This window comes from Sphaerodactylus townsendi, linkage group LG14 (genome assembly GCF_021028975.2).
Source record: "Sphaerodactylus townsendi isolate TG3544 linkage group LG14, MPM_Stown_v2.3, whole genome shotgun sequence".
Lineage (NCBI taxonomy): Eukaryota > Metazoa > Chordata > Lepidosauria > Squamata > Sphaerodactylidae > Sphaerodactylus > Sphaerodactylus townsendi.
Genome location: NC_059438.1, coordinates 29,150,977 through 29,295,155, shown reverse-complemented (window position 1 = coordinate 29,295,155; position 144,179 = coordinate 29,150,977). Strand labels below are relative to the sequence as shown.

The following is a 144,179-nucleotide window of genomic DNA, read 5'->3' as shown; positions in this document are numbered from 1 at the left end:
TTCAATGACATTTTGGAGAGATAAACCTAATCAGTGACAAATCTGTATGTAATTCTGCTGATTGGAAAACAACCATGTAAGTTATCACCTGAAACCAGTAGTGGGATTCAGCAGGTTCGCAGCACTTCAGCAGAACCGGTTGTTAAAATGGTGCTTGTAAACAACCAGTTGTTAAATTATTTGAATCCCACCACCAGAACCGATTGTTAAATTATTTGAATCCCAGCACTGCCTGAAACCCTGTCTCCTAGATCCTTCTGACCTCCTTGAACTCTTAAGACAGAGAGAACAGTCAGCGCCAACCATTTCCAAATATTACCATCACTAATTTTCCAGTTCAGATTACCTATTATAATAATACAGCCTAGTTTTGATTTTGATACATTAATCTCCCACAGTACATTCATCATCTGAGGTGAATTTGGGAGGTTACCACTTCGGAGAAACATCTCAAGAATTTTTAGCAGAGTTTAAAGAGTTGCAACAGGATGAAGTTTTTTTTTTTTCAGGGATGTGTGTGTGCGGTTAAACGTTTCTATCCCAGATTTATTCTGGTCCTCGTATGACAGGGTTTGCCAAAGCGGAACAGACTTCCCTGCTGCAACAGAGCAAGGGCCTTAAACATTCATATACTGAAGTGATCTTTTCTTAGAAATGACTACCAAGGACTTAAATACCTGAATCCCTCCTTTATTGTATAGTTGCCATCCTCAAGGGATATGTCCGCTGGTATCTTTTCCTGGAGTCAAGTAGGAATAAAAATGCAGATGTGGAGTCTGTGGAGATGAGAGGCCCCAACTCAAAACCTGTCCCTACACGTTTCCCCAGAAATTCCATTGCTGTTGCATTCAGCAAATGCAAATATTTTCATGAACAGGAGAACTCGAAGCAAGAGAACTGAAAAAAAGAAAAGAAAGACATTTTAACTGAAAAATATTTTATGAAGCTATTGCTTTTTCAAGCTTCAGTCATTTTATTTATTTATTTATCGATGAGCTATTGAATGTATAGCCTTACCTCATCCCCAAGGCCCTGAGGCGTGTTTCATAATAATGACTGTCACCTAACAGCAACCAATCAATAACTTATAAAACACTAAACCCATTATAACTTATGCAGCAATTACAACAACAATTTTGCATTTATTTTTATACCGCCTGCTTCCCTCCCAACATTATGTCATTGGGCCTTTCCCCACTTACCGTAAGCCCCGCGCTACTTGAGGAGAGTATGCGGGGTTCCTCCTCCCTCCCCACTGCAGGGGCGGCCACAAAGCAGTCAGGCCTTTGCCCCACAGTCGCGCCCCCTGCCTCAGTGCGGCGGCATCCCAGGCTTCTAAACGGCGCTTTTTTGGACGACCCCTCAAGCACAGAAGCTGGGGTTGTGGGAGACGCCTAGTCTTGGCCTGGGATGGAAGGGAGTGGGGAAAGGCCCATTAACACCTCAGCAATATAATGGGGACCAGCATCTGTTGAATTCCTACCTGCTGTACAGCTGGCGGTGGAAATATGTGCTAAACTTCCAAAAGTTCATCCTGGGACAAAAGTGATTTTGTCTCTTCAGGAGCATTTGCCCCCCTGTTTTTTCAAAAGTGCCATTTCTGAAATGTTTAAGAAATGCCAACTTTGAGACATCTGTCTCTTATAAACCAAGCAAGAAAACAAGCCGTGCTTCATCCTCCCTTGGTGGGCATATAAAATGAAATACAAGAATGGAAACATGTTTTGACCCTCCAAGCACAGCTGGAGCATTCCTGAAAAGCAGGACTGTTGTTAAGTATAAGCAGGGCTGCAGGCTTGCGGCCTTGAACTTTCTCAGGTAATTCTTAATTAACCACCCCGATTCAGAGGGAGCAGCTCAGGGGAGAGGAAATGAGCAGGAGGAGCTTTAAATCTGTCAGTGGACTTCAGGTATGTTCCTATATAGGGTTGATGAGTCGCTTGAGCATCCATAACCTTGGTTTCAGGTGAGAAATTTTCTGCTCTTAACACTGTGCCTAAACGCTGATGCACTGATGCTTTGGAGCCTGTTCCTTTCTTAATCTACCACTAATACTAAGCCTTTTACAGGGCAGTTGTATAAACATTTACTCTAGTTGGAGCCCACCGATACATTTAGATTGGTGTCGTTCTACATCAGATTGTCATTTTTGTCACACACACATATAACATTATGCATGGGGTAGAAAATGTTGACAGAGAGAATTTTTTTCTCTCTTTCTCACAATACTAGAACCAGAGGGCATTCCATTTGAAAATGCCTGGGGGAAGAATTAAGGACTCAATAAAAAAGGAACCACTTCTTCACGCAACGTGTGATTGGTGTTTAAGGAATAATGCTGCCGCAGGAGGTGAGGTGATGGTCAGCTAACCTGGATAGCTTTAAAAAAAGGGCTTGGACAGATTTATGGAGGGAGAAGTCGATCTATGGCTACCAATCTTGATCCCTCCTTGATCTCAGATTGCAAAATGCCTTAGCAGACCAGGTGCTCAGGGATAGCACAGCAGCAGCAGAAGGCCATTGCTTTCACCTCCTGCACGTGAGCTCCTAAAGGCACCTGATGGGCCACTGCGAGTAGCAGAGTGTTAGACTAGATGGACTCTGGTCTGATCCAGCAGGCAAGTTCTTATGTTCTTATGTTCTTAATGCTGAACATTCACTTAATGCTGGACATGGTTACTTTGCTGTCAGGGCTGACAGCCCAACCAAGGCGAGGGGGATCCCCTTCTGGAAGGATCCCCTTCTGCAGGCGTACATCCTAGACGTGCCCTCCCCAGGGCACTTACCCCAGGGGGGGGGCAAATCCACTGACACCCAGCTACTGCGATTCCCTGCAACAGCTGGCCACAATTCTGAGCCTCACATTGATGCTCCCGCACTATCCCCCGCTGTGTCAGCATGGTGGGGGTATGGTAGGGGATGTCCCTGGGAATAAAACTGACCTTTGTGTCTTGGCCCCAGTTGTGCCAATGCCTCGGTCCTGCATAGAGCTTCATTGTGGAAGTCCAAGTATAGCATGCAGCATCAGTGGCGTAACTAGGCAAACTGGAGCCCTGGGCAAAAAAACCGAGTTTGATGCTCCCTCCCCAGACGCCAAGTGTCTAACGTAATCTTGGCGCCAAGACTCTGTAGCTACCCAGTGAGTGTGGCCATTTCCTAGGTTGTGGGAACCTCATGGCTTTCAGATAAACAGGAACTACAATTCCCATCAGCCTCTTTCAGCATGGCCAATTGGCCATGCTGGTAGGGGCTGATGGGAATTGTAGTTCCTGAACATCTGGAGAGCCGCAGGTTCCCTACCCCTGATCTAGGCAAACTGGAGTTTGGTGCCCCCCATGGGCAGCCACCCTCCCCCACTGTGACCAAGCAATGATTTTTTACACCAGGTTGTTTCAAAGTCACCATCACATTATAGAACATGCCCCAACTCACAAATCTGAGCACAGCAATAAGCCATGTACCACAGCTTAAGAAATAATTTTTAGAAAACATTTTCAAATGCTTTTCAAAATGTTTTTTATTACTGCTAAGAAAACATTTTATGGTGTTGCATCCAGTACCCCCAATTGGGGGAAACAGCATAACTTTCAATGTTTCAAAGGAGAATCTGGGCTCCCTAGTTTAAACAAGTGATGCTGGAATCCACCCCCCAAACAACATCATTTTCAATGAGGTGTTTAAATTAGCTATGCATCCAGATTCTCAAATCTGAATTCACCAAAGGGAGAGTATCTGGGGTTCTAGTTTAAACAACATTGGAAGTGATGCTATTTTGGGGTTGATTCTCCTCCACCCTGAAACAGCATCACTTGCAATGTTTAAACTGGGGACCTCAGATCTCTCCACTTTAAATCCATGTCAAAGGCGGGGATTTAAAAAAAGGAAAATCTGGGGAAATTTGGAAGGTGGCCTGCTGGCAGGAATTGCAATTAGTTAATTTAGCACTACCAAACTTTCAGGGTATCTTTAGGAGACTCTCTATCGATACCAATTAGGTAAGTTTATTGAAGTTTGAGTTCAGGGGTCCAAAGCCATGGACCCTCAAAGGTGTAGCCCCACCATCTTCTGTTAGCTCCCATTGGAAACAATGGATGATGGGGCACCCCTTTGTGAGTCCATAGCTTTGGACCCCCCTGGGACTAAACTTCACAAAACCTAAGGTGTTATCAGTAAAGATTCTCCTGGATGACACCTCCCCAAGGTTTGGTGAAGTTTGGTTCAGGGGGCCTGTGTTATTGACCCTCAAAGGTGTGGCCTCATCTCCTATTAGCTCCCTATTGGAAACAATGGGGGATGGGCATTCTCCTCAGGAGTCCATAACTTTAGACTCCTGAACCAAACCTCACCAAACCTGGAGTGGTAGCTATCGAGGAGAGTCTCCCAAACTATCCCCTGGAAAGTTTGGTGCTGCTAGCCTAAAAACTCCGCCCTCTGCAGGCTAAAAAAAAAGGAAAACACGGAAAATATGAAAATCCTACAAACAAACCTAAGCGCTCTGCTATTGTGGCTGCTTGGGAGCAACTGCCCACTTTGCCCAGTGGGAGGAACGCCTCTGTGCAGCATGCATGAGGCCGTGAAGCATGGAAGTTTCGATTCCACGTAAACTAAAAAATGGGGGGAGGGGATGACGTACTGGTGGCCAGGAATCATTTAGAGGGGTGAGCGCAAACATGCATCGTTGGAAAGGGAGGGACTGAAAACATTTCAGAAACGTTTTAGGGGATTTGTGCAGAAAGCGCCACTGCCTGCCTCCAGTCCACATCACAACTCTGCTATTAAAAACATAAAAACATAAGAAAAGCCATGTGGCCAGTGGTGGGACTCAGCAGGTCTGCACCACTTTGGCAGAACTGGTTATTAAAACGGTGCTTGTAAACAACCAGCTGTTACCTTATTGGAATCGCACCATCAGAAACAGTTGTTAAATTATTTGAATCCCATCACTGCATGACGTTGCATCAGACCAAGTCCTGTTAGGTTCATCAGCCTGTTCAGGCAGTGGTCAAGCAGGTGCTTCTGGGAAGCCCACGAGCAAGACAACTGCAGTAGCATTATCCTGCCTGTGTTCCACAACATCTAATACAACAGGTATGCTCCTCTGGAGATTGGGAAGAGTCCTAGAATCCCCACTCATCACAGGGATTGAAGCTAATTCCCATCAGCCCCTGCCATGGCCAATTGTAGGGGCTGATGGGAATTGTAGTCCATAACATCTGGAGTGCCAAAGGTTCACCATCACTGGTATAGGTGGTCTCCCATTCAAATACTAGTCAGGGTCACCTGTGACAAATGCCCATATTTGGGAAGTGGTTTCCAGTGAGAAACTGTACTGAAATAGTCAAGTCTGCCCAGTCCTGATCGGCTGGGGGAAATTGCCTGGGAGAAGGAAAGGGAGCAGCTGAAGTGCTGTCGGTGTTCTTTTTCTCTGGGGAGAGTTGGAGGGAGGGAGGCTCCAGAAAAGGGGTCTGAGTCCGAAAACCTGTCAGGGCAACTGAAAATATAAAATTAGGGTGACCCTAGGAATGCACGGGGATTCTATGCAGGGACCCAAACACCTCACTGTCGGTCATAGGACCATTTGAGAGCTTTAACAAACTGACTGAATGATAATACATACTTCTTTTTTTGTATATGTTTATTTGTTCCTCAACCCTGCCAAGGGAAGTTTAGCTTTACTGTTTATTTTAAATAAAAACCTTTTGTTGTGGAAATGTGAGCCGAATTGGGCTCTAGTGCTCATGTTGAGGGAGGTCCTTAAAGTCAATAAGGGATAATTCCTGAGGGAATAACTGCCTGGAAACTTGTGAAAGGGGGATCCTTTCCTTCCTTTCTCCCCCCCCGTTTGGTTTGTGTTACATCACCCTACTTAGCTTTTGAGATCTGATGAGATCAGGCTAGCTTGGGCTATCCTGGACAATTGTCCTTCGATAGAGCTGTCCTAGCCAGAACTGGCACAGGTGCGGATACTCAGCACTCCCAAATCTTCCCACGCCCCTTCGTCTTTCAAGCTCTGTCATCTGTAGTTTCAAGAAGGCCGGGCCCATTGTGAATGCGAAGTTTATTTCCGCCTGTAGAGAGGGGCAATCCATTTCCAACGCTTTGAATAAATAACGCAGCAATGAGGGAAAAGAAGAATAAAATTAACAATTGCTCTGAAAAACACGCTGCAGACAGAAAGCTGTCTACCTTTGCTTTCCCCGAGCCTGAAAAGGGAGGGTTGGCCCACTGAGTCTATTAAATTAAATTTAAATTAAATTCCGTGCCATGGACTCCTTGTCCATCTTTGGGCAAATTTCTCTCAGCTTTAGTTTTCCACATCGGGTAAAATGTGAAGAAAAAGCATCGGCTGTAAGCATAACCAAAGGAATGAACTGTGTTTTAAACTGGGGGGGGGGGGATTTCGATGAGGTTTGTTTTCCAGAGCCAGAACTCATTTCTGGGAAGTAGGATGCAATAATAATTGGAACTGGAGGAGCTCAAAATATGAGCTCCCCTAGTCTGAAAATATGAACCAAATTAATAATTGGGCCCAACCTCTTCTGGAGTCCCAATGAGATTTGCCTTGTCTGCCTGCCAACGGTCATGCCAGTCTTCTCCTCTCCAATTGCCAATTTTTTCTTGGAAAAGCTGTAGAAAGTTTTAAGGCAGGAGGAGGGTACAAAAAATGAGCAGCTTTTAAAGCAAGCTCTAATAATATATGAAGAGGATACTATTAGGCATCTTCTGAGAGTGGCTATTGTGGTATTTCCAGCTGTTTGGCTGCAGTCTAGTAGTTTTAGCTCCTATTGTTTTGCCCACATTTATGGCTGGCATCTTCCTCTACAAAATGTTAGGAGCTAAAACTTCCAGACCACAGCCAAACAGTCCAGAAAACTCACAACAGCCTGTTGATGTTGGCTGTGAAAGCCTTCAGCAATGCATCTTCTGAGTCTTCCTTTGGCTATTAAGTGAGGGATGTGCCATTTGCCGGGATCAAAGAGGAGGTTGCTCACATCAGATGCAACAACAACAACGGCGTTTATTGGCACACAAAAGCAAAAAAATTACAAAACAGATGTGCGTAATAAAGAAAAATTACAAATGAGAAAAACTCGATTAGAAATGACTGATCTCAAGAATGAAATTTGCAACATTCTCACAAAAAAGCACACCAGAACGATTCAGGAGATATGGACTTTTATAACATTCTTGCCATTGGGAACACTGCAAAAAAATGGAGTTCATATATTTCATCAGTATCTTATCATATTTGGGGCATACAAACAGAGAACGGTCAAGTGTTCTGACAGTAACCAAATCACAAGAACTCTTTTAGAACATTCCACTTTTTGTGGAATCCGTTTTTGTGGACAGTCCTGGACAGTCATCCTTGCAAGAGTAGCATACACAATGCAGACAGTAGGATAGCTGGGGAAACATCTCACGGGCCCATAGAATTGCATCCCTTGGTCCAATTTGTTGAAATTTAGAGGGTCTTTAGTGGACAGACATCACTAAGTTATCTGCACTTTTGATGTTGTTTAGTTGAAAAATAGACCTCCACAAAGGTCCTTACTGGGAATGAAAGAATCCAAATAATTCTGGAGTCTTGAGGAAAAAAATCCCGAAATCCTGAAACAGTACCAGACAGTGGTGTAGCGCCAATGAAGCAGGCGGGCGACTCTCCGGGCAGGGGCGTGGCTGGCTTGTGGTGAGGGCAGGCAGCACTGCAGCAGGGATGCAGGCAGTGGTGGGATCAAAAAATTTTAATAACAGGTTCTGATGGTGGTGGGACTCAAACAGTGGCGTCGCCACACACACGCACCTTCAGTCCCTATTGGGCAGGGAGGTTGCTTTAGTAACGCCTTCTAGGCACTCAGAAAAAATTAGTAACCACTTCTAGAGAAGTAGTGAGAACTGGTTGGATCCCACCTCTGGGTGCAGGGGAAAAGAAAAATCCAAAATGTCAGCATTTTGGTCCTTCACGAAATCCAGAGTGGATACAGTTCCTGTGTCCTTCCTACTGTGTGTTCTGCTGCTATTTCTTTGTTACCCGGATTGCTACTCTTGGAAGTTCTATCTTGCCAACTAACCTCTTCTGTTTCTGCTTCTCTTTCTAACTACCAAGATGGTACCACAGCCTAGCCTATCTAGAATGCCCTCAGCCCCACCCACCTAATAGGGTGTTTGTTGTGGGGGGAGGAAAGGAGAGGAGATTGTAAGCCCCTTTGAGTCTCCTTACAGGAGAGAAAGGAGGGATATAAATCCAAACTACTACTACTACTACTACTACTCTCCTCCTCCTCTTCCTTCTTCCAAATAAAAATACCAATATTGTCATAATACACCCTTCATAACACAGAAAGCTTTGAGCCAGGTAGGTTTGAAGTTCCTGGGTAAATGGCACAGCAGCCAAATCTGACTCTCTTTTTTTTACCCCCAGAATGACCATCTAAGGCTAGCAGTGGAGCTTTCCCGAAAGCAACTCTTAATCCCATTTATGACCCCATGACTGACAAGCATCTGCATTCCAGACAGTGCACCGTGGAGGTCTCAATTGCAGGAAATATGTGCAAGGCCACACAAGGTTATTTCCTCCTGCAGCTTTCCCCCACAAGGCCTGAGAGACAGCAAAGCATGTCGGGTCAAACTTAGCATCTTTCCAATGATCCTGTCCACTTACCGGGAGGCACGCAGCCGCCAAGTGTTATTTCTTTATTTATTATTTAAGTGGGTCTGGCAAGTTCCAAAGCCGACTGATAGGAGCTGAGCTTTGATGGTTTATATCAGTGCCAAGGCCTTGGGAGGCAATTCTTCTCCCGTGCTTTTGAAATGTGAAAACCTGCTTCTAAAGTTGCTTTTTAAAACAGAGTCACCACAAATGTGTTTCGGAAACATTCGAGGAATTTTGAGAGAAGCAAAATGTGTTTCAGCCACCCCGCTTTTACACGATTGTTCTCAACCTATTGTTATCTGTCGTTGGCCTGGTTCCCAGTAAAGTGATATTGGCACAAGGGTTTCATACAGCATATGAAAGGTGTCTAGATCTTCTCTGACAGGTTTCTTGTTTGAAAAATCTAAATGCAGCGTTCATCAATTTTTTAATTTCTTTTTAATATCTGCTGCTGTTTTTCAGAAACCTTTTGTGAAAAGCAGATATCTACTGGGAGAGATCGGCTGACCATTTTAACCATCATTCAGGCTTGCTTGGTCAGCAGAGCTCGTAAATTGGTTTGTAATCCTAGTAATCTGCCCCTCCTTCCACATCTTATTATATTTTTAGCTCATTTCTTCATCTTGATGTAGCCTCTTTGTCTTCTTCCATTTAGTCTGTTTATGATTGCGCCTTTGGTAACTCCTTTTTTATGAAGTCCTAATCTTTTGAACTCCTTTTTGTTACAGCAAGTCTAGCCGTAGAATCCTACCTAGCACTTATTTACATTTATTAAAATGGGCTTCCCTTCTGCCACCATAGGTCTCTCCATTCTTAATTCCTTGAACTGCATTCCCTTCCACAAGATGCTTAAAAAAACTGTTTCTTAGTCTCTTTCAGACCAATCTGGGGAAGGTGTGAAGGGAGTTTTGGAGGCAATGGGACCCTATGCCAGTGGATATGCCCTCTCCAGGGCACTGAAGAAGAAGAAGAAGAAGAAGAAGAAGAAGAAGAAGAAGAAGAAGAAGAAGAAGAAGAAGAAGAAGAAGAAGAAGAAGAAGAAGAAGAAGAAGAAGAAGAAGAAGAAGAAGAAGAAGAAGAAGAAGAAGAAGAAGAAGAAGAAGAAGAAGAAGAAGAGGAGGAGGAGGAGGAGGAGGAGGAGGAGGAGGAGGAGTTTGGATTTATATCCCACCTTTCTCTCCTGTAAGAAGACTCAAGGTGGCTTACAAATTCCTTTCCCTTCCTCTCCCCACAACAGGCACCTTGTGGGGTAGGTGGGGCTGAAAGAGTTCCAAAGAACTGTGACTAGCCCAAGGCCACCATTTGAGTGAGGAAACACATCTGGTTCACCAGATAAGCCTCTGTCACTCAGGTGGAGGAGTGGGGAATCAAGCCTGGTTCTCCAGATTAGAATCCACCTGCTTCTAACCAAGGCCTTTCACTTACCCTGGCAGAGGGGCAAACCTGCCACAGGGCAACCTCCAAGGCCTTTCACAATGGCGGAGATATGCCCCATCAGTGCTCCTTCACCCCTGCTAGCTCTGCCAGTGTAGCAGGGGCATTCTGGAGGTGTGGCTGGGGGTGGAGCTGATCATAGTCAGCTTCCATCTTGGCTTTGCCTCCCATTGACTTATACCACCCTTTTGGGTGGCCCAAGCCCATTGAGACCAGTGGAGGGCTTTTCAGCAGCAGAGAGCAGCAGCTTTTTTTGTATTTTACCATCCTGTGCCTTCTGGGTGCAGTGGGGTGCCACCATAACGGTGCTGTTTCCAGCCACCCCAGGACTCTGGATTGGTCTGCCTGCCTTTTAGCTTTTCAGCCTCTGCCTGAGTCATTGGGTGCAGAGCAGTGGAATATTCACACTGTTATTCTCAAAGAGGAAGGCTATCAACCCATCGTTCCCACAGGAATGTTAAGAGGAAAGCAAGTGAGAGTCCCACAGCTGTTATGAGCACTAAATAATGAATGTAAATTTTAAGGAGAAAAAAACTTGTTTCCAGTGAAAAGTACCCTCACGAAACTCTGGCAGCATGTCAAGGAAAACAGCGTTTTCAAACTGGTAGCACGTCCTCAGTTAAACTTGGATATCTCTGCAAATCTGAACTAAAAAAGTTGCTGTCCTCTCTCCCATGGGAATTCAACTCTCTTCATGGAAGTTATTAAGGAATCAAAGCTAACTAAATGGTTTGATTTAGATCAGAGGGATAGTTCTTTTCTTTTTTTACAAGGAGGTTACTGGTCAGCCCTGGGGGGCATTTCGGCCCTCAAGGTAAAGGCAGAAGTAGCATTTTTGTATGGCAAACATAGTCAAAAAGTGTCTTCATTGCCCTGGAAACCTGCATATATTTCATTGTTGTGGAAGAAACTCTCTGGAGGGGGGGGCTCAAAGTTTTCAGCACATTGAAGAAAAGTGGAGTGTGAGGACACAGCTATGATATCACCAGTGTACACCCCGCACAATCCCCAGGACACTTTTACAAATGTTTTTGAAATGTTCACTTGAAAATGTTCATCTGTGTAGGAAGGAGAGGGATGGACAACGTATGGGCAAATACACACACCCACAATTTTAAAAGATCCTGCAGTGAACATTTGAAATTTTGTAAAAGTTAGCATTCCCTCTTAAATGTTGACCATTCCAGACTGGCTGCCTGATTTGCTGGTAATAATTCCAGCCGAGAAAGCCATGCTATTTTCCTGCAGCAAAATTATATACAGGGTCAGTGTGATTATATTCTAGCATGAGTTTTCTTCAGTCGGACTTAAGAAGAAGAAGAAGAAGAAGAAGAAGAAGAAGAAGAAGAAGAAGAAGAAGAAGAAGAAGAAGAAGAAGAAGAAGAAGAAGAAGAAGAAGAGGAGGAGGAGGAGGAGGAGGAGGAGGAGGAGGAGGAGGAGGAGGAGGTTGGATTTATATCCCCCCTTTCTCTCCTGCAGGAGACTCAAAGGGGCTTACAATCTCCTTGCCCTTCCCCCCTCACAACAAACACCCTGTGAGGTTGATGGGGCTGAGAGAGCTCGGAGAAGCTGTGACTAGCCCAAGGTCACCCAGCTGGCATGTGTGGGAGTGCACAGGCTAATCTGAATTCCCCAGATAAGCCTCCACAGCTCAGGCGGCAGAGCGGAGAATCAAACCTGGTTCCTCCAGATTAGATACACGAGCTCTTAACCTCCTACGCCACTGCTGCTGATGTGTACTGAGGCACTGATGTGTACATCTATAGCAGCTGTATTCATACAAGCAATAGAAAAGGGGTGTGCAAGGAAAATATTCTGTTCCTCAAGCCTGGTCATTTTGTAGTGGTGCAGTTTTCATTTCAATTCACTTAACAGGATTATTTGCTTGCATGGGAAAGGTTAACGTATACCGAAAGGACTCATTTAAGGAGTAAATATTCACTCTCAGTGGTTCTGAATGCACAAGATCCTGCAGTCACCCAATCTTTCCGAAAACCGGGAAAAAACCTGTGAAAATAGTAATCATTTCAGAATAAAGTTTTTTAAAGATTAAAAAAAACTATGTCAGTGCAATGTAGATTCATTCTATGGGTTGCAGAAACCAGCTGTTCTTCATGCAAATATTGTTCGCCTGAGTACTGCATTTCCTTTAGCTCAGACTATGAGAAATGCTCATAGTCAAATCAGATGCTCAGCGACGATGAGAGAGATAGAAGGAAAATGGTCCATAAGTACAAAAACAAATCAATAGACTTCTGACCTCTGTTGCTTTTGGAATGGGATAGTGGATTGTAGAGGAAATAGCTGAAAACCCTTGGTTAATGCTGAATAAACACACTTGACCACAATGAAGTTACAGGGGAGTAATTTCCATTAAGCTGCAAAATATACTGAATCAGTTGCCATGACTTTCAAACAGAGGAGTCCAAAAAAACAATATTACACATTAATTTACATTTCAGCTGTTTTTTATAGATTTGCTCTGAAGCTTGGAAATAGTATAAAATAGTACAAACAGATATTTACAAAGTAGCAAGATATTTTACTTAGGCAACTTAGGCAGAAAGAAACGAAATGCGCAGATATAGGATGGGTGACACCCGGCTTGACAACAGTACACGTGAAAGGGATCTGGCAATCTTAATGGACCACAAACTGAATATGAGTCAGCACTGTGATGTGGCAGCCAAGAAAGCCAATGCAATTCTGGGCCGCTTCAACAGGAGCATAGTGTCTAGGCAGAAGGACGTAAGAGTACTGCTCTATTCTGCATTGGTCAAAATTCACCTGGAATACTGTGTCCAGTTCTGGGCACTGCAATTCAAGAAGGGTATTGACAAGCTGGAATGGGTCCACGGGAGGGCAGCCAAAATGGTAAAAGATCTGGATTCCATATCCTATGAGGAGCAGATTAGGGAGTTGGGTACGTTTAATCTGGAGAAGAGAAGGTTAAAGGGTGGCATGATAGCTATGTTTAAATATTTGAAGGGATGTCATGTTGAAGATGAAGGAAACTATTTTTTTTTGCTGCTCTAGAGACTAGGACAAGGAGTAATGGATTCAAAGTACAGGAAAAGAGAGTCCACCTGAACATTAGGAAGAACTTTCTGATGGCTGACAGTGGAACACTGCCTCAGAGAGTGGCGGAATCTCCTTCTTTGGAGATTTTTAAACAGAGGCTGGCTGGTCATCTGTCAAGGGTACTTTGATTGTGTATTTCTGCATTGCAGAGGGTTGGACTGGATGGCCCTTGTAGTCTCTTCCAACTCTACGATTCTATGATTGCAACCTCCTGCCAGGCAGCTGAATTGAAATGGAAGGAGTACTGCTTTTTGAACATCTTTATAATCAGACCCCCCCGCAATTATATAAGTCGATCTATGGCTACCAATCTTGATCCTCCTTGATCTCAGATTGCAAATGCCTTAGCAGACCAGATGCTCAGGAGCAGCAGCAGAAGAAGAAGAAGGCCATTGCTTTCACATCCTGCGTGTGAGGTCCCAAAGGCACCTGGTGGACCACTGCGAGTAGCAGAGTGCTGGACTAGATGGACTCTGGTCTGATCCAGCAGGCTCTTTCTTATGTTCTTATACCCCTTTTCATGGCAAGATTATTTCAAAATGATCCATGAACTATTTGTGTGGGATCACCGATTGGCTATGATCTCTGAAAAGCTAGAATTTCCCATGTGATCTGTAAAGGCCACTTTGCCCTCGCCCAGAAAAGAGCTTCACTTAGTGGAGCCAACAAATAGGCAGATCTGATTGGTGCCTGTAATGACTTGACAGTCAGAGCATGATCACTGATTGGGGGGAATTGCTTAAGGTAGAATGAAAGATTTCTCAGTGTGTCAGTCAGGGACATTGCAGAGGTGGAAAATCCCTTTATAGGCATGCATTTATGTGCTTGATATAATCTTAACATGTAGATTACTTTATATTAAGTGGTTCTTAATTTTTCACTAGAGACTCACAACAATCATAGTAGACAATCATGGTAAATAATTCAATTTTTGTCAAAGAAGTTAAAATGTACACTGTGTATGTGTGTAAAGTGTTGTTGAGACACAGATGACTTTTGGTGACCCCAGCAAGGGTTTTTCAAGGCAAGTGTGAAGCCGAGGTGGTTTGTCATTGCCTTTTTCTGCAGAGTCTTCCTTGGTGGTCTCCTTTCCAAGTACTGACCCTGCTTAGCTTGCAAGATCTGACAAGACTGGGCTATACCATGTTGCCTTCCCTCCTTTCAAAATGTACATGGGTTTTCCTTTCTCCAGAGGTTTAACAAAGCACATGCTCTTTTCCAGAAATCCCTGAGTCACAGTACCTTAGAACTGTGCACCTGTGTTCCTTTAAATAATTTACCCAAATCTCTGCAGTCTCTGGGGAGCAGCCGATAAAGTCTGATATTAGTGAACTTTAATGGAACAATATCTCTTGGAGATTGGGGGGTCCAATCTCTCCAGTTACATGATACACACGAAAAAACACACACAATATTTATAGTTCAGCCACTAATCCACAGAATTCTTAAGGCAGCTGTTCTTATCTTTTTTATTTTGGTATTCTTATCTCTTGGTGGGTTGTGCTATAGTTCAATGTTGACGGGATGTTTTATTATGTTCGGCATACACGGTAAGCCGGCTAAGACCTGTGATTTGAAGGCGGAGGATATACTTCTTTCTTCTTTTTTTTGAGAAATAATAAAGACGTTCTTTTGCCTTCCCACCTTTCTTTAATCACTTCCACACATGATGTGCAGCTGAAATAATTATCACCGTGAACCATGATCTCTGCTGGAGAAAAATGTGTACATTATTATTTGTTTTTTTCTGACTCTCCCAGCTATTCATTCAGTTAATTGGAGACAGAAGACAGCAAAGGAAGTAGGGGAATTCCCTTGCTAGAACTCCCCATGTCTCTATCTCGTAGGTCTTTCCTGTGATATATTCAATAGGTACACCTGCTCTCAGAACTGTACATTTGCTGGGAATCCAGATGAGGTGGTCGCAGTAGAGCTGTGATTGCCATAAGAACGCAAGAAGAGTCCTGCTGGATAAGACCAGTGGCGCATTTAAGTTCAGCACACTATCTCACACAGTAGTGAACCAGTTGCTCTGGAGCAGCCATTCTCAACCAGGGTTCCCTGGTACCCTGGGGTGCCGTGAGCATGTCCCAGGTAACAAGAGCAACACCCCACCCCTCATTGCTGTGGGTGTTCCCACCAGCCAGCAGTGACATGGAGCTGGCCCATGGGCAGGCCACTATTAAGAAGTCAGCAGCCACCACCAACCCTAGTAAGCAATTCCTCTTCACCCTGGGAGGGGAAGGTGGGGTGTAAAGCAGGGGCAATGGGAGGGAAGGTGGAGGTGGCAGCAGGGTACCGCGGAGATATGTGAAGAGTGGAGGTCATGTTCTCTGACCCTAAAAGGTTGGGAAATACTGCTCTGGAGGATCAACAAACAGGGCACAGAAAGCCAAGGCCTTCCCTGATGCTGCTTCCTAGCTCCAGGTTTCACCATGTGGATTCCTCCAAATGTGGAGATTTCTTTTCTCTGAATGTGGAGATTTCTTTCAGTTGCACATGGCAAGGAAGCATTGCTGGACCTCTCCTCCATAAATCTGTCTACCCTCCACCCTCCCTTTATAAGCCATCTATGCCCTATCGTCAACACTACCTCTACTGGAAGTGAATTCCATAGTTAAATTACTCATTGACTCATTTTCTTTCTTTCTTCTGCCCAGAACCTTTCCCTCAACAATTTTATTGGGTGTTCTTCAATAGGGAGAAAACATTCCCTATTGGAGAACACCCAATAAAATTGTTGGGGATAGGAAGAAAACACTTCCTCTAGCCACCTTCTCCATCACATGTGTACTTTTCAAAACCTCTGTTTTTGGACCCACTGAACTTTTGGACCCTCTGAACCAAACTTCAGCAAACTTGGGTGGTATCAGAAGGAGACTATTCTGATGATAGCATGTTGGATTAGTGAAGTTCGGTTCAGGGGGTCCAAAGTTATGGACTCTCAAAAGGGTAGCCCCATCTACTATTAGCTCCCATTGGAAACCATGGGGGATGGGGCACCCCCTTAGAGGGTCCATAACGTTGGACCCCCTGAACCAAACTTCACCAAACCTGGCTGGTATCATCAGGAGTGTCACCTATGGATCGTCTGAAATGTTGGTGCTGCTAGCCTGTAGGGAACTGCAAGTTTTCCGATAGCTCAGGGCTAGCACCCCATCGCTTCGTCAGCATGGCCAATTGGCCATGCTGGTAGGGGCTGATGGGAATTGTAGTTCCTGAACATCTGGAGAGCCGCAGGTTCCCAACCCCTGTACTAGCCTAAAAACTGCGCCCCCTGCTGGCTGACAAAGTAAAAACACTAAAAATATTTTTAAAATACATTCCCGGCCTCACTGCATAGCTACCCGTGCAACGCGATGACCTTTCCTCTGGTGAAGCTAATGCTTCTTTTTTTCAGTCTAGTAGATTCTCCCCAGAAAAAAAATAGCTTGTGCATACGCAAGATCCATATAGAAGCAGAAAGCTTCCACAAAGCCTGAGATGATGGAAAGTGAAGATAATATAAAATGGAAACAATATACACAAAAATGCAAATTGGGACAATCCTATTCGGTGAGAAAAAAAGCTAACTGTTTTGGATGGACAATGCACCAATCAGACATGTATCAATGAAGTTATTTTCTGCTGTTAGAGACTCTTTCTGCATGGGCAAATGAAAACAAGCAGTAAAGCCACAGAACAATTTTCTATTTGAAGTTTCTTAGAGCTCCCAAATTTTGGAAATACATATATTTCAGTTCAGAGCATTTCCAGTATTTGTGAATGGGTGAGGTCATATCTTGGTTGGTAAAATTCTGTCTGTATATCCCTAATCAGGGATTACTGAAGCAGAAGGTAGTAAAGACAAACTTCCATGAAACCTTCTCTTCTATTCAGGATCTTCTCCTGAAAATATGCAGCCAGAGGAAAATGTTAGATCTGTTCTCAGTCACACTGTGAATTCAGATAGGAAAAACTGAGACCCATGGCTGGTGGTCAACATGAGTGGAATGTGAGTCCTAGAAGTTCAATACACTCAAGGGTTCCTGGGCTAAAGAGTCATTGTACCAAAAGTTCCCTGGGAAGAAAACTTCAAACCCACTACCTTTTGCAATGTCTACTCTGTTCAGCACAGAATTGTCAATCTCTCTTAATCTGAACGATGGCTTCCAAACAGATATTGTCTACACCTGTGGTGGCGAACCTATGGCCATGCTGGCAGGGGCTGATGGGAATTGTAGTCCATGAACATCTGGAGTGCCATAGGTTTACCACCACTGGCACTGTGCCATGAAGAGAAACACATCTTACTGTGACATGCTTCTGCAGATGCCAGGCAGGCAGGTGAAACATTAGGAGCAAAAACTACCAGACCACGGCCACACAGCTCAGAAAACCCACAACAGCCCGTTGACAGCAGCCGTGAAAGCTTGAAACGCTACCTAGATACCGTCTTATCCCAGAGCAAATGTCTTGGAGTTGTTTCCTGACACATCCCAGGTTGCCTCGAGAAAATTTTTTTAAAAGGGCACATTCAAGGTAAATACAATTTTTAAAATAAAAATATCTTTGGCTTAGGTCCTAATGCATTTCACTAAAAGAAAAACTCAACGCTCTAATTCCAGAACTCTTGCAAAGTGCTTTCTTCAGTTCTAAGTTGTCTGCTCTGTAAAAGTTGCCTTTGCTTACATTTTTTTTTTTAATGGGAAATAGCTTTCGTTGAGAAAGGTATTGTCAATACTTTTTTTTTGCACAGTGAGGCCAAATATAGTTCCAGAAATGGTCTATGGCAAGTGGCCCTTAGTTCCATAAGCATGACAGTTTACCCCTTAATGTGAAGTGCACTGATTGCTAGGCGTGCAAATAAGTCTGAGATGAGGGTACCAAATGCACTTATGTTAAAGAGAGCAGTATTATTTGCTTATTAGCATTGAGGTGGTCTCTCTTCTGGCAAGACCAACACTTATTTATTTATTTCATTTATACCCAGCCTTTCTCTCCTGGGAGGAGGAGGAGGAGGAGGAGGAGGAGAAGGAGGAGGAGAAGAGGAGGAGAAGAGGAGGAGGAGGAGGAGGAGGTGGTGGAGGAGGAGTTTGGATTTATCCACCACCTTTCTCTCCTGTAAGGAGCCTCAAGGCAGCTTACAAACTCCTTTCCCTTCACTTCTCCACAACAAACAACTTTGGTCGAATCCCCTACCTTCACCATCTTTTAGCCAGTGTTCTCAGTGAACACAATCTAACCAGGTTTTGAGGGATTTATTTTCCTTCAGCCTAATCCTCTATCTATTGATCTTAGCCAGGTTTCAGAACACAAAATGACCTCAAACCTGGTTAGTTTGTTTTAGCCTGGAAACCTGGCTACAAGCATAGTAGTGGGGATCTCTTAACCTTGTGTGAGGCAGTGGTGGGAGTTTCTTGAGAGGAGTCTCCAAGAACTGTGACTAGCACGAGGTCACCCAGCAAGAATGTAAGAGCAGGGAAACAAATCCAGATCACCAGATATGGCTCCGCCATTCATGTGAAGGAGTGGGGACTTAAACCAGATTAGAAGAAAGCAGCAGATGGATTTGCAGAAGAGCGGAATGCTGTGAAATCCATGACCCCAGCTGAATGCGTCTATGATTCTGTGGTGGCAATTAAGCAAGCCCTTGCCTGTTTCCTACTCCCATCCCTAGCGAATGAATTCTGAGCTTGCCCCAGTTTTAGACTACTGCAATCGTGTTGCGTTTAGCATTACTCCCAAAGACTAGGAGATTGGGATGAGGCCTGCCATATTCATTAAAAATTCCAACTTTAACTGAACGTCTGGCTGCTTTTCATACCATGTTATTAACACCTCATCAATCAAACAAATGGCATATTGTTAAGGGGGGGGGGAACCCCTAAAAGCTGCTGCTGGACAAGCTGAAACAGCAAAACTGCTCCACATTGCAGAAGGAATGAACAGTGCAAGAGGCCAGACTTCCCCCTCCCCTGTCTTAAGCAAATGTGAAATCAAATTTTCGGCAATGGATTACTTTAGACCTGGAATCCTTTCAGCAACGTTGATTTACACCTGTCTTCTTGATGTGGAAGTCCATTAAGGCAATGCATCATGCCAGTCCTAGAATTTGCTGGAACTGAAGGTCACCCAGCAGGAATTTAGGAGGGCAGAAACACATCTGGTTCGCCAGATAAGCCTCTGCCACTCAGGTGGAGGAGTGGGGAATCTGACCCTGTTCTCCAGATTAGAATCCACCTGCTCTTAATCACTGCTGGCTCTCAAAGAGGTCAAAGGTATCTGAGGATTCTATCACCTCATGCCACTGCACGGACAGACCAAACCTCCTAAAGGTTTGCGGGGAGAGTGGGGGAAAGGAATGAGAAGGCCAGAGGAAAGAGTCTGTGGGACAAGGAAAATCAGGGAAGGAAAGTCAGCTGAGACCCCTTCCGCACATGCAAAATAATGCATTTTCAAACCACTTTCACAACTGTTTGCAAGTGGATTTTGTTATTCCGCACAGCTTCAAAGAGCACTGAAAGCGGTTTGAAAGTGCATTATTCTGCATGTGCGGAATGAGCCTGAAAGAAAAGGGGCTCGCAACTAGTCACGCAAGAAGAGATGGTGAAGCTTAGCCAGCCAAACTTGTGCCGAGGGGATCATTCTCTTTGCAATTAATAGATCCTTTGGGGAGAAAAAAAATCCTGATTAGAGACGGCGAGACTGTTTGAATTGTTTACATTTTGTGTAGCCTAATCTCAAGCATGTTTACTCAAAAGTAAGCCCTTCGATGTTCTATAAGCAATAAGCAAGCATAGGACTGCCACAATTGAGCTTCTTCATCTATTGTGCTCACTCTCCAGCTATTCATTTCGGTCTTATTTTCCCCTGGATTAAAGCTTGTGTTGTATTTTTGACACACAAATGTATTTTCCATCACATTCCCCTCTGCTTCATCTGTGCGGGTGGTCTGCTCCACGTTGGCTTGGATCCCTCCATCTGCTTAGTTGTTTAAGAAACCTGGTGCCCAAAACAGGAATGGTCAAATGCATGCTATCAAATTGCCATTTGAAAAGGTTTTCTGCGCTACACAGAGAAGCAGGTGGAGTTCTAGTTGGAATGGCAGAGCTCCCTCGCCCGTCCCTTCTGCCTGGTTCTCTAGATGTCATTTTACTCCTCGACTGCTACGATTTCTGGAATGTGAATACAGCTGACCTTCATAGATTAACTGGGGATCAGGATTTGGTTTTGAATCCATCATGTGGTGGCCCAGCTGGCATTGCCTGGACCATACACCCGGTGGCCCCCACTCTATGGAATGGGCTCCTATAGAGTGGCTTGGCCAAGCCTGGCAACTGGCAGAAGAGTTGGGCGGCAAGGACAAGATGGGAGCATGATGATGTCACTTCCAGGAAAACCTGGAAAAACCTTGCTTTTATCTGCTTTAAGGAGTCTCAGATTGGTTTCCTCTCCCCATAACAGGCACCTTGAAAGAGTTCTGAGAGAACTATGACTAGCCTGAGGTGATCCACTGGGCTTTTTGTGGAGTGGGGAATCGAGCCTGGTTTGCCAGATTAGAGTCCCGCCACTCGTCACCACTACGTCATGCTGGCTCTCTGTGTGGTAAAATCATAGAGTCTCCAGCAATTCCTAGAGCTACTCCTGTTGTTTCTGGATTTCCCTTGGAAGTGATGTCCTCACATTTGCATCACTGATTTTAAAAACATTCCCTCCCCACCACTGCATGGAGTGGTCACAGGTAACGGGTACACAGAGTAAAGATCCCCTAAGCCAGCAGGGGGGTTGAAAGGCCTGCCCTGGGGAGCTGAGGGGAAGTTGGCAAGAGGCGTTATAACGTGCTTCTTTGCCAGGGCTTTCGATGAGGTATGAGCAGCAGGCATCTTTGTGGAAGAGATGGATTCAGGGATTTTAACTGTTTTTGGTTTTAATTTTATAATGTAGAGGTGAAATTTTTTTCAGAAATTTTAAACCCATGGGTTGGGGGGTAAATCTGGAAGCCAATTGAAATGTTTGCCCCTTCCACACATGCAGAATAATGCACTTTCAATCCACTTTCACAATTGTTTGAAAGTGGATTTTGCCATTCTGCAATATAAAATCCAACTGCAAAGTGGATTGAAAGTGGATTGAAAGTGCATTATTCTGCATGTGCGGAAAGGGCCTTAGTACCACAGAGAGAAACGCATCTTACCATGACATGCCTTTGAAGATGTCAGTCGTAGATTCAGGCGAAACATCAGGAGCAAAAACGACCAGACGCACAGCCTGGAAAAATCACAACAGCCAGTATGCCACATTTATTTGCAAAAATTCAGCCTACTTTTGCTGCTTTGACAACAAAAAAGTGTATAATTGTATACATTAGGTCTCCTCTAAATTTATATGTAATTAAAAGTATAAATGTCCTATTTTTCTACAAGCAGAAGTGCAAATGCACCCAATACTAAAGTGAGAATGATCTGGAGATTGCTGCAGTCTGCACTATTTTAGCAAAGCAGAAAATAATCCCACGGGAGGTTTGCTTTCAGTGTTCTCCGAAATGTCTATCATAAAAAACTGGGGAAAATATCTTGATACTTTCAGGCTAGCCAGCACGGTGTAGTGGTTCAGAGCAGATGGACTCTAATCTAGAGAACCAGGTTTGATCCCCCAGTCCTCCACATGAGCGGTGGACTCTTACCTGGTGAACTGGATTTGTTTCCCCACTCCTCCGCATGAAGCCGGCTGGGTGACCTTGGGCTAGTCACAGTTCTCTCAGAACTCTCTCAGCCGCACCTACCTCACAAGGTGTCTGTTGTGGGGAGAGGAAGGGAAGGAACTTGTAAACTGCTTTGAGTTTCCTTACAGGAGAGAAAGGGGGTATAAATCCAAACACCTCTTCTAATATGTTTTCAGTGAGTAAAAAAAGCACGCCACTTATTTCAAAGAAAAACAAAACTGTCAATGTAGATGCTTCCTTTGTGACTGCACTAAAACCTAAAACAAGGGAACAGGCCTCTAATGGAGGAGACTGTATTGTCATTCACTGACTCCGGCACAGCTGCCTTCACTCACGGCACGGTTATGCTTTTAAGGATGTACAGGGCTGAAGCTCTCTTTTTGTCAGCAAGGAAGGTGGAATGGGTAAAAGAAATCCCTTTCAAAATAGCCCCAGACAGCTCTTCCGTCAGACCTAATCAATGTTCCTCAAGAAGTGACCTCTGACCCCATCCCCCACAGTGGGTGGGAACACAGGTTTGTGAGAATATTTGCTAGGAAAGGTGTTGTCATGTTGATATGCAGAAACCTGCAGAACATCTTAAGCATGAAAATCTCCCTGACAGTAGAGCCATCAGTTGGGGTAATTACCCTTCCCTTTCATAGCCCAAGAACAGGTTCAACAAGTCCGTCGTCAGGGAGGGGCAAAACTTGTTGCAGAAAACCAAATAAAAGCTACAGCAAATATTAGTTCCCAAATCTTCTTTAAAAAGGTGAAAAAAAGGCTCTCGGTCCGCCCTTCACAATTGCTTACCTTTGCTGCATGAAGAGCCTGGAGCCCCTTGAGTGGCTGGTCATTCCAGCTGAATTTTCAGCAGTCATTTGCTATTCTTTGCCCCTTGCCTGAAATAATCTGCCTGTCTGATTTACGTGCAGAGGAATACACATTGTTGGAAGTGCAGTGTGTTTGCGTGTAACTGCCAGGGTCTGGGTCAACACCTGGCAAACACCTTCCCATTCTGTGACTTGAGTCTCCTGGAGCAGATGGGATCTCCAGCTGGATGCCGGAAATGTCTCTTTAGGCCATTCAGTCAGTCTCCGCTTTTGGCAGGACAGGTCCCGTTTCCCGCTTTCGCAAAATTTGTCCCGGTCCCGGTGCGGTCTCTGCAGGTTCTCATTGTCCCGATTTGCTGGTTGTCCCTAGCCCCTCGGAGGACTGCCGCGACTGCCTCTACGCGGGCTTAAGGCAGCGGGTAGCCCCATGGCCGCTGCCTGGTTGCAGGAGCAGGAGGTACTGTTTTCATCTGTTATCTGGGGCACTGCTTGCTTTCTGAATACAGGAGCGGGAAACTGCAGCGCCCAGAAGGCTGAAGGCCTGCTACAAAGATGCGGGCCGACGCCAGACGCGGGAGCGCGACGCACTGGTTTCTGGGTGTTGCCGCCATTTCCGCCTCATGGGCGACAGGGCAGGAAACGCGTTCTAGTTGGGCAGCGCAGCTTCTTGGGTACCGTGCATGCCATGCACGCGATCGCAGGAGCATCGCCTTCCAAGAAGCTGCTGCCTGCCCGCAGGAGTACGGAGCCCACGGCCTCTGGGAGCCTGTCGCTTCCCGCCCATGCGACATATTCAGTGTCGCACTGCCTCTGGGGTGCTGCCGTTTCAGTGGGAAATGGCAGCACCCCAAAAGGCAGGTGCCCTGTTCTTGCCAAAGGTACACGCGACGCACGCGAGCTACCTACGCCACATCAGCCACCTACCTCGTCCTGCCCACGAGGGTCACCTTAGTCTTCTTGCAATAGGATTGCCAACTCCAGGTTGGACATTTTGGGCCTTAGGGTGGAGTTTGGGGAGAAGGACTTGAGAGCCAGTGTGGTGTAGTGGTTAAGAGTAGGTGGAGTCTAATCTGGAAAACTGAGTTTGATTCTCCACTCCTCCACATAAGCAGCACACTCTTATCTGGTGAACTGGATTTGTTCTCCTTCAGATGAAATCTGTTGGGTAACCTTGGATTAGCCACATGTTTCTTAGAGCTCTCTCAGCCCCACCTATCCCACGAGATGTCTGTTGTAGGGAGAGGAAGGGAAAAGGAGTTTGTAAGCCACTTTGAGTCTCCGTACAGGAGCGAAAGGAGGGGTATAAATCCAAATTCCTCTTCTTCAGTGGGGTTTAATGACATAGGGGCCCTTTCCCCACTTACCTTAAGCCCCGCGCTACTCTCCCTCGCGCAAGCAGGGTCCTGGGGGGCACCCCCCCCTAATTTTTATTACTACGCAGGGCGGGCGAGTTCTCCAACGCAGCCTACCTCCGCTGCCATGCTAGCTGCGGGTCCAGCGCACTTCCTACTCCCTGGCACTCCAGAAACGCAGCCCCCCTCACGCTTGCTGCCTTGGCAACCTCAGCGCTCTATGCATCCCTATACCCAGGGTCGGGGACACTACACCTAGTCTCCGGACTGCCAGAGCTTTAGGTCAGTACCCTCGAGCTACGATAGAGAGATGCAAGGCTACCAGCTGAAAGTAGCGCGCAGCAAAGGGCAGCAAAGGTAAGTGGGGAAACACCCAGAGTCCACCTCCCAAAGTGGCTATTTTCTCCAAGTGAACTGATTTCTGTCCCCCAGAGATCAGATGTGACCTGCAAGCACTGCGGACTGTCTGGTAAGAAGAAAAAGGACTCGAGTAGGCTTGTATCAGTTCCACCTGGCTTGTGCAGCTGAGGTGATGGAGTGTGGTGGCGATCAGCCACATAGATGCCTTTATTAAATATTGAAAGAGTAAGCAACCTGAATAGCCCTACTTTGTCTGATCTTGTCTGAGCCTGAAGCTAGGTAGGGGCACTTTCTGCACAAATCACCAAAATGTTTCTAATCCCCTCCCCTCTTTACAATGATATATGTTCACACTCACCTCCTCGAAACGATTCCTGGCCACCATTTTGTGATTCTGTCCCTTTTTTCAGTTTGTCATCACAGCAGGGTAAGGCGATTCTCTACACCTTTTGCATTCCATCCTTCAACGATGAGCCCCCCACTAAATGAAGAAACATCTGCTCCAAAAAATTTTTTAAAATCAGCACCTTTTTCCAAAAGTTTTACAAAATCAGCACCTTTTCATCCAGGTTCTAACATCCCCCTGCAGCATGTTTCTAGTGGAGACATCTAGGCCTGCCCCTGGGGGGGGGGGGTGTCTGCTGTCAGGGGTGCAGTGATTAAGCTAGCAGCACCAAAATCTCAATCTCAGAGTATCTTTAGGAGACACTCCTGATGATATCACCCAGGTTTGGTGAAGTTTGGTTCATGGGGGCCAAAGTTATGGACCCTCAAATGTGTAGCCCCATCTCCTATTAGCTCCCATTGGAAACAATGGGGGATGGGGCACCCCTTTGGACCCCCTGGACCAAAGTTCACAAAACCTGGGTGGTATCAGTAGGAGACTCTGCCTGATGATACCATCCAGATTTTGTAAAGTTTGGTTTATAGGAGTCAAAGTTATGGACCCTCAAATGTGTAGCTCTCATCTCCTATTAGCTCCCATTGGAGTGTTTTTTTCCAAAAAGGTGCAGAAAAATCCCGTGATAAGGGTGGGGGCGAGCGCCAGAAACAGGACTGATCTGTGTTCTGCAGTTCGGCAGTGGGGAGATTGCGAGGAAACCTGGATATTTTGGGTGACTATCCCAGGATTAATGGCCAGTGGGAAATCGCCCAGAGAACACAGGATCCTATTGATCTTATTTTGCCCTGCCATGTTTCAGTGGAATGACATGGATGCCCCTAGATATTTCAGGCATTCACTTGAAAAAAACGTGAATGTAGGGAAAAGTCGAAAATATAAATAGCACAGTTCCAGCTGAGCTTTTTCAAGTTTTGGAACTTTTCCTGCGTTGAAAAGGGTATCCTGTTTATGGGGATTATTTGCACTTCCTGGGAAATGCATCCTGTAGTTGTTGGGGGTGCTGCTTTTCTGTTTTGGCCTCACATGTTCTTTTGAGCTGCTACTGGCTGTGGTCTGAAACCCACACAATTCGGTCAGTGATGTCTTGATCCTGCATCGGTTAGGATAATGCCACAGACGACAGACCGCCATAAAACAGGCAAAGAAAACTGTGGGGCACCACAGTCAATTCCAAAGGGGCCAGGCAACAGCCGTCAGCTGGGGAAGAAAAGGGTACGAAACAGTGCAGTAACAGTAAAAATATTCTGTGACCTTTTGGGGAGGAGCATTTGCTCCTGCTGCGTTCAAAACAAAACAAATATTGAAATAAGAGAACATTTTGCATAAATGTTGGCTCAACGCTCAGATTTTTAACAGCATAAATAACCAAAGAGCGACGGTTTCGAGGTGTGCACCGACACACATACACACATTTTGCAATGGTGTGTTGTTTTTTTCTTGGTGAGACAGCAGAAATCTCCTGGTAGCTATAAACCCGCTACACAGGCTCCGTTCCTGAACACATGTTCAAAGGTGATAAAATAAATGCAGATGGTTTCCTGAAATCTCTCTGGAGCATATATTCTAAGACTCGTGGTGGATTGTTTAAAAAAAGTCGAGAAAGCATTGCTTGGCAAAGATAATGAAAAGATAAGTAACACCACAGCATTATCAGCACAGAAAGAATGTTATTAATATGTCACGCTTGAGACAGGCTGCCACCAAAAATAGCAGCCCTTCATCACATTTTAATCTTTTTCGAGACTTACTCAATTTACTCAAGCAGCCCTCCTGACCTCAGATCCAGTGATTTGAAGTAGAGAAGGTGAAGAACATTTCAGTCCTTTTTTTCTGTGGCACTACTCACTAGTATTGAGCAACGGCACCTTTTGGGGTTGTTCTCCCTAAGGGGAATTGGTGGAAATCAGCGCAACCATATATATGAGTACCAGCACCTCTTTTCTTTAACACAAAAAAGTGCTGGAGGGAACACACAAAATCCTGGTATTGTCACAACATGGAACTGACAAACTTGACATAAAGTTGTCCTTTTCTTTAGCCCTGTGTCAAATATTTCATTCTTTAGCCCTGTGTCAAATATTCATTCTTTAGCCCTGTGTCAAATATTTCATTCTTTAGCCCTGTGTCAAATATTCATTCTTTAGCCCTGTGTCAAATATTTCATTCAGCCTCACTACTGTGTGTGTGAGGGAACAATAATCCTTGATTTTTCCAACTAAACCCCTTTTTATTATTTGTTATTATTTTTAGTTTATTCAATTAATATCCTGCCCTTCCCAACTTAATTTTTTTCTATTACAGTTGGACCACCACATGGTTCATTAACACTTAAGCAGTGGCGTAGTGGCTAAGAGCAGGTGCCCTCTGATCTGAAGGAACCGGGTTTGATTCCCAGCTCTGCCACTTGAGTTCTGGAGACTTATCTGGGGAATTCAGATTAGCCTGTGCACTCCCACACACGCCAGATGGGTGACCTTGGGCTAGTCACAGCTTTTCGGAGCTCTCTCAGCCCCACCCACCTCACAGGGTGTTTGTTGTGAGGGGGGAAGGGCAAGGAGATTGTAAGCCCCTTTGAGTCTCCTACAGGAGAGAAAGGGGGGATATAAATCCAAACTACTCCTCCTCCTCCTCCTCCTCCTCCTCCTCCTCCTCCTCTTCTTCTTCTTCTTCTTCTTCTTCTTCTTCTTCTTCTTCTTCTTCTTCTTCTTCTTCTTCTTCTTCTTCTTCTTCTTCACCAAAAATTAGTGGGCAAGAATGACGATAATGTGACTACATTATGTGACTAAAATGCCCAGCATGAAAAGGGATGGACAATGTTACATAACATCACCTTTGGAAAGATCTCTGGAGCAGATCATTCCACCCCGCCACAGAACTAGAACAATCATGGTAGTTGCTGAAATGTCTATCACACTTTGAAGAGTGTGTTTCAGATTACTTAGATTTTGCATGGGATTTGGTGGTGCTGAAAGCCCCTTTTAACAATTCTGCTTTTGACAAACTAAAATGTAATGTAAACCAAATCAATTCAATATCCTATGTGAACTTGCTTACATTGGCCACTGGAAAGCCAGTGTGGTGTAGTGGTCAAGAGCAATGAACTCTAATCTGGAGAACCAGGTGTGATTCCCCGATTCTCCTAAAATGTTTGTAAAATATTTGCAAAATGTTTTCAATTTCCCCTATTCACGCTCACTTCCTTGAACCAGATTCATTTCCCCATTCATTTCCCCACTGTAGCAGGGGGAGGGGGAGGTGTGGCATGCAAGGGAGGGGAGGGAGTGAGGGGTGGCATGCAAGGGAGGGGAGGGAGTGAGGGGTGGCATGCAAGGGAGGGGAGAGAAGGGGACCCGGCATCTGGACATGGCCCACCCACCCTAGCAGTGGAAGGGTAGGAGAGGGAGGGGTAGCATGCAAGGGAGGGAAGGGAGGGGGTGGCATGCAAGGGAGGGGAGGGAAGGGGACCTGGCCTCTAGACATGGCCCACCCACCCTAGCAGGGGGAGGGGAAAGGGAGGGAGGGGTAGCATGCAAGGGAGGGAGTGGGGGTGGCAAGCAAGGGAGGGGAGGGAAGGGTGGTGAACTGTTATCTGGTGAACCAGATTTGTTACCTCATTCCTACATTCCTGTCAGGTGACCTTGGGCTAGTCACAGTTTGCTGAGAACTCTCTCAGTCCCACCTACCTCACAAAGTGCCTGTTGTGGGGTGAGGAAGGGGAAGGAGTTTGTAAACTGCCTTGAGTCTACTTACAGGAGAGAAAGATGGGGTATAAATCCAAACTTTTCTTCTTCTTCTTCTAGTGTCTGTGTCTATCACTCTGTGAAGAGTTGTTGACTCCCAGCTTTTCCTCTTTGGCATCCACCTGGGAATGTCTGCCTGAGGTAACATGCTATGGAGTCATGGAAGTTTCACATATTCTGTTTATACAAGAATAGCTACTTCTGGAACAGGCATTCTGCAAGGTACAGAGTTGCTATTAATGAAATTAAATGGGGATTGGCACAAAGTGCAAATTGGAACTAATCTGTCTTATCTGGTCAAAATGTCTGAGGAAAGAAACCAGTACAATTGCGTAATGTTCCCTCCAGATCTCTACACCTCTTCTTCAACTTCTCTCTTCTATTTCTATTTAAATAGGGGAAATTGTGCAAAACTGGGATCAAGAAGGGCTGGTAATCCCATGGGCTGGGTTTTTAAGACAAGGAAGCCAATATAGCAGGCATCCTTTGACTAAAACTTTACCTCTGGTGTGATTTTCATGCTCTTCGACGCAACTTGGAGAGACAGATCAGCAACCATGTAATATATTGACAAGTGTGACAATACAAATAGATTTTTAATGCTTCTTTCACTTTGGAATAATTAAACATGTTTTTAGAAATGGTAGCAAGAGAAAATTCCAATTTTCTTGTGAAAATGCAGTACAGAACAGGCCAGATGCAATTATCTCATTTCCAGCTCTCATAATTGGTCACAACCAGATAAATCCAACTTTTGGATTGTGCTAGCAGAGAATGCTGGAGGCATACCACTTCACTCAGGTTTTATCAATCACTGCCCTGAAATCAGCCAAAGAAGAACTCATCCCAGGGTGTGAGGGTATAGAATTCTTTGCTAAGGAGATGGGGGCTACCCTTTGAGGGTCCATAACTTTGGACCCCCTGAACCAAATTGCACCAAACCTTGGGGGTGCCATCAAGACAGTCACCAGATGATACCAGGAAATTTTGGTGCAGATACGTCCAAGATTGCCCTCCCTGCAGGAACATCTCGAAATTTGCCCAAGAATCTTTGTTCTGCATTGAGTTTCTGTATTGCTGTCAATGGGGGTTGCAGGCTGGGGGGGGCATATTTCTGAAGGCACAGTCTCAAAACTGTCAGGGTCTCATCAGAAGACTGCCCTAATGACACCTCCCAGGTTTGTTGCAGTTTTGTTCAGGGGGGCCAAAGTTATGGACCCTCAAAACAGTAGCCCCCATCTCCTATTAGCTCCCATTGGAAACAATGGGGGATAGGGGCACCCCCTTTGGGAGTCCATAACCTTGGACTCCCTGAACTAAACCTCACCAAACTTGGGATGTAGCATAAGGACAGTCTCCTGATGATACACTGAAATTTTGGTGCCTCTAGCCTAAAAACCGCGCCCCCTGCAGGCCACAAATGGAAAACCACTAAAAATACCCAAAAATGAACTCTGTATTTTGATGCCCCCCACAAGGTGGTGACCTCAGCAGCTGCCCACCTTGCCCAATGGGCATTATGCCCCTGGATTAAATACAGCATTTTTCTCACTTCTCTTTATATAATGTTGTTATAAGATAGTTGAAGTTAAATCAATTAAATACAGAAAGCTGACCTGGAAAATTGGAGCAGAAGGCAAATGCTGTAAACTTCAAAAGGTGGAAATAGTTGGTAACTGTACGCAGCAACCACTGTGCAACGTTTTAATCAGAAAATATTTCAACTCGAATTGCAAATCCACATTCTAGCATCCGTGAAGTTAACAGTGCTTTACAAGCTCACAGTAGCTTGAATTCAGCAATGCACAAACAGAAACAGAAACTACTTGGTGTGAGTTCTGCTGCCACCAAATCTTCCACAATGCTTCTTCCCTGTAAACTACAGAACTTAGAAACAGATACGGTAGCACAAGATCTTGTGCAAGTGGAAATCAACCGGGAATACAGTAAGTTTGACTTAGTGCGAGCAGCTCCCACAGCCTTTGTTTGCTTCTTCTTAGCTCTAGAACAAGCAGACATTTTGCACAGGATTCAATCCAATGAACATAGATGTAGATATGCATTTGTATGCACACAGATGCACTTAATCCACGATTACTTGTGAGCAATTAAAACTGTACTGGGACCCTTGTGTGTAACTGCACTGTGAGTCAGAAATCCTCCTGTTAATAGCCTGTCATTTTATTCCATTTTTACAGGGCTCTGGTTCAACACAACCTGGGCTTTGATTAATGTTTCAGATGTCTTTCTCCATTAAAGGCAGTGCAAAATGGTCTCCGTCGTTTGGCTCTAATGTCCACTACGAGAATGTATCTTCTTTGCTTGGGTTGCGGGGCACTTGAAATCTGAATACGATTTCTCCCCTGCGGTATCTTGAAGAAAATCAGTTTAGTGATAGATCACAAATCACACGGATTATTGGAAAGGAGATGAAAACTTCTTATCATAAAAATGTGCTTTAAAAAAAGAAATCCATCTTTTATATATTATATTAATGAGCCGCATAGATTGCTCTCGGTTTTGGCAAGAGTCTGTTACACATATTTTAGATTTTTCCCGAGCCTTCTAAAGGGGAATTGCAGCATTAAAACCAGTAGGAAAACAAATGCATTTGAAAAAAAATATTAAACTGGAAGATTGTTAGAAGTGACTTGGGAAGAGCGACACAGTAAACACAAACTGTAACACTAATGGTAAATCTGGCAGTGCATACAGAAAATGTATTTTATTGCTAGACGATGACTGGACCGCTCTTGTTAGCTATGGGCTACATTGCTGGATTCAGTTTCTGGGGTGGTATGGGGGGAGCTGTTACACTTCTTTTAATTAAACACAAATTATATATCTTGGCAATTTCTTTTAACAATTCAATCCGATTTCTTTTAACAGAGGTTTTTTTCTTTTAACTCAATGACAGTCAATGGATTGACAATACTGAATGAAAAATACTGTTGTTACAGAAAGATTTTACAGGCAGGTTATGGAAAGCTGCAGAGAAGCGGAAGGTCACAAGCAGTAATGAAAACGTAGCGCTGCCAGTGGTACGCACCCATCCTTTTCTCGCCTTTACTGAGAAAGCTTCTATATATCTCGTAGGTTGGCTGACGTTTAATAAATAAGGACAACTTATAATATATAAAACAATATAAACATGTATATGCTACATGCATATCATATAATTTAGACGTAATAATTTATATAGTAGAGTGACGCAGACCTATGTTCGCCCGATTTTCCTGGACAAAGCACACACGCAAGAGGTGTCTATTCTAATCCATCGCCAAGCTATGAGTTTGTTGTTTTCCGAAGTCAATGCTCGCACAAACGTTTGGGACGTTTTGCACTGAGAATTCCAGTGCTTATCGTCTATGCCTCGGCAGCCACTTCTAGCGGGTTTAGCTTGTTTACACCTTGTTTCGTAAAAATATTGTTTGACTGGGGAAGGCCCCATTCTAATTTCCCCCAGCACAGTGACCTGGTTTCCTTTAATGTCAATGGCGGAAGATTTGTCTGTCACCCATCGGCTCTCACTGTCACACACAGAGTACTCCCCGCGGTGGCTCTTGCTTTCGGCAAACCTCTTCCGACGAGAAGTTCGGTTCCCCACCACAGAATTGCCAATGTAATCCTCCATAAGATATAAGGGTGGGGGTTCCAGTGGAGTGTTGTCACTCAGCAAGACCCGAGGAGAGCTGTAGCGTCTCTGTTGCCTCAAGAGTTCTGTATCCATCGAGATAACTGGCTGGAAATCCAATTTCGCATTTTCTGTACTGTCCACATCTGGCTCAATGGCCTCAGCTTTCTTCACTGTGTCTGCAGTGCTATTCTTAATATCAACCACCTGCTTGGATACTTTGCTTTTCAAAATGTCTGCTTGAATGAGTTTTATAATGAGAGAATTTATCGAGTCTTCCGGCAAACTCCTTTGATCCATGCTGGTAGATTGGATGCCACGGAGATAAGAAAGAAATATCACATAAAACAAGATGGACATCACCTTGTTCACGTGTAAGATCTGGGAGGGAAAAAAAGACAATTGTGAGTCAGTTTAGAGGCAATCACTTGAGCGTATCCATAGAAATGCCTTGGCCTGTCCTGATGATTTGTTTTAAAATGTGTTACAAATGCAATATTTTTCACGCTACAAGCAAACATGCACTCATAGATCCACCTTCTACTGCATCAGACTAATGGTCTATCAAGAATAGTATTATTTGCTTTTGACTTCTGATAGTTCTCCAGATTCTGAGGCAGAGGTTTTTCCCATCATTATTTGTTCCTTTCAGAGGTGGAGCTTCCACGGGGCAGCTTGGGGACAAACGCCCCGAGGCAGCTGCCATTCACATCACATAGGGGGTGGAAAATCACCCCCAAACTCTTCCTCCTTCCCCTTTCAGCCCGACCCAGCCCCACTCCACCAGGCTGCCCGACCCAGCCCCACCCCACCAGGTTACCTCTCAGCCCGGCCCCGCCAGGTTGCTCCTTTAGCTGGTGGAGCCCCTACTGGCAGAAGGAGCAGCCCAGTGGGGACGCCACCGGGTGCCCCTCAGCCCAGCAGGCTTCCCTGGACAGCCATTACCTAAGGTAAGTGCGGTGCAGGGGAGCACCCAAAGCAGGTGTTGCTCCAGGCGACATTTTCCCTTACTATGCTTCTGGTTCCTTTGAACTATGATGTTGGGGATTGAATTTGGAACTTTCTAAGTGCAAAGCAGATGTTCTGTTACTGAGCCACCATGCATCATATATATATATAAAGATAAATATGGCTCCATAACATTAAATAACTAAAACCAGGTAAATACAGCGTACATAGATAATAAACAGCGTCCAACAATTAAACCCCCCCAGAGGGGAACGGAGGCCCCATAGATGCAATAGGGGCCAATAGGGGCAATAGAAAGAAATATCATAATTGAGATATAATTGATAAGGCCATTGGATTTAATTATTGAGCAGCCCATTGGATTTAATTATGGAAAATAATTAGTTTAGATTCAATAGTCAATTTTATTTTCAAAAAAGAGGTAGCAATGGGAAGTCCCAAAACACCCAATATTGCCAATTTATTAATGACTGAACTAGAAAGAATCCTTATTTGCAATAGAATCCATAATCCATTTTTAAATACATTTTCATATAAAATATTTGTTGAAGACATATTTATCATTTTCATTGATGGGCAACAGGTGGAACCGTTTTTTCAAATGTATTAACACTATCCACAGAATATCAAATTTACCGAAAAAATACAACTATATTCAGGTATCTTTTTTGGACACCAAAGTGTATGTTGATTTGAATAAGCAACTTTATCTAATAGTTTGTTTAAAAAACCCACTGACTGAAATTTGTATCTCCATTATGACTCATATTACCCCACACATTTAAAAAATAATTTATTTAGGCAATTTTTGCACATGAAACAGAATAGTAACTTTAGTAGGGACTATGTAATAATTAATAATTAAGATTATTAAAAGTACAACTTTTGAGGAAATGATATCCCTGGCACACTAAGGATGTGAGAGAAACAGCTGATTTAATAAGGATGGATTTTACTTAAACCTAAGAAGCATATCAGTGCCAATAGGTTGTCTTGTGTCTTTAGATGCTCAGGTTTGAATACACAGATTTAAAATTTTATAAGTATTAGACCCTAGTCACAGACATCTCAGGCTGTGAGAAGCTACCACTGGTAGGATTTAGGAGAATTAAAAACTTGTGATTCTTTGGTTCATTCTGATATGAAAAGTAGTGACAGAAACTGTACTGATATTAAGGGGCACTTTAAATGGGGAAAATGTGCAGCATGCAGTTTTGCTATAGTAACTAGGGCCCCTTCCGCACATGCAGAATAATGCACTGAATAATTATTCAGTGAAGAATTATTCAATGCATCTGAATAATTATTCACTGAAGAATTATTCAATGCATCTGAATAATTCACAGTTGTTTGCAAGTGAATTTTGCTATTTCGCACTGTTGCTATTTAAAAAGGAATTTTCTATAAGACAATTAACTTCTGAAGAAGTTTGATTTTTTAAAAAGCTTTACCGAAATATTTGTAAAGTACAGAGAAAGTGTAACAATATATGGGATAGGAACACAAATTATAAAGACATCTTGGAAACAAGATAATCAAACTTGGATTCTAAGAAGAGCTGATTTCTGGACTTTGGCTAGTAATTATAAAACAATATGTATGTTGAAAAGTAATTTTTTTTATGACTGGACTACATTTTTGTGCATTTGTTTGAAATTAAGAACAAGACCCTTTTGTAGCACAGAATCATAGAGTTGGAAGACACACCAAGGGCCATCAAGTCCAACCCCTTGCAATACAGGAACACACAATAAAAGCACTCCTGACAGATGGCCATCCTGCCTCTCTTTAAAAACCTCCAAAGAAGAAGACTCCACCACACTCCAAGGTAGTGCATTCCACTGTCCAATAGCCCTTAGTGTCAGGAAGTTTTTCCTGATGTTTAGGTGGATTCTCTTTTCCTTCATCTTGAACCCGTTACTCCTGGTACTATTCTCTGGAGCAGCAGAAAACAAGCTTGCTCCCTCATTAACATGACATCCCTTCAAATATCTAAACAGGGCTATCTAAACATCTAAACGTATGAAGCCTTTATTTCATTTCTCATTAATGCAATGTGTATACATTTATAAACAGTGATTTATTGTTTGAGGTACAGTCCTCTCTCCAGGAAGTCAGGCAAAAGGGTCTTCTCTAGCTGCTTTCCTGAAACAAACTTAAATGGAGATGCCGGAGAGTGAAATGGATACCCATGAATGCAAAGCAACCAGTAAAAAATGGAGCCTCCATGTTCAGAGCTACGTATGAAGGTGTTTTATATTGCGCCAGACTTCTGACTCATCTAACCTGCCATCCCCTGCATTGACTAGTATCAGCAAGGGCTTTTTCAAAGGGAAATCTGGATTGTGAAGCTGGTCCATCATGCAGCAGCGCGGCTCCTCACAGGTGGCTCTCCTAGGGACCATATCTCCCCTGTGCTGTGCCAGCTGCACTGGCTCCCAGTGGAATACTGGATCACCTTCAAGATCCTGATTTAACCTATAAGGCCCTTCGTGGGCTGGGGCCCTCATACCTCACAGACCATCTTTTCCGTATGTCCCAAATCAGCCTCTCCGCTCTGCAGAGTCAAATTTGCTGGTCGTTCCTGGCCCCTCAATGATGCGACTGGCTTCTACCCAGGCTAGAGCTTTTACTGCCCTGGCCCCTGCCTGGTGGAATGTTCTCCCTCCAGCCAACAGGGCCCTGTGGGACCTTGGACAGGCCCTGCGGAACTGTCCAAGGTCCCGCAGGGCCTGTAAAACAGAGCTGTTCCACCGGGCTTGGGCGGGGGAGGCTAGTCACTGATTGCCTCCCTGCTACTCTCCACATACCACTGCTCCGACTGTTTTGTGCCGTGTCGGTCCCCTCCCTGAGGGATAGGAAGTCTTCTCGGGTTGCCATCTGATGTCAGTTTTTTGGGATTGTTGTTGCTGAATTTAATTAATTTGGTTTTCAACTGTGTGATTTTAAGTTTATTGGGGGTGGGCAGCATATTAAGTCTAATAAATAAAAATAATTCACATGTTCCCTTTCCTGGTGTGTGTGAACATGCCTTGTTGCTTAGAATCCATGACCGACAGAAGTCTACAAAGAGTGGGGGAAATCCACAGAATTGGGACTTGAACTGCATTAATGCAGAAGTATTTAATTTTTGATTGTACTAATCTCTTGGAATGGCACATTTTCTCCTGGAAGGGTACATTTTGTGTTTAGGGGTACATTTTAAACAAATATCTGTTAACTGCTGGCTAGAATGTCAGACAGAGAACTTTTACACTCCTAATTCCCAATATTCTTTTTACTAAAAATGCCAAGGATTTAATGTGGTTGTGATATCTTTCACATGTAAAGGCAGCACATTAGCTCCTCCTTTATTAATCAGAAACTTGAAACTCCCATGTTTCCAAAGTGGCTTGTGATGCAGAACTGCCTTGCTACAAACCGAAGCCCCAACCCCCAGAAAGCTCTGGCAGATTTACAATCCTACGTGAAATTACTCACATGCAAGTTAGACCTGTCTAATACCATTGGAAGTTTTGCATATGCAGCCAGAGGTGTAGCAAGGAGGAAAATCACCTGGTGCACTGGTGCGTCCTCTGTCCCACCCTGCCCTGGAACCCCGCTCCCACCTCTGCCCCCACTCCGCCCCCACCCCACCCCGCCCCCACCCCACCCCACCCCCACCCCCACCCCACCTCCGCCCCCACCCCTCCACGTCGCCGGAATGCCCTCACCACACCCCCACAGGGGTGCATGCCCGGTGCGTTGTGCAACCCCCCCTCCCCATCCCCTTGGAGCTACGCCTCTGTATGCAACTTGCAGGAAAACTGAACCCCTTGGAAGTGATCTAGAATGCAGTCTCTATATCGCAGGGTAAATAAGAGCTGTTCTCTTAGCTGAATGTGGGATTTGTAAATTGACTTTTTCTAACTCCTTACATAATACCACCAAGATTTACCTGTGTACTGATAAAGATCGAAGATGAAAACGTGACCGTACCACAGATCATGTTCTCGCCAACTAGCCGGGGGACTGTCTTTGTCAAGTAATCAGGAGATCGGTTGTGGTGGGTTTTCCGGGCTGTGGGGCCGTGGTCTGGTAGATCTTGTTCCTAACGTTTCGCCTGCATCTGTGGCTGGCATCTTCAGAGGTGTATCACAGTGAGAAGTGTTTTGCACATTGTGTCCAACCAGGAAATTGTCAACCTGAAATGTCCGGGGATTGTGCCGCCTTGTCAAGAAAACTTTTGTGTCTCATTTATGATATAGATATTTTGGTCATAGGACTTGAATGGAGTGAGATCCTGGTTTATTTAATTATTGATGTATTGATGTATTTTGGAGGGATTGTTTCCCCAATTTAGAGCTGCTTACTTAGCATATTATTTATTGCATGCACTCAGCACTTTTTTTGCACTTCATTACTGCATTAAATCACAGACACTTGAATATTGCTTGCGTTTTCATCGTTCAAGCAGCCTGGGTACAGTGTGACTTTCCCCGTGATATAATCAAACTACCAAACAGAAAGGGAAAAAACCCACCACAATATTCCCCCCCCCAACAAAGATCCAACTACTGAGTCAGTACAAAAAAACATCAAAAACAATCCTCCAAGTGACCAACCCTCTACTAAAAGCCCCATCTGAAGAATGTGGCTGTGCAGTGCTTCCCAAATAACTATACAATTGGAGCCTGACTGACACACTGCAGGCCAGCCATTATATAAGGATGGGCTGCTGCTGCTAAAAATGTGGGGCAGATCGAGGCAGACTTCCTATACCTGCAAGATGGGGGTCCTGCAAAAAAAAACCCTTGCTCCAAAATGCATAGTTGCTTCATGAGGGCACAGTGGGAGAGGCAGTCTTGGAGACATGTAGAGTCCACCAGTGCATTGGTGCACCACAAGGAGCCAGCATGATGTGGTGGTTAAAACTCTAATCTGGAGAACCAGTTTCATTTCCTACTCTTCTACATGAGTGGCAGACTCTTCTCTGGTGAACCAGATTTGTTTCCCCACTCCTACATCTTATGGAGTGGCCTTGGGCTAGTCACAGTTCTTCAGAACGCTCTCAGTCCACTTACCTCAGAAGGTATTGGTTGTGGATAGAGGAAGGGAAAGGAGGTGGTCAGCTGCCTTGAGTCTCCTTACAGGAGAGAGAGGCGGGGTATAAATCCATACTCTTCTTCTTCCAGTAAAAAAAACACGAGCAGAAGATTATTGCATCCAAATCTCTGCCCCAGAGGTTACTTGGGAGAAGAGATACGGGGCTGATGTTTTCATGCATCCCATGACTTGTTCTAGCCTATGTGTACGTATCAGCATGGCATGCAGTTGTCTGTTGCCTGCAAAACCTCCATCTATTGAATGTGCAATTCTGAGCAGAGTTACAGTCTTCACAGTCAACTGGAGTCAATGGGGTTAGAAGGGTCTAACTCTACTTAGGATAGCACTGTAAATGTGCCAGTTCTTACTTGGCAAAAGAGACAAACTAGCTGTGCAAAAATGTATTTTCTGATAAGTTACAAATTATTCTTCCCCACCCTGTAACAGCAAACTGGTAGAAGTGGGGGGGGAGGGGCAGCTACTCTCTGTCAGTGGGCAAGCTGCCCTTTTATGGACAAGAAATGTGTTTTCTCCATTCTTCTATTCTGTTATTGAATGAGCTCACCTTAGTCTAGACTACTTCTTCCTTATTGCTAAATGAAAATGTAAGAAAATACATTCAGTTTGTTGTGAAAGATCTTGGTGTTCCATAAAAACATGAGCCTAGGTATGAAACAGAATTCTAAAATTCAGAAAGAACAGACTTATCAAACCAAGTTGTTTGGGAGAAGACAACAGCAGTGTCAGAAGAGAGGAACATAGTGGTTAAAGTAGTGCAGTGGTTCTCAACCTGGGGGTCGGGACCCCTTTGGGGGTCAAACGACCCTTTCACAGGGGTCGCCTAAGACTCACTGCATCAGTGTTCTCCATCTGTAAAATGGATAAATGATAGGGTTGGGGGTCACCACAACATGAGGAACTGTATTAAAGGGTCACAGCATTAAGAAAGTTGAGAACCACTGAAGTAGAGGGGCCAGCATGTCTGAGGCTAATTTCAGAATGAAAATAAACCATCTACCCTGGATTTGATTGAATAATGAATCGTTTCTGTTAATAAATGAAGAAGAGTTTCGATTTATACCCCACCGTTCTCTCCTGTAAAGAGAGTCAAGGTGGCTTACAAGCTCCTTTCCTTTCCTCTCCCCACAACAGACACCTTGTGAGGTAGGTGAGGCTGACAGAGTTCTAAAGAACTGTGACTAGCCGAAGGTCACCCAGCAGGAATGTAGGAGTGCAGAAACACATCTGGTTCACCAGATAACTCAGGTGGAGGAGTGGGGAATCAAACCCGGTTCTCCAGATTAGACTCCACCTGCTCTTAACCACCGCACTACGCTGGCTCTTCTGGATTCAGAGAATGATTTCAAAATCAAGTACAGATGGATCCAGTCATGGTTTGACTTTGGATTACATCATAAGATGCAGCAATAAGAGTTTAAAACTTTAGACCAAGGGGGAAGGAATAGGGTTACCAACATCCTGATGGCACTAAGAGATCTCCTGCTATTATATTTGATTTCCAGATGAGACCAGTCCCCCAGAAGAACATGGCTGCTTTGGAGAGTGGATTTTATGGCATGATCTCCTGATGAAGTCCCCAAATGCAACCCTCCCCAGCTTCTACCCCCAAACTCTGCAGGTATTTCCCAACCTGGAGCTGGCAACCTTGGAGAAGGGAGCAGATTCTGCTCCATATTTTTTAAAAACAAGCCAATATGTACATAGGCAACAATCCTAAGGACATTTTCCCAAGAGTAAGCCAATTGAATGACATGAGACTTACTTCCAACTAGACCTCACACTTGTTCCCACTGTAACTTATGGCTCCAATATGTTGCACAGTTACTTAGGAGTACATTCCACTGAACTCAGCATGACTTACTTCAAAGTAGGGAGGAGCAGATCCCCAGCATTCTGTTGCTTTAAGGTACTAAAAGCTGATTTTGAATTGCATTGCTGCCCTTCTTTGGACATAGAGTGGGGTCACTGGGGGGAGGGGGGAGGGGGAGGGGGAAATAAGGTATCTGTGAATTTCCTGCTGTGTCAGGGGATCGAGCCCTTTAGGGGTGAGGCAACTTATAAGTCGAATAATATATAAAAAATAAATAAATTGGACTAGATGACCCTTGGGGTTCCTTCCAGCTCTATGTTTCTATGTTATTCAATTCCATTTTTGCAAGGACAATTACTAAATTTAATTCCAGAATTGGATTCTTCTTACATAGCTGCAGCTTCCAGTTGGTTCATTCATTTCCCCCCCTCCCCCAACAGCCCTGACCTGGATAGCTGGGAAGCCACAAGGCTAGGAACCAAGAAGAAAACACAGTAAATTACCTAATCAATATTTATTGCACAGGGCACTCCATCTTTAAGTTAAAAATACTCTATATTCATGAAAAAGTGAATGGCAAACAGTCCTACAGATCACATAAATGGTTACACTATATGAACTATGTGTAGCCATTTATGTGATCTATATGACTGTTTTTCATTCAGTTTTTAATGAATATAGAGTGTTTTTTACTTAAAAGATTGAGTACTCTGTGCAATAAATGTTGATTGTATAATTTATTTTATTTTATCATTGGTCCCTAACCTTGCTAGGGTTGGTCGATGCTAAAAAAATTTGGTAAAATTCGGATTCGGGTGTTTGGGGACATAAATGATTTGTATGCTCGAATCCGAATCATAGCCAATTTGGATATGCCCGAACATTCGGGTAAATCTGAAAAATTCGGGTCCATTTTTAAAAATTGTTTGGTGTTTTTACACGTTTTGGCATGCAGAGGGTGCAATTTTAAACCTAGCAGCACCAAACCTTCAGGTTATCATCCGGAGACTGTCCTGATGATTCTCCCCAAGTTTGATGAAGTTTGGTTCTTGGGGAGAAAAGTTATTGACTCTCAAAAGGGGTGCCCCAATCCCCCATTGTTTCCAATGGGAGCTAACAGGAGATGGGGGCTCCACATTTGAGGGTCCATAACTTTGGACCCCCTGAACCAAACTTCACCAAACTTGGGAAGTATCATAAGGACAGTACTTGTATGATACCCTGAACTTTTGGTGACAGTATCTCTAAAACTGCGCCCCTCACAGTCACCCAAAGAAATTTCCCCAGATTCTGTGCTCTGTATTGGCTGGCTGGCTCCATTGCAGCCAATGGAAAATTTCCGAGGGCTGTGGAGTGCACATTTCTCATGGTAAACCCACAAAACTTTCAGGGTGTCTTCAGGAAATTCTCTTCATGACACCATCCAGATTTGGTGACCGTTGCTTCAGGGGGTTCAATGTTATGGGCCCCCAGAAAGGTAGGGTCCATCTCCCACTGCCCCCATAAGCAAAGTTCCTCAAACCTGGATGGTGTCATCCAGAGACTCTCCTGAAAGTTTTGTGACTGTACCTTGAGAAATGTGCACCCCATAGCCCTCCACCAGAAATTCCGCATTGACAGCAATGCAGAAGTCGCTGCAGAAAAAAAGAATCTTGGGCAAATTTCTGGGGGTGCCTGCAGGCGGCACATTTTTAGACATATCAGCACCAAAATATAAGGGTATCATCAGGAGACTGTCCTTATGATGCTCCTCAAGTTTGGTGCAGTTTGATTCAGGGGGGCCAAAGTTATGGACTCTCAAAGGGGTAGCCCCATCTCCTTAGCTCCCATTAGAAACAATGGGAGTTAGTGACCCCCCCCTTTGAGGGTCCATAACTTTGGCCCCTCTGAACCAAACTGCACCAAACTTGGGGGGTGTCATCAGAACAGTCTCCTGATCATACCCTGAAATTTGGTGCCACTAGCATTAAAAATTCCGGTTTGCATGAAGCCTGCTGGAGTGAGTGAGCGGTGAAACACACAAACCAGCATTTTTAAAGCTAGTGACACCAAAATTTCAGGGTATGATCAAGAGACTGTCCTGATGATACCCCCCCAAGTTTGGTGCAGTTTGGTTCAGGGGAGCCAAAGTTATGGACTCTCAAAGGTGTAGCTCCCATCCCTATCACCTCCCATTGGAAACAATGGGGGATGGGGCACCCCTTTGAGGGTCCATACCTTTGGCCCCCCCTGAACCAAATTGTAAAAAACCCCAAAACGTGAAACTGACCATAGCCCTATTCCCATACTGCGCCCTAGAACTCCACGTAACACTAAGGCAAGCCTGAGCCGCTGTCCTTGCCTTAACCCTAACACTAGTCAATTTTTTTATTTAATTTATTTTTTGTTACAATTTTGGGATCTATTTATGACTGAATAAATTAAATAAAAATGATAAGTTCACGTTAGGTTTAAGACAAGGACAGGGGCTCTGGCTTGCTTCAGTGGCAGTATTGAGTTCTGTGGGCGCACCGAATATCAAGGCTGCGGGCAGTTTCAGGTATTTCAGGGCTCGTACCGCAACTCTTCCCACTAGTTTCTTGAAGCCCAACCCTAACTTATTATTCTTATTTAATTTATTCAGTCAAAAATTGTTCCCAAAATTGAAACAAAAACCCGAAACCTAAAACTGACCATAGTCCTATTCTCAGACTGCGTCCTAGAACTCACTGTAACTCTAAGGCAAGCCTGAGCCCCTGCCCTTGCCTTAACCCTAATCCTAATTTATTATCTTTATTTAATTTATTCAGTCCAAAATTGTTATCCAAAAAAAGGAAAGAACCCCAAACCTAAAACTGACCATCACTCTAATATTGGACTCCGCCCTAGAATTCAACTTAACACTAAAACAAGCCTGAGCCGCTCCCCTTGCTTTAACCATAAGCCTTATAACAGCGTTACAACAGCGTTACAATGGCATTACAATGGCGTTACAGCAGCGTTACAGCAGCACTACAAAAACTCGAAACATAAAACTGACCATAGCCCTATTCTCAGACTGTGCCCAACAACTCAACACAACACTAAGGCAAGCCTGAGCCCCTGCCCTTGCCCTAACCCTAATCCTAATTTATTATTTTTATTTAATTTATTCAGTCAAAAATTGTTCCACCAAAAAAGGAAAGAACCCGAAACCTAAAACTGATCATCGCTCTAATATTGGAATCCGCCCTAGAACTCAATGTAACACTAAGGCAAGCCTGAACCGCTCCCCTTCCCTTAACCCTAAGCCTTATAATGGTGTTACTACGGCATTAAAATGATGTTACTATGGCATTACTATGGCGTTACTACAGCCTTAAAAAACCTGAAACCTAAAACTGACCATAGCCCTATTCTCAAACTGCGCCCTTGAACTCAACATAAAACTAAGGCAAGCCTGAGCCGCTCCCCTTGCCTTAACCCTAAGCCTTATAACAGCATTACAATAGCATAGTAACAGCGTTACTATGGCATTACTACAGTGTTACTACAGTGTTACTATGGCATTACTACAGTGTTAAAACAGCGTTACAATGGTGTTACAAAAACCCGAAACTAAAAACTGACAATAGACTGCGTTCTTGAACTCAACGTAATACTAAGGCAAGCCTGAGCCCCTGCGATGTGTTCAGTCAAAAATTGTTCCCCAATAATGGAAAGAACCAAAACCTAAAACTGACTATAGCTCTAATATTGGACTCCGCTCTAGAACTCAACGTCACACTAAGGCAAGCCTGAGCCCCTGTCCTTGCCTTAATGCTAATCCTAATTTATTATTTGTATTTAATTTATTCTGTCAAAAAGTGTGCCCCCCCCCCAAAAAAAGAACCCAAAACCTAAAAATGGCTAGCCTGATCTTCTCGGCTCTCAGAAGTTAAACAGGGTTAGAATTTAGATGTGGTACACTCCAGGAATACCAGGGTCATGAAGTGGAGCCAGGCAACGGTACACCACCTCTGACCATCACCTGCCTTGAGAATCCAATGGGGTTGCCATAAGTCCGTTGTGATTTGAAAACAGAAGCACACTCCAGTGAGATGTTTTACTGATGCACGCATGCAGACATCGCAGTCTTATACAACTACATGTAGAGTTGTATCAAGGCTACATTTCTGCGACACGTGACCAGTGCCCTTGGGTTGGGGAGAGGGGGAAGGATACAAAGGAGCAGATGAGACCATATGTGGTAGCAAGCACGATATGCACAGTGCACCTACAAAGTCCAGACTCTTTTAAAAAACAAAAGCAAATCGATTCCAACTGCATTTGATCTATTTTAGGGTTGCCTAGAGGCCTTTACTGCTACAATTGATGTCCAGGTGACAAGAGATCAGCTCACCTGAATAAAATGGCTGTTTTGGATGGTGGACTCTATGGCAGGGGTCTGCAACCTGCGGCTCTCCAGATGGCCGACTGGCCATGCTGGCAGGGGCTGATGGGAATTGTAGTCTATGAACATCTGGAGAGCCGCAGGTTGCAGACCCCTGCTCTATGGCATTATGCCCCTTTGAGGTCCCTTCCCTCCCCAAACCCCATTGTCCTCAGGCTCTGCTCCCAAAATCTCCAGATACTTCCCGACCCAGAGCTGGCACCCTAGTCTGTTTGGAAATAAGGTTGCCAACTTTGGCCTGGGGAATTCCTGGAGACTTGGGGATGGTGCCTGGGAGGGGAGAATTTGGTTAGGGATCCCGTATAAAATCTAAGGGTACGCCATAAATTCTGCCCTCGTTTTCTCCAGGGAAAGTGATCTCTAACCTGGAGCTCAGTCATAACTCCAGGAGACATCCAGGCCCTGCTTAGAGATCGACAGACACTGTTTTGGAAGAAATCAGGTACATCCCACACCTGTGCAACAAAAGTTCTGAAGCATCCCCACTTCTGAGCAGCACTGATGCGAACATCCACAATCCTGCAGCTTGGAACACATGAGCCTCCAACTCTCTCCTCCCATCTAAAATGAGCACTGTGACTTGAGTGACTTTTTGAATAAGTTCACCAGTGTCTGATGAACTAGGAGCCATGGGAAACATATTCCCTCGGGTGCCTGTTGCCCGGGAAATTACATTTCTCAGGACTCCTGGTGATGTCCCAATGCTTCCTGCCTGCTTCTGCAGCAGCCATAGCTAGATAAATGATGGTCAGGTTAAGTGGGAGTTGGTGGGGCATGCAGGGCAGGCTGGGGACATCAACAAGAGCCCCACAGGTTTCCCATTGGTAAAAGTGGGGCTCTACAAGGGAAGGGTGAGGGGTTTTATGCCTAATGCTGGCCCAGTTTACATGGCTTGTTATATACTTGAGGCGTGGATGCAGTAAATGTTTCTCATAAATACTGCAATCTATTTGCACAGAGCACTCTCTCGTCTGGTCCCTTCTTGAGCACTCTGCTTATAACTTGGAACACCAGCAGCTCCTCATACCTGAAGCCAAATTAATTCTGTTTTATTTGGATTTGGGGATTTGAACCATGTAGCCCTGCGGTTGGAGGGCCCGGAAGGTCTTCTGAGGAGACTTCAAGTCTCACAAGCGGACATGCCAGCGATCCCAGCTGGATCCTCCTAGGTGGATAATATCCAAACATGACCTCCATCTAAGCTTACACCAGTCTATAATGAAATACAAAGTGGAACATTCTGTCCAAGTTCCTCTTTCTGGTGATGTTATGATTCATGTATGCTATGTAACAATATTCTGGAATATCTTTAAGCCTGAACTAGGCCTAGTTCTCACTGAGTTGTAAGTTTGTCTTTATACACCTGTAGAGGGAATCATGAAAAGGACCCATGGAGCCCACCTGCCTTCACAACTCCTATCAGTATGTAAGTAAAGGCACCAGAGGTACCATGACCAAGAACTGGAGGCCTGTGCATATGATAGTGATTAGATTCAGGAGTGGGGAACTAGGAAAGGGGTCATGGCCCAGCAGAAGAGCATCTACCCATATATACTCATGCATAAGTCGACCCGTGTATAAGTCGAGGCACCTAATTTAACACCAAAACCTGGGGAAACTTATTGACTCATGTATAAGCAATCTTTGGAGCACTGCCCTTTTAAGAAAATCATAGAGACACCCTGCCCAAGCGGCAGCTTCCCTGAAGCCAAGCCTCAGAGCCTGTGGGGAAAGGAAAAGATTAGTGGGTGGGCGGGTGAGTGAGTGAGTGAGTGAGTGAGTGAGTGAGTGAGTGAGTGAGTGAGTGAGTGAGTGAGTGAGTGAGTGAGTGGTGAGTGGCGGAGGCTGCGGCATTGCAGCCTTGGGCATGGCAGGCGGCAGAGGTAGCTTCAGCAGTATAAGTCAAAAGGAGGTGGCTTTTTTTTGGGGCACAAAATGTGCTGAAAAAGTTGACTTATACGTGAGTATATACGGTACTTGGCATGTAGAAGATCCCAGGCTCAGTCCCTAGCATCTCCTCTTGAAAGGTTCAGTTGGTAGGTGATGTGAAAGCCCTCAGCCTGATACCCTGGAGAGTTGCTGCCAGCCTAAGTAGACAATACTGACTTTGATAGACCAATAAGTCTGATAAGAATAAGGTCTCATAAGAATAAGGTCTGATAAGAATAAGGAATAAGGGAGCTTCATGCGTGTGTGGTAAGTTCTCCTGTGCAAAGTCCAGTGAAATGAATGATGAATAGAGGCTACACCAGAAGATGGATCATCAAGGAAGGGTTAGTCTGATGATATGTCTCCTGTGGGTGGCATTCAAGTGGAAAGCAAGCCCATCATGGGGAGGCAAGGAAAGATAGTTTGGAGCAGGGGACTTCAAACTATGGCCCCCCAGATGTTCATGAACTACAATTCCCATCAGCCCTGCCACTTGGCCATGCTGGCAGGGGCTGATGGGGGTATGAATCCCATGAGCTTATCTGGAGAACCTGGTTGAGCCTGAATGAAAAAATGTTTTTTTTCTCTGCAGTATGAATTGTTGGTGGCCTCCACCATTTGAAGATCAAACTCGTGTTGGGTTCCCCCCCCCCAGTCAAATGAAATTTGCACATAGGAAGAACTGAAATCCTATCAGAGGAACAATTTGCTGTTTAGGAAGCATTGCTCAGCTCTTCTGGTGGTTCCCCTTTAGTAGCAGAATGGTGTCCTGCAAATTGGCAGCTGATTCAGGTGCATCTGCATAGACCAGTAAACCTGCAGTGAGACAATATTAAGAGACTAGAAGAGGCTAAAACCTTTGGCAGAAAATAAAGCGAGAGTCAACGTAGCAATTGAAAGCTGGTGCATCTGGAGAATCGTTATCCTGAGCCGAGATATTAAATGGGAGGGAAACAGTTAGGAAGCAATGATAGCTAACCAGACCTCGGGGGGATTGAAAACCTTTGCTCAGATGCACATTTTATTAAAGCAAAAGAAACAAATATTGAGAGGAAACAAAATATTGAGAGGAAAACGGATGTGACCCTGGAAAAAGAAATGGGAAAAGATATGGTGGCCAGAAAAGGGGGGCTCTGCATGCAGAAATACACTTACAATAAAGATGGGAAGAGAGGATTCATTTGTATGTATACAAGTCCCAGATCCTGTGGCTATTTATGCACTTGTGATACCCTTCACACTGAGCATTCATTCCCTTAGGGTTAGATTCTTGGACACGCCCACATTTCCCCGCTTTCCCGAGCTCGCTGCACCTCAGATCAGAGAATCTCTGTGGTTTCTGAGATCTCTGTAAGTGTGACTTTTTCTCTCCCTCTGCAGAGATAATGAAGGCAATCGACATGTGTTCTGCTTTCTTTTAAGTTTTCTCACTCCTCCTGTCTTTTTCCACCCACACAGCAGCAGTTCCTCTCACTACTCCAGGCACCACTTCAGAAGGATTGAAAGCACTGGGTTTGTTTTGGCGGAAAAGAGGATTTAATGCTGAGGGGCTATCGTGAGTAATAGATTCTTGAAATTGACCTAAAACTTATATTGTCTAGCAAATTAACGCTAGACCAAAGATGGCCCCCCTCTGTAGAGTTCTGTGTGCAACACTGTGCCTGGTGTGTGGGTGGATTCAAGAGGTCCTACCTACCTAGGAATGATCAACATTCAGGTAGCAACTGAAGATCTCCCAGAATTACAATTGATCTCAGACTACAGCAATCTGTTCTCCTAAAGAAAATGGGTGCTTTGGAGGGCGGATGCTAAGGTATTATAGCTTGCTGAGGTTCCTCCTGTCTTCAGATCCTGTCCTCTGCAGGTTATACTTCCAAATCTCCAAGAACTTCTCAGTCTGGCATTGGTGACCCTCTCCTCTCACCCCCCGCCACCTTGTGCCTTCAAAGTCTAGCCATCTCTTCTCCTTGTTATGTTGTGAAGTGGAAAACTGAAAGTTCTCTAACCAGCCCATGCAAGCTATGGATAGCAGTGTCCCAGTCAGGCAGGCACTGTGGTGTCACAGGGACTCAGCTCACTGCCGGGCATAAGCGGCACAAAAGGAGACTGGCATTCCCTCCCTGAGCTGAGCCACCCAAGGGACAATGGGTATATCTCACTTGGGGTGACAAAATACTCCAACTGGCCTTGGCTGGAAGGCAGAGATTACTTCACCCTACCCCGCTCTCAGTCACAATTGCTTCCCAGCCAGCTATTCTCACCCCAGCCTAGTTCCAGCTAAACGTTTGGAATGGAAACACTGGTCAGAAATATCTGTTAAGGGAGAAGGGAGTCCAGGGGGAACACAAGGAGAGGGGGGGATCAAGCCCTTCCTTTCTGCCCTCTCCTTCCCTGTGTCGAATCCAGAGGTGGGATCCAGCAGGTTCTCACAGGTTCTCGAGAGTAGGTTACTAATTATTTGTGTGTGCTGAGAGGGGGTTACTAATCGATGATTTTGCCACGTGATTTTTGCCTTTGTTACGCCCCTCCTCCCAGCAGTAGCACGCAGAACTTGAAGCAGTCTAGCAGGAGGTGCACTGGCATGTGTGGCAGCCTGCGCCTGCGTGCATTCGTTTCCCACCCAAGGACTGGCGCAGCGGCTGCGTCCTTGCCACAGCCCTGCCCAGGAATGCCCCACCCCCAGAATGCCTGGCCACGCCCCCGTTGTGCCCCGCCCAGCCCCATTGGCGCTATGCCACAATTTGAATCCCACCACCATGGGAACCTGTTACTAAAATTTTTGGATCCCACCACTGGTCGAATCCCCCCTTTCTGATTCAGAATTGTGGAGAAGCAGCTTGAAGAAGTTGAGAGAGAAAACATCATTATGCATCGCAAGCCCAGGAGCGGAACCTCTGGGTCTCAGGGGCTGTGTATGGTTCCAGAAAAGTGTTCTTGGGATTAAAACACCCTGAACGCCTTTCTTTTTGTTCATACTTGGCAGTGCAAGCCATCTGCTGATTCAAAAAGACATCTTCGCTGCCCAATATCTTTGATGACTTTGTTTCAAAACCTAGAGGAGCAGATGCTGCCATGCATATGATAACCAGATAGCAGACAGGGGTGGGGGGAAATGAAGCTTTCAGACACAGTCAGAGTCAGGTATAAGTGGATCTCAAATAAAATATATTGCAGGAATGTTGCAGGAGGGGGGGAAAAGCTGCTCCCCACAGGCCTTGGGAATTGTCCGATCAGATTACTGTGCCAACTATCTGTACATTCTGTGCAACCCCAAACAACGCAGAGTGTACACTTTGGCTCGTTTTAATGCTCTACCTAACGCTATGACTCTTGGCAGGTATAATAACACTCCATATGAGAACAGGTTATGTCAATGTAACATGGCCGTTGTTGAGACGGTTCAACATGTACTATTGGAGTGTCCAATATACGAGTCTATACGCTCCATGTACATCTGTCCATTGGTAGAGAGCTCAAACGCTGTCAGGTTACCATCTGTGATGAACTTTCTACTCAATGGGTCCTGTGATCTTGTATGTGAGAATGTTGCAAGTTTTTTTGAGGCACTATTTGGTCAGGCGCAATCATTGTCTACATAGTAGTAATGGATGATATTAATTTATATATTGATAGCGGTTTACAAGAAATTGGTTGTGAACGTTTAACATTGTTTTAATGTATTTAATGTATTTAATGTTTTAATGCATTTTAATGTTTTAATGTCTCAGTTAGTAGATAAATGCCTCTTTTCTACTTTTCTACTAACTCTGTAGTTTATAATGCCAATAAAGGCTTTGGAATTGGTTAAAATATATTGCGGCTGGATTAAACTCTGACCTCTCTTTTTTTCTTTTGTGGCCATGTTTGCTCACAATTCTTTGAAGCTACTGAGGATTGAGGATTCCATGCTATGAACTGTATTAAAAGCACACCAAGAAGTACTTTCCTGGCAGATGTGGAGAGAAAAGAGACAGTTCAGAGGTGGGACATAACTCACAAAAATGGGATGCGCAGGTAGCCCCACCCTGCAGCCATTTACAGTCATGGCTAAGGAATTTCCATGACAATCGATTGTCACGGGAATTAATGCATGAGACAAGATGAATTATGACAAGGATGGGGACACGGGAGCCTTAATTTCGGCAGTTTGCCACTCGGAGGCAGGAAGTGGATGTTACGGAGGATTATCTGGACTATACGGAGCCATTTCAATCTACTTTCAGGATTAGCTTTGATACTGGGACTTGCATAGTTGCTGGGAAGGTTGGCCATTGATAGGAGAGAAACAGCACAGTGTGGGCTTATTTGAGATAAGAGGACGTATAGGGTATAAATACTGTAATTAATGAACAAATAGAATTCTCCTGGACTTCTCTGGGCCTTTGGATTCCATCAGCCACGGGGTCCTTCCGGATCACATGTCAGAGGTAGGCATCTGGTGAGCTATGTTCCAGCAATTTGATTCCTAACTGGCCAGCTGGGAAACAATAGTTTACCCCCTTTTTCTTATGAAATATAATGTCCGATGAGGTCCCCATTCAGTCCCACATGTCGTTCAACATCTCTATGAAACTACCAAAGGAGGTCATTTGGAAGTCAGGGTATACCCTACAGAATTTTTTTCCTGCCCGGCTTGATATAGAGGCTTTCCCCACTACAGAAGGGAGCTAAGGTTGACTCGATTCCCTTCAGTGGAGGGCGATTCCAGGCTGAACATAAGAAAGAGCCTGCTGGATCAGACAAGAGTCCATCTAGTCCAGCACTCAGCTACTCGCAGTCCATCTAGTCCAGCACTCAGATGCCTTTGGGAGGTCACATGCAGGATGTGAAAGCAATGGCCTTCTGCTGCTGCTGCTGCTCCCGAGCACATGGTCTGTTAAGGCATTTGCAACCTCAGATCAAGGAGGATGAAGATTGGTAGCCATACATCGACTTCTCCATAAATCTGTCGAAGCCCCTTTTAAAGCTAAAATGTTCCGTGCTGGGACTAGACTACAACTGTCTACTTCCATGCTTGACAAGCCATAATAGATATGTACACACTATCCTAGAACTGTTTTGCCAGGAAGCAACAGAATTAGGAATTGGAATGTCTGGTGTGTCCAGGAAGGCATTATGGGCTGCCAATTCTGTGTAACTCCAGTCTGGATGATTTTTGATGTTTGGATGATTTTATCTTGTTTTATTTGTGAGCTGGCTTGAACAAGCTGGTCTCTGAAGAAGTGGTACATAAGTCATTTAAAGAATAACAGACAGATGGTGGTTACACCTTACAAACAAAAAAGGGTTATTCCCACTTACTGTCCCCACAGCAACTGAGTTGGCCCCCTGGAACCGAGCTAAGCGAGCAGGATCATCTTGGTACCTGTTTAGCTCCTGGATCGTGATTGGCGCTTGTGTTACGGCGGGAAACGGGAGCGTTTTTTTTTACAGTTTTTACAGTTTACAGTTACATGCGCTTTCTGCCCGCCACGACTTTCCCGTTCTGCACATGCCACAAAAGCGGCTCGTGATTGGTTGAATGGATGAGATGTCGTTTCAATGCTTCCCCACTTCGAAGCGGTATCAACCTTGTTCCGACAGAAAAGTGTAGTTCATAACTGCGACAAGGATGTCGCAGTTCTGAGGGGGGGGGGAACTGAGACAAAACAATGTTGAGCTCGGTGGCAGTGGGGATTCACTGAGGCGAACCTAGGTAGAAACCAGTTCAACTCTGTCAGTGGGGAAAGCCCCATAGTGGGCATTCTAGTACATAAACCCTAAGTTCTACACAATAAAGACACACACACATCCATTTTATCTAACTGCTACTTAGAGAAGGAAGCTCTGTGAGTGGCTGTAGCAACTGTCAGAGCTGCTACAGTCACCCTGAAGCAATACGTGTGGTCCCAATAATATTCCAAGGGACTAAGAAGATCAGCCACCAGGGATACCCAAGATAAGTGGGCCCAAATGTGGAGCATTCCTTGAAGTCTTTTAGCTCCAGATTGTGGTAAACTTCAGCTGGTGGGATTGGAAGTGTCTTTTCACCAGCGTGTTAGGAAGTGACAAAGTTATCTTGCTAGAAGCCTGCCAAGCCGCAGAATCAATACAGCTCATATGGCTTGCTGCTGCATCCAGTGCCGTCTAGCGTTCCCATTTCCCCCGAACAGTGTTAGGAAGCTCATTCATTCCAGAGCTCAGCTGCCATTTCTAACGAGGAAAGAGGGGCTGGTCCCAGGACTATTGGAAAGGACAGCTCTTCTTTCCTGCATCCTTTCTTTCCTTAAGGTTTTGCCTCCGGTAAGCAAGAATGGTTTTATAGGCAAGCCGTTAGTGGGGTAGTGTGCCATTGCTTTCCCCAGCTGTTCTTTACCCCCTAGCTAGGTGATAGGTACTCATTTACCGACCAAGAAATGGACATCTGTCCTGAGTTAACCATGAGCCAGCTGCCAGGATATCTGACCCGCAGGGGGATCAAACTCCTGGCCATGTGAGTGGCAGCACGAGCACTTAACCACTGCACCACACGGCTCCATGAGGCTTGCAATATGGCAATACAATCCTCCTCAGCAGGTCAGCTCAGAATCCTACTCATGTCTATTCAGTGAGTCTTACTCCCAGGAAAGATGACACAGAGAGCAGAGCCTGAAATTCCATTTTTATGGCTCGATTAGAAGTCGTGTAGCTTGGAACGTAGCCTGCTGGAATATCTGCATCCCAAAGTTTTAATTTTGTTTGAAAAGTTGTATTTATTTCAGTATTGACCTCTGACCAAAAGCCACTAATGGATCGGCCTGTTCCACATCCTGGGAATTAACGTCCCAGAACTATCTTGCAACATTGCACATAATATTCTCAGGCTTCCTTCAAACTGTCCTTACAATCAGTTAGAGCATCTGACTGCAAACGGATTTCAGACACAATTGTTTTGGGTCCCGGCTGTGAAAGGACTTAAAAAACTTGTGTCCCATTGGCATCCTGTCGTTTTTAAAATGAAAATGGCTTTCTCCCATTTTCCATTCTTCCTTGCATTTCTGATTTGCAGCAGTTTGCTGACTGGAGCGCTTCTGCAAATACAGCTTTTTGTGGTGGGTTCTTTTTTAGCCTTTAAAAAATACACGGTAAGGTTAGCGCTATAGCATTATAGCACCACAGCAATCCAATGCACCCCAATGCTAGAGATGTAAGACTTCAGAGCTATAGCACTGTATAGCAATTTGTACTATAGCACTGATCTTAGAACGTTTTTTAAGAAGCCAACAAAAACCCCACACTATGTAAAACGGCAGGGGGGAAATGCATGGCACTGTTTGAAATGGCAAGCGTGCTCCAGAGACAGCTTGTAGACAGATTGAAATGAGCTATGTGAAATGTTCGTCCCTGTGTTGCTTTTCTTGGAATTGAGGCAACAACAGGAAACATCCAGGTTAGAATGGTAATCTGAAAGGAGGCTCGGGCCCTTTCTGCACATGCAGAATAATGTACAGCGGAACCTCGGTTTTCATTGCCTTTGGTTTTCATCTATTTCAGTTTTCATCAATTTTTTCAGTGAAACATTTGTCTCAGTTTTCATCGATTTGCAGTAAGGTGCAAGGGTTTGTGGAGAAAAATCACCTGGACAAAGCTGTTGCGGGCTGTTGTCTGGCAAACTTTTGTTTAGCATGACAATGTCTTGCCCTAAGTTTTCAGACAAATCTTCTGGCAGAGGCATCAGAAACAGACCTCTTTGGACAGCTTTCTAATGCGACATTGGTCCACTGGCTCTGAAGCTGGTCCTAGTGTTATTGTTTGTTTCTGTTTTCAGCATTAAACACTATGGCCCCTTCCGCACATGCAAAATAATGTGTTTTCAAACCACTTTTCACTATTAACTGTTTGCAAATTGGATTTTAGTAAGCATTCCGGCATTTAAGCTTCCAAAGTGCTGAGCACATTGAAAGCAGTTTGGAAAAGTTGCATTTATTCTGCATGTGCTTGAATGAGCCTCACATGTTTATTCCTAGCAAAAAAAAAAATGTGTTTTTGGTGATGGGTTGTTTGGAGTTAGCTCTAGAAGAGACTCCAATTGGATTTACATTGATTCCTATGGAAAAGTTTGCCTTGGTTTTCATTGGTTTCGGTTTTCATTGATTCTTTTCGGACGGATTACCAATGAAAACCAAGGTTTTTCCTGATGTTTAGGTGGAATCTCTTTTCCTTCCCCTTGAACCCATTACTCCTGGTCCTAGTCTTTGCAGCAGCAGAAAACAAGCTTGCTTCCTCATCAACATGGCATCCCTTCAAATATCTAAACAGGGCTATCATGTCACCTCTTAACCTTCTCTTCACCAAACTAAACATCCCCAGCTCCCTGAGTCTCTCCTCGTAGGGCATAGATTCCAGACCTTTTGCTGTTTTGGCTGCCCTCCTCTGGACCCATTCCAGCTTGTCAATATCCTTCTTGAATTGCGGTGCCCAGAACTGCACACAATATTCCAGGTGAGGTCTAACCAATGTAGAACCAAACCTTCATACTTCCACATATGGGGTGCTGGATTTAACTGTCGACTTGTGATGGGGACAGTCCTGTTTATATAATGCTTCTCTCTCCCCTTTTGACTGCAATCTAATGTGAACTTAATCTACTTGAATAAATGTTAGTTTTACTTTTGCAATATACTTTTTGGGAGATTTATTTTCTGCACGTAATATCATGTTTCCTTGACTGGGTAAACTCTGCTACATTAACCAAATATCCCAACAGAAAAGTGTCCATCATTTCCAACAATAGGGAGAGATGTAATTTACCCAGCATATCTGTCTCCATTAAGAGATGAATTTCCACCGCCAGGAACATGTCCCGTGGGAGTGGGTGGGTGAAGCTCTGTTTGCCAAAAGTTTGGTTCGCTGTCAATCTCATCTTCACTACTCTGGGGGGATTTCTCCATGGAAGAGCACAGCTTTGAAGACAACTGAAATGAAGTAGACCCAGGCTTTCTTCGCTGAGGAGATGGACATCTTTTGTACATAGAGACTTCTACCCCAGCCAAAAAGGGGGGGGAGAAAGTCTTGGCTTCCTGTGAAGAGCAAGGTAAGAGAGGGAGAAGAAGGAATGCAGAAGTAGCACATGCAGTCTAGCCCAGCTGCTTTTAAAGAGCCGTCCCATGATGACCTGGGGCACAGCAATTAAGCGTGCACGATCATGCTGAATGCTGCCACTGTACAGAAGTCAAACTGCTCGCAATCCTGTTTGTGACAAAATCATCAAGGTGGCGCATTGCCAGGTTCTCCCATGCCATCGGCGCAGGAGGCTGAGGGTGGGTGGTGTTCCAGGTTGGGAAACTTCTGGAGATTTGGGCATGAGGCTAAGGGAAGACAGGGGACCCTATGGCACAACCACCAAAGGCTCAATCTTGATATAGAACAATTTATGGCTCTGATGCAAGGATTTTAGCCTCAGAATGATCCCTCACAGCATGATATGCTGGTAGGGATGATGGGTCAGCAGAGTCCCATGATTTTGGCATGAATTATTAGAACCCTCTAATACACAGGTGTCCAAGAGTACAGGCCCTCCACATGTTATGGACTACAGTTCCCACCATCCCCTGCCAGCATGATGCAGCGGGGGATGACTCGAACAGCCAGTCCTCTGGAGAGAAACCCTGTGGCCAAAATCGGCACACCTATCTCTATACAGGTGTTCTGTTTTTCTCCAGGGGAAAATTGGATTCTCTCTGTGGTCTGAAGATCACTGCATTGTAGGATAACCTCTTGGCATCAGATAGTTAGGATTATATTCTCTGACTGCCTCTGCCAGCATTAAACCTAATGGCCATGCCAAATGATTTGGATTAGGTCCATGAACATCTGAGGCCAAATTTTCACCTGTCTTAGGGCAGTGGTGAGAACCTTTGGCACTCAGATGTTATGGACTACAATTGTCCAGCCCCTGCCAGCACAACCAATTAGCCATGCTGGCAGGGGCTGATAATCCAGTCAACTGGAGTTCACTCCCTGCAATTCTAGGGGAATCCCTAGATCCCACTTGGAGGCTGGCATCCCTATCATGGTGGTCAGAAGTGAGGCACTGTAAATGTTAAAAGTGTGTGTGTGGGGGGTGGGTGGAATTTGAAACAAGGTAAGTTGGAATGATCCCAAGAGATGGTTTTGTTCAGGGTTTCTTCTCTATTCAAGCAGCACAGCCAGAGAGACTGTGGCTATTTATGCCTCTTTACCCCTGCTGTTTGTGTTGCAGTGGATTTTTCCTGCGGTTTTCTGTTTAGACAGGGATTCTCCTGCTTCAAAGGTCCCTCGCCAAGCCAGTGAGCCATTTTGCCCACCGCCGCTTCCTTCTCCTTTCTGCGCAACCTCCATTTGGGAAGGCTGCCGGCCACCTTTTTTCGTTTTGGTGCTGTCTTTAGTCTAGCATTAATTCAATAGCTCATGTCAGTTTTACATCAAATTCAAGGGCCCATCACTGGAGCATGAAAATTAAAGAAAACAAATAGCCCTTTTGATCCTTCTGAAGTGGCGGTCGAAGGCGGGAAAGAGTGAGAAAACCCTAGGAAAGCAAAATGTTTGCGGATTCTTTGCGAAAGGCGTGAAAAAGTCACGCTTTCGGAAACCACAGAGATTCTCTGATCTGTGAGTGTGGTGAGTTCCAAAGAGGGGGAAACGTGTGCAAACCTGGGCATTCAACCTGAAGTGACTGTACACTTAATACAAAGGAGACCACAAGTGCACAAATGGCCTTTAGCCTCCTAACAGTCCCAAAAGGTGATGACTCACTCAAGTCTACAAAGCCTAATAGAGATTTGACCCTGGGTTTCCTTACACTGCAGCTGGTGCCCCATGGCTTTGAAAGTATATTTCCACTGTTGGCTTGCAAAATCCCTCCCATGCAAAGAGGAAGGGAAACACTGAAAGAGATGATGGAGGGAAGGAGAAATAACATAGGATTCAGTCACTACGGGGGGAAAAACTGGTAATTTTTTTCTCTCTGTGCCCCAAAAGCACTTTGCTACCCCTAAGCAAGAACATTAATTAATATCCCTTTGATCCTCCTTTTTGTTTTGAAGTTTCTACATTCAGTTCCTTGTTCTTTTTGCTCTTGAAATCATTATCACATTTGTTATGTTTCTGGGTAACAAAGTCCATATGATGAATTCCCGTTGCATGATCTCGTTTATGCTGAGCTCCGGGGTTGTCTTATTTCTTGGGTTAATGGTTTGATTAGATTCTTTAAGTTTGGAAATGATGTTTGACTGACCGCAATGATTTCTCTTCCTCTGGCAAACAATCCTATCCAAATCTTCCTTGGCATTTAGTGCATCACCCAGAGTGGTTCCATATTTCCTTCAGTGTTTGTGTTTGCTAACAAGGACACCCGTATTCCCGCAGCAAACATGTAAAATATCACTAACAGATGTGTGCACTAAAACATGTGTATGCTTGTGTCTGGGAGCCCTGATTGGCCTGTAGCCCCTTCCCCCAATGTGTGTACAGTGGTGCCTGAGGGTCAGCTTCTGACCTTCACTCAAAGGGAAAGGAATTCCCCTGCAAATTTGGTGTACTTCCAGAACTCACAATACTGTTAAACTGCCACTCCTGAAGGGCAAATAAGAATCTCATTCCAAGCGGGAGGGGGTAGGGGAGAGACTGGGACTTTAACTGGGGTCATGACAGTAACCCCCTTTCCTCTACTCTGCTTCCCTGAACACCACCCCCTCCCCCAGCAGATATAAGTATCTGCAAATAAAACAAAATAGCCACAATAAATGTATTTTGTTTCCTCCTGGAGATTAATGTACTCTGAGTAGTAAATCTGGGTAAAAACCTCTTCTCTCAGACCTGTGACCACAATTTGAATCAACTCCTCCTTTCTGTGGCTGCCTTTGATGGGGCTGATAATATGGCAGCCAACGTTCAGGTGCAACTTTTAGATATCACGGAATTACAACTGATCTCCAGACAATAGCCCCCCCTGAAGAGAATAGTTGTTTTGGGGGCATTACACCCCACTGAGGTCTTCCCCAAACCCCTGCCTCCACCCACAAATCTCCAGGAGTCTCTTAGCCTGTAGTTGGGCACCCTAGGATAACCTGCTGGATTTCCAGTACTATGTAACATAAGCAAATAGATAGAAGTTTTTGCCCCTCCCACAACAACAGCCATTGGAGACAGTCATAGGCAGAACTACCATGGGGTGGGGGGAGAGAAACGCCCTGGGCACAGGCATGGGGAGGGCGCACGGAGAATTGCTCCCCCACCCCTCCCCTCAAACTGCCCCCATGGCCCAGAGCAGTTTCCGCAGACTGGAGCTGCCTCCGTGGACAGGAGCAGGCTGCTCCTTTAACTTTTAAAAGCAAATGAGGCATAGGTGGGGAATTTGAGGTGCTGGGGTACATTGGCTTAAACATGGCCCTGGGACACTGTGTTTCCTGGTGACACCTGAAAGGAAGTCTCAGCTATAAATGCTGGAGGAGACCCTATGGAGAATGAAATTGGGAATAAAGGGTGGTGTTTTATAGTGGTTAGAGGATTTGACTAGGATCTGGGAGGTCCGGGTTCAAATGCTCCACAGTCTTTCCTGCCAGTGCACTGTTTCTCACTTTTGATTCTCCTTTGAGACAGGCAAATAATTTCCTGCCTGAAGCTTACCTCCTTTAATATAGGTTTATGGTTTGCCAACCTCCAGGTAAAAATTTGAAGATCTCTCTGCTATATATAGGTTGATCTCCAGATGGTCAAGATCAGTTTGCCTGGAGAAAATGGCCACTTTGAGAGCGGGACTCCGTAGCATTATACCCCACTGAAGTCCCTCTGCTCCCCAAACCCTGCGTTCCACAGGCTTCACCCCCAAAATCTCAAAGTACATCCCAACCTGGAGCTGGCAAGCCTAGTGCATGGGGTTGCTGTGAATGAAAAACAGAACACACTGTTTGGGTCCCACGAGTGGAAAGGTGGAATATAATAAATGTAAACCCTGAGGAAGGCAAAAACTGCTCCTTACTCCACACATTGGTAGCCCCAATGTCTGTCTACTCCCTGCTCACTCAGCTGTGCCCCGGAGAGCAGCATCCTTCCTTAGCCTCAACACACACCCACTTAGCACGCCCCATTGGGAACACCCTGCCTCCTTTCAATTCACCATAGACAAGACTTAGAGGCTCCTGCAGATGTATTTCTATCATTCAGCCATAGATTTAATAGCCTCCTCTTTCCCAGCCTAACGGCTCAGGCTCAGAGCGGCCAACAGTCTTTAAAAAACAACAATATTAAAAACAATCAATACATTTAAAATATCAACAATAATAAACATTTTTCATTTCTATCCCCCCAGTGGCATGAATCAATAGATTTCAACAACACAGCCCTGTAAGTGCCACACAATGGCCAACTGAATTCCCTCCTGAGCTCATCTCCACCCCCACCTATACTTGAAACGGGGGCGGGGGCAAAGGGAAGTGTAGAGTGGAATGTGACAATGGCCAACAGGAGTTGGGAAAACCATCAAGTCTCAGCTGAAAATGAAGCCCCAGGCACCTCACCCTTGCAAGGCCCTGATGAAACCCTTTAAAGTGAAAAGAACAAATGGCCATACTTATCGGGCAAGACAGTTTTGTACTTCACTCGGGATTATATGCTTTCCTTGTACCCCATCCTAGAACCACAACAACAATGAGTGAGGATGGCCCTCAAAGCAACTGTCTCTTCTTGTTCCTCTCCTAAACATTCTTGCATTGTAAGAATCACCAGCACATCGAAGTTGTACTTTTACTCTTACCTTTTCAAAAGTTAATTTTTACCTCCCAAATGTTGCCTGAAAAATGATGCAGTCCCAGTTAGTTAAGGAGTCCCTTCCTTAGGTGGATATAGCTCCTGCCTGTTCAAAATTCTATCCATTTTTTTGTATATGTTCTCCTTCAGAAGTACATGACCACCAATGGGCTGGGTTGTACAGGATTCCTTCTAACTGCTTATTATTACATACATGATATGTATAGGAAGTGTGTGTGTGTATAAATACACACACACACACACACACACACACACACACACACACACACATATAGGTGATATATGAATTTCTTCTCCCCTATGTGAAGTAAAGAAAAAGATGAAGAGATAGAGGAGGAGTGAAAGTAAAGCAAGAAAGGAAGTCTGGGATTTATACCACTCCTTTTCTTCTGTCTTGTAAGGAGGACTGCATGGGCTTACAAATTCCTTTCCCTTCCTTTCGCCACAACAGTTACCTTGTAAGAACATAAGAACATAAGAACAAGCCAGGTGGATCAGACCAGAGTCCATCTAGTCCAAAGCTTTCTTGCTACTCTTTAGTGGGCCCACCAGGGTGTGCCTTTGGGTAGCTCACATACAGGATGTGGGGAAAGCAATGGCCTTCATGTAGCTGTTGCCCCTAATCACCTGGTCTGTTAAAGGCATTTGCAATCCTCAGATCAAAGAGGATCAAGATTGGTAGCCATAAACTCGACATCACTTCTCTCTCATAAATCTGTCCAAGCCTCCTTTTAAAGCTTATCCAGGTTAGTGGGCCAGCACCACCTCCCTGTGGCAGCATATTCTAAAACTACCAACTTCACACGCTATGGAAGTGAAGAAGTGTTTCCTTATTAGTCCTAGATTCTCCCCACCCCCCCAGCATTTTCAATGAATGCCCCCTGGTTCTAGTATTGTGAGAAAGAGAGAAAAATTTCTCTCTGTCAACATTTTCTACCCCATGCATAATTTTATAGACTTCAATCATATCCCCCCTCAGACGTCTCCTCGAAGGTAGGTGAGTTATGAGAGAAATGTGAGTAGCCCAATGTCACCCAGCAGGCTTTGTGTACAGTAGCAGGGAAACAAATCCAGTTCATCAAATAAGAGTCTGCCACTCATGTGAAGGAGTTCTCCAGAATAGAGTCCACCACTCTAAACCACTGCACCAAGCTAGCTCTTGATGCTGGTTTTGTCTGCTCCCTCAATCATTCTCTTCTGCCAACAGGTGAAGCCTGCCTTGAACCACAAGGAAAGACAGGACATAAATAGTTTAATAAATTACATAGCTTAATAATAAACAATAGGCTTTTTGTGTTGTCTGATGTTACCTCAGTAACCTTCACTAACTTCTTCATGCTCATGTGTTTCATGAAATTTGCTGCCTTGTGGACCCTCAGTTGGGTGGAAAGGCAATTTCAAAATATTTTATATAAAATGTGCGGGTTTTTTTCCACAGGTTTCTTTAATGAAAATTAATTCGGGGAACAGATTTTTTTTCCCAGACAAAATAGCAGTTGTAAGCAAATGGACTGAGAATTAAAGACGTCATGTAGTCTCAAAGTATTTTTTTTTAAAGGAACTGATACTTGATCTTTGAAACAGGTCAATCATGCCTGTTTCTCAGAGACAACTTACGTTAAATGCAGCTCTCGCTCTCTCTGGCCCTTTCCGCACGGGTGGTAAAGAGCGCCCCAGGGACGCTAAAATGACAGCTGCCTCCTGGGAGCGAAGGGTCTACTCACACGGCCGCCAAGCAAAGAAAGCCTCTAGACCTCTGGAGCGTGCAGCACGCTGCTTCCTAAATCACAATTTCTCCCCTAGAGCCAGGTTTTTTCAGAAGCAGCCGCTTCCGGGGCAACCGGCTGCCATGTACCAATGGCAGCAGCTGGAAGGCGTCATTTCCCCCACACGTTGACTGCCTGAACATCTTCCGCTTTGATTATTTTTGCTTGAAAGTTCATCACAGGAGTGGGGCCAGGGGACATGCCCCCCCTCTGGCCTGCAACCCAGATCCACTCACACCTTAGCTTAGGGATGCGTGTCCCTTCGGCTCTCATATGAGCAAGTGCCGGAAGCCAGGAGACAAGGTAAGTGTTCAGCGACAGCGCAGCCTGTTCAAAGGCTGTGCCGCCGCCTGCCGCCCTCTCGGGACCGTCAGTGCGAATGGTCCCGGGGGGGGGGTGCATCGGCATTGTTTATGCCGACGCACCCCTGCACTGTTTCAGTGCGGAAAGGGCCACTGAGTTTGTACAAATAGGGGCTGTTCAGCTTCATACTGCAGATGAGGGTCTCCCATGATGGAGAATTCCTCCATACAAATAAATACCTGCACATAAAAAGCTCATCAAGTCAGAGGCCAGAGGCATGTGGGAACAAGCTTTCCCGCCTGCGAAACTCTAGCTCAATGAGGAACAGTGTGCACATTTTTGCAAAATTTGATTAAAAGTTTTAGGCGCTAGCAGTTTTTTGTCAAATTCCATTTGTGCCGCACATTTATTTACAGTGTTTGGGCCGCAGCTGCTTGTTGTCTTGCTCAATTTGAGCAAACAAACAATGCCTGGAATGATGAAACTGTTTACTCATAAGGAGTACCACTCGTCTTTGGGTTTCCTTGACTCGCAGCCAATGTGACTTACATAACCAGTCCGCAGAGTAACGCAGCTGAATTCTTAAAATACTTATAGTCCCTGTGGAGAATTAATTTAAAAAAACACTGAAAAGGGATTTGAACAAGTCGGCAGAGACTGAGTCTATGTCCATCCATGCTCCTTTAACATTGTTAGAATCTCCATTTCTGAATTAGCTAGCCATAGGTGCAAAAGAATCTTGTGTGACTCTGGACAGCCAATGTGGTGTAGTGGTTAAGAGCAATGAATTGTAATCTGAAGAACCAGGTTTGAATCCCACCCCTCCACATGAACTTGATTTGTTTCCCTACTCCTACAGATGGGGCCTGCTGGGTGACCTTGGGCTAGTTACTACTCTCTTCAAATTCTCTCATCCCCCCTGCCCTCCTTCACAAGCTGTCTGTTGGGCAGAGAGGAAGGGAAAAGGAATTCGGAAGCTGCCTTGAGATTCCTTATGGGAGAAAAAGGTAAAGTACACATCCAAACAACAATAACAACGCCCCCCCCACCCCCCCGGCTATTTTATGTTAAAGAAAATAAATGGATCAACACTTCTAACACATATCAATTATGGTGTCTTTTCCGCAATGTTTGGCAGTGATATGTCCATAATTGACAGTACATGTTCACATGCCTCTCTCTCATTCTCTCTCTCTGAGTTGGAAAGGCCATCTGGTCCAACCGCACGCAGCTAATCCAAAGCTTGAACATTCTTCACAACTGCCTGCCCAGCCTGTAGTCAGGGAGAGCCTTTGGGGAGGTTTTCTTGCAGAAGATGGACAGCTGTCTCTCAGGAGTGTTCCAGCTTTGGATTTCCTGCACTTGCAGAGTGGAACTAGACCATCCCCTGTCAGCTCTTGGCCTCCATGAGAAAGAGGCACACATACATATACATAGGCACAAAACCACACACATTTGCCTAGGAGCAGCAACTGACTGGGATGTCAGTACACATGTTCTCCTTATGTGTCTGTGGCAAGCATCTCCCTTTCAGACTCCAGACTATCGTCCTCTCAGAAACTTGTTGGGTCAGACTGCACACAAACCACTTTCTCCAATAGAGGATATGATGGAATATTCGATCATACATCCTGACTCCAGGACACTGGGCGATCTGTGCGCTATGACGGTGTTTTCTGCACACCCACTCTCTATTCAGCTGTGTTCCTGTCAGAGATGCCTTTGGTGAGCCTCTGGAAAAGTGAATCGTGAGGCGAGAGAACAGAAAATTGCACCTCCAGAGCTTCAGGGCAGGGAGGAAACGTGCTACTGAAATGCTGGGTGTGAATATCTGTCTCCTTGACTCTCGCCAAGTCTATGAAGCAAGAGAGAATCACTTCTGCCCGGGCCATCCGGCAGACTCATGATACAAGAACGACGACAAAAAAAGTGGGTTCCCGTTTATACAACATCGTTCTTCCTGATGTCACAAAATATTTGACAACGCAAGCAGTCGGCTGATTAACACGCCAGCTCCTGCTCTCTCATGCTACTTGAATAGCAAGCGGGTGTTCTTCCAGGATGGTTCGCTAGCCTTGACAGAATTGAACCAGGAACCAGGGGAGGGACTGTGGCTCAGTCGTAGAGCATATCCTCGGCATGTAGATGGTTCCTGGTTCGACTCCTGACATCTCCAGTTAAGAAGAAGAAGAGTTTGGATTTATACCCCACCTTTCTCTCCTGTAAGGAGACTCAAGGTGGCTTACAAATTCCTTTCCCTTCCTCTCCAGAGACCACAACAGAGTTCAGAGAGAAGTGTAACTAGCTCAAGGTCACCCAGCAGGAATGTAGGAGTGCGGAAACACATCTGGTTCACCAGATAAGCCTCTGCCACTCAGGTGGAGGAGTGGGGAATCAAACCCGGTTCTCCAGATTAGAATCCACCTGCTCTTAACCACTACACCACACTGGCTCTCCAAATGAGGTGGTGTGAAAAACTTCATCCTGAGACTCTGGAGATCCACTGATAGTCTGAGTAGACAACAGTGACCTTGCTGGACCAAGGGACTAACTCAGTAGGAAGCAGTTTCATCTCAGTTTCATATGCTCAGCTTTCCCACTTTGACCCTATACTGCACCAGGGAAATGTGGCCTAAGAAAAACCCATACATACCCCCCCTCTCTCTTTTTTTTTTGCATCAAAATTCTCTTAAAGAACCAGCAGGGATAATCTGCTGCTTTCTCCAGTTCTCCTGGTCTTTGAGAAGAGAGACCCAGGTCAGCTTGGAACAAACACATCAAGCTTATGTGTAGACCAGGGGTCTGCAACCTGTGGCTCCGGAGCTGCATGCAGCTCTTTCAGCTTTATACTGCGGCTCCGTGTGGCCTGGAGGTTGGACAGTAGTGTGGGCGTGTCCCTCCAGCCCTCCAGAGCAGCGCTAGAAGGAAAGGTGAGTGGAAGGGCCGAACCGCTTTCCTCTCCGGCTCGGTAGATCTTCGGGGCCGTGGAAAACTGGTCCAAATGACTCTGTGGGTGGTAAAGGTTGCCGACCCCTGGTGTAGACCATCAGCTGCGGCAAGACAAGGCACCTCCAGACAAGCTTGGCAAAGAAATGCAATAACCTTTTTTTATTTACAAGGATCATAGGACAGTGGCGTAGCACCAAGGGGACAGGGGGGAAGGCAGGGTGTTCCAGTGTGTGGCAGGGGCAGGCGGGGGCACAGGGCGCACACGAGCCCCGGACACAATTCCTCCCTGCTATGGCTCTGTCATAGGAGCACAATTGTTCTCCCCATCTCCCCCGAACGAGTGGCCAATCTGTGTGCCAAACTGATATCACAGTACACCCTCTCACCAAGGATGTCTGCTTCTTTCCCTGCTGCTGGAACAAGTAGCTCTAATAACAACCTTTATTCCTACTAGCTAAAGAAAGGGTTAACGTTTTGCAAAACCCGGTTTGATATTCCACAGAAGCAGTTATTGATATTCCATTTGCAAATTATACACGGTCTGTATATCATATGGAAACAGAATTAAATATAACAAGAGGTTGGAGAGACCTGTGGACTGCTTTTTGTAGTAAAAGAGTACAAATTCGGCTGGTATTTTTCCTGGAGGCTTTTATGACCTGCAGCCATCAATCAGGTCACACCCAACAGATGACTGTTAAAGAGGAAAGGAAAAACGTCTCCGGGTACCTCCCGAAATCTCTGGTTTGAATCTACCAAACAGGTGTAGGAGCTGGTTCCCCTTTGCCTTCAACTGCCAGGAAAGATAACAGACATTTTTCTCTGATAATTCTCTCAGCTGTCTTTCCATTCTTTCCTTCAATGTTTGAGTCTGAATGTATGCCATACTCCTGGTCAGCACACTTTTTGGCTGTGAGTTAAGACACTTCATGAAGTCCTAACCACCACCGAACAAGAATGATGCTAATCTTCTTCCCAAAATGCCTTAAGCCAAGGAGGAGGAGGAGGAGGAGGAGGAGGAGAAGGAGGAGGAGAAGGAGGAGGAGAAGGAGAAGGAGGAGTTTGGATTTATATCCCCTCTTTCTCTACTGTAGGAGACTCAAAGGGGCTTGCAATCTCCTTTCCCTTCCCCCTTCACAACACCCAGTGAGGTGGGTGGGGCTGAGAGAGCTCTGAAGAACTGTGACTAGCCCAAGTTCACCCAGCTGGCATGTGTGGGAGTGCACAAGCTAATCTGGTTCACCAGATAAACCTCCACAGCTCAAGTGGCCAAGCAGGGAATCAAACCCAGTTCTCCAGATTAGAGTGCACCTGCTCTTAACCACCACACCACATCGGCTCTCTTTTGAGACAACAAAAGCATCATGGCCCAATGAGCTCAGCCTAATTATAGAGAATGTCGGCAGACCAAAGGCAGTTGAGAGAAGGCACCCGTGGCCACTACACCGACCTACTTTTCAAACAGCAAGAATGGATCCATGAGCACCCCACACCTCTTCACCTGCTCTGTAAATGCCAGCTCCATTCCATTCAAGACAAGAGGATCCAAGACATCTGAATCAGGGAATGAGAGACAAGCAGCTGATCTCCTCTCCTGCTCTGGAGGCTTCGCTATGTGAAAAACCTGCCAGAAAGAAGCAGGTCTCAGCTGGCTCCAGGAATTTGACTACTGAGCATTGGAACATCTGGAATTTTTAAGGTTCAGTATCATTCTTCAGTGTCCTTGGGCAGAGGATGGGGGTGGGGGTGGGGGGGGGAAATGGAACAGAGCCTTTCCCAAGCACAGAAGGACAAGGTTCTCGAACTCCACAAGATTATTGAACACCACAAGGAAAGTGATCATGTACAGTGATGTAGGTATAGATTTTTTTTTATGGGGTGGGTTTGGTGACTGAGGGCTTTCCAGCTCTTCCATTCCATGCATTGTTTCAAGCAAGCCGGACATGTAATGGGAGGGGTTTGAACCCGAGGAACCCACCCGCTTTACCTACGTCTCTGATGTGCCCCCATGGTGAGGATGTCCCTTACCCGCTTCTAGTGGAGGACTCCTGCCGATCCTTCCTGGTTCCCACTGTTGCTTGAATGAGTTGCAGGGGGAAACAGGGAAGGGGAAATGGCATTGCATGATGCCTTGACATCATTTCCAGCCAATAAACTAGCAACTGTAGTCAAAAACAGATATTCCTAGGGTTCCTAGAGTGGCACTGGGGTGCAGTGACATCACTTCAGGTTTTCTGGCCAGAAATGTTGCCAAGTTTTTTTTGGTGTTGCCATTTCTACCTTTCTTGCTGCCGGAGCTGTCTCGGGACTGTCAAGGCCTGACAACCTTATCCCACAATGGTAAAACATTCATTTGACCACAACTAGCCAGGCCTGAAAGAGGAAGAAAGCTACGATCCTCCTGCTCCTCAGCTTTAACAATCTGGGATCCTCCTGCTCCTCAGCTTTAACAATCTGGGAACTTGGGCTAGTCACAGCCACATCTCAAAAAGGATATCGAAGAGATAGAAAAAGTGCACAGAAGGGCAACGAGGATGATTGAAGGATTGGAGCACCTTCCTTATGAGGAGAGGCTGCAGCGTTTGGGACTCTTTAGTTTGGAGAGGAGACGTCTGAGGGGGGATATGATTGATGTCTATAAAATTATGCATGGGGTAGAAAATGTTGACAGAGAGAAATTTTTCTCTTTCTCACAATACTAGAACCAGGGGGCATTCATTGAAAATGCTGGGGGGAAGAATTAGACTCACTAAAAGTGAAACACTTCTTCACACAACGCGGTGTGATTGGTGTTTGGAATATGCTGCCACAGTGAGGTGTGGTGATGGCCATACTACAACCTGATGGCTTTAAAAAGGGCTTGGACAGATTTCATGGAGGAGAAGTCAATTCATAAAGGCTACTCTCAATCTTGATCCCTCCTTGATCTCAGATTGCAAAATGCCTTAGCAGCATCTCAGGGTGCTCCAGGAGCTGCAGAGCAGCAGTAGAAGGCCATTGCTTTCTACATCCTGCATGTGGAGCTCCTAAAGGCACTCTGGTGGGCCACTGGCTGGCAGCAGTAATGCTGGACTAGATGGACTCTGGTCTGATCCAGCAGGCTAGTTCTTATGTTCTTATGTTCTTATGGGATCAAGTCCCATTTCAGCCCAGGCCAATTTCCGTATAAGTTATCAAATGATTACTATAAAATGGATGCCTAACATAATCCATGATTTATCTAGTACCTTAGCAACAAATGAATACTGTTTTTGTGCCCCTGGGCTTGTTTTAATGACTTATTTCTTTTTCTATTCATAATTTATTATTTTAATTGTACGGTGCCTCAGACAGGACTCCAAAGAGGTTGGCAAACACCATCTTCTGAATAAGTAAATAAATGCATAATTTTAACTGTCAGCTTCCTACAGAAACTTGTGCGTCTCATATTTTCATCAGTGTTGTACAGGTAATTTCAGAAGCTAACATCAGAGTCACAAAAGCAAAAAACAAAACAAAACAAAACCTTGCATATATTAGTGTTTTCAAAGATCACGATTTCTTACCCTATCTCAAGATTCCGAGGTGTTCACAAAGGCAAAGCTCTTGTTTAACGCCACCTGGCTGGAAGAAAAGCTGAACTAGTAAATAGGAATTGGTCATGTACTAGGCAAATTGCACAAACACTATTACGTTGGGGGAGAGGAGAATCCCAAAATTGTGTTAACTATTTAATTTGTGACATTGGCATATGGCTTCTAATGTCCTCAAAACTTTTCTTTAGCAATGATATCTTAGCTACAAACAGGGAGTACTAATTCTTGGAAATTAAGAACTGATGGATGGCTTCAGCCATCTGTGCAGTCTGATTCCAGGGGCATTGTGGGAACAGTGAACAGTGGGATGGAAATCAAGTCTTCCAGGTTCTACCACCTTATGACATGGACTACATGATCAGGTGCAGAATCGAAGACATGGAAGATCCAGAGCCTGTCTAACAGCACGACCTGAGCTGCAATCTCCACTCCAGCTCTGGACTTCAAAGCATCGCCACCTGGGACTGGGAACTCTTCAGGATGCCCTGAGGCACTGGTGAAAGCCCCTTGACTCTGCATTCCTGCGCTATCAGTCTGCTGTGAAGAGATTGAGTGGAGCCTTTCCCTGATCTTGCCTGTGACTTAATTCCCTGTCTCTGACCATCAGATCATCAGCTGACTCCTCCCAAAATGAAAGCAACTCAAAACTAGAGCACAATGCGAGGGGTTGGCTGGCAATCGTCCACCTGGCTTCAAAAGGAAAGTCACCTGAAATTCCTGCAAGGAACTGCAGCTAACAAGTCAAGTCAGACACTCCTCGTGGTTTAGGGGATCTAACACTCAAATGTGGGATGCCGTGTTTGGAGCAACTATATTCCTACAACATGCCAACGTGGCTGGCCACCCCTAATCGCTCCATTTTCTCTGTGGCTTATGTCACATTGAAATTGGCCTTTTTAACCATACACAGGATAGCATCCCCAGACCTAGGGGTCAGCAACCTTTTAACACCCAAAGAGCCAGGGGTGTGGCCTGGCCCTCCCCAAGCCCCGTTCCCCACCCCAGCCTCCCTCAAGCCCCGCCAACAACAAAATTTCTTCAGCCTTCTGCTAAGCCATGCCAAGTAAGCTGGATGGACAGAGAAAGTTGCAAGGGTGGCTGCATCTCACGGGAGGATCTTTTTCCCCAGCTGGGTGAGGTGACAGTGCAGGTGCCACAGATGAGGGAAGCTGAGAGGAAAGGATGCTGGGATACGGAAGGATGGAAGGAAGGAAGGAAGTGTAGCTGGAAGGAAGGGTGGGAGGAAGGGAAGGAGGAAGGGAAGGGAGGAAGGCAAGGAAGAAGGGAAGGAAGGAGGCATGCTCTGCCGCATCCCAGGTGCAATCTCTTGCCGGCTAAGCCATGTCATTCTCCATTCCACCCAAGCGGGCAGTGATAGGATGCAAAGGCAGCTGTGGACACTTACAATGACGGGTAAGTTGTGACACTTATGACACGGGCGAGCACACCTCCCTTCCTCGGCCTCCTTCCTTCTTCCTTCCTTCCCTTCCTTCCTCTTCTTCCTTTTCTTCCTTCCTTCCTTCCTTCCTTCCTTCCTTCCTTCCTTCCTTCCTTCCTTCCTTCCTTCCTTTCCTTCCTTGCTTCCCTTCTTTCCTGTTTCCTTGCTTGCTTCCTTGTATTTGCCCTAGTCTCCTCTCCTTCTTCCTCTCCCTCTGGGTATCCTTTCCTCCTTCCCAGGCACCAGATGAGTGGGTTTCGCTGTGACAGCATAGAGACAGGCATGATAGCTCAGTGTAGCCGCTCCAGGTTGGAGCACGTAATTCCCTGCTCCTAGACTCACCCCTGACAACCTGTAGAACCAGATTTCTTTTGATTTGCCAGAATTTGTCCTGCGAGAGGGAAAACAGCATCTGTTTACACAAGAACAGAAGTACTGTCAAATGGCCACCGCCACTCTTTAAAATGTTGTATCTGTCTTCACCCTGAGTTGTCTACTACTCCTGCATGACATACCAGTGATTACTGTTTAAATTATACTTCCTTCAAAGAAATTGCGCTGCATGAAGAAAAAAAAACCCGGCCAGGATATGATTTTCAGGTGCCCTTCCTTTTATCCCATATTTATTTGAGTGGGAAAAAGTGTCAGGCAACGAGGAGTCTCGAGGGAGGTGGATTTTCCTTTTAAGACCCAGACACTCTGGCTGTTACATGTACAAAAAGCAGAGCTCTAAACAAATGCCATTCAGCAAAGCCCCTTCCTCCTTCAAATTACAGCTCAGTAACAGAAGTCGGAGCTGGCCAGCCTACATCCCTAACATTCAGTTCCAGTCCAGCCAAGCCATTCATCCAACCCCTATTAAAAAAACATCCATTAATCACAACCCTTATAAAATTAAGTTCCAGGGGTTTCTAAATACATAATCCAGATATAAACTGTAGAGATTTCTGCTGTGTAAACACTATGATCTGTAATGCTTTGTTTCTCACGGCACACCTCAATTTCACCAGCTACCAGAAGTTCTAGGACACCTGGATATCCAACAGCCTCAACTGCAACACTCACAGTTCTTTTAGATGTGGGCGAGGGATCATTGGACAACTATTGGGGAAGGAATGATTTCTATACTATTTAAGCCTTAAATCATCCACGATTTACCCAGTGTCTTAGCAAGAACGGAACAGAGCTTTAGTGAGAAAATGGCCGGACCTCTGCCACCACCCGCACAGTGCCAAATTGTGCTGACATATTGAGAGGAATGGTTCACATATTGCCAATTTCAGCAGAAACGACACTCAGTGCCAGCTGGGAAAGCTAGCAGTTCAGAAGGCAGCTGTGGGCAAAAGCCATCCCCAAATGTCAGCAGACAGTCTTGGCTTACCCTTTCAAAAGAGCTGACGTTTATCCAAAAGTAACAGTGGAGCAAAAGGTTACCCCCCCCCCCCCCCTTAGCAGTCTTCAATTCCACTGGTAGGAAAATCCGTAATCGACTTCAACCCCGAACCATTGGTGCTCTAGAAATCAAACCCAAATAATAGATGTGTGGCCATACTTCTGCTGAAGTCGGGATTCTCTTTGCAGACCTATTGGATGTACAGAGTTTTATGCCTTCACAGATGGTCGGTTGGCCAGGACCGATGAGCTTTGTGGTCTGCTGAGTCACCTTCCTGAATTGAGGCTTTTGAATGAAAAAGATGAGCCCCTTTTGTCAGTCTCTTCTCTCTTCTTTCACTTCCTCCTGCCCACCGGGAAATCCACCATGACTGGAAAGTCAGTTCTGTGGCATCCTCTGAGGTGAGGTGGTTAGGTATAAGATTATTTATTAGGCCACCTATCTCAATAGCCAGCTCAAGGGAACTCTGGTAACACTACTAAGAAGTCTCGTTATTGCTCTCAACTGGGACGGAACACTTAAGAGATGAAGAATGCAAAGGCACACACAGGAAGTCTGCAACCAACATACACACAGAGAACAAGTCCTCAGTGAGCGGCTCATTCCGCACATGCAGAATAATGCACTTTCAAACTGCTTTCAGTGCTCTTTTTTGAAGCTGTGTGCGGAATGAGCATAAAATCCACTCTGCAAAACAGTTGTGAAAGTGGTTTGAAAATGCATTATTTTAGTGCAGCGGAAGTAGGCAAACAGAGCCCCCCCCATACCGGGCCTTTGCCTGATGGGATAAACTGAAAACTGGTTTTTTGAGGGCTCTTTTTGAGGGTATATTCATCACCATGTAGTCTCACTTTTTTTCTCTCCTGCAGGTTCCCAGTCTGATATTCAGCACATGGATTCCACTTTACCGCATCATATAGGACTTGTATAATAGGGTATAGGGTTTTATTTTTTATTTTATTATTAGGATTTTTTTATACCGTACCTATCCCCTCGAGGGTTAAGCCAATCACCAATCGGGCTGGAGATCTCCCCATGGTTGTTAAAGCGATCCTCCAGGTGACAGAGATCGCACCTGGAGAAAAAAAGTGGCAAATAAGCTTCTAGACAATGAAATCTGTCAATGATTATTCCCCAATGAAGTTCTTCCCTCCCTTCTATTCACACTCCTTCAGGCTCTCACTTTCTTCAAAATCTCCAAGCGAAGTTCCCTGTTTAACTCAGCTGGATGCCCTAACAACAGAGCAGAACCAGACTGCTCCCGCTTCTCTTTTAGGTGTCTCTGGATCTCTGTCAGAACTCTTCCATTCCAGCAGCGGCATCTTCCCTTGGTCATTTCCCATTAAATATATACTAGAGTTGCCGGAGGTGTAGCAAGGGGAGAAATGCTACCCAGTGCACTGGGGTGCATTTCTCCGGCTTCCAGTCCTGCCCCCCCATGAACAACACCCCCTCTATCCTGTCTCCCGGAATGCTCCCCCCTGGGTCCTGTCTCCTCCGGGAATGCTCCCCCCGCCATTCCTGCCCCCGAATGCCCCACTCCAGGCTCCCTTACCACGCCTCTCACAGGGATCGCAGGTGCTCAGTGTGTCACGCACCCCTCCTGTCCCCTTGGAGCTACGCCTTTGAGAGTTGCCAGTACCAGACTGGGAAATTCCTGAAAATTTAGGGGTGGAGTCCAGGAAAAGTGAGTTTGCAGATGGACCTCAACTAGGTAGGATGCCACAGAGACCACTCTTTGAAACAGCTATTTTCTCCAGGGCAACTGATGTCTGTACATTAGAAATCAATTGTAATTCCAGAAAGTCTCCAGGCTCCGTCTGGAGGTTGGCAACCAAGCTGAGCAGAGTCAATTGGAGTGCAACAGTCGAGAAAATCGTATGCTTCCACGTTAGACTAGAGTCCTGAATGAATACATATTCAAGGGAGGGAGAAATTCAAGGCATAGAAACAGCAGCCATTTAATCAAGAAGTCTCCAGGAAGGTCATGAGGGAGGAACAAGCTTGTAGCTAAAATACACACTCATAACAGTTTTAGCAACGGCTCCTTATGTAAACTTCTGTTCTTACGCATTACCTTGGCTGCTTATCATGGATCATAAACTCCTTGGAGACAGTGCCCTGTCTTTGATGATCACATGAGAAGGAAGATTTCTATCCCTCTGAGGGAAGAAAGTGTCCCTACGAAAGACTGCTTCCAGGAACAAGTTTTGGGTGCAGTGTAAACAGGGATGAAAGCAACAGAATGCATTATGTCCTGCAGCAGGGAGCCTCATGGAGTTGCTGTGGGCTGGAGAAAGAGAATGATCCAACACCCTCGGACCCACTCTCTTTAAAGAAACACTGCTGCATCAGCTGATTTGCAGTAGCTCTATCTTGGCCATTATTGAACTATGGAATCCATAAACCAGTTCTTGGCTGCCAGATGATCTCAAAAAAAGGACTTCTAGAGATAGAAAAAGTGCAGAGAAGGGCAACGCAGGGATGATTGAGGGGATTGGAAGCCTCCTTAGTGAGTGAGAGGCTGGTGCCGCTTTGGGGACCCTTTAGTTTGAGAGGAGGAGACGCCTGAGGGGGGGGATATGATTGAAGTCTATAAAATTATGCATGGGATAGAAAAATGCTAACAGAGAGAATTTTTTCTCTTTCTCACAATACTAAAACCAGGGGGCATACATTGAAAATGCTGGGGGAAGAATTAGGACTAATAAAAGGAAACGTTTTTTCACACAACATGTGATTGGTGTTTGGAATATGCTGCCACAGGAGGTGGTGATGGCCACTAACCTGGATGGCTTTAAAAGGGGATTGGACAGATTTATGGAGGAGAAGTCGATGTACGGCTACCAATCTTGATCCTCCTTGATCTGAGATTGCAAATGCCTTAGCAGACCAGGTGCTCGGGAGCAGCAGCAGCAGAAGGCCATTGCTTTCACATTCTGTAGGTGAGCTCCCAAAGGCATCTGGTGGGCCACTGCGAGTAGCAGAATGGTGGGCGAGATGGACTCTGGTCTTATCCAGCAGGCTCTTCCTTATGTTCTTATGACTGGTAGGTTCTCTACCTCCCATGGAGAGAGTAATTCCCATGAGTGTACAGGTATGGCCAGAGGGCACCTTCATCATCAAGCTATCCTTAAAAGCAACTGGGCTGATGCCAGCTATCTTCCAGAGGCTACAAAAAAGGGAGTCAGCAGGAAGAGAAAGAACAAGGTGCAGTAAATCCCTTCATTCCCTTTAAGGTGCTACTGGACTCAAATCTAGCTTTGCCCCTCTCTCCCTGGTTCTGAGACCATTGTGGTGGCAATTGTGGGCAACATAAGGAATTAAGTCACTGTGGGGAGGGGCAAGCCAGACCCTGAAGGCCCCTTCCCCCAGACTTCATAACGGCTGCTGAGAAAAGATGTCATTGAGAATATTTGGCGCTGATCAGAATTTACTGTAAACAGGAAGTTACCTTAGACTTGTCTACTATGCAACTGCACTGCTCAGGAGACAATTAAATGCCTCACAAACCATATAAATCAGTCATAAATACATAAATCAGAAATAAATAAATCAGTCAAAATGCTGCATTTTAATCAAATCTTGACCTTCGCTGTTGGTCTAAGTGGTGAAGTGAATGCTGATTGGTTTGGATCTCTCCAGCATCTTCGCACATGCAGTTTTGTACCGTGTTTCCCCGAATATAAGACAGTGTCTTATATTAATTTTTGCTCCCAAAGATGCGCTATGTCTTATTTTCAGGGGATGTCTTATTTTTCTGTGTTCTGTTCGTTGGGCATGCTTCCAAACAAAAACTTTGCTATGTCTTACTTTCGGGGGATGCCTTATATTTCGCACTTCAGCAAAACCTCTACTATGTCTTATTTTTCGGGGATGTCTTATATTAGGGGAAACAGGGTAAGAACCGGACGCAAACATGTTGGGCAAGTGTTTGTAGATGTCAGCTCAAACTTCATAGACGGTTTGATCGGCTTAACATCTGACTGATGCCGTCAAACACATTTAATTCAACTGCAGAAGTGGTGGCAAGATTTGCAGAATCCCTATTTCTGATAGCTGGTTCTTATTACATCCTTCCTCTCAGCCCAAGTTCCCTTACTGTGTTCAGGCTATCAACTGTCCTCCCTCATCCTGTTCACACACCCTCATGCCCTAGGCCGGTCTTCAGCTAGCCATTTTTGTCCACTTGCTCACTTTTAAGCTTCCATAGTGGGAAGCTATTCCTCTATATTGCATCTATCCACTGGAACCCCCCAGAAAATTGTCTTTGGTCCTCTTCTATGTACTGTCCTTGGGTGACTTCACCAAGTGGCTTTCAGTACTAATTATACTCTGATGACACTCAGCCCTACCTTTCAACCCACGATCCTTCTCCGTATATCCAATCTTGCATTTCCAGTTGCCAGTCTGATATTTCTGCTTTAGTGTCTCATCATCTAATTACACATGCCCAAGACCGAACTTCTCAGATTTCCTCTCAAGCATTTGTTTCCTCGTACACTCTCCATATCCATTGACAACTTCAGTGTAGCTTAAAAAAATGAATCCTAGGCTTAGATTCTTGTCTTACTCTTCACACTCCATCGGTCAACAACTCATGCAGGGCTCTTTTTGCGACAAAAAGTGAGTTTTGTCCATCACTTGAACAAAAACACTGGTCCTCTACCTAGAGCTAATTTGCCAAAACCTCTCTTACTCTACACAGTACCTCACTTGTAAATCTTTATACTTGCTTTCTTGTCTGTTCCTGTTTCTAGTGCAGACCTGCCAGACTCCAGGTGATGGCTGGAGATTGTCCAGTGTTACAACTGGTCTCCAGGCAACAGAGATCAGTTCATCTGAAGAAAATGGCCACTTTGGACGGTGGACTCTGTGGCATTCTACCATTTTGAAGTCCCTTTCCTCCCCAAACCCCACCCTCCTCAGGCCCAAAATCTCCAAGTATTTCCCAACCTGGAGCTGGCAACCCTACCCCAGAACAATCTTCCCATTACTATGTTTAGAGCCCTCCTGGTTTTACTCACCCTCAATGTTCTGTGCACATATACTGATGCATCTGTCTACAGGGCCAACTCAAGTTAATTGTCACTTATCCTTCTACCACCTATCCTTGCCTTGGGGCTGACCAGTGCCTGAGAGGACCCATACTGCTAAAGACTTCGAGCAAGCTGAACCACCGTGTCCTCCACAATGTGCTACCTCAAACAGTCACTTGGGTGGCTTTGTCCAGAAAAGACAGCACACTTGCTCATGTCCTTCATGTCTCCGGTTCCACTGTCCTCAGCCATCTGAAGGTCTCCTGCTCTCTCAGGTGGCTCTATTTTTGCCTTGACGTTTCTTATGCCTGGAACTACTTCCCAAACTACTTGCATGATGTCCCTCATTTCTTCGAAAACCCACCTCAAAGCCCACCTTTTCCATGAAGTCTCTGGTCTCACCTCTCAGTCTTCTTCTCTGATGGAACTAAATTAAGTATACGTAATGTGAATGGAGAACATTCTCCCTACCGTCACCCCTCTCTTCTTCAATTGTTCAATCCCATAACTTGGGGCAGGGACCTGCTCTTCTTTCACTCTACCAAAGCAACATGCACCCTCATGGTGCTATATACATAAATAAATAAACCCACAGATCAAAGTTCAGTATCATCTGATGTCTCCTCCAACGCATAGCTTTCCAATAGAGTAAGTTCACACATTTGGCTGGAAGTCCAAGCATTTGGGAGGTATCACATGGTGTATAGGTGTGTGGGCACTGATTCTTGGTATTGAGACACTGGTCTCCGTTCCTTTGTGACCAGATATTTTTGAACTGAAAGGGACAGCCATTGAAGAGGGATGGTGTGAAAAATGAATATTCCATTAAGCCAGGCATTCTCACACTGCCCTTGGGTCCCCAGACTTTCACAGAATTTGAAACCAGCATATTGGGAAGGGCTTTAGTTAGAATAGCCAAGACAAAGCCAGGTACATTTGGGTTTCTGCTTAAGAGATTTTCATCAACTTCTCCAAACAAGGCCTCCTGCCAACCCTTGTAGCAAAAGCACAAAGGTCTCTTGCTCTCTTCTGTGATCCATAGCTCATCCTTCCCAGATCTCAATGAGATCTCAGTTGGTTGGGCCCTTCAAATATACATCCAGCCAGCATGGTGTGTAGTGGTTAAAAGTAGCAGACTCTAAACTGGAGAACTGGGTTTGATTACCCCATTCTTCACAAAAAGCCTTCTGGGTGACTTTGGGCCAGTCACACTCCTCTCAGAATTCTATCAGCTCCACCTATCTCACAAAGCGCCTGTTGTGAGGAGAGGAAGAAAATGTGATTGTAAGCTGCTTTGAGACTCCTTAAGGTAGAGTAAAGCAGGTATAAAAACCTACTCCTCTTCTTGCTGAGAACTGGGATGGCCATGAGCTAGGGCGACCAACCTCAATGTGGGGCTTTCAGTTCTGTCAGAATTACAATTGATTGCCAGTTGATTGGTGTCCCCCAGAGGGAAACTGCAGCTTCAGAGGGCAAGCAGTATGGCATCACACCTCTTAGCTCCAGTGGAGGGATCCAAAAATTTTAGTAACAGGTTCCCATGGTGGTGGGATTCAAACAGTGGCATAGCACCAATGGGGCTGGGCAGGGCACGACGGGGCGTGGCCCGGCATTCCTGGGCGGCGCTGTGGCAAGGACGCAACCGCTGTGCCGGTCCTTGTGCGGGAAACGAATGCACGCAAGTGCAGGCTGCCACGCATGCCGGTGCACCTCCTGCTAGACTGCTTCAAGTTCTGCGCGCTACTGCTGAGGAGCCGAGGAGAGGCATAACTAAGGCAAAAATCACATCGCAAAATCACCAATTAGTAACCCCCTCTCGGCACACACAAATAATTAGTAACCTACTCTCGGGAACCTGTGAGAACCTGCTGGATCCCACCTCTGCTTAGCTCCCTTTCCTCTCAGGCACCATATTCAATTCCTCAGGAATTTCCAGTCCAATTAGCAGGCCTACCATACCCTGAGGCCTCCCCTCATAATTCCACAGACCCACTCAGGAAGACTTCATCTTTAGATGTTGGAAATATGGATGTGTGTTTAATTCAGGTTATCCTGTAACATATGGGAATCAGACAGCTCCCAGTTCTGATCATGGATGATGCTTCTGGACAGTTTTTCCTCCCCATTTACCACTCATGGCAGCATGTTAGCAAGTAACATGCTTCCAAGCTCCAGAGTTCTTTCATCTAGCCTTCCTTCCCATTAAAAGCAACAGCCCCATTCCTGTGGAAAAGTATTTAACTTCCATCTGGCTTCCATGGGAGACAAGGAAATTCAGACCATTCCAGTGCGGAAGGCCCTAAATAGCGCTGTTCCCCAGCAAAGTGGGGGATGAACTGCAATAATTTATATTCCATCCTCTCATGGACAAAACTATATCGAGATACTAAAAATATACGTGCTACTCTCACTGATTCCTGACTTATAAGGAGTGTCTCACATGCCACAAGGGTTCACGGTTTCTCTTTTGACTGGTTTTTGGGCAGAGAGCACATCCCAGTAATTCATAGCACACTTAGGCACTTCAAATAGCAGTGAAAGAAATGTTTAGTTTCTCATTTTTTAGTGATGATGCAGACCACGCTGTGGTTCATCTACTGCAGCACTCCCATCCTGAGACTCTGGACTTGACCTGAAAGTTGTAAATCAAGCTCTAAGTACGGTGGTCGATGGAGTCTGTTAAATCTTTACTTCTCACTCGTTATTATCAAAGACATCCCACTGTGCATTACTGCCGCCCAAGTCATATTTCATTGGCCACAGCTGGTGTTTGCTAAGAACAAGTGCAGCACTGGAGCCGGCCTCAACTTTGGAACTGTGTTGGAAAACTTGATGGGAAAGAGCAGGAATCTGACCTTGGTCCAACCGTTGCTGCTGCTGCTGCTGCTACATGAAGACTCAGTAACTCAGAGAGGGTCCCCAAAGATGACCGATAGAAAGTAGCCTCGGCAACAGGTGTGCAGGTTTCTTGCCACAGTGGAAGAAGAATAGAGGACCATTTTCAAAACAAAACATGTGCAACCACTGAGAAGTTAAGGTAGAGATTCCTAGAGCGTGCTTTGGACCACATTAGTGGGCCATGAGAGGGACTGAAGGATGCGTTGGAAAAAATACTATCATGTTGCATTCTCATTGGGAGTAGGAAGGCCCCAGTGAGCTTTGGTTTCTCATTTCTCTATCAATATGGGTCATGATATTATCCCAGAGGACCAAGGAAGAGATTCTGTGATGCAGCGTTGACATTATACCCGAATGGCATGGAGGAATCCAAGAACATTGTTTCCTAGGAAGCAGGTTCCCTTCTAGGGCTGTCAACCTCAGGTTGGGACCTGGATATCAGTCCATTGGTTACTTACTCAGAGGAGGCCTTTTCCCTTGAGGAAAGAAGGACCTCTTGTCAGGTGATTCCCACTGAGTAGGAATCTCTGAACCTGGATTTGGCAACCTGAGTCCCTTCTTCGTCTACCCAGGCAAAAAAGTACAGGCAAAATTATTTGGTCTATTTTGTAGTTGCAGGAAGGATGCCTAGTTTTGCTCGTTCTGGGAGCCGATCAAGAAAATACACATGCGCCTTTTCAAACATAAGAATTAAGCTTGCATCTTGAGTTAAGCAGGTCATCCTTAGTACAATAACATTTTTGTTCTATAAAAGATCTGTGCATTTATTTTTAAAAAACAATGAACTTGCTTTCTACTGATCTACCTAGCCCAGTTTTATCTGACCTTGGTCCAACCAGCCTGCTGTTGTGCTGCTACATGAAGACTCAGTAACTCAGAGAGGGTTCCCAAAGATGGCCTCTAGAAAATAGCCTCAGCAACAGGTGTGCAGGTAATGTTTTAAGGGATCAGGTCCTGCTACCTGAAATCATTTAACTGATGATGCTGGCGATTACTTTTCTGCACAAAAAAAGCAATAATTTGTCACTGATGTTTTACACTCTCATGCTCTTCACAGGCTCACTCATATTCCCAAACTGGCTCCGCTTACCCTGGGTCTATCCATGCCAACTTTCCATTTTTAACAAACTAGCAAGGTCATTACATGCTTTGGTTTGGTCCTTCGTCCTGAGGCCTTTTGTTATGTTCCCTGAAGTACTTAGGACTAGGAGAGCTTAAATTTGCCTCCTGAGATGGCTTTCACAAGGAACATTTCCTTCCCTTCTGCTTCACTGCCCAATTAACACTCCACACTGGCATTGGCAGGGGAGAAACCAAGCAGAGAACATTTATTTCCCATCCTGTTTTCTTTTGCCACACAGCAGATTTCAGTGGAAATTTGCTGGCAACTTCTCAGTTTCAGCCATCTCCCAAATTCAATTTCTAATTTAATCTTCCCGGGCAGCCCAGAAGATTTCAACAGAAAAACCACCAGCCCCTTCAGATTTCAGCAGAAGTTTCATTTCAATACTTTGTTAATTGCTCATTTTAACTCAGAACTCCTGATTTTCATTTTCACTTGTGTGGCATTTGAAATCTCAATGGAGGCTGCAAACCAGTGTCTGGACTGTGTCACTCCACTCCCACCTCCAGGACTGTTTCAGCAGGAGAAAATGGCTGGGAGGGGAGATAAGAGCTTTACCACCTGCTGTTATGTAGACCACTCCACTATGACTACTTAGGGTCCACCAAACCATGGTTTGAAGCTGCCTTTTTAACCACAGTTCATGTCATCCTGGCTTGTTCCCTGAAGGTCATGGCACCTTCATTTGTCGAGGCAAACCAGTATTTGTGTGCTCAACTGCAAGCTGAACCCTGGATTCACAAAACAAGCACAGTTAAAAATAAGCCAGCTGTTATCTCTCAACTGAGCCACTCTTGTAAAGATGAGGACGCAAATGTCTGAACCAACACACACTGTGATTCCCATAGTTCACCTCTGGAGAAGCACCCAAAGGTGACATCATCAAGGTACAGAAGTGTAGCTCCAAGGGGACCGGGGGGTACACAACGTACCAGATACGCCCCCTGTGGGGCATGGTGAGGGTGCTCTGGGGGCGTGGCATGGCGTTCCAGGGTGGGACGGGGGCGTTCCAGGGTGGGGGCGGAGGATGCACTGGTGCACCGGGAACTTTTCTTCCTTGCTACACCTCTGTCAAGGTTTGATACCTTTCACCCACAACAAAGCTTCAATGCATCTAAACAGGGAGGGGGAAGAATTGAATTTTGAATCCCTCACATTGGCCCCTTCCGCACATGCAAAATAATGTGTTTTCAAACCACTTTCACAACTGTTTGCAAGTGGATTTTGCTATTCCGCACAGCTTCAAAGAGCACTGAAAGCAGTTTGAAAGTGCATTATTCTGCATGTGCGGAATGAGCCATCGAAAGCAAAAAAGCTACTTTATTGAACAGAATTTGTTTCAGAATTTTGTCCAGAATTCTGTTTCAGGCATGGGCTAGCTGAGAGGTTTTTCTGAGTGTTTACAAGCACAGCAGGAAAGTGACGGCCGTCCTCTGTGGTGGTTCTCCAGCCTGTGGTGCCTGTGGCCAGACAGGTTCCATTGAATTTCTTTGGGACCATCTGTGAATGTATCTAATCCCCTTTTAAAGCCATTGAAGCCGGCAGCCATCGTAACACCTTGTGAAAGGAGATTCCTTGAGTTCTTTAACCATTTTTATGTACCACCCCTTTCTTTTGTAGGCCCTTTCTGGTGCCATTTTTTAAAAATCTATTTCGTAAAAAGGGAGAGGACGAGCATACCTCAATAGTTGCAAATTGGAAACCTGACCTTCTGGGTTGGGGGACATCAAAGCGGTGGAAGTCATGCTGCTTACAGCAACGCCATGTGCTCCTAGGCCATGGAAAATGGCATGCCTTGATGATCGAGTTAGGGCTCCTTCTTGTATTACATTTTCAGACGGAGGTGCCGGCTCACACATCTTGAAAATACATTGAATGGTAATGTGAGAATTATCCAATGCTCCAGTCTACCTGGATCAAGCCATAATAGCTGGTAATATAAGGCAGCCTCTAGGATTATAGGCAAAGGAATTCCTATTTATAAACAATTCCCCAACAAGACCGTAGAAGTGCTTGGAGAAAAGGAAGAACCTTCAATCACTCTAGAGATTTCCAGGTTCTGTATCCAGGGAACTTTTTTGACACCAGACTGTCTTTCACTAGAGCTCAGTGCCTGCACAGGATCCTGAAGGATATTCTAAGGTACCTGCCAGTCCTGTTGCTCCATGTGAGCCTAGAGAAAGAAGCTCTAACGTAGTGCCCGCCAAGAGTTTTTAGAAAGTAGGTGTGCCCAGGTGGGGCTACCACTCAGCAAGGCTGTTGATTACCATTGGGAATCTGATTGGCTATGCAGATTAAATTAACACTGTTTCAGCACAAGCTACCACCATAGTGTTTGTTTTATTCTTTCTCTCCTCTTTTCTGGTGCATTTCTAAAAATTACTCTTCTTGTCCTCTGCATTTGGGCTTCTTGTGTGTGTCTCTACCTCTGGCTGCGGCCATTTTGTGGTTGGCTCCACCTCCCACAGAAGACATTTTGTAGTTGTATTGTCGGAGGCTTTCATGGCTGGAATTACTGGAGTGTTGTAGGGTTTCTGGGCTGTATGGCCGTGTTCCAGCAGCATTTACTCCTGACGAAGGCTTTCACGGACGGATTCAACTGGTTGTGGTGGGTTTTCCAGGCTGTGTGGCCGTGGTCTGGTGGATCTTGTTCCTAACGTTTTGCCTGCATCTGTGGCTGGCACTTTCAGAGGTGTATCACAGAGGGCATCTTCAGAGGTGTATCACAGCCACAGATGCAGGCAAAACGTTAGGAACAAGATCCATCAGACCACGGCCACACAGCCCGGAAAACCCACCTCAACCAGTTTTCTCCTGATGTTTTGCCTGCATCTGTGGCTGGCATTTTGTAGTTGTGTCCACCAACCTGCGTCAAATGTCCCAGTGGGCCCACATGCTGAAAAATGTTGGGGACCTCTGGTCCAGATTCTGTTCTAAAACTGATCCAGCACTCCTTTGAAGCTGTGTATTTCAAACAAAGACTGGAAGAGATACATGGGCAAACCATCTTCCAGTGAAGTTGATCTTTTGTTACTGATTTTCTTTTTTCACACCTTCTTTGTGTTTCATGGCTACGTACGATAAAACCAAATACAGTAATTCCAAAAAAGACATGGCAGGAATCCTGGTCTACATCAGTCTGTACAAGGCAAGCAGTGTGTGCACACCGCGGCAATTTGGATTGGGACCATGAAAGAAGACAAAAAGGAATTTAACTGTTTAAGGTGATTTCCTCACTGGCGATTAATCCTGGGATAGTCACCCGAAATATCCAGGTTCCCTCAAGATCTCCTCACAGCCGAATCACCTGTGATGGTTTCTTGTTACCGAAAAACTGACTTCTTGTTGCCGTTTTCTTCAATGCAAATGCAAACAACATTTGTATGGTAGGACAGATAGGAAATTAATATTTGCAGGTGCTGCATTCGACCAAGCAGATGGATCCCAAAGCAAACATTCCTCGCTTTGTTCAACTAAAAAGAGAAGAGTGAAAACGGGCCTGCAGTGTTTCAACCACAGCCTCCAGCTAAGACACACCCATAAGCACCTAGAGATCATGAATTTAGCAGCAGAGGTAAAAGAGAGCCAGAATTCACAAAACCAATAAAACCGTGAGATTAAAAGATGGCCCCAAATTAAAATGAGATAGCTGGATTAGGTTTCACTCGGTCAACTATTGGATAGAGAGTTCTCTACCCCAATCACCGCAGCCAAGAAAACATGCTCCCCTCTGTATTTTTCTCTCCCATTTGAACACTACCTGTATTGCTTAATAAACCCTGCTCAAAGAGAGCCATAATGCTCGCCAGGTTTAATGTTATGCCTTCTGCCTTGTTACATGGCAGATTTAATAAGCAAGAAAAGGCTAAAAGATTGTGCCCGTATAACGATGGCTCAGTTGAATCTCTGGCCCACCAATTACTACACTGTCTCAGATTCAAGGAAATCAGATCTGAGTATGTGAATCTTACTCCTTTACATTGACCCAATCTCCCCAATTTAATTAGATTACACTACTTGTTGGACAATCCTGATCCTTCTCTCTGTATGATAGTGGCAGACTTTCTCCTGGAAATTACTAAACGCCAGTAGATTTCCTTCGATCTAACATTTATTTCCTGTATTGTATATGCTTTTTAATCCGTTTTTTATTATTGTTGTACTGTTGTCTATGCCAATAAAGGCTTTCTATCTGATTAGGTTTCACTGTAAGGTCCTGAACTGGTCATAGCTTCAGGTCAGAAAAATACTGGGGCTGCTGGACTCTATGCTTGTTTTGGAAAGCCCCCACCCCTACCATGCAAATGATGTCTATAATGACATAGAGTCCATGTTCCAAAGCAGCCATTTTCTCCAGGGAAACTCTTCTTGGTCATCTGTAATAACAGGACATCTCCAGGTGACACTTGGAGGTTAGCAACCCTATTCCTAAAACTCACTAGAAAACACAATTGCGATAAGAAAAGTTGAAGGCACTAGGCATGACGACACACAACACACCAGGCCACCCAAATTATTGCCATGGATATGTACAGGCAAAAAGAGTGGGGATGTGTGGTTTGTTTCTGCAAGGTTAAAGTCCTAACGCCTGGTAGAATAAGGAGCTTCTGTCTCCTTTCCTTCACAGAGCATGATGATGCCATTAAGTCGACTCAGAATGTGTCCGGGTGGCAACTGCACAGATTGTTCAAAACATCAGTCTAAAAAAGAAAGGACAGAAGCGGTCCAAGATGGCACGGCAGCAATTTAGAGTGTCATTCTAAACAAAGTTACACGCTCCTAAGCCCATGCACTTTGATGGACATAGCAGCGTACAGTGTTGCTTAAGATTGCACTGTGACTCTCAGGTAGCTACCCTTTAATGTGAAATGTTCAGGGAGGGATGCTCTTTATCCCTCTTATAAAATTCTAGCGCACAGCAGGTGTGGAAATGGAAATGCAATTTCCCAGCTAGGCAAGTTTCCAACATTTTATGTGCTAAACCAAAGAAAAACAACTGGAACCAAGCTAATGGTCGATAGCGATGGAAACTCAAAAGCAAAGAAATGTTTCCTCCGTAAAGTCTGTGCTAAAAGCAGAAAGCGAACCCCCCTCCCTTTTCGAATATCTGCTAGCATTCCTAAATATGCTGAATTACTTTGTAGTGATGGAGAAAGCATACAGGTACAAAACTTTCTGGAACTTTTTTCTAATTGATGGATAACCCCATTATTATCCTTGCTCTCTATGTATGTTTATTCTATCCGGCTACAATTTGTGATCAAGACTCTTAGATTCTGGCAAGCAGCAAAGTGTAGCAGAAAGAACCGGATCCTTCCTCTCCGGAAAAAAAAAAGCTACTACTCATACACATTTTTACATGGTGGTTAGAAATATCTATTGGTTCGTGTGCATGCTATTACTATGGTCAACTAATATCCTTCATTCGCAGAGGAAAGTAACATCTATTTCAGTGGTGGCGAACCTTTGGCACTCCAGAAGTTATGAACTACAATTCCCATCAGCCCCTGCCAGCATGGCCAATAGACCATGCTGGCAGGGGCTGATGGGAATTGTAGTCCATAACATCTGGAGTGCCAAAGGTTCACCACCATGGATCTATTTGATATGGAAGAATACGTAACAAATAAGAAACATCTTTATCTGAGCTATCGATTTAGAAAATGAATATCCTATCTAATGCTGCATACAAAGGCATTCAGAATATAACAACAATATCAGGAAACAGTGCAAAAGTTCTACAGTTCTAATAAAACAAAGAAACTAATCAATCCCATAAAGCAGAGTAAGTAGTGCCATGGCATGTAATTTCCAAGTTCAATCAACTTCCTGTGGATTAAAAGATTGCTCTGAAAGGGATATATCACACCTTTTGGGAAACTTGAAAAAAAGGTTGCCTTCTCATCTCCGTGGGGATTGAACTAGGGTCATGAGCAGAGCTTGGATTGCAGTACAGCAGCTTACCACCCTGTGCCATGATGGGTCACATAGTAATTTCTTCTTGGGGAACTTATATTGGTAGCCTGGAGGCTGACCACTGTAACTGCTCCCCTTCAGTGTGAGACAATCCAGATGTGTTTACAACAGATGAAGATCTGTCCATTTTCTCACTAATTTAAGTATCTCTTCCAAGTCACTACTCTGACCTGGATGGCCAATCTTGTCAGATCTTGGAAGCCAAGTAGTGTTGGCCCCACTTGTTACTTGGATGGGAGACTATAATGAAAGTCCAGGATGGCTACACCAAGGCAGGCAATGGCAAATCACCTCTGTCCATCTCTTGCCTTGAAAACCGTATTGAGCAGCCATAAATTGACTATGACATGACGACAGTAGTGCACACACTTTTTCATGATGCTCTTGGGAGAGTTTAATCACCCCAGTGGACCAAAAACCCCTGAGCTGCCCCCAACAAAATGTTTTGGGAGGATAGCAGTGTCGATCTGCAGTAGAACCGCTAGATTTGAGTCCAGCAGCACCTTAGAGACCAATGAGATTTTCAAAGTGTAAGCGTTTGGAGATCAAAGTTGCCTTCATCATATACAAGCAGGAATAGAGATTCCCAAGTCCTTATATCCTGTCAGGTTTTTTTTGGGGGGGGGGGGGCTCACCTGGGATTTCCCTCCCGACATAGCCAGGCAAAAGTCTACCTCAATGATGGCTCAGACAACCACAGAGGCGTAGCTCCAAGGGGACGGGTGGGCACACAACGCACTAAGCCCGCGCCCCTGTGGGGGTGTGGGAAGGGCGTTCTGGGGCATAGCAGGGGCATTCCAGGGCAGGGTGGGGGCAGAGGGTGCACCGGGCGCTTGCTGCACCTCTTGACAACCAGGACTGGGCTCCTTCAGCATCTCTTGCCCTAGGCATTTCACCTGGCTTCCTTCTCTCTAATGTGCCAGTGGTAAGCGTCCTCCTCTTCTTCCTCGCCAGACTGCCTTGCTTCCCTTTTTATCTGTTCTTCCGTACTGGGCTTGTTCCTCAAAAGTCAGTCCCACCCTTTCCTTCCCTCCCTTTTAATATCTCAACCTCTTGACTGTAGTTGTGCTCTATCCCATGCCTCAATGTTTGCTAGTCATGTCTTCAGAGTTTTTTCCTACTTTTCCTCTCTCTCCAATTCCTCCCCATCTTCCCTGAGACCCTGTATGGAATGTAGTCCTCCCTCCTTTCCCCGTCTTGCTCTTTGTCTGGGTGCCTCCACAGACTTTTCTACCAGGTGCCTGAACCCTGTTTTTCTCAGCAGGTCCTGGCATTCTCGGGCTCAGAGCAGCAGGCACCATCATCCTCACAGAGGGGAAGGAGGTCTTGCCGCCCTCTCTCTACCTTACACTTGCCTCACCTGCCCTGGTCATGAGTACGCCTCTAAGGCTCAGGACCTTTAAGGTGAGTTTGTCCATGGGGGAAGGGTCTGAACCGCCATCATTTGATTGGTTGGGCTGGTTGGTGTTGGTGAGTCTATGTTTGGGACCATCAGGCTTCTGAACTCCCTGGCCTGTGGTTTTGTTGCACCGCCTGCTCCCGCAGACCCCATTGAGAGCAGCCAGCCACCTGGCTGCCAGAGTTTTCCCATGCCCCCAAATCCAGTTCTCCAGCCTCTTTGTGCTCAGACATGTCTCAAGTATTATAAATCTAAGGAACTCAAGCAGCAAACACAAAACCAGCTCAGTCAGGGAGGCCACTGGGCAGCTGAGCTAATGGGACATCACCTAGATTCCTAATTTGCCCCTAGTTCCCAACATAAGAAACATATTGTCAACACTCATCTGTTGCCTGCAATGGGTGTCTACGAAAGGGGATAGATTTATGTGGGGTTATGGCTACTCCTCTTCTATGTGCTCCCTATAGGAGATTGAAGTACAACCTAGTTAAAAGCAGACCACAAGCCTCAAACAGCCAGGTCCACTGCATTGTCTCTTTCACCATCAAATACTTATTATCTTTCCACCGTTGAAATATAGATTATATTTTCCACAATCCAAAGATACTGAAAGATCTTTGAGACAGTGACCTATCTTTTACACCTATGCTACACTTTTAAGTTGCTTGCAAACCAATGGTTCCGGTAACAAGAGAAACACAAATGTCCCGAGTGTAGCATTCCAAATAAAATGTGCTTCTTTCTCCTGTGCTTTAGAAACACTTAGCCTGACTCTCTCCCCCCCAGACTCCCATCTGTGGCTCCACTGCTATTCTTGAGTACATTCTATGCGCCAAGGGCCTGAGAAAACTGTGAGACACTTTGAGGGCAGACCCCCACCCCCACCCCCAACTCTGCTTGCCTGGCCATGTTGGAATGTCACACCTGGTGTGGTGGGGGTCTGTCAGGGGAACAGAGATCACACAAGTCCATGGGAGACATTCTCTGCAGCACTGTAGCCTGACCCCGCTAATATGTCTCAGCAATGCGTTTCAAAGCATTTGCACAAGAACCAGATTGTCATCTGCATCCACTCTGTGGACTCCACAGGCTAAGAGCAACTCGGATTCGTGAGAGGCTTCGCTTGTCAAGAGCCTCTAAATTTTCCGCGTGCTTCCTAAACAGTGTTTGCTTTCCCTCAACTTTATATTCCACCTTTGATAACGGGCTGAAATCTTGCCAGATTATTTTTCCCCCCTCTTAGCAAGATTCCCACCATCTTGGGCTGAAAGCTCTCAACAGCAACAGCTGCTCCTGTGAGATTTCGGTAACTGGATAATTCACCCCTTCCACGTTTGGCTCCGAGCCAAGCTCTTCTAAAGTCGTACGTTTCAATTTGGTTATGGGGGATTCTGATTTTGAACCTGCAGCCCCGGTTGTTGAAATCTGAAGAGGTCTGAATTGAGCCTGTTTTTTTAGGCCTACTGTGTTTTTTAACGTGTGAATTTTGCGGAGCCACCAGATCACGGGGAGGGGGAGGGGAGGTCAACCTTTGTCAACACATAACACAGCAAGCCTCTTCAAATTTCCTTGAAGATTTCCCGTTTCCCACTGGCAGGGCTCTTCTCTGCTCTCCTCGAGAGACCACCAACCGATCTCACAATGTCAAGGGTTCTGGTTAGTGATAACACACAGTGTCCAAAGAGTGCATTGCTGACATATTTGCTTCCAACCGTGTCATATGCAAATGACGGTGAGCCTATTCATTTCCACGCCAGGAAAGAAAGTTTTGAACAACCCCCAATTTAGTCATGTTTCTCTCTTTCTACAAGGAAAGGTGAAAGTGAGTGGGGTTTCTCAGTTTAGAGAGAAATAAAGATGGAGAACTTAACAGATGTTTATAAGAGGCAGAAAGCGAGCAACTTTGCCAAAACACTAAAATTCAGGGTCATCCAATTAAACTGGCAGTGAAAATGTAACCTTTTGGAAGTATTTTTATTTAATTTAATTTGATATCCCACTCTTCCTGACTGAGACCAGGGTCACGGCAGCTAAACATATATGTTTAAAAACAGTCTTATCAAAATGTAAGCTGTCCCTGCGCCCAAAGAAACATGGTCAACCAATTGAAGGTTGTTCCCTACACACCAGCAGTGGGGAATGTTGAAGCCACAGGGGAGGAAACAAAAAATTGGGAGGAAACTGTCTGCAATTCTTATCTTTTAATCGAACCTAAGCTTATTTTGCCCTGATCCGGATGACCCCAGTGGTGGCGAACCTATGGCACTCCAGATGTTAATGGACTTCAATTCCTATCAGCCCCTGCCAGCATGGCCCAATTGGTCATGTTGGCAGGGGCTGATGGGAATTGTAGTCCATTAACATCTGGAGTGCCATAGGTTCGCCACCATGGCCCCAGGCTATTCTGATCTCGTTGGGTATCAGAAGCTAAGCAGGGTTGACTCTGGCTAGTATTCGGATGGCAGACCACCAAAGATACCAGGGTTGTGACACAGAGGCAGGCAATGGAAAACCACCTCCAAACATCTCTTGCCTTAAAAACCTTTCAGGCAGTGGTGGGATTCAGCTGGTTCACGCCGGTTTGGTAGAACCGGTACCTAATTTTTTGTTGAGTTCAGCAAACTGGTTGTTAAAAGTGGCTTTCAGAGCCCCGGAGCAGCCGAGCGCCTGGCCGCTCTGAGGTGCTAAAAGTCCCGTTGTTCCTTCTCCCAGGGAAGTGAGGGAGCTTTCAGAGCAGCAGCGGCAAGGCCCCATTGCCCCCTCCACCCCTGCAAGAAGGTCCTCCACAGCAGATAAGTGGGTGGCAGTGGGGTGCAGCAGAGGGGGTGTTGTTAAATTATTAGAATCCAACCACTGCCTTCAGAGTCAGAGTAAGTCAGCTGTGACTTGAAAGTAAACAACATAAATTTAATCATTTATACCTTAGTATGTAAAATCACACTATTTTGTATATTTATGGAATGTGGAGGAATAAATGCCTTTGTTTTAAAGAAGCACACTGCAAATATAGCCAATTCAGGCAAGCCAGAGAGCTGCACAGTGTGGCATCTTATGCTACTTTAGCACGTCTATCTTAAGTTCTAAAAGTAGCCAGAGGCAGGCAATGAGCAACCAACAAGCAAAGAAGGCTCCATCTATCTCCTGTTTGAAAATGCATCAGAAGCAAGCATACATCTTGGCATACCTTGGCTGTGAGTCTCTATAGTATGCATTCCAATTATTACAGTTTTATCTCTAACACTGTGTAGACAGCCTACTTAAAATCTTTATAGGCACATTCTGAGTGACAAATAGCACAATTCATGGATTTGAATGCATTTAGAAAGATTCAAGCGGGAGGCCTGGGAGACTTGTGGAAGATCCCACCTCCCCTGCATCTTCAAGCCTGCTGCAGCTCTGGCCCACACCACCCACCTTAGAGCCCAGGTGTGGCAGCGGCAGTACCTGGGAGCTGGTCTGAGTCCTGAGCTCCGAGCATCCTCTGCCCCCACAGCAGAGGTGGGATCCAGCAGGTTCTCACCAGTTCCCGAGAGTGGGTTACTAATTATTTGTGTGTACCGAGAGGGGGTTACTAATTGGGTCTGCTTTTCCATTAGAAATTCCATTAGGTCCAAAAATCATAAAGTCCTGTTGTTTCCTATGTGGCTGGTTAGCGAAGGTAGAAAACGGGATAATTCTCCCTGTTGGCTGTTTTAAAAACATGTTTTAGAAATATGGTAAAGTTCCTTGTTGAAGGAAAGTATCCTTCTTTTGATTTCTAGAAACAAAATTAAGTATTTGAAAGTATTAAGTATTTGACAGGCAGTCAATTAGAGGAGAAGTAGTTGTTTCTGTTGGCAGTAGACAATACGACTTGCTATAATGAGCTTAAATTATGGACAGAAAGATACCAACTAGAAATTAGGAACTTTTTTTTTACAGTAAGAGTTTTTTACAGTAACAGAGAAATTATTAATGCCCCGCCCCCGGAATGCCCAGCCACGCCCCTGTCGTGCCCCGCCCACCCCCATTGGCGCTACGCCACTGTTTGAATCCCACCACCATGGGAACCTGTTACTAAAATTTTTGGATCCCTCCAGTGCCCCACAGGCAGCCCTGAAGCCTTTCCTGGGGTCTGTCACTGCTGCAGCCATGTCTGGAGTCTCTCTAGCATTTCTTGCAGTGGCAGCTGGACCCGGACCCTCTCCTGGCATCTGCTACCATGGTGGCCAGGCCTGGACCTTCTTTTGGAGTATGCTGAGGCGGCAACGGCCACCAGCTCTTCTGGTGAGTGTGTTGTCTGCACATGCTTTTTGAAAATTTGCGGGGAATTTAAACAGCCAATGTATTTTTTTAACATTTCAGATTTTTCTGCACACCTGGGGAGTTCCCCCAAGTTTGTAAAAAAAAAAAAAATCTGTTTAGCACTGGTGTATTCCCATTCTGCAGATTTAGGTATCCGCAGATGGGAGCCACACGTTGCTAGACATATTGATAACTTTACTTAGGACTGTACTATAAAACATTGTCTTTAAAAGCATTTAACTCATTCCAAAATACAGAACGTACCAATGGAGAGTTTCCTACCCAGTGCTTTCCAAAATGTCCTATCCCCTCCAAATCCTCAGAAATCAACTACCCTCTGGATAAAAAAAATGAAAAGAAAATTAAAAATTAAAGTCTAGGTTTCCCCCCTCTCAGGGCTTTGAAAGTACATTTTTACACAGTGAAACATTTCCTTCCAGAAATCACTGCCATGGATGTGACGATAGCCATTGGCTTAGAAAATAGATGCATTCACAAATGCTGGTATCTGCGTATTGAGAAGCCTGTGGTCTCAGCTATCACGGTCAATAACCGTGGATGGATCTGATAGTTATTAGTTCTGACAGATAGCAAACATAATGCCTGGATGCTAGAAACGATCACAGACAAACCCTATGAGGGCAGGCTTCAGGCCCTGCTCACGAGCATCCCAGAAACTCACAGTGGGCCCATAATAGAAAGAGGGTGCTGGACTAGAAGAAATCTTCAGTCTAATCCACCAGGGCTTCTCCTCCGCTTCTGGAAACGCAGACATTGTTTTCAATGCTTTGTCATTTCATTTCAAGTTTCTGCAAATTTCGTAGCACTGCAGTTCAGCTTGACAAGTTCAAATATAGCCATTGGTACAAATTTCTTTTTAGCTTTTAGTTCTTACAACAAGTTACCATACAAGATTGACCTCTAATGCAGATATTGGTTAGTGCAGTGGCGGCGAATCTATGGCACGGGTGCCAGAGGTGGCACTCAGAGCCCTTTCTGTGGGCACGCGTGCACAGAGCTCATCATGTAGGGGGGAAATTGCCCCCCACACACACACACACACATCTAGACTGGCCTAGGCCGCTAGACTTGATTTGCATGCACCCCAGCGAGCAGGGAGGACTCGGCTGGCAGGCCTGGTGCTTGTGCACCAGGTGGCTGCTGCCTGGGGGGGTGGGCGGGCAGAGGCAGCAGAGATGCTAGAGAGGTGCAGAGCAGTGCATGTGGGACTTACTGGAGGCTACAGCAGGCTGGCCCCTGCTTGAGGGGGTTATTCAGGTTAAATTGCCGGGTTGGCACTTTGCGATAAATAAGTGGGTTTTGGGTTGCAATTTGGGCACTTAGTCTCGAAAAGGTTCGCCATCATTGGGTTAGTGGAATATTCTAAAAGCCGATCACCAAAAGCAAAGGCATCATTTAATCTGACCCGTCCCATAGATATTCTTTTCATCAAATGGAATGCTTTCTAGCATTTCTCACATGAAAGTAATAACACAATGTATGTATAACACAAGTTTTCAAAGGACATATATTGTCTTGTTGCTAATGTTACAACTGCCCTGGAAGGTAGGTTATATTCCAGAAGAGGAATTAAGCACTAGGGCTTCTCCACACTCCCTCATCCCCCACTCCCATGATGCACTGGGCAAACCTAAAAATGTTACTACATCCAATGGCTGTTCTTAGTAAGTGTGCGGTAGGATTGCTAGAAAGCTAGGATGGGACCCTCAGACTTTGAATAACTTTTGTGCAGATGTGCAAACACTCAGAGCTTTTAACAGGCATTTGCATTATTTCCCCAGTGTTTTAGCAGGGACAGTTCCTGGGGAATAAGCACAGCTGGAACATCTGCATCTGGGAATTTCACTGGGGGGATGTCTCTGTTTAAAAGGCAACAACAAAGCAAAGCAAAGACAGACAGAAAGACAATTGAATTTTTCTGAAGCGTGTTGTTCTGGCCACTCTGAGCATGGGATCTTTCTAAGTCATCTGTGGACATGCGCTGTGGACATGTGCCATTTTCCTCAACTGTGCCGACCCTGTCTGCATCTCCTTTAACCAGGGCTAATTCAAGAACCGTCAGTGTACACTCCAAACTTTCAAGCCTCCTCCTGACCCAACAACTTGCATTCGGCAAGAAGCAAGCAAGGCTGCCCTGAGGCATAGCTCCAAGGGGACGGGGGTGCGACACACAGGGGGTGTACCCCTGTGGAGATGTGGCGAGGGTGTTCCGGGGCGGGGGCATTCTGGGGCAGAACACGGGCGGAGGACACCCCGGTGCACCGGCCACTTTCCCCCCCCCAGCTACGCCTCTGCAGGCTGCCTACCACCTTTGGGGTCTTTTTAACACCCGTTCCATGCTAAACAAAAACAAAAAACTTGCATTCTGACAGTGAACCAAATCCAGTAGACATTGTTCATGAGCATTAAATGTACTCAAGGTCTTCTGGGCTAGGAGCTTTGCCAACAGCATTTTTGGAAATCCAAATTTATCATCTACCTATCACACCTATCACATGGCTTACTGACCTTCTCAAACTCCAAAAGTGTGGTGAGGCATATCAGTATTTTAACACCCTGTTTTTCTTCCTGTTCTCTTCTTCTGCCCCCTTCCTCTTACTGAGGTCGTGTACATCATCTGTTTTCTTGACAAACTTTTAAAGATACATGGGCCTAGGTCAGTGGTGGCAAACCTATGGCACAGGTGCCAGAGGTGGCACTCAGAGCCCTCTCTGTGGGCACGTGTGCACAGAGTTCATCATATGATAATAGTGTAATTATTTCAGAGAGATTATTAGCATTAAGCCTAAGACCAAGTTTGGGGGAAGCAGTGTAGGTAACCCTGTTAAGTGCTGTTAAACCCCACTGATTTTCATGGGAAGAACGAAAATGTGATCCTTTTCCTGAGAGTAAGCTTGGTTGCTGCCAATGGGGTTTGCTTCTGATTAAACCCTCCTAGGGTCGTGATTCACCCGTTTGAAGCATTGCACAGTTGCTTCAAAGCAAAGCCACCGACTACCACCAAGCTTACTCCCGAGTAACGTGTGCCTTTGAGCCAATAGTTTTTTCTATACTAAAACCTCAGTATTCAGGTTAAATTGCCATGTTGGCACTTTGCGATAAATAAGTGGGTTTTGGGTTGCAGTTTGGGCACTTGGTCTCGACAAGGTTCGCCATCACTAGCCTAAGTATTCAAAAGCTGGTTTTTAGCATTCTCACAAAGTGTATTCGCTTTACAAATGAAACTGAGAACCAATACCTGGATATATGTGGAATTTTGATCACATGTTCACCTGTGCGTGCCTTGAATGTAACATGAGAATTACTGAACACACAAACAAAAATCAAGTGTACATTTGCTGTAAGTGAATTAACTGAAACTTGTGAACATGACTTTAGCTGAAATTGTATGAAGAATTACTCCTTCTATGCCCACTGAAGTCAATGGACTTAGAACGGTTTAACTCTACCTTGGACTGAACTGTTAGACACATAACCTGGGAAGGGGGTATGCAGATGAAGAAGGACTATGAAGAAAGGAGCAGGCTAGATTGTCTCCATTCAAGCGGTATCCCCAAAAAGCTCCATACCTTCCTCCCGTATAAGTAAATGGTTATAATACTCTGAATTTGGCAACATCGTTCAGGTGAGACTACAACCAATTGTCACGTTCCCTTGCCCAGCAAGGGATTCTATGATGGATATGTGTACAGATGCATCCGCAACCAGTGTGGTATAGTGGTCAGAATGTCAGAATAGAATCTGGGAGACCCAAGTTTGAATCCCTACTCTGTCAAGGGTCGCCTTGGGCCAGTCAAACATTATTAGCCTAACTACATTGTGTGGCTGTGAGGATAAAATACGGGAGAAGGGATCTATGTACACTGCTTTGTGTCCCCATTCAGGAGAAAGATGGAGTATAAGTTAAGTACCGTATATACTCGTGTATAAGTCGACCCGCATATAAGTCGAGGCACCTAATTTTACCACAAAAAGCTGGGAAAACTTACTGACTCGCGTATAAGTCGAGGGTGGGAAATGCAGCAGCTGCTGGTAAATTTCAAAAATAAAAATAGATGCCAATAAAATTACATCAATTGAGGCATCAGTAGGTTAAATGCTTTTGAATATTTATTTCAAAGAAAAACAGTAAACTGGCTCTGTAAGTGGAAAAGAGGGTCAACAAGAAAAATATAGTATCAACAATAACTTTAAAAGTACAAAAACCTTAGCTTAATCAGCAACCAAGCTAAAACACGAGTTAAAACCTTCAAAACTGGATTCCTCATCATCTGTATGTCCAAATGTAACCCAACTTAGATTTTAAGAGGGATATTATCAGAAATGGAAAATCTACTATTAGCTTCCATTGTAAACAATGGGGGATGGGGCACCCTTTTGGGGATCAATAACTTTTGATCCCCTGTCCCAAACTTCACCAAACCTGGCTGGTATCATAAAGAGACTCTCCTGATGAGACCAGCCAGGTTTGGTGAAGTTTGGTTCAGAGGGAATCCAAAGTTATGGACCACTCAAAGGGGTAGCCCATCTACTAATAGCTCCCCATTGAAAACAATGGGGAATGAGGGGCTTACCTCCTTTTGGGGGGGTCCGCCTTTGGACCCCCTGAACCAAACTTTACCAAACTTGGCTGGTATCATCAGGAGTGTCTTCTGAGGGTATCCTGAAAATTTGGTGTTGCTAGCATAAAAACTGTGCCCCCTGCTGGCCAACAAAGTAAAAACACAAAAAAAATTTAATGACCCGTATATAAGTCGAGGGGAGCTTTTTCAGCATTAAAAATGTGCTGAAAAATTCGACTTATACATGCATATATACGGTAAATAAATATAGGCAGTGCCCACAACCAAGTATTACACCACCATTTCCATACACAAGGTTTCCAACAACAACAGCAGGCATTTTATGAGAATGCTATAAAATGTGGTTTTGTCTCAAGCCCTTTGGTAGGGCAGCATACAATACTTTTCAAAACAATCCATTCCAAAATTGGAACCTGCCTTATCTGTTGCCGCTATACGCAGCTGAGGTTGTGTTGACACTATGACCTCAGGGTGTTATTTTTTTCCTGGCCACACACAGCCAGTGCACACTGGTTCAAATTATTAGTATTTCTTCTGCGATCTCTGTCCCACCACAATTTTAATCATGATCACTGTACAATTAAGAAAGTTAACCCAACTGCAACAAATTGCAAAAATGGTACACGTGGGACTGGAACTGAAAAAGCTTTGGAGAAAGAACTTGCCTTTTAAAGAACTCGAGTGTTGTGCACAAATGAAGATTGTGATAATTTGCACATCACAATGGACAATGCCAAAGAAACCCTGTATTTTTTTTTTGAAAAAGGTGTTTCACTTCAATACGCTTTTAGTGGCATTACACCAAAGCGATCTGAGGACTGCAATCAAAATCTTGGAAAGCGAAATAATAAACCAAGTCTGTGTATGTGTGTGTGTGTGTGTGTGAGACAGAGAGAGACAGAGAGAGAATATTAAAGACAGAAAAAGAAATGTGGGAGAATGAAGGGGAACTGTATTGATTCAAAACATATGGGAGCAAATGAGAAGGGATTAAAAAAATGCAGAACAAAAAGAGAGAAAAAAGAAACGGGAACAAGTAAACAATACAAGGAAAGGAAAACAAAACAACATATTAGGGTTGACCGGAATTTACATCAGGAAGGAAACCGTCAGCAAATGAGACTGCAAATGAGACATAGATGTGAAATACAACTCTTCAAATTTAATACGTATTACTATATATGTACATATATTTGACAAGCCATTGGAGGTCACTAGGAAGGACAATAACATTGGTTGAAAATCACCAAGCCTTTTTTCTTGCTGAAAAAGGAAAGACAGGTTCTTTTGCTGACCAAAAAAGGCTATTAAGATAGGGTTGTTAGCCAAGTGTTTTCCCCTTGGAAGAGGGGAATCAGAAGCAAGAACCTGGCACTGTGGTGAAATGTCACCCCTGCATTTTCTCTCCCATCGACCTCCTGAGCAGTGGCAGGGTTGGAGAGGCACCAACAACCCCGATATGCTGAGCCCTGTGAACCATACATGGATAAAAGCCACATGGGACAGAAGCTGTAGCGAAGAGGGGGAAAGGGCTGGAAATGCATGAAAAAGCCGGCTGCATCCGACCCTGTAACTGTCCTGCATCAATCAAAGGCCTCTTTACATGCTTATTCATCATGGTCCTACAGAGAAACGACCAGTTTTTCATTCAGTGGAGCATGGAATGAATCTTCTTTTATTCCATATTCCAACAAAAGAAGTGGGGGAGGAGGGCAATGTCTCAAACCTACCATTTTTAAAATGAAATAATTAAAACCATAAAACCAAACTTTCCTGGTAATCAGTGCCCCTGGATCATTGCTTAAAACATGTTCAGTAAATATTGTATCTTTCTCGGGTTTGCTTTTGTCCCTCTCACGGCTGCCGTCTATGAAGGAAATAAAAAGGAAACCCAATCAGGAGAAATTCCTGAGGTTTTCCTTAACACCTAACAAGTTTCAGCTGCTGGGACAGCTTTGGCATAATCAAGATCTCCCTGACTTCAGTTGTCCTTTTCTTCTAGAGTGGGATTGCCTCTGACTTTAATTAACCTGGCAATAACTAATCCTCATTAGAAAGGTCAGTTTAGGAATGATTTTTTTTTTACTGCCAGCATTTATTGCTTCTTCTGGCCTGAATTATTCTCCTAATTTCCTACCTAATTTAAAGTACATAAAACACAAGGGTAAGATGGTTGTTCCTCTTTATCCACGTCGATCTAGAATTGCATTTTTACTCTTCACTTCCTGCAAGGCGTTCAAGATAGCACAAGAAAGGATGCCTTAAGGTTGCCAAACTCCAAATGCACTGCAGTTCTTCCAGAATTACAGCTGACTTTCAGACTACATAGTTCAGTTCCCTTAGAACAGGAGTCTGCAACCTGCAGCTCTCCAGATGTTCATGGACTACAATTCCCATCAGCCCCTGCCACCATGGCCAACTGACCATGATGGCAGGGACTGCTGGGAAATGTAGTCCATGAACATCTGGACAGTCGCAGGCTGCAGACCTCTGCCTTAGAACATAGGTGTCAAACTCAGGCCCTCCAGATGTTCATGGACTACAATTCCCAGCAGCCCTTGCTAGCATGGCCAATTGGCCCTGCTGGCATGGGCTGATGGGAATCGTAGTTCATGAACACCTGGAGGGCCTGAGTTTGACACCTATGCCTTAGAAGAAATAGAAACTTTGGAGAGTGGACTGTACAGCATCACATCGCTGCCGAGCTCCCCTCCCCCCCCCAAACTTTGCCCAACCAAGTCTCTCCCCCTCCTCCAAATCTCCAAAAGCTTCCCAAGCCAGCATTGGCAACCTTCATTTGATTCAAGAGGTCCATTTTGTGGAACAGCTGTTGGCATGACACTTGTACCTAGCTAAATGGCATGCCTGTTGAGCTCCTTGCTATACTCCGTTTCAGAGAAAGATGCTAGTATGGCTAGTGGAGGTGCAGCAGTCCAGAAAATTGTACACTTCCGCATTAGAATATAGTCCCATACGAATATGAGAATTATCATTCATTTTCACACGCTGCTTTTGTCAAAATAATTATTTTGTGCATTATTGAACATGGTACTTTGATACAAGTGCACTTATAGCACACTATGTTTTTACTTTCAGACAGATATGGGGGGAAGCAGAGTTGGTAGCCACTAGGACCCAGGCGGAGCATTCTACAACAAAGAAGGTTCAGCATGTTGAGATCCGTGGCGCAGGAATATACAACCTTACTAACATCCTTTTCTGAGACAGACAATACCATTCTGAGACAGACAATACCATTATTATTACTCTTAGCTTTTATTTTTATCGCTGCTTTTAATGGTTTTAGCTGTCTTATTTTACACATGATGGTTATTATACTGTACACCGCCCGGAGCCCTTCGGGGATGGGGCGGTATAAAAATCGAAAGAATAAATAAAAATAAATAAAATAAACAAAGCAAGAATAAGCATAAGCAGGGATACTCTGAAGCCACAATCTCCCCGATTTCCCTGAGAGGACATGGCAAGACCCAAGGGGGGGAGGGGATGGGGTCTTGATGTTAAAACAGGAGTATAAGGTATATATTATCAGAAACTCCTTAAAGGTGTCTTTTTGCAAGCAGTGGATGGGTTGAAGGCTCAGTGGTGAAGCACCTGGATGGCATGCAGAAGAGAACATGTTCAACCTCCACACCTGAAATAAAATGTTTCCATAATGTTTGCGGGGCAGGGTGTGTGTGCAGAACTCCTGCAGGAAATGTTTTATTTTCAAGGTTTCCCTTTAGCATGTCCATTGGTAAGATTTTCTTATTCACAGTAGTCTCCCCCTTGTTTTATTATATTGGGCAAGCCTCCCAAAGTGAAGGCAGAACAGTAACTCGTGCAGTGACTTAACAGGTACTCTCAACTCAGCATCAAGCATTCTATTTAGCACCAGGAGTAACTGATTATTCAATCACACCCTGCGAATGGAGGGCGCAGTTACCCACCAGAGAGGAGGCTGGCAGGAAGGAAGGAAGACCAGAACTGTAATTCATTCATAGACAGAGAAGGCAACCCACTTCTTTAAATGGGAATTTTGGTGTAATAGACTTTATTATTCCTTGCAGCATACCAGATTGTCACCTTTTTAAACCGGGACCAGGGTGGGCGGCCGCTGCGCCTGGCGCAGCTACAGGACGCACTGCCTTTGGGAGCTCCCCGGTTTCGAAGCGGGGGCCCAAATGCTTGTGACAGCGTGAGCTGCCACACTGCCTTCTGGAGTGCTCCCTGTTCCCGCCGACAGGTGGGGAAAGGCACCCCAGAAGGCAGTGCGGCAGCCTTCCAAAAATCGGGACAGTAAAAAAAAATCCGCGGGACAAATTGGTTTAAGACGGGACTGTCCCACCAAAAGCGGGACATCTGGTCACCTTGAGCATACTAGCCATTTCCTCAAGGCACACTGAGGTGTCCCAGCACAGCCTGGTACACTAACAAATACATGTGACTTTGTCCCTAGCACAAAAGTTTCCCTGTGACTTGTTTTGGAAAACAACAAAAGAACCTTCTTCCCACCTGACAGTGGCCCTTTTCACACGGGCCAAGAATTGTGGGGTGCAGCCCGCTGCAGCCTTGGGTCCTTCACACGGCTCCAGGCAGGCGGCCCTGAAGCCAACACAACTGGCCGACGCACCTTCCCATGGAGGCATGTCTGTCATTACTGTACCTGCCTCTCCTGGCTGTGTAGTAATGCAGCCAGCCACGGACAAACCCCCACAGCTATATAGATGTCTCTGGACATCCGTGTGGCCATGCAGGAGAGGAGCAGGGAGAGCAAAACAAATAAGGCACGGCAGAGTAACACGCCTCCCTCATGGGGCCATTGGCTTAGTGCCGGCTCCAACCCGGCCTTTTTAAAAGAATCGCTGATAGCACGATTGTCGTTTACGCCAGGTTGGGGTGGAAAAACCAGGGCAGACCCCATGCAGGGGCGGGAACCGTGCGAAGTTCCCGCCCACAACAGATTATATCCCATTGTTATACCGTGTTTCTTGGCCCGAGTGGAAAGGGACAGTGATTCTCCATCACATGAAACAGAGGAGGCGATTCCACACACAGGCATATCTAAGCCTTTTAGCATCAACAAAAATCACTAATATGCACACTTTCTCATTATTACTGGCCTGGAGGAATTTCATTTTCCTGGTCTGCTGCCAAGAAGAGAAATATATAAAACCAGAATGAAAAATATATTAGGTATTTCATTTTTTTTCCTATTTGATGCATTTTAAGTAGTCTTAAAAGCAGGGCTCAGACATCAAACATTGAACATGCTGAGAAATAAAAAGCTCCATGTCCTTACAACATGTTTAAGCAATCACAGGTGAGATTTCCTCTTCATATTGCTGCATGTTGGGTTCCTCTTAAAAAAACAACTGTTCCCTTAGCAGACAGGACCTTCAGCTATTGGTTGCAGGCACCTAGCCCAAAGTACAAGCAATTTTAGATACCTTTATCATCTATCTAAAAAAAATCATTGTTGGTATTGGACGGCTTACGCCAGTTCCAATCATTCCGTTAAAATAGCACCAGGCCAGGGGGTCCCCAACGTGGTCTCTACGGGCGGCGCCATGATGCCCACAACACCTTTTCTGATGCCCACCAAATATTTTTAGGAAGTAGGCAGGGCCGAGTAGGACTTTTGTACAGCAAGGCTTTTGATTGACTATTGGAGATTTGATTGGCTGTGCAGATTTTATAAAATACTGCTTTGGCAGCAGAGGCCACCACAGTACAAGGATCTGCAGTGTGTTACTGAAGTCACTGTGGCAGCCATTTTGTGGCTGGTCCCACCTTGAGTTTCCAGAAACATCCAATCGCCAACTATTGGAGAAAGAATGTTGGGGCTGGATAAAGAGCCACAGCAGCGCTCAGTAGGATGACGATGATTTCTTCTTACCCTCTGGCAAGAATCCCTGACTTTACCTTGTTCAGAAGTTGCAAAACACCATGTGAACTCCGAAACTGCCCTCTCTGCTCAGCCAGTGCCTTGGGCTCCATTTCTCATCTCCCATCACCAGCATCCCAGTTTAGCAGACATTTTTGAGTGTGTCAACAGTACATCACGTGAACTCAGAGTTTGTCCCCATCAAAGCCTGGAATCTGAGGGAAGAGGACTGCGGTACATCACTGTTCACCAGAGACGTATCGAGGGAAAATGTAGCCTGGGGCAAAATCTGAGTTTTCTGGCCCCCCTCCCTCATATGGGCAGCCACTCTCCCCCATCATGACCAAACAACTTTTTTTGAACCAGGTCATCTCAAAGGAGGAGGGGTGTGGAGGAGATTTTTCACTCTCCACATGACTAAATGGTCGCAGCCTGGGAACATTTGATCCCGTATGTCCCCCTCAGCAGAACACCCCTGCTGTTCACATACTGCTCTTCCGGGACACTCTGAAATGAGACCCTACCAACCCCTGTGTCCTGTGTACATGCATTTATTTTATGTTTATTGTCAAGCTTTTATACCTCACAGTTTATAGCTCCTTCCAACAAAAAGCAAACAAACACCAGATAACATAAAAATCAGAATTAATAACCAATCATAATACAAGGCATCAATCATACATCATTCAACCACAACCATAACCAGAGAATGTAGTGGAGGAGAATAGTCGGTGCCAACCACAAATAATGGCTGGTTGTTATTGCTGCCCGATATTTACAGAACCCTGACATGGTATTTCTTTGGTTTAGTCCAGGAAGACAATCAGAGACACAGCACTGGTTTTTGGGGTCAGAGATGCAGCATTAGTCAGAAATGTCGCATTCTTTAAAGCCCTCTCTGCTGCTGAAATCCTTGTTCTTACTATTGAAGCAAATCTTTGCCACCTAATTTTTCCATATTAGTGGTTTGTCACCCATCTTAAATTGTCAATTACCAAGTGGGAAGATGGAGTTGATTAACCGAGGTTTCCCCACTTCTCTCTATGTTTTGTTATGACTGGGTCTGTGTGGAAGAGAAAGAAATTCAATAAAACATTGTGTTCCTTTGGCATTTTGAGACGTGACATCCCTGGATTTACTCAGGGCCATATTTGCGGTCGCGGGGCTAGGAGTGGGCGAAAGGGGGAGGATTCCCCTTCCTCCCCTTGGCTTTGTTGCGGCAGTGAGGGCCCGTGGTGATTCGCCCCATCAGCACAAGAAGCCGGTCTGGGCACCCTGCCTGGCCATAAGGGGTTGAGGCTTCCAGGACGACTTGGATACCGAAGTCTTCACTCTGCTCCTCCATATTTAAAGAGCCTGTGGCTAGGGCCTCTCGTCAGTTGGCTCCAACTTCCCTTCCCACCCTCTGTCAATCTTGGTGCTTTGCGGCATGTGTTGTGGAAATGTTGACTGTGCATGCTCTTGCCCCAGGCAGTTTAGGCATTGGGCTGGATCTACTTTTGTGGAGAGACTGGGCCTGTGGGTCTTCCTCCACTGGTCTGGGAACTGCATAAGGGATGACCCACAGGCAGTGGTGGGATTCATACGGTTCGCACCGGTTCGCTAGAACCAGTAGCTAACCGCTTGTAATTCCACCACTAGCCCTGCCCTCCAGCCTTCATTCAGGCCCTGGGGAGGGCAGGAGACGCCTTGAACGAAGGCCCTGGGGGCAGGGCCAGCGATGAGATTACTAATATTTTAGAATTCCACCGCTGGTCCTAGGTATGATCATTCAGCCATGTGCCCAGCTCAGCAGCTATCAGGTGGCAAGGGAACCACTCAATGGCTTGTGCCCATGTGGATCCTCTGGACTTGCCATCCTACAGAAGTGGGCTGAGTGGATGGTCGGTGCCATCAGTCCACAAGTGGGTTGTCCAATGTTGGATCTGTGCTCCTTGCTGCACCAAAGCTCCTGTGATTGTTTTCAATAGATTGTTTTCAATGTTGGCCTCTTTTTCTCCTGGCTTTGTTATTTCTCTTTGGGCCCTCACAGCCTCCCCTGAGCCTAGGACTGAAGTAAAGGGCTCTCTAGACATGCATTGCTTGCCTCTCAACATAGACTGGAAATAAATATGAGGTTCCACAGAGAATCTTGGTGTTCCTCAGTATCTCAACAGATGATCCCCAATACTCACAGCAATAATGAAGATATTTTAATGACAGCAGCTTACTGACCACTGCCAATCAGGTTCAAAGGAGGTGGACATGAGGTCACATGTTTCAACTGCTCCCACGAACTGGCTTTAAGCCAACTAGTGGCCTGCACAGAAAGTTGTATAAAGTGAGCAAGCACCCAAAAACATTCACCAGATTCCCCCTTGCAACAAACAAGGTGTCCATGGCAGAAGTCTAGAAAAGCAGATGTGAAAACTATTCTTGGAAATCTGAAAAACACTGAGCCACTGGGCAAAATCCAGAAAAACAATGTCTGCATTCCACTGAGATCAATTATGACTGTATCGAAGTCTGCAGCTGTATGCGCACTTCCTTAGGAGAAAGCCCCACTGCACTCAGGGTCGTGTGTGCATGTGCCATTAAGTCATGGCTGATTTATGATGATCCCATAGGATTTTTAAGGCAATGCCTCCATGTGGGTTGGGAGAGTTCTGAGAAAACTGTGATTAGCCCAGGGTCACCCAGCAGGCTTCATGTGGAAGAGTGGGGAATCAAACTTGGTTCTCCCGATTCAAGTCCACTGCTCTTCAACACCACACCACACTGTTTCTTGAACTCAGGTGTAGTTGCTGCTGAACCTGTGTCATGGATCACCTGACAGGATGCTTCTGCCTAAACATTTTTTCTGCAGATAGGAAGCAAGATGTGAGGTAAAAGTGTTTTGGCCTAGCTTTTGGCCTGCAGAGGGCGCAGTTTTTAGGCTAGCAGCACCAAAATTTCGGAGATTTTTCAGAAGACTGTCCTGTTGATATTACCCAGGTTTGGTGAGGTTTGGTTCAGGGAGTCCAAAGTTATGGACTCCCAAAGGGAGTGCCCCCATCCCCCATTATTTCCAATGGGAGCTAATAGGAGATGGGGGCTACACCTTTGAGGCTGCATAACTTTGGACCTCCTGAACCAAACTTCACCAAACCTGGGTGATATCATCAGTAGAGTCTCACGAAGATACTCAGAAATTTTGGTGCTGCTATCTTAATAATTGCACCCCTGACAGCAGGCACCCCCTGACAGCAGGCATTTCCCCAGATTTTCCTTTTAAATCCACCCCCTTCCTGCCAATGCTTGTTTTCTTTCTTTCTTTTATTCTCTCAATGCCTAATAAAGATTATTATTATTATTATTATTATTATTATTATTATTATTATTATTATTATTATTATTATTATTATTATTATTATTATTATTATTATTATTATTATTAAATCCACCTCCTTTGGCATGGATTTAAAAGGAGAATCTAAGGTCCCCAGTTTAAACATTGAAAGTGATACTGTTTCAGGGTAGGAGATAATCCACCCCAAAACAGCATCACTTTCAATGTTGTTTAAACTGGGGACCCCAGATTCTCCAATTAAAGTGGATTAAGAGAATCTGGGCTCCCTAGTTTAAATACCATTGAAAATGATGCTGTTTGTGGGTGGATTCCAGCATCACTTGGTTAAGCTAGGGAGCCCAGATTATCCTTTTAAATCCACCTTAAAGGGAGAATCTGGGGTCCCCAGTTTAAATAACATTGAAAGTGATGCTGTTTCCCCCAATTGGGGGACTGGATACAACACCATAAAATGTTTTCATAGCAGTAATAAAACATTTTGAAAGCATTTTGAAAATGTTTTCAAAAAATATTTCTGCTGAGTTCAGATTTGTGAGTTGGGGGATGTTCTATAACGTGATGGTGACTTTGAAATGACCTGGTGGAAAAAAAATCATTGTTTGGTCATGGTGGGGGAGGGTGGCTGCCCATGGGGGGGCATCAAACTCAGGTTTTGCCCAGGGCTCCAGTTTGCCTAGGTACGCCACTGGGTAAAAGTGTTTTGGACTAGCTTTCTCTCAGACAGAGCATCAGCATCATGTATGCCCCTACTGATGTCTGAAGAGGGACTGCCTGGACTTCAGTGGAACTTAATTTGCAACTAGAAATGTCTCAGGAGGGCAGGCAGAGTATGCATGTTCTAAGAATGCCCCACAGTCATACACTTCCGGAAATAATGACCGCAAGCGTGATGTAGTGGTTAACATAGAGGGACCTGGTTTGATTCTGGAGAACCAAGTTTGATTCCTTTCTCCTGCACATGAAACCTGCTAAGTGCCCTTGGGCTAGTCACCGTTCTCTCAGAATTATCTCAGCCCCACCTATCTAACAAGGTGTCTGTTGTGGGAAGAGGAAGGGAGGGAGTTTGTAAGCCACTTTGAGACTCCTTACAGTTGAGAAAAGCGGGGTATACATCCAAACTCTTCTTCTTCATCATCAGTGTGTGTGATAAATAGCTTGGCCTGGCCCTACATTTTTAAACAAATTCTCCAACCGTGCTGATACACAGAAGTGTTATTAGCTCTTATTGGGACTGTTTACAAGATGAAAAACCACAGAACATGATTAACAACAGCTGCTGTTGTGTATGGGAGGGCCATTTCATGATCAAATATTTTCACACACCACAGGTGGTAAAGGGACATGAATGGGAAATGCTCACAGCCAAGAGGGCTTACCCACCACCAACATTATTTCAGCACCAGTATTATTAGCTCCTGTAACTCTAGAATACGTATTACCATATGTGGCATTAGAAGTAAATTCCTTTCTGAGTGTTTACATGGTCAAAAGCAACAAATAATACAGGCACACCAGCATTCATGCTGTGCTTGGGTGCGGGGAGGGGGAAATCTGCACCAAGGAGAGCCGTAATTTCTATGAATTACAGACATTTATACAGTTCCTTTTATTTTTAAATGTGGGCTGCAGAAGTCAAACAATTGGAAATCATATTATTTGCTCATTTGATTTAATACCCCGCTCTCTCCCCCTGAAGCCGGCCCAGCGCAGCTCACAACATTATTTATATGACACAATAACGTACAATACCATATAAAACAACAATATAAAATAGATAATCCAACAAACAAAATACAGATGGTGCTAAAACGCTTAACCGAGGGTGGAACAACTTACACACGCACCCCTTCAATTAAAAAAAGAAGGAGAAAAGGAGAGGGGAAGAAGGGAGGCCAGTCAAGATGGATCAATTATACTCCCTTACAGTCCTCAAATATAAGTCTAGCTCCACATTGCAGGCCCTGCGGAATTGAGATAAGTCCTGCAGGTCCCTGATTTTATTTGACAGTGCGTTCCACCTGGCTGGAGCCAGGTTCAAAGAGCCCAGGGTGCAAATGAGGTCAGATTGTTATTAAGGGACCATACATCTTTTGGGGGGCATATCAGCAGAGGTAGTCTCTAGAGAGATTGGTCTCAGAAGTTGTGAGCAACTTTATATCTCCAGATAGTTATGGACTACAATTCCCATCAGCCCCTGCCAATTGGCCATACTCGGCAGGGCTGATGGGAATTGTAGTCCATAACATCTGGAGTGCCAAAGGTTCGCCACCACTGTCCCAGGCCATTAAGGGCTTTAAATGTTAGAACTAGAACCTTGAAACGGATCTACCCTGTTTCCCCTAATATAAGACATCCCCGAAAAATAAGACATAGTAGAGGTTTTGCTGAAGTGCGAAATATAAGGCATCCCCCGAAAGTAAGACATAGCAAAGTTTTTGTTTGGAAGCATGCCCGACAAACAGAACACAGGAAAAATAAGACATCCCCTGAAAATAAGACATAGCACATCTTTGGGAGCAAAAATTAATATAAGACACTGTCTTATATTCGGGGAAACACGATAGTACTCTCCCTGGAACCAGTGCAGCGCTCACAGAGCCCCGGTCGGATATCCTGCTGAGGTTCCTATAAGGATTCCTCCTAGACTTCCAGACATATTTTCAAGCTTTCAAGCTTTCTTTCATCAGTGAAGACTGAGATGTTCAGGAGGCCAAATTCTGCACCTCCCCCAGCAAACCCACAGTTTATCCACCGCAGCCCTACTAGACATGCATGCCTGCCACTGTGGGTGTCTGATCCAGCACAAAGCCCTATATAAGGAGTGCAAACTGTTTTTAGAGAACTGGAACCCCATTTGTTGACACCACAGAGCTTGGAGCTGTAGGAACATGGAACAATTCGAGAGGCGCAAAACTTGGAGAACGTCCTGCAAGACTGACAGTTGTAAAGATGGCAGGAATGACATCATCAAGATATTCACAGGTGTGCTGCAGAGACAGTGTGGCATAGTTGTTGAAGAGTCAGACCAGGATCTGGATAGGGTTGCCAACCTCCAGTTGGTGGCTGGAGATCTCCCACTATTACGACTGCTCCAGGTGACAGTGATCAGTTCACCTGGAGGAAATGGCCACTTTCGAAGGTGGACTTTTCGGCATTATACCCCATTGAAGTCCCTCTTTTCTTCAAACTTCTCCCTCCACACGCTCCACCCCCAAAATCTTTAGGTATTTCTCAGCTGAGAGCTAGACCCCTAGACCTGGGATATCCAGGTTCAAATCCTCCCTCTGTCATTAAAGCTGGCTGGATGACCTTGGGCCAGTCACACACAACACTCAACCAAGCCTACCTCACAGGATTGTTTTGAGAATGAAAAGTAGGAGAGGAGAACCATGTCAACTGCTTCAGGTCTGCATTGAGGAGAAAGGCAGGGTACAAATGGAAGTAAGTAAATGCATACACATGCTCCAAAGATTCTGTTGGATACATGTGTACAATGCACAATACTTTTTTGGAGCACCGTTTTCATCTACTGTTGTCTCTGGGAAGAAGAAGAAGAAGAAGAAAAGAAGAAGAAGAAGAAGAAGAAGAAGAAGAAGAAGAAGAAGAAGAAGAAGAAGAAGAAGAAGAAGAAGAACAACAACAACAACAACAACAACAACAACAACAACAACAACAACAACAACAACAAGAAATAAGAACAAGAACAAGAACAAGAAAGAAGGAGGGAGGAGGAAGAAGAAGAAGAAGGGAGGGAGGGAGGAGAAGAAGAAGAAGAAGAAGAAGAAGAAGAAGAAGAAGAAGAAGAAGAAGAAGAAGAACAAGAACAAGAAGAACAAGAAGAACAAGAAGAACAAGAAGAACAAGAACAAGAACAACAAGAACAACAAGAACAAGAGGAGGAGGAGGAGGAGGAGGTTGGATTTATATCCCCCCCTTTCTCTCCTGCAAGGAGACTCAAAGGGGCTTACAAACTCCTTTCCCTTCCCCCCTCGCAATAAACACCCTGTGAGGTAGGTGGGGCTGAGAATGTTCCAAGGAGCTGTGACTAGCCCAAGATCACCCAGCTGGCATGTGTTGGAGTACACAAGCTAATCTGGTTCACCAAATAAGCCTACTGTAAGGCTGAACACCACTCAAAGTCGACATAAAAAAGGGAACTTTATTGATTCTTGTCCTCAGTTCCAGTATTTATTCTATTTTCGAATCAGGCAGCAATGAATCAGCTTCCCCCCCCCCCCCCACCCCTAGTCTCTGGTCTCTCATTGGTTCTGACTGGGCTACATAGTTTCGGTCTGACGTAGTTCCCCAGCTCGGTTTCCCGCTCTAATGCCAAAAGGTGAGAACTGGTGATTGCTGGGAATTGTAGTCCTGACAGCTCCACAGCTCAAGTGGCCGAGCGGGGAATCAAACCCAGTTCTCCAGATTAGAGTGCACCTGCTCTTAACCACTGGCTTGTGGTACAACTAGAGGGGTATCAAGTAAGAAAACCCAAAAGCTGGATTTTGATTTTGGAGGCCAATCCTCTTTTCTGCATTGTCCGCTATCTCACTCTCCCCTCTACTTACCCCACTTCACTCTTCATAGCCACTAAGAACTAAGTCCTTGCGCAAGTTTGCATGAAACCCAGTTCACCCCCTCTGCCCCTGAAAAAGCATTTTAACTTCACTTCTGGCCACGAAACTCCCCTCCACACACATGCAAATCGTTTCCCCACAGAAATCCCTGACCTTTCATTCTGTTCCATAGGGCCAAGAATCAACCAAGCGTGTCCATGCGCAACAAGGAGAAAGAAAGAGCTCTACAAATGCCAGATGTTTTGTATCACAAGAAAGGACCCCTATTCAAGACCACAGTGTAGCTCATTGAACATAATTGGATGCACATTCCCATGGCATCTATTCCATCCTTAATGTTCCAAGACGGCTTCACATCCCCACTTTTGACACAATTAAGCGATCCCCCAACACAAACGCTAGTACATCCAGAGGCACGGAAGTTCCTCCACTTCCACCAGCTCCACAGAGTAATCCGAACACCTCCCGTAAGTTAGCTCACAAGTTCACGTAAGGTAGAGCAACCAAGACACTCAGCTTTGAGCAATGGAAATCCTCAATTCAGTCGATCTATGGCTACCAATCTTGACCCTCCTTGATCTGAGATTGCAAACGCCTTAGCAGACCAGGTGCTCGGTAGCAGCAGCAGCAGAAGGCCATTGCTTTCCCATCCTGCACATGAGCTCCCAAAGGCACCTGGTGGGCCACTGCGAGTAGCAGAGTGCTGGACTAGATGGACTTTGGTCAGATCCAGCAGACTCTTTCTTATGTTCTTATGATGTGAGAAGTGGGGTTTTTCTAGTGGAATCTATTTTCCTTCACCTTAAAATGGATTCAAGGTGAAGGAAAAGAGATTCCACCTAAACATTAGGAAGAACTTCCTGACTGTCAGGGCTGCTTGACAGTGGAATTCACTGCCTTGGAGAGTGGCGGAGTCTCCTTCTTTGGAGGTTTTTAAACAGAGGCTGGATGAGCATATGTCAGGAGTGCTTTGATTGTGTGTTCCTGCATTGCAGGGGGTTGGACTTGATGGCCCTTGTGGTCTCTTCCAACTCTACGATTCTATGATTCTCATTGTGGTATGCATACTTGTAGGGTTCTTTGGGTATGAACACCTGTGGTGGGGCAGTGGTAGAGCATTTGCTTAGCATGCAGAAGGTCCCCATTCTCTCCAATTGAAAGGGTTAGGGAGCAGGTGGTGTGAAAGACCTCAGCCTGAGAACATGGAGACAAGCTGCCAGTCAATTGACCTTGATGGACCAAGGATCTAAGTAAGAGAAGGAAACCTTTAGATTCCAGAGGGGATTCATGTTGGCCCTTCTGCTACTTTTTTTTCAATTGTAAAATTCAGATCACATGTCATTGGAGATTGCACTGTCTGGACAGGAAAATCCAGGAAGAGTATGATGATGCAATAAAGCCAGCATGGGAGAGTGTTTATAGTGCTCAGCTATGATCTGGGAAACCCTGGTTCAAATCCCCACTCTACGATGGAAGCTCGCTGGGTGGTCTTTGGGCCAGTTATACAATCTCAGCCTAACCTACTTCAGAAGGGTAAAATAAAATGGAGGAGACTGAGCTAAGCCATTTGGGGTCTCCTTTGGGGTGGGGGAGGTATAAATGAAGCAAATCAGTCAAGAAATGTTAAATGATTCAGCTCAGGGTTTCTTGGTGGTCACTCCTGTGATAGGAAACAGGCTTTCCTGAGGAAGTGTGCAAAGCCCCCAACCATGCAGAAGTTTCGGAGGCTCTGGAAAGTTGTGCTTCCTGAATGTCTTTTGAGTGGCACTTATCGCCTGCTTTTTTTTTTAACTTCTGCTCCTTTGAGTTGAGATTTTTTGGTTTTGAGTTGAGATTTTTTGGTTTTGATTAACTGATGTCAGTTGCTTTGAGAAAAGCGGGATATAAATATGATAGACAGACAGACAGATGTGTATTGCTCCACAAATAAGTAATGTTGATTTTTGTTTGTTTTTCAATTTTAACCTTAGGCTGGATCCACAAGCTAGAGGACCCCTGCAGGGATAGGGCAGGGTACAGATAGATAAATGACAGATGACAGATGACAGATGATAGATGGAAGATGATAGATGGATAGGTAGGTAGGTAGGTAGGTAGGTAGGTAGGTATAGGTAGGTAGGTAGGTAGGTAGGTAGGTAGGTAGGTAGGTAGGTAGGTAGGTAGGTAGGTAGGTAGGTAGGTAGGTAGGTAGGTAGGTAGGTAGGTAGGTAGGTAGGTAATTATGTTCCAGCTTTGTTATCATAATTATTCACTTTCAGATGGTCTTGAAACTATACAGGAAAATTCAGGAACCAAATAGTTACCCCAGTCCAAAGATGGTGCCAATATCCAGTGATGGATGGATACCTGGATATTTCCTATACATATTTATCCAGTGATGGATGGATACCTCTTTGATACCTGGATATTTCCTATACATTCTAATTCTGCTTAATTTCTTTAAACCATGTTTCACCAAAAGCCACCTCAAATGACTGACTGGGTCAAAAGGGCACAGTGGATATAAATTGTAAAAAAAAACTAACCAGTTAAATAAAGAAATTTGAAAACATTTAGAGAAATTGTACAGGACAGTAATTTAAACATGCTAGTTTGAGATGTGGGCAATGGGGTAATTGGGGGCACAACTATGTTTGTCTGAGAAGCTTACAGACAGACAGTCAGAAGTGTCGACATCCATACCAAAGCTAAGAAGGCTGAGTTATTTCCAGCTATGGCATGAAGCTTAAATCTGAGGCCGCAGAGAAGGAGGAGGAGGACAGGGAGCCAGTGGAGGAATTCAAAGAGTGAGAATGACATGACCATAGCTGTAGGCAAGAAAAATGATCTCAGTTTACAACAGCATTTGTCTGGACGGAAGGGGAGGAAATGTGGGTGCATGGAAGCTGTTAGAGTAATAAGAGGCAGCTTTCAGACAAACGCTGCACCAGACACAACTTCTCTCCTGCTGCACAGCACCCACCCACTCCACGTTCAGAAGATGGGCAGCAATGAAACATTAAGAAACAATAAAAAGCAATGATGTTTCAAGGCAGGGAGAGTGGTTGGGATGGGTATGCCGCAAGCATTGGGGTTGCATCAGCCCTGATCTTAACAATGCTTGCAATTCTCTGGGTGTGGGGTCAAAGGGTGAGGAGACTCACAATGGCACACAGCTTAATTTATCGATGGCATTCAACTGGGGCTGGTTGCAAACAACGGGGCCTTAATAATTAGAACAACAAGACTGAATGAGCAAGGAAGGTTAAAAAAATATGGTCAGCATTTGAACAGTTCAGGCTGGAAAATTCCAAGCAAATACATCTGGGGGGAATTAATGTGAAATGCAAGTATTAAATAAGTGGGAGAAATCTGGGGCTCCATACAGAAAGAGAAAGAGAGTTGAGGCAGGATTCTGGAAAGGGAATATTAGAAATACATTTTCAAGGCGGAAGTAGCAGCATAAAAGGACCAATGTCCGAAGGGCATGTTGCATTAAATACACAGCTCCTGCCAAAGTGGAAGCCTTTATGTCTAGCTCAGGCTGACCAGACGTCCTGCTTTTGGCGGGACAGTCCCGCCTTCAAACAATTTGTCCCGTGTCCCGCAGGTTATTTAAATTGTCCCGATTTTTGGAGGCTGCCGCACTGCCTTCTGGGGCACAAGGCAGTGCGGCAGCCTCCCCCGCGCACGGCCGCAGAAGCACGGCCTTCTGGGGCTTGCCGTTTCCCCCCCTGTCACAGGGCGGGAAATAGCAAGTCCCAGAAGGCAGTGTGCTCCTGCGACTGCACGCGCATGTGCGCGCGCGTGTGGCCACCTACCCCCATCTTGGTTCACAAAGGTGACCATCTGGTCACCTTAGTCTAGCTCTCTCCTCCCCCTTGACCACCAGGAGCAGAACGTATGCATGTTCTGACATGACTTCACTGTCTGCCCTCAATGGCTGTTTCCGCACGGCCAGAGGCAGCAGCTTCCCACCGGCTTTGATTAAGCCGGTGGAGTGTCGGGACCATTCGCATGGTCCCATGCGGGCAGTCCCGATGCCCAATGTTCCTCTGCAGCTCCAGGCAGCTGGAAAGACACGCCCATGCTGCCCTCTGACCCTTGGGGGTTACAGGGTCACAGGGCAGCATGGGCATGTCGTTCCAGCCACCCGGAGCTGCAGAGGAATGCAAGGTAAGTCCCTTGCAGACACTGGAGGGGCCAAAAGCGGTGCCCTCATGCCGGTGCTGTTCACACTGCGCCAGTGGGAAGACACTGCTCTTCAAAAACCTCACTCAACAAGTGAGGTTTGAAAGCAGCGTCTTTGCGCCGTTTGGCGGGGGTGGGGACGGTGCTGCCATGATGCAGTAGCACCTCCTGTGCAAACAGCACCCTAGAGATGGCATTTTTTGGCTGTGCGGAAACAGCCCAAGTCAGCAGCAAGTGATGCTGAATAGGGTAAGAAAGCCAAAAGCCAGTAATAAGAGTGCTTGGTGATGTTCTACTATACATTATTTAGGGCAGAGGAAGCTAAGAGTAAGGCAACAGAAAATGGTAAGTCCTTCATAAGTCCACAGTCCACTAATGGTCCTCAGTCCATTCACAGATTGTCCTTTAATATGTTCAATGGAGAGAGAACTTTCTCTTGCACATATTCTATAGAAATTGCCCTCTTATGCTGCTTCTCAATTTTAATGGAGGTTGCTCAGAACAGGAGACCTCTCCAGTGGATTGCACCTAATAAAACTATGGCTGAGAAGAAAATGACGAGGGGTAATTGTGAATGTTATCCTTAAACACTGAGAAATGGAAGGGATTTCTTAGGAAAAGTAACCGATGGGATAAAGAGGGTGAGATGAATGACTTATAAGGAAAAACTAAATATGTTCTGAGTCACTAGGCCAAAAAATGCCTAAACATGGATATAGGAGGAGAAGTGTCAGGAAACCGCAAATGCCAAAGCAAGATAGAAGTTGTTGGGAACTATACTAAGGATAACAAAAAAAAATCAACCCAAAACAGACTAGGTAACCCAAAAAAGGTTGGAAAAAAAAGAGGGGGAACTTCTATATGGAAATATAAATGTCAATTGCAGAAAAGTTAAAATTATATTTCAAAAACTTTAATCAAATTATAAATATTAAAAACTGCATTGTACAATTTTGGTTATGTGTGCAGGAACCTTTCTCTAATGTAAAAAAAATTATAGCAAAATTGCACTTCTACCGTATATGCGAAGGAAGATGTCACACTCTTGCTTATGATAAGTACTATTATAGGTAACATAGAATACATGCAAACTTAAACATGTTTTGGCTCTCAGGCCTCCCTCAGTGATTTAAATTTATAATTTGTAAACTATGAAATGTTTTTATTAAAATTACAACATGCCTGACCAAAGACCTGAACATTCAGATGTGTAGGTGGGGGGTGGGGGGTGCTACGTGAAATAGGTACGTATTTGTTTGTAATTTGAAAATAACTTTCCAAATGGTTGGTGTTAGTGGTCCAAATGTATCCACAAGGCAGTTCAGGATAAAGCATTGCCCAGTGGCATGTATAGCCACGTACAGGAAACGACATGCCAAAAGCCAACTTTATCATTGACAAAATGGGATCCGTTTTAAAACAGATGGAAAGATCTCGCTGCGGAAAACGTCCTTAATTGCTTAAACAATTCCTATTCAAAAATAATGAACATAGTAGTAAAACTAATATATGCACAGTTCTCCCAAAGGAACCAACTGCATGCGCATTTCATGATCTATCCGTCTAATGCTTTTTTATCCTGTCCTTCCAAGGAGCTCAGTATGTGATTTTTCCCTTCTTTGTTTTATCGCAACAAGAGCCCTGTGAAACAGATGAGGCTGAAAGAAGGTGGCTGATCCAAGGACACGCAGAGCTTCAGGGGTAAATGGGGACTTGAACCCTTGAGTGCCTACAAGTTTCGATTTTGATTCACGTTTGTCTCCTCCCTCCATTTTGAAACACCCGGACCCCTTCCGCACATGCAGAATAATGCACTTTCAATCCACTTTCACAATTGTTTGCAAGTGGATTTTGCTATTCCACACAGCTGCAAAGTGGATTGAAAGTGCATTATTCTGTATGTGCGTAAGGGGCCCATGTTTCTTTACGAATGGCCAGTGTAATTTCAGTCTGCTTAAGACTAAGACCCCTTCCACACATGCAGAATAATGCACTTTCAATCCGCTTTCACAATTGTTTGCAAGTGGATTTTGCTATTCCGCACAGTAAAATCCAGCTGCAAACTGCATTGAAAGTGGATTGAAAGTGCATGATTCTGCATGTGCGGAAGGGGCCCAGCTGCTTGGGTAACATTAGAAGGCCACGTAAGAGAGTTTTCTAGCCATTAGTACTTTGAAAGATCAAGAATTTGTGGAAGGAGCAAAGTCTGTCTCAGACTATCAGACAGTTCATCAAGACTTCTCAAATGATTAATTAACACGCTGTTAGCCACACAAAAAATACTGCCACGTTAGCATTTCTCAGCAACGGGTCAGGTGGTCTCTCAAGTATGGTTTTGAGCATTTTAATTGACCCAGTTCAACAAGGAAAGCAAGACTGCTTCCATACGTCACTCATCTTGCTTGGGGACCTGTGCTGCTGGCAGACATCAGTTATGGCGAAGTCAGGCAATCCAAAGTCAAGGCAGGCAGCAAATAAAGGCGCAGTCAGGCAGCCCAAAGTCAAACAAGTCCAGGAATTTAAGCAGGCAGACAGGCACGGAGGTACAAGGCGTGGAGCAGGGAACCTGGTGCGTGGAACTTTCCAGTGAAAGCTCCTGGTGTGTGGAATACTGGAAAGTTCTCGCATGCCAAAGGTGCTACTCCCTAATACCAGCCACACCCCATACGCATCGGAGTCAGCAAAAAAATTAAAGGATGCTGATAAAGAAGAAGAGTTTGGATTTATACCCCACCTCTCTCTTTTGTAAGGAGACTCAAGGTGGCCTACAAGCTCCTTTCCTTTCTTCTCCCCACAACAGACACCTTGTGAAATACCCTGTTTCCCCGAAAATAAGACATCCCCTGAAAATAAGACGTAGTAGAGGTTGCGCTGCAGTGCTAAATATAAAGCATCCCCCGAAAGTAAGACGTAGCAAAGTTTTTGTTTGGAAGCATGCCCGACGAACAGAACACAGAAAAATAAGACATCCCCTGAAAATAAGACATAGTGGATCTTGGGGAGCAAAAATTAATATAAGACACTGTCTTATTTTCAGGGAAACACGGTAGGTGGGGCTGAGAGAGTTCCGAAGAACTGTGGACACTCAAGGTCACCCAGCAGGAATGTAAAAGTGCGGAAACACATCTGGTTCACCAGATAAGCCTCCGCCACATAAATGGAGGAGTGTGGAATCAAACCCAGTTCTCCTGATTAGAATCCACCTGCTCTTAACCACTACACCATGCTGGAACCTGGAGAGCAATAGACTGAAAAAAAACCTTTTCCCCTTTTCCTCTTCATTTTGCTTCCTCTTTTGTTAACATCCAGCCTATCAAGGAGTTCTGGAGAACTTGTCATGTTACTTTGGTTGGTCTTCATGAAAGGCATTACATGTCCTTTAGAGAAAAGGTCACAGGTATGAAGGCAGACTCATCATTTGCATATTCATTCCATTTGCTACCTTTGGCCTAACATGTTTTAAAGTTATCTGAAGCATTAAACAAAACCTGCCAAACCTGTTTAATCACTGGCAGAAGAGTGAGAACAATGACGCATTCCACATTAAGATCTTGGTACCTCCAGTCTAAAAACATCAAAGGCTGACAATAAACGAAAGTAGATTCCCAAGGCATTGTCAATCCCAGTTTTGAACAGGCACCGAGCGCTTGCTAATTTTCCAGATTCCCTTAATACTATTGCCTCATCAGCCATTACTGAAACGATTAGATGCCCTACGAAGATAGGCCTAGTTATTGAAATCTTACATGTCAACACCTGGGCACACCCAACTCCGCCAGGAACTGAAGAGCTGGGAGATGGGTTTACCAGGAAGCCAGTAAGAGGGCACAGGAAAGCTGGGAGTGCGGGGGAGAGGCAGGAGGCCACCCCAATCCTTTGAAGAGAAAAAGGCTCTGGGAAAGGGTAGCAGTAAGAAAGAGAAGAGGGGAATCCTCGCTTGTAGCCAAGGAAGGTGTTTTGCTGAGGAGTGGAAGAGCTGTAATGAGCTGGATGTTGAAATAACCAAGCAAATTAGCAAGGTTAGCTTACTAGCCAAACCATAATTTGTGGCTGCCCCTGGCCCCTCCCTGCGGCTGCCAGAAAACTGGCGAGAAGAAAGGCGGCGAAGGGGGAGTGTCTCTTGGGCTGCTTCTTCCAGCTCCAAGGCTCAGCACCACAAAGGGAGCTGCTACCCACAAACACACACACACACACATACCTTGATAAAAGCTGGGTTTGGTTGCCACAAATGTTTATTTTCCAAAAAAAGAGTTAACCCCATTTTTTGGGACCACAGTTGTCCTTTTGCATAAATTATTCTAAAGGTTGTTTCGTTGGACTAAAAATCAACCTGGCCTTTCAATCCAAGCTGAAATTTTAAGATTTTAGTCCTGTGTGATGTTTTGTCACAGATCGACTAAACCAAGGGTAGGGAACCTGCGGCTCTCCAGATGTTCAGGAACTACAATTCCCATCAGCCTCTGTCAGTATGGCCAATTGGCCATGCTGGTAGGGGCTGATGAGATAACCGGATTCCCCTGGACTAAACTATTAGCCAATTTGCTGCTTTGCATCTAAATCAAAATTAAAGTACTGCTTTGCAAATCATTGGAAGCCTTATACAAAAGAGAGGGGCATGAAGAGACAATCTAGAATTATTCTTATTCTTATTATTCACATTTTGTATACCCAAAAGTAAAGATATCTAAAGATCCATGACCTGAATGGTCTAGGCTAGTCTAGGCTGACCAGCCGTCCCGCTTTTGGCGGGACCGTCACGCCTTTAGACAATGTGTCCCACGTCCCGCGGGTTAAACAAATTGTCCCGATTTTTGGGAGGCTGCTGCACTGCCTTCTGGGGCGCAAGGCAGTGCGGCAGCCTCCCGTGCACCCGGCCGCAGGAGCGCATGGCCTTCTGGGGCTTGCCGTTTGCCGCTCTGTCACAGGGTAGTCTGATCTCATCAAATATCAGAAAGTAAGCAGGGCCACCCTAGTTAATATTTGGATGGGAGACCTCCAAGGAAGTCCAGGGTTTGCCCAGGAAAGGCAGCCAATGACAAACCACCTCTTTGGGTGGCTTGAAAACTCCCAAGAGGAGCCACCGTAACCCAGCTATGAGTTGACAGCACTTTATAGGCACATAATCTCCAGTTCTGTTCCTGTCGTCTCCAGTTAAAGCGGTGAGGTAGGGAGATATGTGAAATACTTCTGCTTGAGATCCCGAAGGTCCTTTAATTTCTAATTAAATGTATCCTCGCTCTTACCTACATGTCCCAGGCTAGCTTGATCTTTTCAAATCACAAAACGCAAAGTTGCCCTGATTAACAGTTGGATGGAAGCAGTGGTAGGATTCAAATAATTTAACAACCAGTTCTGGTGGTGGAAATTCAAATAATTTAACAACTGAAGTGTTGCGTGGTTTCCGGGCTGTATGGCCGTGTTCTAGCATTCTCTCTGGCGTTTACATACCATCTGTGGCTGGCATCTTGGAAAGTCCTCTGAAGATGCCAGCCGCAAATCTGGCGAAAGCACCAATGCAACGCTGAGAAAATAACCTCCAGTGATCCCGGCCGTGAAAGCCTTCGACAATAAATTTAACAACTGATCGTTTACAAGCACCATTTTAACAACCTGTTCTACCGAAGTGGTGCAAACCTGCTGAATCCCACTGCTGGAGACCACCAAGGAGGTCCAGGGTTGCTATGCAAAGACAGGCAATGGCAAACCACCTCAGTTCATCTCTTGCCTTGAAACCTCTATGGGATCACTATAAATTAGCTGCGACTTGATGTCACTATGCCTGCAGGAGCGGGTGCATCCTCAGGATGAAGCCGGCGGCTAACCTGGGGCCTTGCCACGGATTCTGCCAGGAAAGCTTTCAGCCTTTACACCTTCCCAACGGGCGGTTGTGAGCAAGAAGGGGAAGTGGTGTAAGCAGCTTTGAGACTCCTTATTGTTGAGAAACAGGGTATAAATCCAAACTCTTCTTTATCTTCTATCTGCCTATAGTGACTTAATTGTAGGGGTTTCCTATCTTTCTTCATGCACCATTGTATGTGCTTCTCTTAGAAATACTCTCCATTGGGCTGCCCATTACGACAACCTGGATACTGCATCTGGTTCAGAGTGTGGCAGCCCTATAATTGTCAGGGTAAGCTGTCAAGAACACATCTCACCTATTTTGAAAAAGCTACATTGGATGCCAGTTAAGAGCAAGTGGATTCTAATGTGGAGAACTGGATTTGATTCTACTCCTCCATCATGGTACGGCCGCCCGCCAGGACCAGTTGGTGTTTCACTGGCTACATTCTGCCATGCCTGCGACCTTGGGCTAGGCAAGGATCGAACTCTCTCAGCCGGCAGCTCAGCTCTGTTGTGGGGAGCCGCGGAGTGCAAGGGCAGAGAACTTGGGAGCCAGCATCGCGGTTCTCCTTACAGTCAAGCAGGTGGGGAGTATAAATCCAAACTACCACTACCACTACATCCTCCTCCTCTTCCTCTTCTTCTTCTTCTTCCTCCTCTTCTTCTTCTTCTTCTTCGCTCAGTTCAGAGCTTTAAAACTCTTTATGGTCTAAGTCCTGCATAACTCAAAGGCCATCTCTTCTCATATGTCCTTTTAGTTGCCACCTGCTACTTGTAACTAGGTTCAGACTAGGGTAGCCTTCCTGGCATCAGCCGAAGCTCATGTTTTTTAAAAACTGTAGCTCCCACTCTACGGAAGGTGCTAATTGAGGAGATGAGGGGGCTCTCATCTCTAGAAATTCTTAGGAGGCACTGACAGGCCTAGCGGGGTTTGTAATGAGATATAGACTGTAAGTGTCTTTTAGGGTTAAACTTTGTGGTTTAAGTTTATTCTGTCTATTTTACACTGTGATTTGAAAGCCATCTACAGCCATAAGGAAAGAAGGGATATACTTAAGGGGACATTTTTTCAAGGTTTTTCTCTGTAGGAATATTTGAAATTTTGGGCGCAGGCTGAAAAAACTTATTATGAAATATTTTCTCTTTCAGATGCCACAAATGGCTTTTCAAGGCCAGGTTTCAAATGACTATTTTAACTGTCCTTCTTAAAAATGGTTTTTGAAAACTGCAACTACAGCTGTAAAATAATTACAACTCTTCCTGCATGTTGTAGAGATTTACAACACCCTCTCACCTACTGCTGATATTCCTTCACCTCCGTCATCTTCAACAAGTTGGTCTATACTTGGAAATACAAACACCCCATCAGGAAACAAGCTAAAATTTGAAGGGCAAAGACGGTTTTAATCAGTTCAATTCCAGGATGAAAGCACAGAATTGTAACAGAAAGTCCTGAGATACAGTACTTTTAAGGATATATGCTCTGTCGTTTAAATGAACAGATATACTTTCCTTGTGGCCATTTACTGTGACATTGTATAATGATGATTTACAACTGGAAAATTCTACTATATTGCAGCGCTTACCAACCCTATATATAGGAGAGCCTACATGCTGGCTAGATTTAACATTATGCCATCCCCGCTCCATAGAGAAAGACTCAAGGGTCTACCAAACGATAAGAGGCTTTGCCCCTGCAGCCCAGGGCAGTTGGATTCCATTGCGCACATTCTCCTCCACTGCCCACTTTACCAGAATCCAAGATCCAGCTTATTACAAATCATTGACTCTATGAAAACCCTGATGGAGCTTGATAAAGTAAATATGCTCTTAAACTGTAATGACCTTGACTGTTGTCTCGCAGTGGCAAAGTTTCTGGCTGAGGTTTGCGAACTGAACTTATGATCCAGTGTGAAGTTTTATCTAGTAATTTTAATTGTATTTATATTGTATGTTCTGTATGCCAATAAAGGCTTATTGAAATTGAAAATTGCAACTGGAAAATTCAGTCTTGCCATAAACTTTGATTCAATATAAATAATGACTGATAACTGTTAATATCTGTTAGAACGCAGAAAGACAATTCAACAGTCCTTTGGACATACAGGTGAGCCTTAGTTTGGATGTTATTAAAGCCTGTGCCTCCTGTATCTTTTCTCTCCAGAACAAAGGTAGAACTAGATTTGCCAATGGGTCTTGAAGAAAATGTCTTTTGAACCTGGGTTCCCCCCCCTGCCCGCGGCAAAACATCTGAGGAGAAATTCTGAGGGAAGTCAAAAAGCATTTCAGAAATTTCTCAGGCAGTTGGATCCCAATTGATCCAGACTTCAAAATGTCCCCACTCCTCTTGCCTGAGAAAAAAAGGTTTTAGGTCTGGAAAGCAGAGATGAGTAATAATAATTAAGTGTTGTTGCGTTTTCATGGCTGGAGATGAGCAGAGACTGTTTGCCGTTGCTTTCCTTTGAACGGCAGCCCTGGAATTCCTTGGTAGCCTCCCACGTATGTACTAACTAGGGCCAACCTTGCTTGGCTTCCAAACTCTGGGACTCAGGCACAAACCACACCTTCGGGCTGCTACAAAAGGTGCTTTCCCCTGATGAAGATACTCTTATGAGCATCTTATGTTGGGGGAAGCATCTCCTCTGAAGAAAAAAAAGGAACTGCAGAAACCAACCCTTAGTTTGATCTACCAAGGCAGTTCTTAGCTCTTACATCATAATTTTGTCTCCTTATTTAAATAGTAACTGGACAATTGACCTACATCCCATCCAGAGGTGGGACCCAGCAGGTTCCCGAGAGTAGGTTACTAATTATTTGTGTGTGCCGAGAGAGGGTTACTAATTGGTGATTTTGCCATGCGATTTTTGCCTTTGTTACGCCCCTCCTTTCAGCAGTAGCGCACAGAACTTGAAGCAGTCTAGCAGGAGGTGCACTGGCGTGCGTGACAGCCTGTGTGTGCGTGCATTCGTTTCCCGCCCAAGGACTGGCGCAGCGGCTGCATCCTTGCTACAGCCCCACCCAGGAATGCCCCGCCCCTGGAATGCCCGACCACGCCCCCATCGTGCCCCACCCAGCCCCATTGGCGCTACGCCACAGTTTGAATCCCACCACCATGGGAACCTGTTATTAAAATTTTTGGATCCCACCACTGATCCCAACCAACTGATCTCACATCTTCCCCCATGTCAAAGAGCAGCTCATGTTTCCGTTTGAATGTTTGTTCCTTCTCTGCTACAAGCATTTACGAAACATTACAGAAACATCCTCTGTACAAATAACCAACCTTTGGTAGCTCCAGGTCTAAGTAAATTCCATGGGGGGGGGGGCACTGTAGCCCTTGTGACACAATTACAACCTTTGAATACAAACTAGATGTAGCAGCACAAACCACATCCGTTTACTACTACACCTTGTTCAAAATCCCAGAGACATGAGCAGCTTCCATATCCTCTTACTAAGCTCTCATATTTGTATCATGAGTAATCCTACCACATGTGGCCCTGTGAAGTTATGAGCTGCCACCTGATAAACTGCAAAGTAAGATACTTGCAAGAAAAGGACATTTGACGAATGTCAAACTATGGGAACTTGTATTAGAAATAAAGAGTAGAAGGAACACCAAGGCATATAATCATTTTTTTAAAATACATATACCCCCAGTATGTATGATCCAGTGGGCATTCTCCTGGAACGTTGTGGAAGCAGGAACTGTTTCATTCAATGTCCAAACTCTATTTTTAGAAATTATATGCTGCATTATCTTCTTTACAGGGTTTAAGGCTGCTTAAAAGTTAATAAAGACACGTCAAGAACAAAAGCGACGAAATCAAACCTTTTGATCTGTACAGCAACAGATGTCCCTTTAAGCGGCTCTATCAATGCATCCTATATTCTAGACGAGATTATCATAACTTGTTCTATGTGGGGCAGCCCTTAAAGATAACACAGAAGTTATCATTGTTGTGAGGCGCCACAGCTGTTGACAGGAGCAAGACATTACATGCATATGAATCTGATTCTTTCTAGGGTTGCCAGATCCCGTTTAACCACTAGAGGGGGAGGGGGAGGGGGTAGAGTTGCCAGCTCCAGATTGGGAAACCCCTGGAGATTTGGGTTTGGGGAGGACAGGCACCACAGCGAGGTACAGTGCCATAGAGTCTATCCTCCAAAGCATCCTTTTTTTTCCCCAAGACAACATGAGCTGTCATTGAGGGGGATTTCCAGGTCCCATCTGGAGGCTGCCATCTAAACTTTACATCCGTTTCCCCACATACACTGAATATGCTGGTCTTAACCTTCAAAGTCCTTCACAGCCTAGGACTTTCAGATCTTTGGGGTGTTGTTTCTCACGTGCAAACCATATAAATCTGTTCCTCCCTTTTGCAGGGCATGTGTATGTGTGACACAGGGGCGGAGCAAGGGGAACTGCGCCCGGGGCACGTGAGCACCCTGCGCCCCTGACACGCCCCCATCCACCCCTACAGGGGCGCGAACCTGGTGCATCACGCCCCCGTCCCCTTGGAGCTACGCTACTGGTGTGACATGATCAGATAACTTAAGGGGCAAATTATCAGCCCATGGCTAAAGTTTCAACTCGTTCCCGCTTATTAAACAACCAGAAAATTAACTGATGACATAGAAGACAGTCTTTCTTGGGAGTGGGAACTCTTATAGCCTGGGTCAGTCTAATAATTGCTTTAGTGGCCAAGGAGTCCTGAACATAATCTGGAAAGTTGCCTTGGCATGGATAAGGAAGTCCCCTAGAGCCAATATTCCAGGGGTCCTCGGAGTACTGTACATCATCAACCCACCAAGGATTTTAAAAACCCTGTGAAGGTTAAACAAAGAGGGTGAACCAAAGGCTGAATGTCACCCACTGAGCTTTGCAGATGAGCAAGGTTTTGAACCCAGATCTCTACCGCCCAAGTCAGACACTCCAGCCATTACAACTTACAGGTTCTCAGAAGTATACCACAATCCAACAACTGAGGTTTTTAAGGCAAGCTGTGGCGGTTTGCCATTTCCTTCCTATACATAGCAACTCTGACCTATCTTGGTGGTCTCTCACTGATACACTTACTGTGTCTGACCCTGTTTAGCTTCTGAGCTCTGACAAGACAGGGCTAGTCTGGGCTATTAGGCTGCCTAACATTGGGACTGGGAAGCAGTGGCGGAGCTACAAGGGGACAGGGGGTGCACTGTACACTGTGTGCATGCCTGGGGGCGCAGAAAATCGCCCCCAGGCCCCTCCCCTTCCCCTCCCCCACGGCACCCCTCACCCCCTTCCCACATTTACCTTAGTTCTTTTCCTTTTCCTAGGACTTTTTCAGGCTGAAAAAAGGCCTGTTCACAGTACAGGCTAAAAACGGCCTGAAAAACTACAGTTCCCAGGAGACCTTGGAGCTCACAAGGTCTCCTGGGAAGTATAGTTCCCATCAGGCCGTTTTTAAGCCTGAACTGCGAATAGGCCTTTATTTCAGCCTGAAAAAGTTCTAGGAAAAGGAAAGGAACTAAGGTAAGTGTGGGAAAGGGGGAAGGGGGGCGCCGCTTGATGGGCAGGGCCCCACAGGGGGGCCACAGGGGGGGAGGAAAATATAGACTGCTCACTAGGTGCAGTTTGGCCCAGCTGCACCTCTGCTGGGTAGAGATAATGTGAGCTGCTTTGTTGTGATTTAAAGTTCACTCTGTTTTGTTTTGTCCTCCAGAGTAGTGCAATTCTTGTCCTTAGGTCCAGCCTTCATCCAGAAACCGTCTAGTCATAAACACTGCTGCCAAAATGCCTTGCCCATGAAAAGCTAGTGGTATGTAAGGAAGAAGAATCATGGGTTAATCTTTTTTCATTGACACACCAACTTTCTAGATACAAACATGGTGTTTTTGTTTTCAACACAGAGGAGAATTCAGATGTATGACACCCCCACCCCCTCCCCCAAAGTGCTTTGTCTGAATGCAAAGACTGACTCAACTTTCTGTTGGGAGCAGAAAAACCACCTCATTTATGAAGCAATAGAGCAACTGTGTTAGATATATGAGATATATATCCAACACAGATATATCAGTTCCACAGGACCTGCAAGACAGAGCTATTCCACCATCAAGCCAGCCGGGTTAGACCTCATTGTAACTTCATCGTAACTTGTGGGTAAGAGTTTTTGGTGCCATCCTGATTAGGCTGTTGTTATCGTATTGTATTTTATTGTGTTTATTGGATTAACTATTTTGTTTTAAATGTATTCTATTTTTAAATGGTCGTACGCCACCTTGAGCCCTGTAGGGAACTGGGCGGGATAAAAAATGTGAAAAAATAAATGAATTAATCAAATATTTTTTCACATATATGTTACCAAAAGACTGAAAATGCAAGTTAATATCTAAAGGCTGATAGGTCTATAGAAGTTCCAAGCATTAAGTAATGCCCTCATTGGCAACCCTAATGGAGGAAGCATGGTTATTTCAGATCAATGTGTGCCATCTTGTTTCTGTCACGCAGATCTCTTCACATTCATAACTTTGCATGTTCCAACTAGAGTCCAAAATGTTTGTTTTCTAGTGAAACAACTCGGCTCCTCCATTTATTGGTCCCTGTGTCTCCCCCACCCACTCATTTCCCCTACAAAGATCATATTCCCAGTTTGAAACTCCCCAGGAACCTGCCCAGTTGGGGAAATTTGCATACAATCCCTCGCCCCACATGCCTTACTCCCCATCCAACTTGGTACCTCATGCAGAATTAAGCAATGAGCATAGAACTCCTAGACCACAAATTGTCAACAGGATCCATGGGGGACCTCTATAGAACACTATACAGGGAATGGGAGGATTTTGTGACTGTGAATTGGCCCCTAATTGGCCTTAGTGATGTCATCACATGACCAAAGCAAGCAGGTCACTACATGGTGCAAAGAACACCCCTCCACTCAGCATTCGCACATGCAGAATTTGAAACACTTTCAGGAGGTGCACCGTGCTTGCGTGGCAGCCTGTGCCCTGCATGCAACCGCTTGCAAACTGCCCAGGACGGTAGCAGCAGCTGCCTCCTTGCCCTGTGCCGCCCAGGAATGCCCATACAGTTTGACCGCCCATCGTGCCCCCACCCAGCCCCATTGGCTACGCCCTGATTTGAATCCACCACCATGGGAACCTGTTACTGAAATTTTTGGATTGCACATGACCAAAACAAGCAGGTCACTGCGTGTGTGGAAGGGGCCCTGGTTTGGTGGGACTGACCCTATGAGTTACCCGGAACAGAGGAAGCTGTGCTAGCTAGAGAGAGACCAAAAGAGTTGAGAAAAACAACAGCAGTCCAGAGGGCAAAAGAATGTAAATATACACACACATCTCAAGTATTGCAATTCGAGTAAATGAATTGTCTGGTTTCACAGCATGTAGACATAGCTGCTGACTGTGAGACCTCTTCTTCCTTGAAAAGCACTACTGATGTGGGGTGATGGGAAAGTTCTACCTGTAAAATCCGATCTGTGACAGTAATTCACCCATGCAAGTATTCTAGGACTGAACATGCATGTCTGAACCAACCCTTTGTCACTTTCTGTACCTGCATGCTTCATTCGCTACCCAACCCATCATAACAAGTTCTTCCTATTCCCAGGACAAGCTTCTAATTCTACAGCCTTCACCTAGAAACCAGCAAATCAATATCACCTATGAATCTTTCAAATATACTAGAGCTGAAATGCCAAGGGGTTCACGGTTCAGATAGACTGCTCTTGCATAGTGGATGTTGTTCCAAACAGCTATCTACTATCATAAGCATACAATTTTCTTGTTCTGTACCAGCAACAATGGGTGAATCCTGCCTTACAACAGTCAAGAACCAAATGGGAAATTTGAATGGTACTGCACTGCAGGATTGTTGCCCTCACTAAAGCTCTGAACAAGCTAGTGTTTGGGGTTTCCTCGTCTACACAGGGTTCCTTCCATACTAACCCTACAAATACAAGTGAAATGTCTCAGTTTATATGGGACGTCAACCTCATATTTTCTTATGTGTCCAGCATCACTTCACAGATCTGACTGTGGGTTATTAATTATTTTCATTTTCTACAACAGACAGGCTTTGTCATCTTTCTAAATTTCTTTTTCACTCATAAATCAGGTGTTCCAGCCCTCGGAAGCAGAAAGAAGCTGTAAACAGCCATATTGGTCCATGCAAAGTCCGAACCTCGTGGGTCATTTTAACCTATAGTTTTTCCAGAGAGATCCTTTTGGAGGTGGGAATTCACAGCAAACTCAGATCTTCTTCTCTTAAAAAGGGCCAACTAGTAAAAAGGTGCTAAAAGGTTAGATATTCTTCGATACTCTTAGCACTTTCCTTCCATCTACAAAGCTATAGATCCCTGTGGAGAAAAAGAATGAGTCTGAACCTCAGCACAATCTCTGGAGCCCAGAAATGCCCTCTGTGTAACTGATCCATAGATTCTATTAAAAATGTCCCCCCCCCCTCCATCGTTCATCTTCCATTCCTCCCACAAAACCTTCCTGCCCGTTTCAACCTTCCTGCCTTCCCCCACACCAGTCCCGACACCCTCCCACAAGACCTCTCTTCCTTTCCTTCCCTCTTCCCACACAAATCATTCCTCTTCATCCCTTTACCTGATCTTCATGCTTAAATGTGTTGGTCCCCTATGGCTTTGTGCACACACTAGCCCCTTCTGCACATGCAGAATAATGCCCTTTCAATCCATTTCCAAGGCACTTTGTAGATGTGCGGAATAGCCAAATCCACTTGCAAACAATTGTGAAAGTGGATTGAAAGGGCATACCCGTTTCTTCCTTGCCCAGGGCCTTCCTCGCTTCCAATATCAGTGCCCCAACATCCCCCCTTCTTCATTAAAACTTGGACCTGTAGAATTCCCACAAGCAATTGTGGATTCCTTGCTTTTATTTATTTACAGTTCAATTTATAGGCCACTCTTTTCTTTAAAGGGGTCCAGAGCGACTTACAATAGATTTAGACTTTAAAAAATCTAAAGCACAAAGCTGCATCTTCTAACTTGGAAAGCTAACACCTTAGCTCCAGATATAAAGAGAGGGCTGTTTGTGGACAGAAAGCCCACTCTGCACATGCTCACTGATGCTCTCCCCTTTGCCACTGCTTCACACATCCTGAAACACGCTCAGTTTATGGCCCCTTCCACACATGCAGGATAATGCACTTTCCAATCCACTTTCAATGCATTTTGCAGCTGGATTTTACTGTGCGGAATAGCAAAATCCACTTTCAAACAATTGTGAAAGAGGATTGAAAGTGCATTATCCTGCACGTGCGGAAGGGACCTATGCCTTGCCTGCTTGTAGCATGAGCTGCCAAAGAAGTTCCTTTGAGCCCAAGAACTTATAAGCAGGAGGTTTGCAAGCACACATTCTGAACTGTGCCAGAAGTGCTTTGAACACACATTCACAGTATGCCTCCGTTGGTTATTGGTTCTTTTTTTCAAAAGCTAAGAATGTGGATGCAAACACCTTCCACTCCTAGCTTCATCCCAGAGATTCTCGGGTTTAGCATCCCCCCTCCCCTTCTTAACCACACCTGTTTTGCAAGGGACTGTCTATCTCTGGCCCTTCTCCAAAAACACAAGAGTGAAGTCATTTCAGAACTGCCCCTGAGCATGCAGAGAGCATGTGTCCTTCATAACTGAGCAATTGCTACCTGGTCTTACACAATTAATGCCAAAGAAGAGCAGGGTTTCCTTTATGCACGCAAGCCGCCTCTCCGCCTCTTTGCTTTGCTTGACAGCGTTTGGGAAACAACGCGCTTAGACCCTGCTGCCTGTTGAAAGCGTTATGGTCGTCTTCCCAGGCTTTCTGCCAGCCTCCTTACCTCCCGATTGGCTCCATTTCTGGGCCACAGATTGCCTCCTACCTGTCTGCGGCTTTCGTGACACCTCTACCTGAAGTCTGGCTAAGCTTCCCATCTTCTCCCAGTGTTTTGCTTTGGAGCTTCAAGATAAGCCGGTGAAACACAAACATATTTAGGCCATAGTAAACTGCAGGAACACACCAGGACTAAGACGCAAACTGGACAGGCCTCCGAATTGAGGGGTAAAGCTTTCTTAGACAGAACCACTTCAGGCTGAAAGGGAGGGAATATTTTAATGGTCTCCCAGGAAAAACAAATCCCTGCTATTATTTAAAAAATTATGCAAGAGGGGGTGTACCCAGTCCAGGTTTGACTGCCATTTTCTTATGAGTAGAAAGCTATTTCCCCTACAGCAGGTTGTTCAAGCAAGATCACCCACCCACCTGCAACCTATACGGGTAAAGTCCCAGAAAAAGCTTTACTGTTTGTCTCCTGGTCCGGGCCATGGGGTGTGTGGCATTCTGGCCTTTTTGGGGTGTGTTTGCCTTGGGGATAGAATTTTCTCAGTTTTCTGGTGCTCAGATAGTTCCCAAATCCCAACTGGCGGTCCATGCCTGTATCCGGGGGAGGGGGTGCAGATCCAGTCCCTTCACACACATACACACACACACACACACACACACACACACACTACTCCGGCCAGAGCCAGGCTCCATCCCCGCCGCTGGAAATAACTGCGCCACAAACAACACAACCACAAAGAGTCACCCCAAAAGGCAGCCCGCCAGTGGCTCCATGCAAACCCCAATGGCGGGGCGGAGGGAAGGGGGCACCTCGAGCTATTTCCAGAGCGAGATCGAGGCCAGCCCTTGCCCTGTTTTATTTTCACCCAGGATTAAGGGACTGGAGGGGGGGGGAAAGGAGGCAGCCCCCCATTGCAAGATCCCTCCTGCGCCCCCCTCCCCAGCCCGCTCCTTTGGGGTCTCCCAAAGAAGCCCCGAATTGCCAGCGAGACAGGCGCCCCCCTGGGTTTTTTCCCCTTTCTTCTGGGGGCTGGAAGGGGACTTCCCAAGGCTTGCTCGAGGAAGCCCCGGCTGGGCTCGAGAAACAACCCCGCTCGCCTTTTCTCCCCCGCCCGCCTCTGCAAACAAACCACCTTTGCAAACTTTCTTCCTTGCACGTGCGAAGGAATGCCTTTGATCTCCCGATCGCGCCGCGGGACTATGAAATCGGCAGTGGGGGGAGGGAGTCTTTTCAAAGGAGGGGGCGTTGGGAGGAGGAGAAGGGGGCACGAAAACATGGAGGGGTGGGTTAATGGTGGTCCTCGCAGACTTTAGTTAGGAAGCGCTTTACCTGGGAATTGGAGCGAGGGGAAGGGTCTGTGCTCTGGAAATGCTAACTGGGCATGACCTGGGACTGGCCGGGCTGGATTTGCAAGGCTTTCGGTTGGGAGCTGCCTTTTGCCGGATCCGGACCCCTCCAGAGTCGTCTTCTGCCTCGATTTTCCCTTGCAAAACGTTGAAGGACACGGAAGCCAGAAACAGAAGGAGCCACCAACGGGAAAGGGCCCCGTTGAGCCCCCCAAGCAAGCTTTACTTAAGAGTAAGCGCCGCGGAGACAGGATGCTTCCCCAGTCCCCACGCCGCCGCCGCCGCCGCTCCTCCCCACGTCCCCAGCGCCGCGATCCTCTAAGCAGTTTTGCACCGAAGGGGGCTTCCTCCCGAGTAAGTGCGCTCGGGGTCGCACGGCGCCGCCGCTCCCTTAACCCTTTGCCCGAGAACCTCAGAAACCCCGGCAAGTAAGGGGAGCCGAGGAAAAGCTGCCCCCAGACCTGATCCGGATCCGGATCCCGATTCGAATAGGTTCGCCCTCGTTCTTGCTTACCGTGGTGGAACTGACCATGGCATCCGTGTGAACGTTTGCAGGGAAGTCGACATGAAGAGGGAGAGGGGGATGGAAATGATCTGGTCATTCAAAAAGAAAAGAAAGAAAGAAAAAGAGGGGGGGGGGTCCCCAGATGTCTCGGGCAGAACTTGCTGGGCTCTGCGATGGGAGAGGAGTCTTTAAAACTCTGAGTCCCGCGAACATGAATCGGCGCGATTATAGCAACCCAGCAGCCAGATGGCTCTCCGCTTTAACCCCTCGAGCGCCAGCCCCGCTCTCTCTCGCTCTCTCAACCCAGGGCTGAGAGATGGCCAGAGAGAGCCCGAGGAGTTTTTATGACAAATCGAGACTTTCTTCTCCCCCCGCGCCGCTTATTTATGTACTATTTACTGCGTGCTTGTTTCAGATGCATCTAATATCAACACACACCCCCAACTTGAAAACTCAACTAAACTAACTGTGAACAGCATCTGCGTAGAAATCGGGTGCTTCTGCTTTGCTGGTTCTGGGGGTTCACTGCAAAATCCCCAGTCCTTAGACCCCAGCCAAAGTGTGCCCCACTGGAATCTAGGAACTCCGCTTAGAATGGCAGCCCTAAAGTGTTACCATCTCTACCTAGCTTCTCTCTGTACAGAAGAAAATGAAATCCGCAGCCACACGCCTTCTGAAATTGACACGCAGCATGGTTCATTTCTGTTCACACATGGAAAGGCTCTCAAACCAGAGGGGGGACATTATAACTTCGCTTGCTTTCAATGGTTGTTTGTTTTTTAATCAGGTTTAAATCAGAAGCTTGCTCGGTCTCCTTGGCTATCAAATCAGCACCAAGGAACCCGCCCTTACCCACCGATGGGGTTTCCAAGAGCAGGCAGGAGGATTTGATTTTTGTAGGTGAGTTCATTAGGAGAAGACAAAACAAACCCTGTAGCGAATTCCTCCCTTGCAACCAGCAACAACCGGTTCTCCACTTTCTTTCTTCTCCTTTTTTTCCAAAAATTTATCTTGCTGGCTCACCCAGAAGAGAGGTGATAATTTTAGCTGCATGCCTCCTTCATTCTCTCTCTAAATTTACTTGCTTAAATCATTGTGCATGTGTGCCTGTGTGTGTGTGTGTCTGTGTGAATGCTTTGTCCCCTTCCCGATTCAGGCAGAATGCAGCAAGCAAGTCAGAACCAAAAATCCTGAGGTCACAGAGGATGGTTTGTGCCGAAAAACCTTTCCCACCCAGAAAGTGGATGCCAGAGAAAGAAAAGTTATTTGGTATGCATCTTCTCCAAACGGTGTGTCCCAGTGAACTTCTTTCAACAAGATGGGTTGACCTGCCTGCAGTTAAGTTTGGTAGCTTTATCCCAAGTAGGAATTAGCTTTTGGCTTATGATGGCTTTGTCATGTATCAGGACGGCACCATAATTACCGTAATTGTGCCTTGTCTAAACAAACAGCCGCCAGCTCCATCAGCGCCTCTTGCCTGCCTAGCCTAACTCTATTTATAATTTCAGTGCATGCATCAAAAGCAAAATGCTTCAAATAGTAGGCTCATATTGTTATCCACAACAGCCCTGTGAGGTTGGGTCTTCTTCCAGGGCAGAAGGAGAACCGTTTCCTAGCAGCTACCCAATCAGTCCATGGCTGAAAGGATCGAACCCTGTAGCAAGTGAAACACGTTGCATTTGTAGGGGTATACATTTGTAGGTCTTTACATCCAGGAAGCAAAGCGTCTTCTTTTTATCCCTCGCCTTTGCCTTCTCATGTACACAGGCGTGTGTATTTACAACAGTAAATGTCAGAAACTGATAAATATTGACATTTGCTGGGAAGAGTCCAATCGCCCAGTTGGAGGTATCTCAATGTTTTGTTTAGCGTCGCATGATGGAGGTTTACATCTATAACAGGAAACTGAGAAAAATGCAGATCCCATTGGGGTAGTTGCTGAAGGCACACCACTTTCCCTCTGGGTCCCTGAAAAGCTTCAAAATCTCCAGTAAATTACAGTATTCACCACATTTCTGACACATACTGTAGCATATATATGTTTTCATGCCCTCGCATAGATTTAGATCATTCATATCTCATGTGTATATATTCCCTAATAGGTTAACAAGGCTACATCTAGCATTATATAATCACAAAAGCATTAAAATGACACTCGATATTATACACATTGTACCTGCCTCATCATCATCGTTTTTTCTGTTCCCGAGGTCGGTTTTTACATCCGAGTGGCCGAGGGGTTCTTTCTTCACAGGTGCCTCGAATCAAAACATTCTTCTACAGCTTTCTGCTGGTCCTCCGATCCGTAAGGAAGTTCATCCTCTCAGCAGCGTGCGGTTTCCATCCAGAATGCAATATTTTTTTAAAAAAAAACAGAAGTAGAAGTCTTTGCTTGGAACAATACGCTGAGCCACGCTCCCAGCCCTCCACCCCTTGCAGAGAAGTCGCAAGAATCAACAGCAGATCCTTTTTTCCCCCGAGGAACGAGGGAGTCTCCACTTCCAGCGCCCAAACGGTTAACAACTCAGGAAGCTGTGGATTGCCAGCCCAGTCCGCAGTTCAAGCGAAGGGGCAGAGCGAAGCTCCCCAGTCCATTTGCAGGCCAGGGCCTGGGTACCTCTGGCTATTTGCATTGTTCCCCACTAGAGATGCCCCCTCCCAACTTGAGCTTCTGGCTGCCTGAAGTCAACACACCTTGTAATTTGAGCTCCATCGCCTCATCTTGCCAAATGTGTGTGCGAGGGGGGGGGGGAGGGGGAGAAAGCCAGGTTGTCTTCACAACTTTGCAAAAGGGAACCAACCAGCACGCTCCCAGTTTGTCCTGCTCAGAAGGAAAAGATTCAAATTGCCACTTTAATTAAAAAAACACACACACCACCTCCCCCCAAGAGTTTTCTCTTTCTAAGCCCTTGTAAGCATGGTGTCAGAGCCAGTGTGGGGTAGTGGTTAAGAGGGGTGGACTCTAATCCGGAGAACCGGGTTTGATTCCCCACTCTTTCACGTAAGTGGTAGACTGCTATCTGGGGAACAGGATTGTTTCCCTGATTCTCCATATGAAGCCTGCTGGGTGACCTTGGGCCAGTCTCAGTTCTCTCCAAACTCTTTCAGCCCCATCTTCCTCACAAGATGTCTGTTGTGGGGTGTGGAAGGGAAGGAATTCGTAAGCTGCTTTGAGACTCCTTACAGGAGAGAAAGGTGGGGTATAAATCCAAACTCCTCCTCCTCCTCCTCCTCCTCCTCCTCCTCCTCCTCCTCTTCTTCTTCTTCTTCTTCTTCTTCTTCTTCTTCTTCTTCTTCTTCTTCTTCTTCTTCTTCTTCTTCTTCTTCTTCTTCTTCTTCTTCTTCTTCTTCTTCTTCTTCTTCTTCTTCTTCTTCTTCTTCTTCTTCTTCTTCTTCTTCTTCTTCTTCTTCTTCTTCTTCTTCTTCATAGAAGCAAATCTTCCTCCATGCTTTGAAGATTGCATTTTGAACTATTTCTGGGTGTGCTAAAGAAATATCTTGAATCTGAACTTCCGTTTTAATAAGAGAGCAGAAGACTAGGTTCTCTGCACAGGTTTTAGCCCCTACCCCAGTGGTGATCTCAAGAGCACCTTTTTTTTTGAGGGAGGGATGCCTGATAGCCTAGTGGTATGGTGAAAAATAAAGCTGTAAACTTGGACACACTGTTATGAGATCCACCTCTTTCCATCTGTGAATACATCAACCAATACATGAAACTGCCTTCATGTGGAATGCACTGCCTCGGAGTGCAGTGTAGTCTCCTTCTTTGGAGGTTTTTAAAGAGAGGCTGGATGGCCATCTGTTGGGAGTGCTTTGATTGTGTGTTCCTGCATGGCAGCGGGTTGGACTTGATGGCCCTTGTGGCCTCTTCCAACTCTATGATTCTACTGAATCAGACCCTTGGTCCATTGAGGTCAGTATTATTTATTATTATTATTTATTATTTATTTAATTTGTATACATACGATCCCAGAAGGCTGATGAGAACCTTTATTCACTAACATCCAACAGGGCGGTCATTTGCAAATATAAACACATAGGCTCCATCCCATAAAATAGCTTAAAACTCATAAAACAGCAAAAAACCATAATACATAATAAAGGTCGACCCCAATTTAAAACCACCTACATGGGGGGGGGATGTAGGACCCTATTATGAGGGGACCCTGATGTAACTACCCTAGTATTGTCCACCTAGACTAGTGGTGGCTCTCCAGGTTCTCAGGATGAGGTCTTTTGCATCACATCCTGTCTGATCCTTTTAACTGAAGATGCTGAGGGATTGAACCTGGGACCTTCTGAGATGCCAAAGTAGATGGTCTATCACTGAAAATCCCACCTCCTTCTTGGCCTGTTTCTAAAGGCAGCTGTGGAGATTTGAGGAACCAAAAGGAAATAGATGAGAGAAATGTTATATTGGACCAACTGAATTGTTACTCAGCAGTGGTGTAGTGGTTAAGAGCAGGTGTACTCTAGAGCCCCTTGGGGATGGGGCGGTATATAAGCTCAAAAAATAAATAAATAAATAAATAAATAAATAAATAAATAAATAAATAAATAAATAAATAAATAAATAATCTGGAGAAACCAGGTTTGATTCCCCGCTCTGCCACCTGAGCTGTGGAGGCTTATCTGGGGAATTCAGATTACGGTAGCTTGTACACTCCCACACACGCCAGCTGGGTGACCTTGGGCTAGTCACAGTTCTTCTGAGCTCTCTCAGCCCCACCTTCCTCACAGGGTGTTTGTTGTGAGGGGGGAAGGGCAAGGAGTTTGTAAGCCCCTTTGAGTCTCCTTACAGGAGAGAAAGGGGGGATATAAATCCAACTCTTCTTCTTCTTCTTCTTCAGCATTTCTAGGTAGCTTCTCTTGATTTTGATGATGCTGAAGTAACTTCTCGGTAACTTCGAGTCTGATAATGAAGGTTTAAGAGAAACACTTTGGTGTGTTTGGAATTAATTTGATTGTTACTTTATGGAAATAATAGTGCAGCTTGGCAGTGTTGTTCGGTGACAGGAGTTGTGCGTAACACACACATTCACATCCAACTGCAATTCAACTCTTTGCCAGTTTGCTCCCTGCTTGGACAAAAAAAAAGGAGATAATGGGATTTTTGCTCATGCCTCAACTCCGGCTTCGCTTAGCCGTCCCAACAGCGCCGCTTTGTGGTTGAAACACAGCATAGAAATGGAAAGGTGGGGAATGTGTGGGTTGTTGTGGAAAGCTCAGTTGTTGTTGTTGTTGTTATTGTGTCCGTGTTGTGTGTACACAAATTCCTTGAGTCTATTTATTGTTTCCATTGGTGGCTGGAACAGAAGCAGGCTGACTGCAGGCGCCCAGCACTCAAGCGCCCTCCCGATGGAAATGTGCAGTGAGAGGCGTTTCATAGAAAGAAGCTTTCTAGCTTAGAATGATGACCAAAGCGGATTGGAAAACTAGGAGGATCCCCACCCCCACTCCCTCATGCTGGATTAATTTGTGATGCACTGATTTGTGACTAATCAGATTACATTTGGGGAAGGAGGGGGGAGGATGCCGACCACCTGCCGAGGAGGTAAGCTTTCTTCTCTCCCGCTGCCTTTGGTTTTGAAAGGGTGCGCCTGGAAGCTGGTCAAAGGAAACAAATGTTTGTCAGTCTTCAAGAGGTGCCACTGGGCCCTGGGTTTTTTTGTTTTTGCAAAGAAACAAGAACTGTCCAGAAGCTTTCAAAGCGTTCCCAAAAGCTCAGATTCCCAGTTGGCGCCCTTTGTGAAGCTGGAGAGTTCTGGAGAAACATTGGATTTGTCCGGTTATTGATGTTAAAAGGGAAGGTAGGGGGGGATGAAGAGGCCGAGATGGAGATGGAGTTCATCAGGAGTAATTCAGCAAGCGCTTTCTGCACAACAAACTCGGGGCTTCTTTTCTAGACCCAGAGAAGCCAAGCTTCAGTGTGTCTGGAAATGCTGGGAAGCCTTCCTGCTTAATCCCAGGTCTGGGGACTCTTTGAAACTGCTCTTTGCTCTTGCCCAGGAGCACTGGCATCCAAATGAATATAATTCTGGTTCTGGCCTGACACTAGAAACAATTCAACTCCTCACAGCAGCAGCAGCAGCAGCAGCAGCAGCAGCAGCAGCAGCAGCAGCAGCAGCAGCAGCAGCAGCAGCAGAAGAAGAAGAAGAAGAAGAAGAAGAAGAAGAAGAAGAAGAAGAAGAAGAAGAAGAAGAAGAAGAAGAAGAAGAAGAAGAAGAAGAAGAAGAAGAAGAAGAAGAAGCAGCAGCAGCAGCAGCAGCAGCAGCAGCAGCAGCAGCAGCAGCAGAAGAAGTGGAAGCAGAAGCCAAAGCTGTTCATTTAAATATGCATCAGAATATTTTCTGGAAAAGTTTTGGGAGATTTTTCCCATTAAGCTTTCTTCTGGAAAGCTGCCTCACAGATTTCAATGAAAGCTGTAGAAACTGCAACAGAATTAGAACCATAAAGAATGAGACATGAGATAGTGGTACGAGGCAGAGGCGTAACTCCAAGGGGGACCAGGGGTGACAACTCACCGGGTGCACGCCCTTGTGGAGAGGTGTGGCTGAGGGCATTCGGGGACCCAGGGGAGCATTCCAGGTTCAGGGGCAGGAGCGGAGGATGTGCTTTTCCCCTTGCTACATCTCTGGTATGAGATGCTGGCCCGAGTGGTAGGAAATAGTTACACACACAATTAGTGATGTGCAGATGCAGTATAGTGCCTTTGGACATGAATTTTACAGTATGAAGCTGTGTTGTACTGAGTAAGATTCACTTGATCTGTCCAAGGTTAATATTGTCAACTTTTGAGCTGGCAGAGGAGTCTCTATGATCTTAGGTTGGGGTCTTTCATACCACCTACTACCTGTGGTCCTTTAGCTTCTGGGATCTTCTGCGCCCCAAAGTTCCCATTTGGCTCCTGATCTCTCCCTGGCATCGCCTTTGCCTATCACACGAGGTTAGGAATAACATTTTAGAATTGGCTCACCACTGGAAGCATATGGTAAGGACAGAATCATCAGTTGTTCACCCGAAGAAGAAAAAGAACAATCTTTCTGTTCTCACTCCTCTCATCTGAGTACTGATCTGCTAGTCATATCCTATCTCATCCAAATTGTTTCCACACATCGTTCCTTACAGAACTTTCATCCTCAGCCGGGGCCCCAAAGGGAAGTCTTCTTCTGTTTTCATGTTTTGGAGTGTGTCCTAAGCTTCATGCCTGTTGGGTAGTTGTTTGTTGTCCAGCCTAACTTGAAGATCAAAATAGCAGCTGAAGTTAGTTATTCTATGAAGGAGGAGGAAAGGATTATGAGATTTGTAGAGATCGCACCACCGGGTATTTAATACCACAAGCACAAGATGATCTTCCATTGCTCACATATGTCAGAACACAGACACATGACTCATGCACATTTGTGGCACAGGGGAACAACATGAAAGTAGTGTTGGTCTTAAAAGATGCTATTAGACAGATGTCTGATGGAACCACATTTTTTCCAAAACAGTTAATTGGAGATTTTCCCTTTTCCATGTTGAAAACAGAAAATAGTGTGGCTTTTTTCCTTTTTGATTTCCTAAGAAATGCATTGTAGCAAAGTAGGAACAGCTGTTAAGGACGTTGTTTTGAAGATGTTACGTTTTGCGATCTGCTCTTCTTACACCATCTCCCTACTTTTCATTGATTGTGAAATTGTTGCCCGAGAGAAAGGTGCCACCAGAATTTTTTTTGAAGTTCCTACACAATCCCTGTCGTCTGTAAATATCATAAAAAATTCCAAAACCGTTACAGGGATTATCTTGGCCATAGAAGGGGTCAATTAGAAACCTTCTGATCTGAACTTCATTTCCCCAGGATGTAGGATGGGCAGGAGGACAGGAGGTGTTTGATTATTTTAAGAGCATGTATCTGGCGGGGATGTCATCCTGCCAGAGACTACAGAAACTAATCTTTGAGCTAAGCTTATGATTAATCCTGATTGGCATTTCTATACACATAATTTCCACTACTCCCCTAAACAAAGCATCCTCTCCGTTAAAGCTCTTACAACATTTTTTTCTGATGTGGGACTTGTGTTTTGTGTGAGTGGTTTTCCATTATCCACTGTGCCTACAGGTGGGTTTAAGCAAAAAGTTCTGGTTGCACATGCTGTGGCCAGAGGCAGGCAGGCCCAACTGGTCTCACTTCCTGCCAAGGAGAGGCAGAAATTGCACATGCTGAGCATTGGACCATTGCAGAGCTTTGGGGAGTTGGAGGAGGGGCAGATCCCTGGATCCCCCACCTGCTGCAGTAGAACCCAGGCAGAGAGCCAGTCCAGTGAAGTGGTTAAAAGAGTGGTGGGCTCTAATCCAGGAGAACTAGGTTCAATTCCCCACTTATCCACGCATAGAGAAGACTGTTGGTGACCTTGGACCAATCACTGTTCTCTCAAGACCTCTCTCAGTCCCACCGACCTCTCAGAGGCAGCCGCTGTGAGGAAGAGGGAAGGGGAAGAGCGGATAAACCACTTTTGAGACTCCCATAAGGTGGTGCATAAAAGCCAACCCTTCTTTTTCTTCTAATTGACTGAGGGCACAGGGTATGTCAAACCTTTGGCCCTCAGATGTTTATACACCACAGTTCCCATCTTTCCCTGCCAGCATGGCCGTTGGCCCATGCTGGCAGGGGATGATGGAGGTATAAGTCCATAACTATCTGGAGGGACGCGGACAGTTAATTTACACCTCCCATGAACTAGGGGGAAGCAACAGTGGGGAGAGAGATTGTCCCATGTGGGCAAAGAGGAAGCACAGCCCCACCCTACAGAGCCACAAGAGAGATCACATGACTGACTAATTATTTTTAATACTAAATGCCTTGCCCTGACTTGAATGGCCCAGGCTAGCATGGGCCATTCAAGGTCAGTCCTTGTCAGTGTTTGGATGGGAGACCACCAAGGAATCCCAGGGCTGGTATGCAAACGAAGGTGATGGCAAACCACCTTGCTGCACATCTCTTGCCCTGAAAACCCTATTGGATTGCCATAACTCAGCTGTGACTTAATGGAACTAAACATGCCTATTGAAAATGTTAACCAATCTCACAGAGTTGTTGTGAGCATACGGAGGAGAGCAGAAGAAAGGACGTTTCCATGAGCACCCTCAGAAGAAGGATGGAATGAAAACATACTAAATAAATCACTAATGTGCAAGCAATTGAAACTGGGGGTTGAAATTGTTAAGAGTCCTGCAGGGAAAAAGGACAATAGCAAAAAAAACCTACCAAGAAAAGTGTATCCTGTAACTGGTGAATCTGGTTCTGGGTCATGAATTTGCAAGATTACGCATAAGCAGGAATCATCTTACTAAATAAACCATCTGAAAGAGACGACGTGGCTTGTTTGTTTCAGCAGCATGCGTGGGATATGATGTGTTTATAAATCGCCCTCCAAATATGGCAGTTTGGGGCAAAAGTGTGTGATCATATAGTGCCTGGGGCTAAAAGCTGTTCCGAGCTTCGTTTAACACACAAAAACTCAGCGTACACAAGGACAATCAGTCGCTTTAGAAACAAAAATGGAAGTCTTGTACCTTGAGGTAGTAGCAATGCTTACACAGGTAATATCCATGTCTCAGATTTTTAGATAACCGTATGTTAACTTGGCTCTAGATTAACTCTTGCAATTTAGACAGCTCGCATCATTTTGGGTAAAGAGGTGCAAGGAAGACCATGAACTTCCCACTGTATCCATAAGAACAGATAACACTCAATCACTTGCTTCCGCACATGCAGAATAATGCACTTTCAACCCACTTTCACAACTGTTTTCAAGTGGGTTTTGCTATTCTGCACAGTAAATATCCACCTGCAAAATGCACTGAAAGTGGATTGAAAGGGCATTATTCTGCATGTGTGGAAGGAGCCTTATTTGGAATATGCTGCCACAGGAGGTGGTGACGGCCACTAACCTGGATAGCTTTAAAGGGGGCTTGAACAGATTTATGGAGGAGAAGTCGATGTACGGCTACCAATCTTGATCCTCTTTGATCTGAGATTGCAAATGCCTTAACAGTCCAGGTGCTTGGGAGCAACAGCCACAGAAGGCCCTTGCTTTCACATCCTGCATGTGAGCTCCCAATGGCACCTGGTGGGCCACTGCGAGTAGCAGAGAGCTGGACTAGATGGACTCTGGTCTGATCCAGCTGGCTTGTTCTTATGTTCTTAAGTTCTTAGAGAAGCAGCCGCATAATGTTCACCAAAGCCTCATCCACCACAAGTGATGTCACTGGTCTGGATGACCAATGGGAAAATTCACCTCAACTTGATGAAAAAAAATTCTTTAAGAATCTTTGTGCTTTTTCGGCTAGCATTCAGAAAAAAACTTGTGTTTTCTGGGAGCCCTCTCCCAGCTCATAATGTCTGCACATATACACATTACATATTGTCCCCTGCGGACTGTAAACTGATTCATCCAGTCCTGCTGCTCTCAGTCCCTCATGGTGAATGGTCAAGTGGAAATTCAGCTACCCTTTCACTTGCAAACCAAAGCAATCAAGGAACAAAGAAAGGATTATTGCCGCATAAAAATGGTTGGATTTAGCACAAATGTCCCATGAACAGGACAAAGAATAGATCTTTGGGGTCATCAGTCTTTCTAACTGCAGTAGGGAACTGCATGGAAATTCCACGGGGCTGTTATGCTTAAAAAAAAGGGTAAAGTTTCCCCTTCAGGAGTGTTCGACCCTGGGGTACCACTGCGAGCAGTGATTTTATAGGCAAGCCTCTTTGTGGGGTAGATTGCCATTGCTTTCCCCGGCTCTTCTTTACCCTCTAGCTATGAGCTAGGTACTCATTTACCAACCAAGAAATGGATGGATGGCTGAGCTGACCATGAACCAGCTGCCAGGATATCTGACCCACAGGGGGCTCGAACTCCTGACCGTGTGAGTGGCAGTGCAAGCACTTAACCGCTACGCCACATGGCTCCTGCTCTTATGCTTTGCACAGCGGTAAACTCAATTTCATTCATTTGAGCTAATTTCTAAGTATTTATACACAGGATTGCAGTCCTATCTCATTGATACTCATTAAACGTATTAGCTATAAATAACTGGGCAGCCAAATCCAGAGTCTTGGGTGAGGGCGGGGGAGGCGCTGCTGCGGCGCACTGCCCCACCACCTTCAGAGGGCTTTCTGGTGGCACAGGGAGGAAGAGGGAAAAACCCCACCACCAGAAAGCTCTCAGTTGGGCACAATGGACTTACACCACTCAAACCCCAGGTGGATGCCCCAACCCCCGAGTGGAAGCTGACTAAGATTGGCTCCACCCACAGATTGTCCCAGCCATGCTGGCTCAGCGTCCTGCACCGATGAGGCTGGTAAATGGCAGTTGATTCTGGGATCAGGCTCTGTGTCGCTGCATGGCTCCTGAGTGCCAGCATATCTGCCCCCGCTGGTGGGACATTTGCCCCTTGCACTGGCAAGGTGGGCACCCGTGCTGATTAAAGGCTGTGCCAGCTCCACAGGTAAATCTGCCCCCCTCTGGATTGGGCTCTAAGTCTCACAGTGTTTCAGGGGAGATATCACCTAATCCTAATCAAGTTTACTAGGTAGTAAAGTAAATCCTTCCAAGAATATCATTAACAGTTGTGTGACCCATTGAACATAGTGGGAGTTAATTATATCCCCATTGGGACTTCTTTCTGAGTAAATGTACAGGATTGCAATAAGAATGCTACATTTGGTTTGGTATAGGCCAGGATCTGAGAAACTGAAGAACAATTTAAATGCTTTATCTCTGGAATAAATTA

The 144,179-nt window shown here is 45.3% G+C and overlaps 1 protein-coding gene across 7 annotated transcripts; it reads right to left on the bottom strand.

Annotated features, from left to right (window-relative positions):
* Nucleotides 1-30,226: 30,226 nt before the first annotated feature.
* NTF3 (neurotrophin 3) lies at nt 30,227-135,060 on the bottom strand. Of its 7 annotated transcripts, none has more exons than XM_048516233.1 (3): nt 134,581-135,059; nt 68,726-68,783; nt 30,227-32,554 (listed from the first exon to the last, which is right to left on the bottom strand). In XM_048516233.1, the coding sequence occupies exon 3, from the start codon at nt 32,531-32,533 to the stop codon at nt 31,757-31,759; it is 777 nt and encodes a 258-aa protein (XP_048372190.1). In that variant the 5' UTR covers nt 32,534-32,554; nt 68,726-68,783; nt 134,581-135,059; the 3' UTR covers nt 30,227-31,756. The 7 variants fall into 7 exon arrangements, with proteins under 7 accessions (XP_048372190.1, XP_048372189.1, XP_048372188.1 ...); XM_048516232.1 differs by having other exon boundaries at nt 134,585-135,059; XM_048516231.1 differs by lacking the exon at nt 134,581-135,059 and adding an exon at nt 132,414-132,527.
* Nucleotides 135,061-144,179: the final 9,119 nt, after the last annotated feature.

Bases quoted from the DNA above. Each gene is read 5' to 3' on its own strand.
- NTF3 (XM_048516228.1), bottom strand. From the start codon at position 66,705: ATGGAGCTGGCATTTACAGAGCAG. The intron at 32,555-66,681 runs GTGAAGAGGTGT...TTTCCCTCCCAG, and splicing joins AGCTGGCATTTACAGAGCAG to ATCTTACACGTGAACAAGGT.